General features: G+C 38.1%; 7 protein-coding genes and 1 long non-coding RNA gene across 9 annotated transcripts; 3 read left to right on the top strand and 5 right to left on the bottom strand.

The window, feature by feature from the left end:
- Window positions 1-11526: 11526 nt before the first annotated feature.
- On the top strand, window positions 11527-15058 carry LOC130749621 (jasmonate-induced oxygenase 1-like). The gene is made up of 3 exons (XM_057602999.1): window positions 11527-12185; window positions 13893-14226; window positions 14690-15058. Exons 1-3 carry the CDS (start codon window positions 11659-11661, stop codon window positions 14936-14938), a joined length of 1110 nt encoding a protein of 369 aa, XP_057458982.1. The 5' UTR covers window positions 11527-11658; the 3' UTR covers window positions 14939-15058.
- A 22231-nt stretch (window positions 15059-37289) lies between these two features.
- Window positions 37290-40773, bottom strand: LOC130749196 (PHD finger protein ALFIN-LIKE 2-like). The gene is made up of 6 exons (XM_057602516.1): window positions 40668-40773; window positions 40392-40487; window positions 40259-40291; window positions 39249-39471; window positions 38352-38472; window positions 37290-37788 (listed from the first exon to the last, which is right to left on the bottom strand). The coding sequence occupies exons 2-6, from the start codon at window positions 40474-40476 to the stop codon at window positions 37534-37536; spliced, it is 717 nt and encodes a 238-aa protein (XP_057458499.1). The 5' UTR covers window positions 40477-40487; window positions 40668-40773; the 3' UTR covers window positions 37290-37533.
- A 1168-nt stretch (window positions 40774-41941) lies between these two features.
- On the bottom strand, window positions 41942-52079 carry LOC130749198 (uncharacterized). Its single transcript, XR_009022873.1, has 3 exons — window positions 51629-52079; window positions 42598-43023; window positions 41942-42484 (listed from the first exon to the last, which is right to left on the bottom strand). It is a non-coding gene; the product is annotated as an uncharacterized LOC130749198 (long non-coding RNA).
- On the top strand, window positions 45305-47174 carry LOC130749197 (UDP-glycosyltransferase 79B3-like). The gene is made up of 2 exons (XM_057602517.1): window positions 45305-46023; window positions 46266-47174. Exons 1-2 carry the CDS (start codon window positions 45432-45434, stop codon window positions 47066-47068), a joined length of 1395 nt encoding a protein of 464 aa, XP_057458500.1. The 5' UTR covers window positions 45305-45431; the 3' UTR covers window positions 47069-47174.
- A 1538-nt stretch (window positions 52080-53617) lies between the features above and the next one.
- On the bottom strand, window positions 53618-57677 carry LOC130749199 (uncharacterized). Its single transcript, XM_057602519.1, has 3 exons — window positions 57383-57677; window positions 56753-57168; window positions 53618-54321 (listed from the first exon to the last, which is right to left on the bottom strand). The coding sequence occupies exons 1-3, from the start codon at window positions 57545-57547 to the stop codon at window positions 53880-53882; spliced, it is 1023 nt and encodes a 340-aa protein (XP_057458502.1). The 5' UTR covers window positions 57548-57677; the 3' UTR covers window positions 53618-53879.
- Window positions 57678-58767: 1090 nt separating this feature from the next.
- LOC130749200 (uncharacterized) lies at window positions 58768-78292 on the bottom strand. 2 transcript variants are annotated; one of them, XM_057602521.1, is made up of 27 exons: window positions 77865-78292; window positions 77586-77745; window positions 76545-76637; window positions 76356-76461; window positions 76066-76234; window positions 75249-75423; window positions 72019-72147; window positions 70645-71199; window positions 69880-70491; window positions 68734-68802; window positions 67468-67584; window positions 67130-67381; window positions 66844-66891; window positions 66624-66761; window positions 66340-66504; window positions 66177-66239; window positions 65986-66093; window positions 65286-65369; window positions 65161-65208; window positions 64871-64945; window positions 61555-61650; window positions 61387-61467; window positions 61233-61304; window positions 60366-60410; window positions 60202-60285; window positions 59468-59571; window positions 58768-59376 (listed from the first exon to the last, which is right to left on the bottom strand). In XM_057602521.1, exons 1-27 carry the CDS (start codon window positions 78083-78085, stop codon window positions 59232-59234), a joined length of 4014 nt encoding a protein of 1337 aa, XP_057458504.1. In that variant the 5' UTR covers window positions 78086-78292; the 3' UTR covers window positions 58768-59231. The 2 variants fall into 2 exon arrangements, with proteins under 2 accessions (XP_057458504.1, XP_057458503.1); XM_057602520.1 differs by having other exon boundaries at window positions 69880-70494.
- A 3476-nt stretch (window positions 78293-81768) lies between these two features.
- Window positions 81769-83392, top strand: LOC130709524 (rhodanese-like domain-containing protein 10). The gene is made up of 2 exons (XM_057558908.1): window positions 81769-82324; window positions 82982-83392. The coding sequence occupies exons 1-2, from the start codon at window positions 81849-81851 to the stop codon at window positions 83172-83174; spliced, it is 669 nt and encodes a 222-aa protein (XP_057414891.1). The 5' UTR covers window positions 81769-81848; the 3' UTR covers window positions 83175-83392.
- A 5031-nt stretch (window positions 83393-88423) lies between these two features.
- On the bottom strand, window positions 88424-89185 carry LOC130743941 (uncharacterized). Its single transcript, XM_057596151.1, has one exon. The coding sequence runs from the start codon at window positions 89183-89185 to the stop codon at window positions 88424-88426; it is 762 nt and encodes a 253-aa protein (XP_057452134.1).
- Window positions 89186-108761: the final 19576 nt, after the last annotated feature.

The following is a 108761-nucleotide window of genomic DNA, read 5'->3' on the forward strand; positions in this document are numbered from 1 at the left end:
AAAATGGAGAAGAAGAGTAATGATATTGTTTAGTCTGATGTAAAATGAAAAAGAAGAATTTGATGAAGAAGATGAAGAGTGAGATCAAGATTCAAAAGAATGAAGATGAAGAAAATAATTAAAAGTTTGTTATTTTATTAAAAAAAAAGGAAATTGTTAACGGTCGTTATACTTTTTTTAACGGAAGGACTAAAGTGATGGACGTTTGACACTTTGGGGGACCGCGGGATGAATAAAATTCATTCAGTGACGAATGTGAAGTCGGTGGACACTTTCAAGGACCAAAGTGACCATTTAACCAATTATGTATTGATAATGTAACTCTCTTACACATATTCAATTAAATTTCACTATTTTATGATATTATAAATACCTGAAAATAAAAAATACACAAGATAACATCTCAATAGATGTTTCCATAAAAGAAAAAATTTACATTATGAGTGTATATTAGTTAAATTCTAGTTAAAATATGCTCATATTTTTTTTAGCAAATATATGCTCATTTCATGTTGTACTTTCAAAAAAAAAATGTTGTATAACCGGTGTCAACTAAGTCTTGAAGGGCCCAGTCTTGTTAGTTCCAAGCTGCCGAAGGAAATGGGCCAACATCATTGGCCCAGCTTGGATAGACTTCACAAATCTTGCAAATATTTAAGAACGTTCAATTCCACTAGTGGACTCCTTAGAATTTGGCCTCAATATATACAGCGAAAAATTCTTGAAAGAGGACTTGTATCAAGTGTGTTGACAAAAGAAAAAGACTTCTAGCAACTAGGGGTGTTCACAACCAATCAAAACTCACAAACCGATCTAAATAAATCGAAATCCAATTCAAACCGCTATAAATTGGACCAAATTGGTTCAGATTTCAGTTTTTGGACAAATCAATTGGATGATAAAATCATAAAACCGATAAGATTGGATAAGATAGTTTTTCCCTTCAAAACTGAACCAATCCAATCCGCGAACACCCCTACTAGTAACCACAAACTTTCCCTATTTGGGCATGTTTATTAAACTTGTCTCTCATTAGAATTTTACTTTCAATGAGCATCTATTATCATTCTTATGTATAAATAATAGAGAAAAAGGATGATGCACCGACAGTGTAAAGTTTTTTTACACTGTCAACCAATCAGATCTCAAGGATGTGTCATGTCAATTAATGAAATTAAATAAAAAGAGAGATTTTCTCACATCCTTGAATCTGATTGGTTGACGGTATAAAAAAACTTTACACCGTCGGTGCATAGAAATTAAACTCTAAATAATAAGTTAAAAAAGCATAATACAAATATCTAAAAAATTAAATAATAAAATGATTGAGTAAGTCCGGGTTTAAACTAGTAAATTTGATAATTGAACTGGTTTAATGGTTGGAATTATGTTTAAAATGACGCAAACAAGTTAACCAAATAATAATTGAACGAGTTATATTGATTTGGTCTTTTTCTTTTCAAAGTTGATTTGGTTCGGCACATTGGATGTGTTTCGGCTTAAGCATCCATTGTTCAGCCATCGTAAGCTAGCCACTATAGGATACCCATAATATCCTTTGGCCCAAGCGCAAAGCTTGCCTAATTTGACGACCATTGACAACTTGGCTCGAGTCCATAATCTAAAAAATTTATATCTCCAGAATCAACCCTCCAAGTCATTAAAGATATATACATGAGAAGGGTTAAGAATCCAACACATGGTAGAGGAAATGAGTAACCACCAACTAGGGTGTCCACTTGGGTCGCCCAACGTGGTACGATCAAGGATGTTAACCTCATGCGCCCTATGTTGAGCCCGTCAGGGTATGTTAACCTTATGTTACTTTTCCAAATTATATATGATTTGAGGGTGGGAGTGTCTTTGTCGTTCCCAGCTTAATGTAGAATTTTAAAACCCAATTTTGTCCCCTTGTTATTATTTATATTATAATTATTATTATTATTATTATTATTATTATTATTATTATTATTATTATGTTAGATTCCATTTTATATGTTCATGCTTGCGGAAATTATATCAATGCGAGCGCTAGTCTAAATGACCTTGTGAAAAGTTTCAGTTAAATTATTCCAAGGTGAATCGATGATATATTTTTTTGACAGCGAAAAAAACACACACGCACGCGCACACACACACATAAACCGTTTGAAAGTTAGTTACAAGTAATCTGTAACATCCTGACTTGACGACTGGCCTCACGGAAACAACACGAGTCTTTTCAGCGCACTTTGTCCTCACTCGCGCGCTTCCCGGGAAAACTTCCCAGGAGGTCACCCATCATAATATTGCTCCAAGGCTAGCACACTTAACCATGGAGTTCTTATGAGTTGGGCTCCCGAAAAGAAGTTGCAACTTGTTGTCATGAGTAGTACCAATCAAATCTTGTATGCCCTCCTCAACTGTATAGTCCATCCCTACACAGTCTCCGAATACCTCTTGTTCGGGTGTGAGATCGGCTCATTCCTGTGACCCTCCGCCTAGAAGCCTGCCAGGAGCCGCTCCTTGTCCGTGCCTCACTGCACCGGCGATCACTCCCCGCCCTCGTCAGCCCCGGGTGTCACAGGCCCACCAGCTTCCGCTTGGTTCATCCTCGAACCACACCGTACTGGGAGAGGTTGGCTCTGATACCAATTGTAACATCCTGACTTGACGAATGGCCTCACGGTAACAACACGAGTCTTTTCAGCGCACTTTGTCCTCACTCGCGCGCTTCTCGGGAAAACTTCCCAGGAGGTCACCCATCATAATATTGCTCCAAGGCTAGCACACTTAACCATGAAGTTCTTATGAGTTGGGCTCCCGAAAAGAAGTTGCAACTTGTTGTCATGAGTAGTACCAATCAAATCTTTTATGCCCTTCTCAACTGTATAGTCCATCCCTACACAGTCTCCGAATACCTCTTGTTCGAGTGTGAGATCGGCTCATTCCTGTGACCCTCCGCCTAGAAGTCTGCCAGGAGCCGCTTCTTGTCCGTGCCTCACTGCACCGGCGATCACTCCCCGCCCTCGTCAGCCTCGGGTGTCACAGTAAGAGTGAAGATCATCTGTCTCCTCTTTCTGTCTTCTTTTTTGTCCCTCCAATCAGAAAATGACATGTCATTAAAAAAACTATCTCATCTTTCCATCACCCCTCAAACTTAACGTGGTTAACTTGTCGTTTGTCACTGCCAGCAGCGCGTAACCGTTCACCCACGCCTCGTAGTTTGCCTCTATTGTCGAAAATACTTTCCTCAAATCCACCCTGGTAATCATCTCGCTCCTTCAAGAATCTGTAAAATCAAACACTAGTTTCTCAATTGAATAATTAACCAACAACAATTTTCACCAATTCTTGAAAATTTCACCAATTTCACAAATTTTTAATTAGAATTGGGAATTAATTAGTACCAGGGAGAAGCACCGAAGAGGATGAGTTTGGAAAAGAGTTCAGGGCGTTGGATGGAAGCAAGCATGCCGATTGTGGTGGACATGGAGTTGTTGACGTAGGCGCAACAAGTAACGCGGAGGGGGTCGACGATGGTGATGAGGTCGTCGTGGAAGTCGAAGTAATCGGGGTTAACCACCAAATTGGTACTTGTCTTTGTAAGGTCGTTTGAGTTTGGTCCCTCGGCGGAAAAATATTGTGCATATAATCCCCACGATTGTACCATGTTTGTCTTTAGTCTTCGTCGGAAAATATTGTGCATAAAATCCCCACGATTGTGCATAACTAGAGCCCATAAATACATAAATCAAAAACCAGAAAAAAATTACTATCCCCACCATAACCGACCCACTTAAACTTAAGAGAATTCATGGAAGAAGAGGGCAGCAATAACATTAGCAAAGAAACCCAGAAGTGGCGGTGGTGGCCAAGAAGCCCAAAAGTGGCGGTGAAAGTGGAGACCTGCTGCTGGAATTAAAAGTTTTGTTCAGTTTATACATTCATCCGCGCTATAGCACAAGAACAAAAGCTTAGGAAATTAAGAAGAATATGAACCAATGTTGTAGAGAGAAAAAACACTCATCACCTCCCTCCTTCTGAACCAGATTCCAGAGAGAAAAAACACTCATCAAACGCCAGATTCTGAACCTCTGAAAAAGTTCACATGTTACCTCACTCAAAGAATGGTTAGTCAAGTGATCACGAACACACACCCACCCTCGCTCCTGTTACGCCGCCATCACCGATGTTTTGCGAGGGTTAGATTTCCCACCCCCACTATTAGATTTCACACCCCCATTTTCGGATTTTCAAGTTCCGAATTATTTCGGAATTTTATATTCTGAAATTAATTCGTGATTTGCAATACAAAATAGAATGTAACTCCTCACTTTTGAGTGAGAAAATACTTCGGAAACTTAATTTCTGAAATATTTCGGAAATTAAGTTTCCGTAAAGTGTTTTAAGTGGGGTGACATTTGTAATGAGTGGGGTGTCAAGTCCAATGATCATGTTTTGCTTCGCCAAATCTGAGCTCACCTTCGTTCTTCGATCCAGATATATCTGTCATTCCTTCATCATATCAAGATTGGGGTTATGGGTCTGAGGTTGGGGTTTTCTTTCTCTCTCTCGACCACTCCTTCTCCTTGCTTCGTCTGGTGGTGGATTTGGAGTTTTGGAGTTGGAGTTTCGAGTGGGGGTGGGGTGCGGTTGCAGGTCGGAATGAGGGTGGGGATGAGGTTTCGTTTGTAGGTGGAGTATGGGTATGGGGGTGGCGGGTTTAGATTTGGTGATGGGGATGGCGGTGGGCGTTGAGGTTGTAGGTTGGGTGGATGTTGCTGGGTTCAAAAGATGAAGGTGTTGGGTGTTGACTCTGAGAATGATGAAGATAAAGGTGTTGAGATTATATTTTTTTTTTCGATGAAGAGTGTTGGGTTATATGATGTTTTTTAATTTTTGTAATTAAATTTTTAATTTAATTATTTTAATTATTAATTTTATATGTGGAATTAAATTTTAAATAAAAATGATGTGGCTAAAGCCACGACAGCTTTGGCCTGTCACTTAGCATGTTTGTCAGAGCTCCGCCCTCCGGCGATGACTAAAGACAAATATGGTACAATCGTGGGGACTATAAGTACAATATTTTTTGGCAAGGGACCAAACGACCTCACAAAGACAGGGATCAGTTGGATGATTAACCCTAAAGCTATTTGGAGTACTTATTGCAGACATATGCGGCAAAGAATGTATAAAGCGTGTAGGTCGCCGACATGGCGCAAATGAAACACAAACCGCCAATAGGCGCAAGGAAATACACAAATACATGAATCTCCGATTGACGCGGGACCTAGAAAGATGGTGTACAAGCGCCTACAAGATTAAGGAGTCGTGGTGGCCAGGAATGAACATTGAAAGAAGGGATAGTACCTAGAGAGTTGTGGAATGTGCTAAAGAGAGAATGAGAATGAGAGAGAGAATGCTGAATTTCATGTGTAATTTCATCAAATGAGCCAAAAGTCCCTTACAATTGACATCTACCTCCTATTTATAGGGCTTGGGTACTACCCATTGGGCCAATTGGGCCTCCGCGATTGAGGCCCAATTTCAGGCCAGGTACCCGCCCTTGGGCGGGCTAAACCCTGGGCGTCGCCCCTCTATACGCCCAGGGTTTAGCCCGCCCAAGGGCGGGTACCTGGCCTTAAATTGGGCCTCAATCGCGGAGGCCCAATTGGCCCAATGGGTAGTACCCAAGCCCTATAAATAGGAGGTAGATGTCAATTGTAAGGGACTTTTGGCTCATTTGATGAAATTACACATGAAATTCAGCATTCTCTCTCTCATTCTCATTCTCTCTTTAGCACATTCCACAACTCTCTAGGTACTATCCCTTCTTTCAATGTTCTTTCCTGGCCACCACGACTCCTTAATCTTGTAGGCGCTTGTACACCATCTTTCTAGGTCCCGCGTCAATCGGAGATTCATGTATTTGTGTATTTCCTTGCGCCTATTGGCGGTTTGTGTTTCATTTGCGCCATGTCGGCGACCTACACGCTTTATACATTCTTTGTTAATCCCGCCAAGTAGCGTGGCTAGGTGATCTTCTAGGCGGGGAAGCTATTGCAACTAGAAGCTTGGGAGTAGTTCCTGCGCGTTGGTCGAAACCGCCAGCCGAGGAACGCCGTACTAAGTGGAAAGTGGCAACGGGCGACCTGCTAGGGGGATCACAAGGGGACAGAGATTGGCGGTCACATTTTGAAGACACACTTCGCTCTCCTGCTTCGAGCTTATGGACTTGCGGACCAAGGGCGCTCGCCCTTCATCTTTTCACGCCATGTTGGCGACTTAGATTTTTGCATACACGATGGATAAGCATTAGGCAGTTATAGTTTTCTTAAAGACACACTTAGCTCTCATGCTTCGAGCTCATTGTCTTGTGGACTTGTGGACTGGGCGAGCCCCTAGAGGGGCAACGCCCAGGGTTCTGACCGCCCCGTGCCGGGTCCCCAAGCCAGTAGGGTTGGGCCTCGTTCAGCCAGGCCCACACGGCCCATTAAGGACACTAGCATATGGGGGCACAACACTACCTTTATAAATAGGTAGCAGATACCAATTATAAGGGACTTTTGCTCATTTTATGAATACACACATGAAATTCAGTTATTCTCTTGCTAGATTTCTCTCTTGAGTGCAATCACTTCTCTCTCTTGGGGTTACACCCTTTCTCAATGTTCTTACCCGGAACAGTATTGGTAGCAGACATGCATATTCACTTAGTATGTGTTTGGTTTACGTCCATTTATTTCAGAATCTATTCTAGATCAGCAAACGTGGATCTGCAACAAATATTGATGTTTGGATACTTCATTTTAGAAATCGATTTCAGCACTCAAATGTGGATCACACCGATGCTGCTTTGGGTCGCTTCTCCGTGAGAGAGAACCGATTCTCTCACGGATCTGGGTTGCATCTGAGATCTCATTTTGTTTATACCCATTTTCTCCCTACACCTAGGCCTCTATTTTAGATCTGGGCGTGTGGGGGATGATCTTAGAAGAGTAGGGAATTAGAGAGAAAAAAGGCATGTTTCCCAACATCCTCCATGACCAGACTCTTCTTGCTTTCGATCTCCACTGTTTCTCCTTTCTATTTGTTCATCTCTATCCTCAGTTTCTGTTCATTCTATCCTCTGTTTTTTTTTTCGCTGTGTGCGGCTATTCCCCCTACCTGTGGCCAGGGACGGATGCACATTAGACATGGTGGCGGCATTTGCCCCCACATGATTCTACAAAAATATATTAATGATACTAAGATACTAAGTGTTTGTTATCTCACACATTAGAAAATTCCCCCACATAATAGAAAATGCCCCCACACTATGATGTATTTTCAAACTTTTAATAGTAATAAGTTATATTTTTCATGTTATAAATTTATGTGTGTATATTGCCCCCCAAAACAATAAATTTATGGATCCCTCACTGCCTATGACATGTGTGTGCTTTTATTAACTTAGGGTTAAATTAGATTATAGTTTTAATTTTTTTTATTGATAGGCAAATGTTAGTTCTTAGTCAATTAGCACAAATTATCACTTCTCAGGATTCGAACTCTGGTTATTCACCTGCAATTGCTGTCACCCCACCCTAGATTATAGTGTTAGTGGTGGTGTTGGGCTTAGTGGCCCAAACGTGCATGCTGCATAGTGTAGGTATCATGTGTTTAATGGGTTAATTATTTCACCAAAGAAAAGTGTGTTCATTATTATTTATTATTTTTTATGTTTTTTTATTTCCATATTGTTGTTAATTGATATATTTTGATATGGTATTGACTTATCGTGATTGTTGTTTGTTTCCATTTAAATTAGGCCCCTTCAAATTATTATCTTAAAACAATATTTTAATGGTAGTTGAATGAGATTAAATCTATATTATTTTTAATATATTATTATTAATTTAGTGAAATAAAATTAAACAATTTTTCTAGTAGTATACATTTATATATAATTCTTAATCCAATGAAATAAATTTATATATCACTCCTATATTATTTTTAATTTAGTGAAAGTAGATTAATATATTAATTCATATTCATACCCATTTTTTGTCATTATATAATCAAAATCAATTCTAGTTAAAGTTACCCAAACAAAGTTCTATTACAAGAATCGCGTTTTGATAAACGTATCTAAACATAAATCACTTCATTTTAATTAAATCACGTTTACCAGATCCGATTTTACTACTTCTGTTGTTGTGAAGTTAATCACGTCCGTATTTAATGACTTTTAAATCAATACAAGAAACTTTGTAAGAGAATTTATGTGATGAGTTATTATGTCCCTTGTCATCACGGACGATCCACATTAGTGGCTTTGGGGGCAAATGCCTCCACAAACTTTATATGTTGTTTATTTGTATAGCAAAAAATATGTTATTTATATTATTTGTCCCCATTAAATCTTTTATATGTATGTGTATGTATTTTGCTCCCACAACTAAAAATGCTGAATTTGTCATCAAATCCATCCATCGATTAGCTTTGGATAAGTAGGAGGCAGCATACGTTTCAAATTGAAACTCCAGGCCTTTCACATCACACCTTGCTTAGATAAATATGGCCAGTAAAATTGTGCAAAATCATGCCTACAAGTCTAGAAGCATACTAGCTAGACCAATTTTAAATTTGTAGTAGTAGAAGCTTATTTTCTAGGAGTTGGTTGTTTCTTGAACAAGTAACTTGTAAAAATATTGAACCGGTGAATTGATAAACTAAACTCCCAAGGGGACCTTATAGTAATATCCCACAGTCCATTTTAATATCAGTGCAATTTGTTTTAATTTTATTTTAAAGATTCAACAACTTCCGTGCTCTTTTAATTGAAAATTGCCTATTTTAACTAATGAAAACGACTTGAGCTTCTAAACACTGAGCATGATCATTGATTGTTAGAAATCTGGGTGTGATAATCCTGGATAAAGTCAAGAATCGTGAGCGTCCACTTTCCGAACAAATTATTTCGACCCTATAATTGCCTGGGTTCACGAAATCTTTGTTGGGATAATACTTGACAATCAATCTGTTTCTTGGCACAAGAGAACAGATAACGAAAAGTAGAGATATTCTGTTTCTAGTTTTCTGTGTATAATTCCTTAGGCTGCAAGTAACCTTATATAGAGGTTGCACGAATGATCACAACTGTTTGACAATAAGTCACGATTTTTCAAACAATTTCAAACTAGGGTCACAACCTGGCAGCGGGACCCCAGCCAGGGGCTCCGCTCCTTGGACCCCGGTTCGTATTCGCGGTCAATTATGCGTTGGCTCACCGAGCGTGCACTCCGCACTAACCTGACTCGATTCCGAGCCTAACGCGTAATTGCATCAGCCTATAGTAGATCACATTACTACTAAAATACATTGATGATTCTAAAATCACCAACATTGATCAAATTTGCACGAGAGATAGTACAGTGGTGCAGTGATAGTCAAACACAACATATATAGGTACATGCAAAAGACGCTGAATTAATTTAGCTAAAGATTAGAAATAGAGTTTCAAAGTCCTGAAAAACAATAAGAGTTCTTCAACCTCATTCCCTTATTTTAGTTTCTTATACACTACTCCACACTATTCTTGTGGACCAATACTGTCACATAAAATATAATGAACTTATAAAAAACTAATGTAGATTTTGCTCCAACCACAATTTCTTATATTAGTATTGCCACCCCTTGTGCCTATATATTTTATTAATGGCTTATCCAAAAAAAAAAAAAAAAACTAAGTCTGACAATACCACATTGTTTTATAATTTTTATTTTCTCTTAATTTAGATTTAAAATTTAATATAAAATCAATACTTTAATTAAACATTAACTTTATTAATTTTTTTATAATACTTTATTAATTTGTATAAACAAACACAAAAAAGCAAAAAAAAAAAAACAGGCTGAATGAAGCCCAAATGGTAAAAAAAATCTGGCCAACAGGTTAAAAGGAGCCCAAACGGCCTAACAACCTGCTCCAGCCAGTCTAAAAGGAGCCTACTTTATCTTCAACCTCTCAATAGCAATCATTTAGAGCTTTGAGTCTTAAGAACCTGCACTAATGAAGAGTAATCGCTTGATTAGCGAATCATTACGTTAGTTTCTCAGTCGACTGACACAACTAACATAAAATTCAATCTCTCTATGTTCGAATCTCTCTTTGATGGGGTTGGATGTAGTTATTTTGATACTTATGTATTTTATGTGATTCTCTTTAATATAAATCAAGCTCTTTAATTTATCTATGATTTAGTGGTTTTCTCTTGATATTCATGTTAGCGGAAGCTACAACGTTTTAAGTCCGAACTTAGAGTTAATCACCTAATAATTCAAATTTCTAGACATATAGAGTTAGGTTTTTAGATCACTTAAACACCTAAACTTGGGAGGTTGTGTACCGATGTGGACCAGGGGTGGGCATGATAAGTTCTAAAGAAAAGCACGACCCATTTCATTAGACTTGTATTCGGAGAGGGCCCAATTCATACTGCGACCTAGAATCCACACAAGCCCCAACGTGAAGACATCTCACTAGTTAATTAAGGAATCAGGAGTGCAGTTTCAGTTTTTTTTTTTTTTATTTCAGTTTCACACACAAAAAATTATAACCACCCTTATGATAAACAATTATATATTTTTTAAGATGAAGACTTTTACCTAACCGAGAAAAACAATAGAGACAGAGACTAGTAATTTAGAGAGACTCACAAGTCTTTCTTCCAATTGCAACCTTTCTTTACAAGGTAGTATGCCACTAAATTACATTCTCTACAAATATGAGATATATATATACTTACCTTGACTACAGCAGTACAGCAACTTCCTTCCTTAATATGTCCATCCTATTTAAACCATTCTGTAATTTCCATGGCCTATTGGTAAGGCAATTAACCCATGCATTCAACAGCCTAAAGTTAAACAAACTATTTAAATATTATATTTGAGAAGCGTGAATGACGTGGTGACTGGTGACAGGCGTAGCCTTCACATCAGACGACACTCTTAACCCGCAAAAACGCCAACAACACAACAACTCAACAAGCACCACCTTGTGTGGATCACTGCCTTTATCCTTTTGTCTAAACAACCGCACTATCATTTCAGCACAACATACATATGCAAAACTAAGCTTTGCTAGTTGCATCGATTTCACTTCCAACAATTAGGTATATCCGTATATGTATCTGCTCTTTCAGTTTATATATCATCTTGATTCCTCTTCTTTTTCTTTGTTTTCCTATTTTTTCTTTTTTCATCATAGCTAGCCACGAATATCAATTTTATCACGGCGCCGAAACATGCCCTTCTCATGCTATGTTTCTATATTCCAGATGAACATCATTTCACGTCATCTCACGTCACATAATACATAATAATGTCAAATTAAACAATATTATGATATCTATTTTTCTCTTTTATAAATATCAATGTTATCCAATTATTTAATAACTATTAAGAGACTTAATAAACACAAAATTTCAATATGATAATAGCACGTGAAATTTCCATATGAGAAGATGTTAAACTCTATATATAGCTCATCCTATTTGTTGTTCTCAATCCCACAACAGCAAACCACACAGAAAAACACAAACGGGTGTTAGGTAAGTGTTCCCCCAGTTCAATAACTTTTTTAAATTTTTTCTTGTGTGTGTCCTTTAAAAGCCAAAACCACAAAAAATGATGTCTAGTCAAGGATGGCCAGAGCCAGTGAGTCGAGTCCAAGCCTTAGCTGAAAGTGGCATAAGCTCAATCCCTGAACGTTTCATAAAGCCCACGTCCCAAAGACCCACCAAGACCACCTTCACTAATAACCATGCTTCTGAGGTTCATGATGATGAGAACACCATCAATATCCCAGTGATTGATTTGCAACATGTCTATGGCGACGACTCGAGGCTCTGCGAGGAGACGCTAAAGCGTGTTTCTGAGGCGTGCAGAGAATGGGGCTTCTTCCAGGTGGTGAACCACGGGGTTAGCCACGAGTTGATGAAGCACGCGAGGGAGGTGTGGCGCGAGTTCTTTCACCTTCCTCATGAGGTGAAAGAGGACTATGCTAATTCTCCAACCACTTATGAAGGGTATGGAAGTCGCTTGGGTGTGAAAAAAGGTGCCATCTTGGATTGGAGTGACTACTTCTTTCTCCATTACATGCCTTCTTTGCTTAGGGACCAAGCTAAGTGGCCTTCCCTTCCAACATCTTTAAGGTACCTTAATTGCTCCCACTAGCTATACCTTAGTTTGTACATAAAGAGTCATTTTCTTGTATAATGTGTACACAATTAATCAAAATTCATACTTTTTAAAATAATAATTGAACTACTTGCAGATGATGTAGTATAGGTTTGCTTGAATATTTTTATCTCGTTTTGTATACTATGGATGCCTGAACCGAAATCCGTTATCATTATTTTGTATCTCATTTTTTGTCATATGAATCAAATTGTATTACGTGACTTAAAAACTACATACCAATTACCAATATAAGGTTATAAGTAATTATCCCATTCATGTTTACTTGAGACAATTTGATTTGTAAGATAAGAAATGAAACTCTATACAAGAACAACAGGGGACCTAGATCCTCGGGTGCATATTGGCATATTATTATTTTTTGCTAAAGGGGTACTTTTGGCTCAGTATAGATGAAAGTTTTGCAAGGAAGGGTCCTAGGGGAGTGGTATATAGAATTTGAGATGCTTGGATTAATTGGACCTTCAAGTTGGAGGGTGCTCCATCTAGGGTGGATTATAATTTATTTACACCTTTTTTTTCTTTCATCACATTTTTACCTATTTTTTTCTTTATATTTTTTTTGTTCTATCGACTATCGAATCACATATCATATATTTTATTTATTTATCTTATCTTCTCTTTTGTGTGCTGTAAATGGGGTGATGATGTTGTTTCTTATTTTCATTTCACCGTTCTTTTTTCTTTTAATACATTAATTATAAATTATATCTTCATTTATCTATCTTTTATTTCTATAGAAATCTCTATATATGTGAGTGAATTTCTCGTGCCATTCAGTCAAGTAATCAAAGACTTGTTGTTGAACGCACACTTCGTTTGAAGCGTGAATGAACTGGTACTTCATATTCCATATACATAAACAGTAAACACCAACGTGCAAAACGTGGTGGTATATTTGTCAAAGCTAGCCACACGTCAACTTAAATTAAAATAAATAATTACTAGTAATAAAATAATAAAGGAGAGAAGAGAAATCAAATAACATGCACGCTGATGATGACATGTTCAGACTTTAGATTTTAATGCGGCTTTAACTTGTGGACCCAAATAAATGTGGTCCACACTGATGGCCCAAGAATATTTCAGGGGCGTAGTTGGCAAATTTTACATTAACTCTGTCTTCACAAAATGGCCTTTCAAATTTCAATGGTAAGTGTCTTTCAATTTTCATTCTCAAAAAGACTATTTTACCCCTTCACCCACTATTCAATCTTGACTGCTAAAGAAAAAATAATCCGGTCACAGAAAAAAATAATCACTTTTGTATTGGTTTTTTAATCAAAGGAAAAATTAAGATATGTTCTTAAATTTTTTTTTTGAAAACCTTTTTTTAAAATTGTTTATTATTAATGCGGTAGTTAAAAATCACCGCAAAATGAGTGTATTTTTGTGTGAGGTACACCAATGTTTAAAGAATCTTTATAGAATCTTAAATATTAATCAGACAGTTTCGAAAAAATTAATGGGTTTGCTTTTGGTTTTTCTTATGTCTATGCATCTTAGCTTAAGTTGCTCCTCCTTTTGTTTGGCGCTACTTCTTTGTTGGGTTGTTTCATTGTGTTGTGGTTTTATTGGATTATTTATATCTTGTGAGTCTTTAAATCTTAAATAAGGAATAATTTTAATAAGTAATTTATTGTTTACTTTGATGATAATAGGAATGTGATTGCTGAATATGGTGAGGAAATAGTTAAGCTTGGAGGAAGGATGCTTGAGTTAATGTCAATAAATCTTGGCCTGAGAGAGGATTTCCTTTTAGATGCATTCGGAGGAGAAGATGATATTGGAGCATGTTTAAGGGTAAATTTCTATCCAAAGTGTCCACAACCTGATCTCACTCTTGGACTCTCTTCTCACTCAGACCCTGGTGGAATGACCATTCTTCTCCCTGATGATTTTGTGTCTGGACTACAAGTACGCAGAGGAGAACATTGGGTCACAGTTAAACCTGTTCCAAATGCTTTCATCATCAATATTGGTGACCAAATTCAGGTAGTCTCCCCTTCTCTCCTTAGACCTTTCAAATTCTCATACATTTCTCTCAGCTTTATAAGGTTCAAAAGTTAAAATGATTTATCTGCAAATTAGTTTTAAATAACATGAGCGCAGCTGAATGCTAGTTGTAAAAACATGTTATAGATGTATCAATTCTTAACATGATACACTATAGAAATGTGACTTTTTGTATTATTGACCAAGAAAAACCTAGTTCACAAATTAAAAGAGTTTCATTCTAAATATTGTAAATAACATATACTTAAAATTACTTTTTATAATAAGTAAAACTATGTTTCTCGTGGGTGCACTAAATTTTAACATATTATTTACAATATGTTCCATATATGCTAAACAATAATTTGTTAATATCTTTTTAACTTGTGAACTAAATTTTTCTTAATACTATAGTAACCGATTATTCAATGTGTAAATATTTATGTCTTGTTTATAATTTTAGGTGCTGAGCAATGCAATATACAAGAGCATAGAACACAGGGTGATGGTAAATTCAAACAAAGATCGAGTTTCATTGGCCTTCTTTTACAATCCCAGAAGTGATTTACTGATTAAACCTGCAGAGGAGCTTGTGACTAAGGACAGGCCAGCCCTCTACCCACCAATGACATTTGATGAGTACAGACTTTACATTAGGACAAAAGGACCCTGTGGAAAAGCACAAGTTGAATCCTTAATTTCCCAAACGTGATTCGATTTCAATTAATGGACGCTTGATTTGATTCTGAGTAATTTACCATCTTGCACTTGTATTTATCATGCCCAAATCACTATCCCCATGGAAGATATAAATTTACAATTACATTGATAATATTCTGTTTTTAGAGCAATAGTTACAGTTCAAAAAAACAAAATAGTTGTGATAGCTAGAAAGACCGCCGCACAGTGCAAACTATTAGACTACACATAATTTTGTTGTTGTTTTTACCGATACACTTTGTAGCAGTAAAAAATTACAACAAATATAGTACGGATCAAGAAAAAATCTGTTCCATAAATAAAAAGAGAGTTTCATTGCAAATATGCTGTAATAAATAATTAAGAGCATGTTGTAAATAGCATTTAATCGCACTATATATCTCATTATAAATCATTTTTTAAAGGCCGAAAAATTGCATATAAAAATAGCATAAGGGGTGTTACAACTTGTATACAAGTGGTCCTAGATACTTCATTCAAAGAATAGAAGCAAGATAAGATAGGAAGTGATCTGGGAGAGATCAAGCTACCCGTTGACAAGGGGTAAGAGAGAGGGGATCTGGACGCGTTGAAGGACTCCAAGTAGGCAAGGTCCTGGGAGGGGCTCCTGCAAGACACTCCGATGCTAAAGTCAGTGAGAGAAGTTGTAAGAATGGTGAGTTTGGAGAGAATACGTTACCTTTTGATAGAAGAAGTGTTCCCTTTATATAGGAGAGGTAGAATTAGGGTTGGAGCCATGCAACGTCATGCATGGCTCGGATCACCGTTAGATTTCCTGCAGAGGAACAGTGATCCAACGGTTTGGGGGCCCTACGGATCTGCACCAGCCAACCTACCCCCTAGGGTAGTTGGCCTAGGTCAACCTCTATATAGTGGGTCCCGGGTTCCTTGTCTTCACCCTCGGTGGGGGGCCCAGGAGCAGGGGGCTCTTAGACTCCCCCAAACTGTCCCTTGGCTGGGACGTTCCGTGGGGCCCAACCCCGTCCTGGGTGCCCTGTCTGTCCTCGGTCAGGGTTCCCGAAACAGTAGCCCCCTAGCCCTGGCTGGCTGTTCCAGCGGAGCGAGGGCTAACGTGTCCTGTGCTGGCGGTGTCATGGAGGTTCTCGGGGTCGTAACATAGGGGTCTAAAATTTAAAACTTTATTCATTTATGGTGGGGGGGCCGTTTGGCCGTTACATTTAGTACCCCTAGAAAGGGGGTGTTACTCGCATGGCGTTGTAGCGGAGGCGAACGGTTCCTAGGTCTCTGTCGAGACTCTCCCTCGCGGCCAGGAGGGGGGTCAGCTCGGCTTCGATTTCACCCAACGTCCCCTTCCCTTCGCCCTTGCGTTCCGTGGCGGAAACTTCTAGGCCCCAAATTAGCATGCTAACTTCCAAGCGGCGTCGGTGTAATTCCCACATCTCCTCCGTCAGCTCCAAGAAGGTTAGCAACCCCGCCTTCAGTTGGGGGTCAGGATCCTCTGTCAGAAGTCTGCTGACTAGGGATCTGATCCTACCAGGGGCGGTGGCCTGCGTTTGGTAGGAGTAGTATAGGTTGCAGTCTAGAGCCTCGGCCCTGAGTGCCTTCAGGTAAGCCTCCGTGGAGGTCATTCTGGTTTGAGGGGAATGCGGAGCTGCAAAGGGGGAGTGGTTACCATTTATAATCGAAACGTTCTTGGGTGGTAACGTCCATTAGCCTTTTCCCAGGCGTTTCTCTTGGGAAATGAAGGGGGCATTAAATGCAGGGGCCGGTGATCAACGCGCGCCCTCCCTAGGTTGTATATACAGATTCTACCGACCGGGTAGGATTCCAACCGCGGTGGTTTGGCGTTAGGACGACCGGGTCTCATACCGAGTGGGTCGCTGCATGGTTTGAATCCGAGAAGTCAAAAAGAAGCGGGAGAATGGAACGGTGTGAGGCTTTGGGCCCACTGCATTTAATGCACCTGACTCTTGAGATGGTACGTGTCGTTTCCGAGTGGGTCGCGTCGCTTCGCGACTCCTCTCCCACGTGCCTCTGGAGGCGTGTGTCGCTTCGCCGTCACTGCCTCCCTTCTGACGTGGCAGGGTCTGATTGGACGATGCCCCTTGGTTTCCCCAAACGTCATGATTAGGGAAACTAGGGCTGTCGAAACGTCACGTCTCCCTCCTCATTTTCTATAAAAGAGAGGGGAGGGGGATTCATTTGCACTTTCGCATCTTTGAATCTTCCCAAAGCTCTCCCCTTTTCTTTCCGTCAGGTACTGGTGTTTCACGGTGGTGTTTTCTTTTGCACGGTGGTCGTTCGGTAGCTTTTTCAGTTTTTTCTTCGTAAGTCCTTGCTTCACTTGCTTTTCCTTCTTAAGTCTTTCTTTTATTTTTCCCTTTTCTAGTAGAAAAGGTGGTTTGCTCTTGGGGGAGTTGGGAGCTTCCCCTCCCCTTGTGGCCCCCTCTTGCGGCGGAGGAGATTCTCTCTGAGGGTCTGCGCCGCCGCACGGTCGCGCTGTCCTGCCTAGGGCAAAGATGGATCCCGGGTGGGTCCTTCTTTGAGCCGATTCAAACGAACTAGGTGTTGATACGGCGTTTTCCCTTGTGCAGGTCTCGTTATGGGGAAATCTACCCAGAAGAAGAAAGGCAGGGCTGCAGATGAGGCCCCGGGGGGGGGGGGGGGCTTTAAACTCTAGGCCCCGGTCAGGGGCGCTCAAGAGTAAGAAGATCGATCGGGAGAAATTTCCTCATCTGAAGGGGGATGAGGCCGTGTATGACAAGTGGTGCCGCACCATTCTCGATCTCCCGTCGGAGTACGCCCACGAGAATGAAGATTACTTCTGGAGTCAGCGTTTTATGTCGCAGACCCAGATCGGCCCCGGTCACATGGTGTATTCGTCGAGCAAGACGGAGCGGCTACCACACACCCCGCCGTTTGGGGTGTACATGCATATCTACACCATGAAGAAGGTGAGGGTGAGGATGCCCCTCACGGATTTTCAATGTGACGTTCTTCGCCATATGGCGGTCGCGCCGTCGCAGCTTCATCCCGGCGCTTGGGGTTTCGTGCGGGCTTACAAGGTCGCTTGCGTCTTGTTCGGCCAAAAGCCGTCGATTCCGCTCTTTTTTCATTTATTCGATGTGGCCCACACTCAAGGACATGGTGGGCACGAGATTGTGACCCTGAGGTCTAGTAAGGATCTCCAGATCTTCCACCCGTTCGCCGAGTCCTACCGGGATTTTAAAGATCAATTCTTCCGGGTGGCGCCTACCGCTCCGCCCCCTTACTGGTGGTTCGAGAGGGCCCCGAACGGCGTCAGCCGCGCCCGGTTCCCGCTGACCTGGAATGCCAAGCACTACGACGTAAAGATCAGTGCTTTCGGTTTCGAGGCTGGGGCCTTGTCGGAGGTTGACTTGGCCTTCAAAAATCTCTTGGTGGCCGCTATACGGAAAGAAGTAAGGGGTAATCCACCTCAAGAGTTCTGTATTCGGCCGTTGCGCTGTTATGATCTTTGTACTTATAGCGTTCGGAAGAACGCTTGCTTATTGCGCGCGAAAGGTAAGACGTTTTTGTTACTATGTCTAAAGTGATGCATGCCCCTTCGTATGACTAACTTTCTTCTTGTAATTCCTATGCAGGTGCTAAGATGGAGATCAACGCGGCTTTGGTTGCCATACTTCAGGTTCCAGTCGACGAGGTCGAGACCGACAGCGAAGGGGAGCAGGAAATCCTTCGGGACGGGGGAGACGGTCTTGGTGACCAGGGGCAATCGGCGGACGGGACCAACCCCGTTGGGGCCGGTCAGAGCGGCCCGGTTAATGGAGAGGAGACAACCGATCTCGGGACGGGGCCCCAGGGAGGTCGGGTGAGTCCTGAACGTCAGCAGGAGGGTTCCCTTGAGGGGGAGAAGGGCCGCTCAGAGCGCCAAGTTAAGAGAAAACGCCATTCTTCGGGCGAGGAAAGTCGCTCTCCTGAACGAGTGACCCCGATTGCCCAAGTTCGTCCCCCCAGTCGATTTCCATATGGAGTCGCGAGGCGGTGGACACGGATGATCATAATGACCAGGTCGACACTTTGGTGTACAATGAGCATGACCAGTCGTTCTTGGCCGGAAAAGAGCCCTACAATCTCCTGAACTATGCTCTGAAGGCAGTGCTTCAGACTGCCTCCGTTATTCGTCATGTGCAGCAGGGGCCAGTGCTCGACGTGGAAGAAGTCAAGGAGCAGGTGAGCGAAGTCGAGAGTAAGTTCGCTAAGGCGGAGAAGGAGTTGGCTGACTCCCAGAAACTAGTTCAAGAGCTGACCGCTGCCAAAGTGAAGCTACAGGGGGAGGATCATGAAGTGACGGCCACGGCCAAGAAGTTCGCGGAGAAGTTGGAGCTGAGCGAGAAAGACAACGACTGGCTGCGCAGCCGGGCAGAGAAAGCTGAGCAGGCACTGAAAGATGAGAAAGCTGCTCGAGAGGGAGAACTCAAGGAGATGGAGGCTATGAAGACAAGGAATACTGAGCTCCAGAAGAAAGTTGTCGATCTGGGGGCAGAGAGAAAGAAGATGAGGTCGAATCTGAAGGAGATTCACAAGGCTTCTTTTGACAATGCTTTGGCTCAGCTTGAGGTGGTCCATCCGGGACTGGATGTGGGCCCTCTTCACTATCGGAAGGTTGTGTTGGGGGGAAAGATCGGGACTTTGGACGACCAGAAGCAGTTTACTCCGACCTTCCCAGCCGAGCCAGCTCCTTGAAGTTCCTGTCTTTAATTGTAATTTGACATGTTTAATGATTGTCCTGTGTTTGTATAAACTTGTGGGTTTCTCCTTTTTTAATTTTCGTTATGTGTTTGTAAAGACGCGTTGTTTCTATTCTTCGTCGTTTTTGTAAGAACTTGTCTGTTTGCTATTTTGAATTTCGAATAGTGTTCTTACTTCTTTACTCGGCTCCCCGAACAGGATGCTTTAACCGTTACGCTCCCGGTGGGTCTTTGTGCCCTTTGGGTCTTTAACAATTTCGTGCCCGGCGGGTCTTGGTGCCCTATGGGTCTTTTATTATTTCGTGCCCGGCGGGTCTTTGTGCCTATGGGTCTTTTTTGTTTGTCGATACGGTCGCATGTCTTTGCCGGTTCAAATAATTGAAATTCAACATAAAAAACTACTTCATTTCTGCGCTTAGAGCTCGTGGCTCTAGTCGTGTACAAACTTGGATGAGGTAGGTGTGTACCCTTGATTACAAAAGACTAAATTTAAAGGAAAGCGTAGAAACAGATAGCGGGTGCCTGGTCGGTCGCGCCCTAACTATAGTATCTTCTCAGATTGGCTGCGTTCCAGGTGCGAGGGATCTCTTTTCCGGCTAGAGTTTCCAGCTTGTATGCTCCCGTGCCGGTTGCTTCGACCACCCTGTAAGGGCCTTCCCAGTTGGCCGCTAGCTTTCCCCGTTCGGTTGTTCGTGCTCCGATGCTGGCATTTCAGAGAACCAAGTCCCCCGCGGCAAAGGAGCAGAGAACTACTTTCCTGTTGTAGCGAATGGCTGCCTGCTCCTTCGCGATCAACTCTCTACAGTTGGCAACAACCCTTCTTTCAGCCAGGAGGTCGAGGTCTCCCCTATGAGTTGGTCGTTCTGGTTGGGGTCGAACCCAGTCGTTCGAGCGCTCGGTTCTCCTATTTCGGCCGGAATCACTGCTTCTGTGCCAAAGGTGAGGCGGTAGGGGCTTTCCCCCGTAGTCGAGTGCGGAGTAGTGCGGTATGCCCACAGGACGAGGTCGAGTTGTTCGGCCCAGTCGCCCTTGGCGCTCCCCAACCTCTTCCGGAGGCCTCGGAGTATGACCCTGTTGGCCGACTCTGCCTGCCCGTTTGTTTGGGGGTGCTCGACGGAGGTGAACCGTTGCTTGATGTGTAGCCCGTCCAAGAGGTCCCTAAACCCTTTAGAGGTAAACTGGGTTCCGTTGTCTGTGACCAGGATCCCGGGGACTCCGAACCTACTGATGACGTTCTTGTAGAAGAAACGTTGCACTCGAGCTAAGGTAATTGTTGCTAGCGGTTCGGCCTCGATCCACTTGGTGTAGTAATCCACTGCTACCACCAAGTACTTGAGTTGGCCGGGTGCAGTGTCGAACGGGCCCAATAAATCCATGCCCCATTGGTGGAAAGGCCAAGGACTGACTAGAGATGAAAGACGGGCTGGGGAAGCGTTGTGTAGATCAGCGTGCCTCTGGCAGGGGTCACATTACTTAACATGTTCCACAACGTCTTTCTCTAGGGTTGGCCAGTAATAGCCGGCTCGGAGTACTTTTCGGGCAAGTGAACGCCCGCCCGGATGGTGGCCGCAGCTGCCTTCGTGGATTTTCGCTAAGACATAGGCTGCTCTGTCCTTGGGCAAGCATTTGAGGAGGGGGGTGGAGAACCTCCGCTTGAAGAGTTCATCGTTAACTATGGTGTACCAGGAGGCGCACCTTACCAACTTCTTGGCTTCAGCCTTCTCTTCGGGCAGCCATCCAGATCTGAGATACTTTATGATTAGGGACCTCCAGTCTTCCTCGGTACCGATCGGCATCATAACTTGCCCCGATGGACGATCAGGGTCAGCTACATAAGGGAGGGTCAGAGTCCCTTGAATGACTGTTCCATTCAGGCCAGGTTTTCCAGTGCTGGCCAGTTTGGCCAGGGTGTCCGCGCGATCATTTTGGGCTCTGGGGACGTGGCGGAACTCCACCTTGGTGAAGGTCGAAGCCAGTCGCTTCAAATGGGCCAAGTACTGCTCCAGGATGGGATCCTTAGCTTGAGCTTCTCCGTTTGCCTGTGAGACGACCAGAAGTGAGTCGCAGCAGACAAGTATCTCCTTAGCTCCCAGGTCTCGAGCCGTGACCAGTCCCGCAATGCAGGCCTCGTACTCGGCCTGGTTGTTTGTGGTTGGGAAGTTAAAGCGGAGGGATTGTTCGACCACCATCCATGTGCTACTCTACAAGATGATTCCAGCTCCACCACCCCCCTTGTTACTCGAGCCATCCACGTTAACTACCCATGTGGGCAGGGGGCTCTTCCTCATTGGTGAGTTCCACCAAGAAGTCTGCTAGGACCTGTGCTTTAATGGCCCTCCTGGGCTCGTAGCGGATGTCGTGTTCGGAGAGTTCGATGGACCAGCTAACCATCCGGCCGGCTAGGTCAGGCTTATGAAGGACTTGTCGGACCGGTTGGTCGGTTCGCACAACGATGCGGTGAGCTTGAAAGTACCTCCTCAGTCGCCGCGCCGTGGTCAGTAGGGTCAGCGCTACTTTTTCCAGCATCTTATACCTGAGCTCCGCACCCTTCAATGAACGGCTGACAAAATAGACTGGGTGTTGGACTCCCTCCTCTGCTCTGATCAGGACAGAGCTTACTGCCTTTTCCCGTACGGCTAAGTACAGGTATAGCGTCTCCCCTGGTCTAGGGCTGGTCAGAATTGGGGGAGAGGACAGGATCTCCTTCAGCTGAGTAAATATCGCGTCGGCCTCCGCCGACCACTCAAAAGTTGCTCCCTTTTTTCAGGAGGGTGTAAAGAGGTAAGGCTCGGAGAGTGGCCTTTGGCAGAAAGCGGCCGATCGCTGCCATGCGACCAGCCAGCTGTTGAACTTCTTTGACCGTGCGCGGGCTCTTCATATTCATGATCTCCTGACATTTGTCAGGGTTCAATTCGATGCCGCGGTTGGTGAGCATATATCCCAGAAACTTCCCGCTACGAACGCCAAAAGTACACTTGTCGGGGTTGAGGCGCATGTTGTGCTTCTCTAACTGCTCGAAAACGACTGCGAGGTCAGCTGCGTGGTCTCCCCCCTTCGGGGTCTTGACTATGATATCATCGATGTAGACCTCGATCGATTTTCCCATCAGGTCCCCGAAGATTCGGGTCATCATCCTTTGGTAGGTCGCTACTGCGTTCTTGAGGCTGAAAGGCAGCATAGTGTAACAGTAAGTGCCCCGGTCAGTGATGAAAGCAGTTTTCTCCTCGTCGTCCCTATGCATGGGAATTTGGTTGTAGCCCGAATAGGCTTCCATCAGAGAGAGGTATTCGTACCCAGAGGAGTTGTCTACCAGTGCATCAATGCTTGGTAGGGGAAAGGGGTCTTTAGGGCATGCCTTGTTGAGGTCAGTGTAGTCGACGCACATGCGCCACTTCCCGTTCGCCTTTTTGACCAGGACTACATTGGAGAGCCAAGTAGTGTACTTGACCTCCCGAATGATCTTGGCTTAAAGCAACTCTGCAGTCTGTTGCTGGATCACTTGTTGTTTCTCGGCGCTCATTTGCCTTTTCTTCTGAGCGACAGGTTTGAACTTCCGGTCGACGGAAAGCTTGTGGCTGCAGAATGCGAGGTCGATGGCGGGCATATCTGCCGACGACCAGGCAAACAGTTTCCCATTGGACAGTATCAGTTTCTCCATCCGTTTGGAGAGCTCTCGGGGAAGGCCACGAGCTATGTTGGTGGTGTTCTCCGGAAGGGGACCGACCTGGATAGGGCGGGTCTCCCCGTCGGGTTTTAAGCGCTGATCGTCTCTAGACTGGTCCATGCGGGGGTCGAGGTCGGTCACGAGACTGGTGTGTTGAACGTGAAAGTTGCCCTGCTGGTCGTGCGCTTTAGACTTCTTTCTCTTCCTTTCCTCCCTGGTCAGCCTGCAGCTGGAGTTGTAGCAGCTCCTTGCCATTTCTAGGTTGCCGCGTACAGGTACCGCCCTTCCTGCCCAGGGGTACTTCAACATTAGGTGGTGGGTGGATATGATCGCCCTGAAAGTGTTGAGGCTTGGCCTGCCAAGAATGGCGTTGTACGCCGTTGGACATTCCACCACCAGAAAGCGAGCTTTTATAGTCCTGCAAATTCTGTGATCTCCCAAGGAAAGGCAAGTATCAAAATATCATAAGGGTAGGACTCTGTCCCCTGTGAACCCGACCAAATCATGGTCGTAGGGGAGCAGGTCCTTCACCGATAGCCCTAAGCTCTTGTAAGCATCGTAAAACATAATGTCAGCGGAACTACCTGTATCAATGAGTGTCCTTCGGATCTTACCGTTGTCGATCAGGGCTTCAATGACGATGGGGTGATCTTCTTCACCGGTGTCCTCGTCGTAATCGTCCTCCGTGAAGGTAATGGCTACCTTCTACCTTGGGGTGTGGAGGGACCCTGGTCGGGGCCTTCCAGCCGCGGACATGATGACGCGGGTACTCCTTTTCCGGCTGTTGTTGGTGGGTCCGCCTGCGGCCCATCCTCCTGCTATTGAACCGACGCTGACTAGATTGCTTCCATGTTGTCTCCTGACTTCATCCCGGCCGTGGCGATCGGGGCTTCTTCTCCGTTCTCGGCTTCGTCCGCGACGCTCGGGGCTCTGGCGACGTTCGGGGCTTTGGCGACACGGCGGAGTCCCTTCTCGACGATCTGCCGATCGGCGTTTGGGAGGAGTCCGGTCTCGGTGTCTTGGAGGGGTAGGTGTCCGCCTTGGGGGTGGCGAGCGCGGGCGTTGGAGGGCCCCCGTCGACACAGCTACATACCTAGACAGCCTTCCTGCTCTGATTAGTTCCTCCACCTTGTCCTTGAGGTTCAGGCACTCGTCAGTGTTGTGACCCGGGCTGTCGTGGAACTCACAGAATCTCTTGGAATCCAGCTTGTCCCCTCTCGTCAGGAGTGGGGGGGGACAGTCTTTGAGGTCGGTGGAGGCTTTCTCCCTCAGGATACGTGAGAGGGAGGAGTTCAGTGGGGTATAACTATCATACTTCTTCCGCTTCGACTTTCGTTCGTCCTGACCCTTCCGTCTGGACTCCCGGGTCGAAGGCTGGTCCTTATGTTCCTTCATCTTCTGCGGTCCTTTGATCGCGAGTGTCTAACTCGCGGCTCTTAGGGTCGCGGCATCCTCCATGTTTATGAATTTCTCTACTCGAGCTAGAAATTCCTCTAGAGTGTTGGCTGGCTTGCCGTCCAACGAGGTCAGGAACGGTCCTGGTGCAAGAGCTGCGATAGCCAGGACCAACCTAGTGTCGGGGAGAAGGCCGGTGATATCTCCGGCCTCCTTGTTGAACCGATTGAGAAATGCCTTCAGAGACTCCTTCTCTTTCTGCTTAACCAAAGCCAAAGTTTGCGCGGTCTTCGGTATGCTGCGCACCGAGGAGTACTGGGCTAAGAAGCAGGACACGACCCCGCTCCAGTCGTGCAGTGAGTTGCTCGGTAAGTTCTGGAACCAGTTCATGGGTCCTTTTCCAAGGCTCATGGGGAAGCATCGGCAGTATAAAGAGTCGCTGGCCCCAGCATACTGCATCGCGCCCACGAAGAAGTTCACGTGCTCTTGCGGGTCGGTGTCTCCCTCGTAGAGCTTCACTTTGGGCCGCGCCAACCCCGGAGGGAAAGGAAACGCCATAATCTCAGGGGACAGAGGGCCTCCGATCGGCGCTGGATAGGTGACAAGCGCGTTGTTAGACCTGGGGCGGTTGTGCGTCCTGTCCCGGGTCGGAGAGGGGTTCCTGTGCCTGGAGGGGCTCCGGCGGGGAGAGTAGCGTCTCCGTGGCGTATGGCTGGCCACCCGCTCAACCGCGGGTGCCCGACGGCGTGCTTCCTGGTAGTAGGGGTTGGATCGGGCCTCTGTTCGTCTCCTCCTCCTGGGAAAACGCTGGCAGGGGGCGTGATTGAGTTTCCTGCTCCTCAAGTTGTCGCAGGCGTGCTCGGAGCATGTGAATCTCCTTTTGAGCGTCTCGAATCCTCATACTATGGGCTTGCTCTCGCCCTGCCCCGTTGTCCTTTTCCATTGCCCGGATGCGGGCCTCCAAGCGGCAGAGTGCCTCATGGGCCGCATGCGGGGTAATGGCCGCGGGTTCCGGTGAGCGGGGGGCTGTGGTTGAGGAGTCAGGGGAGGTGGGTGTTGGGGAGGAGGAGGAGGAGTTCTGCAATCCGTAGTTTCGTTGACAGTCTCCACATGGCCCTCAGGAGTTGGTACAGGACGGCGTGAAGTCTGACGTGTCTCTACCATAGCTTGCTAGTTGATGACTTGAGGCGATGGCACGCGGTGTTGGGAAGAGTTTTAACAGATCCCCACAGACGGCGCCAATTGATCTGGGAGAGATCAAGCTACCCGTTGACAAGGGGTAAGAGAGAGGGGATCTGGACGCGTTGAAGGACTCCAAGTAGGCAAGGTCCCGGGAGGGGCTCCTGCAAGGCACTCCGATGCTAAAGTCAGTGAGAGAAGTTGTAAGAATGGTGAGTTTGGAGAGAATACGTTACCTTTTGATAGAAGAAATGTTCCCTTTATATAGGAGAGGTAGAATTAGGGTTGGAGCCATGCAACGTCATGCATGGCTCGTACCTGGGGTCACGGATCACCGTTAGATTTCCTGTAGAGGAACAGTGATCCAACGGTTTGGGAGCCCTACAGATCTGCACCAGCCAACCTACCCCCTAGGGTAGTTGGCCTAGGTCAACCTCTATATAGTGGGCCCCGGGTTCCTTGTCTTCACCCTCGGTAGGGGCCCAGGAGCAGGGGGCTCTTAGACTCCCCCAAACTGTCCCTTGGCCTGGGTGCCCTGTCCGTCTTCGGTCAGGGTTCCCGGAACAGGAAGAAAAGATGCATATACAGTTACAAATACTTTGTAAAAGATACAATGAAATAATTAAGGAAAGTACACCAGCAAACACATGCAGTAAAAGGAAACCGATTCCACCCACATGACACATGGTTTCATTCCACAGTTCATAATTCCTACTAATACTTTGGACTTTGGTGCCCCACGAATCATGTCTATATCCTTCCAATAACAATCCAACAAGATACATTTCATACCTTTGCAATTACTACCTTCTTCATTTTAAACATACATCCACCAGTTAAACAACACTTGCTTAATTAGTTGATTAGTTCCAGCCACTGTTTTAATGCTGTATGGCTTCTCGATTTCTCCCATTATATCAATATTCCCAATTTCCCATTGCATATTTCCTTATCAGTTGCATCACTTGCATGTATATCCTACAATCTGATATCTATAATATTACTTGTGGAGCAGGGTAATGAATATGATTAAGAGAACAACACCAATTTTTAAGTTATTCTGCGTTCTGTGAAAAAAAAAATGCTAAATAGACTTATTCTTTACTAAGAGCTAGCGTAGCTTAATAGTTAATAGTACGATACAATAATACAAGAAAGTTTACAAAATTATAAATAGTACAGTCAATTATCTATAAGTTTACACAATATTGTTTTTTATATCAAGTCAAAACATATATTCAATAGACTATTATAGAATTGCTTATTTTTAAACTACTTATCATCATCGCTATGGCATGCACTATGGCATGTTCTATGGTGCCTAGCTTATGCTGCTGGCCAACTACAGATTGATAGTGAGATTCTAATGCTATGCACTTACGGATGCTGTCATAGAGATTGTGATCTAAGTTATTGGGAGTCAGATCTATAATGAACTTTAAGTAGGGATCCTAATGTGCTAGGGATCGGGATTCTGTCTTTCGTGATCATTAGGAAGAGCTGAATGCTAGTTTTCTTTTTTTGAACAGCCAAAAAGAATGAACAAATTATTAGCATTAAAGGTTGCTAATAAACCATTGTACAAAACAGGGGACAAAGAAGAAGGAAACAGAGGTCTAGGTAAGGACAAAAGCACCCTTCAAAGAACCCCAAACCCAGCAATCTTGGAACAGAACATTCCCCATCCAAAGCAAACAAAGAACTGCTCCAGGAAACTTCACACAAGTGCTTAAAGGAGGACTCAATTGATCGGCCGATTCCCCAGGCAAACACTCGGGTTCCCTTCCCAATCATACCAATTAGAGTATACGAGCCAGATGCTAGTGATCTATTACAAGATTTTTTTTTATATGTAAGTGTTAATTGTTAGTAATATTAGTAAATTAGTTCCTCATCAGGGTTCGAACCCTAAACCCTTCATCTCACCCAGCCTTTACATCTCCTCGCTCTTACCTGCACTTAAGCTAACCCTTGGAACGATTTATTACAGGATGACAACACTCCAAATGCTTCTTTTACCACTTCCCAAGTTTTTTATTTTATTTTTTATTACAATATTTATTATCGTATTTTTCATTACTCTCTTCTATATATTCCCATTTCGCTCGATATAGGTTCACTCTTCCTTTCTACGGAAAATCAGGGATGCTAATCTTTTTTAGTCAATTCAAAGAAAGAAAATGAATAATAATGGGAGTGGTTTTTTTAGTCAATTCAAAGAAAGAAAATGAATAATAATGGGTGTGGTAGGGTAACGGCTTTCTCTCTAGTTGGCCTAGTGGGATTGAAGTTCAATGGTGATGTTAATTCAAGGTACGTAAAACGGATATAGCCATGTCACCATGTGCCATGAATCCGAGCTACTAATAATAGGTTAAGTTCAACCTAGTTGCCTGCATTCACTAGTTGCTTCTTGTTCATTTGTGGAAACAAGAGTACTTTTTTTTAACGTAATCCATAGTATATAGACAATTGCTTCTTTAGGTGCTCACTAGGGTGGACACTTTTAAAAATAGTCCATGATGGACCAATGGTTCAGAACCGTTGGATAGAGGAATCTAGGAATATTCTTAAAATCAGTGGTTAGAATTGAGTTACTGTTAAAAGGGTAACAGCGTAATATCCTCTTGCTCACTCCTCAATTCTTCCCAAACTCTAAATCTGCTCTTTCATGATTCATCTACCAGATCACATGAAATTGATCGAAAATCATGGGCAATTCTTTTGTTGATTTCTGTTTCAATCTCTTCCTGTATTTCATTTTTTAATCTTGTTGAATGACAATTGTTTTTCTTTCCATACGGGTTTAGATCTCAGTTGCATCTGTTATTGTGACAAAGAATTATATGTCTGGGTATAGAGGAAGGAGGGAAGGAGGGTGAGGGGGATGGAGGAGTTGAAGGTGGTGAAGAGGTTGAAGGAGGACCCAGATCCTCTTCATCCGGCGCCGCCGTTCTCCCTTTGACCGATTTCCTCTCTTCTCTTTTTTCCTTCGCTTCTCTTTCTGTTTCGACCTCGCCACGCCGCGCATCTACTCCTCGCCACCGTGCTTAGGGTCGCACTACGATCTTCAGCCAAGGCCACCGCGCCGCGCGCCGGAACCACTAGACCGCGCCTCCATCGTTGTTGATCTGCTTCTATCGTTCTCTCTCTTCCCATGTATCTTCTTCATGGGAACTTGTTTGGCCAGATCCGTTTCTTTTTTTCCTCTTACCCCAGCACTGTTTGTTTCTTTTATAAAAAAGGTCAAATTTCTTAAATTAAAAAAAATAATGTAATTAAAGTATTTTAAAGATGTGATACCCAGCCTGGATTGTTGAGAGCAAAGGATGGATGGATCAAAGAAACTCATGGATTTGGGCTGGAATTCATTCCAATGGAGGAAATTATTAAGGATGTTGTAGGGAGTTTGAAGGATAAAGGGTTCATATCTTGAATGATGCTGCTATTATTATGCTGTAGGGAATTTTTGCTTTGCAAATTAGGAGAGTTTGAGCAAATCTAAGACAGTTGGGTGATGCCATGGAAGCTGAGAGCTTGACCAAAGGGTAAATCTGAAGAGAAAGGTAAAGTGGGAAGTGGAAATGTCAATATTACCTTCTGGTCCACCAGTGGACCAATTTTAAAAGTGTCCACCCTAGTGGACACCTATTCTTTCGTCCAGCTTTTTCCAATATGGGGCATAGGAAATTCTAAGTTGTGGGGAAATATTTTTAAGTTTGATTGACCACAGTTGTTCAAGCTAAGAACATTTATATTCCAATAAGGATTAATTCTTTCAATACGGATTTTTATTTATACTTAAACATATATTATTTGAATCAACCGTCAGTTGATTTTTGTTATTATAAAGTATTTCATAGCCGGCTATCATGAGATTAATCTCATTGAAGCTGAGATTATTTTAAGTGAGTAGTTATTTCCAAACAAATATTCTCCATACATAACATTTAAAGATTGAACCATCAACTAATTACATAAGAATATCAATAATAATATAAATACACATATCTGTAAACATGCAACATTACATACCAAATTTATGGGGCAGCTACTACATATGGTATGATGCATATATATAATAAGGAAATGTAAATACTTTGTGTGGGCAATTGCCCCCAAACATGCATGACCAAGTGGATCCGTCCTTGTGTGTTTGTGAACTTATTGGTTATTGCAATAGAGGAAAACGTATATTTTATCAATTCATCAATTTCTTGGGTTTCATCAAAAACATAACTTTAAAATGTGAGTTAACTGACGAAAAAGGTTTCACAAACACACTTTTAGTGGTTGGTCTACTTAATTAGCACTAATTTGCCTTCTTTTGGTAATTGCAATCTCACACATTAGGCCAAGGGATGCCAATGACTAGGTCTGGATAGTACTATGGTTATCATCCTCATATTCATATTTTCAAAAATTACACGTATATGTTTTCATACCTGCGTGAGTGCTTGACTATCAATCAGAGCGTTCGTACTCGTGCTCGTTACCCGCAATTTAGTTAAGCAAAATTTAATTTTCATAAATTTTTCAATTGAAAACCAAATTATAGCTGTTATTATGAAGTAAGAAAACATTAATTAAAAATACAAAAGACCATTCAATAAAATATTTAACAAATAAAATCATTTGATTAAGTGTAAATTTTTGAAAAAAAATAAAATAAGTGAGGAGGTTAAGCTTTAAATTTATAATTTTAAATTTGTCAATAAACTCCTAAAACTATAGGTTACTAACTTGTTTTTAAATTAGTGAGAATAAATTAACAATATATTTAATGTTAAGACTTCACTTACTAATTTTATAAAATAAATTAGAAATTCATATTTCAAGTTTATTAATATACTACTAATTACGTGTGTAATATGTGTATGCGGGTATTTTGCAGGTATTTACCCATGCTCGACCCCCATACCCATTTAGTGGGTGTTTACTCCACCCATTGTGAGTATTTTTTGCTGGTACCCACTAGGTTTAAGACTCATTGTCATCCCTAATTAGGCTTGTCTCTCGGACGAGTTCGGTCGCTTTCAGGTTGTAAATGTTGGTTACGTACGGTGAAAATCACCCAACCACCAGGTCTGCCGCCGACCGCCCAGTTGCCAAGGGTTAACCCGATTTGGTTTTGGCAGTTCCTAGTTTTGGTGGGTGGTTTTGTTCGAGTTTAATATCCAGAAGAAATTCAGAAAAAAAATGAAGATGAAAGTATGAACACAAGAAGATGATTTTCCAAAACAAAAAAAAAATCATAGTAAAGATTAATTTTTACAGATAATTAAGAAAAAGAAATAAAGATGAAAAAACTCTAATGCAACCGATCTCGCTCGACGTTCAATGAATGAGTGCATCTTCAACTTCAAATCTTGAAGTGCAACATTCAAATCTACACTAGAGAGTGAAAGTGGAGGAAGATGAAAGACATGCCCACAATCGTGTGGGGAAGATGAGAAGAAGACACATGCCTTATTTGTTGCGGTGGTATTGGTTTGAAGAGGAGAACACGATGATGTGAATTGAATCGGGTAATTTCAGATCTTGAGAAGAAATGAGAAGTGGTGGTGGCATGGTTATCGTTTCTAGGGTTTGTATCGACGAGGAGAAGTGATGCTGGTGGTTGACTGGGGGCGGAATGGTGGTGGTGGCTCATCATGTCTATTGTGACAACAAAGAAGGGAGGAGAAGAGGTGGTTGGTGCGGCATTAAGGTTTGCTTGGAAGGGTTGTGTGTGTCCAGGTTGGGTTGACAAATAAGGTTTATTGTGAGGGTTCGGTTAAAGGCTAGAGTATTTATAAGCTAGGGTTGGGTTACATATAATAGGTTGGGCTTGAGCATATTTTTATTTTTTGTAAGAACTAGTTCGGTCGGTTGAAAGCGCAAACCGTACCAGACCATACAAAATGAGAGTATTTTTTTAATCGAAGAACCTAACCGACTCAGTTCGACTAAATATGAAAAAGAGTGTCAATTAGACCGGTTTCGGTCTAACCGGGCCAATATGGACAACCCTACCACACATAATTCACTCTGATTTATGAATGTACGAAATTTGATGGACCTAAATTTAACATACACATTTCTTAATATTTCTTAATAGTTTTTTGGCTTAATTGCAACTTTGGTCCTTGACGTTTACCAATTCCACAATTTTAGTCTCCCACCTAATTTAATTACACAGATGGTCCCTGACTTTGCTGGCAGTCTGCAACATTGGTCCTACCGTTTGTTTGTTAATGGAGGAGGTTTACGTGGATGGTCACTTAGCTGATGTGGAAGTTGAATTGGAGAGAGAAAGAGACCAGCAACTGATTCAACCTTCTTCCTCGCGTCTAGGTACTCGTTCGTTCTTTATCTCTTCCATTTTCGCTAAATCTCAAGCTTCGAAACATCTTCCTCACGGTGCTCTGTTTTTTAAAGAGGAAGAGGGTAGAAGATGACTGTTGTAGGTCTCACGTGCTTCCCTCTCTCTTCAGTCCTTCTTTCTCTCTTCAATTGGACATCCACGTAAGCCTCCTCCGTTAACAAATAAACGACATGACCAACATTGCAGACGGGCAGCAAAGTCAGGAACCATCCGTATAATTAAATTAGGTGGGGGACTAAAATTGTGGAATTGGTAAACGTCAGGGACCAAAGTTACAATTAAGCCTAATTTTTAACCATCACAAACACTAACGATAGTTAAAACCGTCACTAATATGTATGATTAATTAATATATGTTGCCAAATTTTGTATGTATGGCAATAGTTTTCCCAAAAATAATGGGTTCTACTTGGATGCCTTTTCTCATACTCCCTCCGGTCCTATTTATAAGCAACAACAAAAAAACTCACATAGTTTAAGAAATGTAGTAAAACTAGATAAAATGCATTAAATTTGTCTTGAATCAAAATAAACTTCTAAAATTACCCTTTGTTATTCATGTTGGAAAGTGGGAAAGAGAGAGAATAATTAATGAGACACATTCTACAAGTTAGAATTAATAAGGGCATCATTGGAAAAAAATAATTAATATAGCTCAAACTTTCATTTGGTTCTTATAAAAAGGACCAAGATTTTTCTTCTCTTTCATACTTATAAATAGGACCGGAGGGGGTAAGTCATAATCGAAACACCAAACGAAAACAGTTGTAACCCCACAATAAAGTACTCCCAAACAAGTTGGTCGCCCTCCTCTCACCCACTATATCTTTGGTCTCGTGAGGGAAAAAAACGTGCATAGCAATCCCGTGATACTTTTATATATGTCTAATATCTACCCACCATTGCTTGAGATGATAAAGCACACGTTTTTAATGCACCATGTAACTATTATGACTGTAATGATGTACTATAGGTCGTTTCAAAAAAAAAATGTACTATAGGTTGAATTGAGCATGTCAATTCGATCACGTCAATGTTGGATAAATGTATGCCAATCACTCACTCGTCATTTCAGGATAATTAACACCTTAATTACATTGAGCAATTATGCAATAATTAAGCTAAGTAAAGTTATGTTTAAAAAATATATATTCATATTTTTACATGAGTTTAATTTTGATGCACCTATGGTATAAAGTTTTTTTACACCGTCAACCAATCAGATTTCAAGGATGTGACATGTCAATTAAAGAAATTAAATGAAAAGAGAGATTTTCTCACATTCTTAAAATCTGATTGGTTGACGGTGTAAAAAAACTTTACACTGGCAGTACATCAAACTTTTTCTCTTTTTACATTACTTTCATTTACTACAATACTTTTAACATTGTGTATTGGATTCTAAAATACATTGATGGTTTAGCCATGTGAATATGATCATGAAATATTTCTTGTTTGTTTTAATTCTTGTATTCGGTCGGATATTCAAACCTTTATCTTTCAATGAATCATTTATTTCCATAAAAAAAAATGCTGCATTGGGCTATTTTGCATTTTAACTAGGATGTCAATCTAATAAACAAGAAAAAAATACAAAAACTTTTATGTCAATATCAGGAGTGCGCTCACTTACAGTAATAGTAGCTTTTATTTTTTCCATGTGGCCATTGCTTTCACTTTTTTTCTGTCGGCAAGCAAATTGCGGAATTTCATAATAGAATTTTCCCACAAAATCCTCGTGTTCTTATAAGGAATGACAAATGACTGTGACATATTCACAGAAAGTGTCGTTGATTTGTATGAAAAAAGAATAACAGGTTGATTTGGTTTGGACAGTTGATAATATTTGCTTAAGGAAAATGATGTGTATTATGAAGACGAAATGTATGAATAGTTAATGTTGAGGCAGTGATTCAAATATTTATATTTATTATTTTCTAAAACAATAATATATACTGTGTGCGTTTCATATCGTGACATAGCATATCTCTGTGCTCAACTCGTTTTAAATAATTTTTTGAATCGAATATTATTATTGTAATTGTTGGTTCCCCAATTCGTTGACTACTAGATTGGACTCATTAGTGGGCCTAAGTCCAACCTTATAGCCCATAACTAGGATCCATTAGGAGGAGTGATAACTATTAATACTCATAATAAGTGCGTATAAATACAAGAAACATTTGATAAAAAAAATGCAAGAAACATTTGACAGGGCACGACTGTTTGTATAATTTTTTAAAAAACAATTGATCATATTTTTAATGAATAAAAAAATCCTTTTAGACTCATCCATAACGACAAAAACAAATGTAGAATCCATAAATTAATTGTTATATAAGCGAAAGCCTTTTACTTTTTTTTGTCATAAGTAAAAGGCCTTAAAAAGATTGACAAGTTTGGATTCGGAATATCCAGTAATAGGCCCATATAATAAAGTTGCAATATAGTTATTTATCTCTTTTAATCCCTGATTTGGCATATGGTCAAGGATGGTGTCTACAATGTTAAGTCAGGGTACAAACAAGCTCACAAATGTCCAACCAGAAGTAATTAAATCCCTTCCTCTTCTAATCCAATTCAATCAAAGACATGGCATCTGGTATGGAATGCCAATATACCTACAAAAATCAAGGTCTTCTACTGGAAATTGTCACACAATGTAGTGGCGGTGAAGGGAAATCTGGTAAGAAGAAACATGGGGCATGACCCAACTTGCCTAGTCTGCAAGCATGCTGAGGAAACTACCATCCATGCGTTCCTTGAATGTAGCTGGACCAGGGCAGCCTGGTTTGGCTCCCCCCCTGCAGTTAGCTCCGGTTATGGAGCCCAACTGCCCAACACCTGTTTCGGGGGATGGCTTCAAGAACTTCTACTAAGATTTGCCTAAGGTCCCGATCAAGATACTGTGCTTTTGCAGGTTAGCCAAGTTGAAATCTTGCTCTGGCAGATATGGAAGGCCAGAAACAATGCATGCTTCCAGAACCGAAACTCAAACGCAAACCCAAGGAGGGTGATTGAGGATACTTCAAGGTTGCTGGCAGATATCGCAAACAACGCCCTCCCCGTGCTACTACTGCTGGTCCAAAAGGGCATAGAGAAACCACAGGCCGTGGGCATGCATGACCTAGACATTCCAAAAACCCACCTCTGGACTATGTAAAATGCAACACTGATGCTGCCTTTTCCCCTACTTCTCCCCACGGGGCCACTAGTCTCATCATCAAGGATAGTAGTGGCTTCCTTATAACAGGGATAAATCTATGTCAATTCTGCAATTATGGGGGAAGCAATTGCATTCCGTGAAGCTATCTCCTTCTTGGCCAACACAAGGTACGCCAACGTCATCATTGAATCGGACTGCAAGGATTTGGTGAAGGCTTGTAACGGGGAAAGCTCTATAGGAATCATCAAAGGCATTGTTGAGGGCATAATGGAATTAGAAAGCAATTCCAGTTCTGTGCTTTCACATGGACTCCCAGGGAGGCCCATCTTGCTGCCAAAGCCCGTCTTTAGGGCAATCTAGCTCGAAACTGGTCCTGGTGCCCTCCTCTCGTCCTGGTCAATGCTCTACAGAAGGATATGAGGCTTGGTTAGATCTTGAATCTGGTATACCTCTCTTTTTGCTGCAACTACCCTTCATTTACTTCTCATCCTTGGTAGTCGCTATGTTATCCGCTGCATTTACTCTCGCTGGAAAACTCTCTAACCAGCACAGGGACAGGTGGAGTGCTCCTAGCTAGAACTGGAACTGCGATCTTGGGGTCTTCTTTTTTGTACACCCCCTCTGTTAGTCCTCTTGATAGAATACACACCCAAGCAAGCTTATTTGTCTGTATGTTCATTTGTGTTGAGCTTTGTTGTATTGGGTAAATCTAATTTGGGCTTCTATGCCTATTTTTTGGACTCATGTCGAAGTGTTCTGTTTATTTTTGTATTTGTAATGGTCATTTTTCCTCCTTTTAATATAATACAAAACCCATGCTTATAAATAAAATAAATAATACAGAACCCATTGACCAAAAAAAAGTTATTTATCTCTTTTTGACAAAACAAAAAGTGTTTTGTCACCTATTCCCTGAAAAACTCACCTATTCCCTGAAAAACTCTATACTTTAGCCTGTAAACTAAATCACTTTGAAATATTTACAATCCCTTCTTATGTTATGATATAATTTGCATAGTCTTATTAATGTTCATCTCGATCACCATGATATCTTTTTCCATGTTTTCTATGACACTCTTTAATTAGGTGAAATCCATGTAGAGCTGACTAAAATATACAGACCTCACTCACAATAAGTATCTTAGACTCATATGAATGGGAACCATAGAGTTGGCCTTCTCTCTTCAGCTGTTTGGTAGGTAGTGTTATGGTCGTCTTACCATTTGTTACACACCATATGGCTCTGGATCACATATGAAGTTTCACGATGGCACATGATTGAGGTGAGGTGTTATATTATGTTCACATCAGTGGGAGTAATGAAATTGATAATTTTAGACCTGTGTTAAACTAATACATTTGCCTTGAACAAAGAATAATAAGTTCTAACTTCTAGACATGCATCTTTGGGGATAAACCATGAACCATGAGATGGAAAATCATGGACATACATGATGCAACACAAGAAGATTCTTTTGATCTTTGACGGGGTAAACCCATTCAGAAAATTGTGACAAACACTCCTTTCTAACGTATGACTTTCTCCAGATTCAAACTTGAGTCATCCTCCTTCCTCCTTATGAGGATCAAGTTTACCTACCACTATACCAACCACATGAACATTTCTGAATAACATAAAACCTCTTCCATTAACCTATCAAGCAACATACTTATAGGGCGACTAGAAGAATCAAGAAAAGCTTCAAACTTCGATGCATGAAATACAAGCACAATATCAATTTATTAACAAACTATAATGTACGATTATTTTATGACGTAAATTATGTATTTTGATCCTTTGAGATGAAATGCATATTAGAAGTATGAAAGAAAAACAGTTTAAATCATCACAAATAACATATCTATAAATATAACAAAATATGAAGTTAAAATGTGCTCTATTAATTTTTCAATCAACTGTTATCATTTTTATATTTTTTTTCCCTCTGAAGTGCTTTTCTCACTTCAAAGAAGCAAATTCATAAATTATATAACATACTCTAAGAATTTTGTAGAAGAAATTAAGTTAATCTCCAAGATTGCCCATTAGAAATAGATACTATACCCCTGACAGGAACTTCTACAAGAGATATGACACAGCATTCATTATTCATGTTGCCTGTTGCTAGGGCCTGCTCCGCTTCATGCTGCATGATGGGCATTTGTACTGCTTTATGCTCTCAGCCTTTGCAGGAGTAATCTTCACACATTTTCCATGGTACCACCTCTCACACACATCACATCCAATCCAGAATTCATCCGCATTGTAATTTCCGCCGCAGCTCCCACAGAGGGTTTCGCTATGCTCATCTTCATCCTCCTCATAACCTTCATCTGCGAACTTTGGGTTGCTGCTTTTAACTTGCCCATCACTTGATCTCTGCAGATAAATGAACAAGAATGTAGCATATAACAACAGCATGGAAAGGTTTAGCGCATTACCAAACCTTTAATTCATATAGTCTTAGACTAAGTGTATCGATGCTAACAGTGCATTGACATGAAACAAACACCATGATCGAAGAGTTTCAAAAATGCAGTCTCAGTGTACTCTTTGATTGCTATTTTAATGATCATATACATAAGCAAAGACAAAAGTTGCTATCCAGAAACTCCAAGGTCCAGTTTAGTGTGCTCAAAGCTGCTTCTGAAAGTTAACCACTAATACTAGAACAAATAAACATGTCAATGGCATTTTATTACAGTTCTACAACAATGTTTAAAAGTATTTCTTTGAGTTTGACTTAGTAGATAAACACCAAAAAAAAGAGAGAAATAAAATAGTTTAATAACTTCCAAAGATGCAATGACACTAATACCTTAACGTCAATCAAAAACTTTTAGAATGCACAAGGCCTCACCCAAGTATTTGAATAAAAACATCTAACTTCTGCTTATGCAGCAAAAGAAAAACAGTACTCCAAACCAAACAGGAACACTAACCTTGGTGCCACCCCGAGATTTGCTTCCACTGTCTACAGTGGGCTTGTCTTTTATTGGCTTCCTCTCAGTGACAACTTCAAAAACGGTGGGAAGATCATTGATCAAGCTAAATAGCCGTTTCCTGCCATAAAGAATCAGTGGAACCATCAATAAATAAAGGAGGCATATGCCCATCTCAGAACAGAAAGTGAGGGAAAATGCTGTAACAAAGAAACCCATGAGAGTGGAAAAGCTATAAGGGAAAACTGCAATAACAAGAGCAACAGCATACACGTTCTAACATGCCAATGATAAGTTAAACTCACTTGCATATATTTTTCCTTGAGAATCTTCAGGGCATATAATCCCCTTTACACCGCACATAATTGTAAGGAGGGAAGAAAAGCACAATTGAGGACAGGAAAAGGACTTAAGATTTAAGAAGTGATTCGACATGAACACACAGTTAAAAATTAAAGCTAAAGAGTACAGAGTCAGCTTCGACACAAGCAGCTGGGCATGGACCAGCAGCCATCGTGGCACCAAGGCTACCACTATCACTAATCCTGAGTTTCTTATTTATTTATCTCGATTTGATATTTTTTAGATAAGAAGAAAACCTCTCCTGATGTTTGCTGGGAGGATAAAATCATCTTATGACACTTTTGCTGCCCATCCAACGTATATATATAATACAAATATCCAGAATCACAACAGTCCATAAAGAAACTACAGTCACACTCAATTAATAAAAATAGCCTTTATTTCTTTGAAGAAATTCATCCATGATGATGCTGATGGACTTCAGCAACACCAACTTAAATTGAGGTGCTTTATACATGTAAATTATGGATACTGATCCACGACCAACTTAAAGTGTCCCTAGATGCATACACCCCAAGAAAAGCTAGATAATACCTTTCATTGCGGTTAAGACGAGCTCCAAGATAAAATGCCACAGAAAGCAACCACGAATCACTGTGCACGGCAACCAGAGAAAGCCAGTCCCTACGGTTCATTCCATCCCTAGCAAAATTGATTCCGAGAGCAGGCTCCGGAAGCTCAGGTGGAACCTCCTCTGCTGGCAGAGTCACCTCCCATGATTCATTTGGATGTCCATAGAGGCACAGGTTCTCCTTATCTTAAAACAAGACACCCCAGGGAAACATTGAATTCAGTGGAATAACACAGCGATTCACAATCATAATCTTTGTTATAAAAACCACAATAAATAAGAAAGCATTTGCAGCATGAATTCTATTCAACCAGTCACGAGTCTGTCAAAGTAAAATCATATGCCCAAATCAAAATTCAAACACTGGAGAAGCAAAAAACCAATCATCTTCGCGTTCAACATTTTCACAAGACCTAAATTATTTCCAAACCAAATCACACTATTCTAATACTGTTAGATATGCGTATGAGAGCCCGTTTGGATATGGACCAAAAAGCAATTATTGGAGCTTATCTACTAGAAAAAAACACTCGAGAAGCTCAAATAAGTGTTCTTTAATCTGCATCCAAACGGGTTCTATGACTCAATTATTGGTATATAATAGATTGATTAACAAACTGAAAAAACCCATCACCAGCTTATCAATAAGACAACAGACTTAGTTTGTTAATCAGTTTATATATTCTATAAACTACTAATAGAGAGACAGTTGTTAGTTCAAAAGAGTGAGTGTGTATGTTTGTGTAGTGCAAAAAAAAAATCATTTTTACAAAAAAAAACACACACACATGGCCATGCTAGACTTTGACTTTTTTGGTCAGAAATTCCCCAGAAAAAAGTCAACTCAAACAACTGAAATTTACAAAAAGAAACTAGAATTGCGAAATTAAAAGGAAAAAAAATATAACTTTGAAACAGAAAGCAAAAATTGAAATTGAAATGAAAACAATTCAGATCCGCGAGTACCCATTACCTGGATCACAGAGTCCATAGAATTCATCAACATCTGAGAAGGAAAAAATTATAAAAATCAGAAACATTATTCAATGGATAATTGAATTGAAATTAAATTTTGAAAAGGGAACAACAGAGAGAGAATCAGAGACCTTGAGTTAAAGCACGAAGGATGGCATCTCTGCGAGCGGTGTAGTCCTTGAAGATCTCTTCAACGGTGCGGGGACTGGACGCCATTGAATTGAGATCTGAGAGAGAATTAGGGTTCGGTTGGTTCTAGAAAGAGGGGTGAGGGTGCATGAGAAGAAGAGATCGCAGATGCATGTGATGATGATGATGATGATGATGATGATGATGATAGTGAAGGAAAATGAGAGAGTGAAAGTTTGGAGATTGAAATTGAAAGTTAAATAGATAGAGATACATACAACACAACAACAACAACAACAACAACGGAAAGTGTAGTGTAGACTGCGCAGAGTGTGTGTGTCTGTCTATCTTTGTTTTAGTCTGCCTAATGTAAAGTGAGCCTGTTTGGCTACCAAGTTTTTTAAGTTTTGATTTAATTAAAATTAGGGGTCAAATAGGGTTGTTGAGTTGGATTATTTTTTTAGCTTAAAAAGCAAATTTGGTCCCCACTTTTCACTTTCGTGCAAAAGTCGTCCCTAAACAATGTTATAGCATTCTCCGTCCCTCACGTTTTCTCCCGTTACCACAATTAGTCCTTGGGTTCTTTCGAACGGGTCTCTCCTACGTGGATAGTTTTTAATGACATGGACAACATTAAGAGAGAGAACGATCATGTGAGGGGCATGTGATTCTTCTTCTACTCGATTCCAAACCAAAATACATCAAATCCCTAATTTCCTAAAATCCCCAATTCTCCAACATCGATTGTTGGCTATGAGTGGCTATGGTGGTGCGTCAAATCGCTGGGATGGAGATGATTCTCTTGAAAGGGAAGAGTTCTCACAACAAAGAAAGTCAGCCGCACATGGACAAAGTGAGCTATCGTCGAGCTCTTCAGATTCGAGGCAAAGAATGGTGAAAGTTTGTGGGTGTGGAGTTGAAGCTCCTCTGCTGACTTCGTGGACTACGGAGAACCCTGGTAGGAGGTTCTACAGATGTGATCTCTTCAAGGTATGCATTTCGCTCCTATTTCTATTCTTTCATTTTGTTCTTGTTTCTCTTCTTCCATGTTCAATTAATTGTGCTTGAAGAAGGTAAATTAACACACTCAGCTTTACAATTATGTGTTGCGGGTTTATGATAGGAGAGTGTGCAGGTTTTTTGAAAGGTTTGATGATGTGGGGAATGCTAGAGAGAAGAGGGTTATTGCTTTGTTGTTGAGGAAGAATGCAGTGATGAAGAAAACAATCACAATCCTAGTCAGTTGTTTGATCTTTGCCATGATTATGATCATGACATTGATATTTGCTTATGTAACTAAGTAGGTCAAGTTTTGTATGATCATGGAATAGTTTTCTAGCTTAGGATGTGTGTAGGTAAATTACTAGAGTATGTGGAGTGAAGTTATGTAGTAATGTTTCAACATTTTGAGGGTGTTGTTTGTATTGAAAATATGTTGCACAATGGAAAAAATTAAGTAATCGTAATGAATGGTTGTTTTTTCCTGTCAATTTTGTGTATTTGTACCTATCTCAATGTAAAGATAATGAGAACTTGAATGACACAACAAATCCAAATCAATTAACTTAAGAGTACCAATGTTTGCAAAAGTTCACCACTTCCCAACAGTACCAAAATAAGCTAAGTTAACCTATCATGGCTTTAATACATCCCAAATGCTAGAGTACCAAAAGTAGCCATCATGGCTTTAATACATCCCAAAGTAAGCCATAATGACAACAGTACTAAAATAAGCCAAGTTGGCTATACAGCACAATACAAAAGTGGTCCTAATAACATTAATTGATTAAAACATGAGTCCTTATAACATCAAGCCCTAATAACATCAACTACTGGGTTCCATTAATTTGGTGTATGCTCCTCTTATTGCCCCTCCTTGGTGCTAGTTGGCTTGAAGTTCCAGTTGCTTCCTGAGTTGGTATTTGAGTGAGTTCCTCCTTGGTTGGGCAGTGGTTGTTCTCCTAAGATGTCTTGGAGGGGGTCTTGTTGGTTGAGATGAAGAGTCAGCCACATTGGCACCCTGACTTGAGCTTCCACCACCAAATGCATCCTTAGTAGGGCCTGTAGCAGCTGTTCTCCATTCAGGTTGTAAAACCTGAGAATGATCTTGTAATTTTAAATGACCATTTCATCAATTGTATTAGATACATTGTTACAAACAAGAGCATAATGAGTCCTCTAAGGCTCATCATTGATTTTGTTCCTCACCTTTTTGGGCCTCCATGGAGCTCTTCTCACATAAGGGGGATTAAGTGGTATTGCATCAACCTCTGGCCACAGCTTTGGTCTATTATTTGGCATGATGATATGAGAATAAGTGTCTATAAATGTATGCCTCTTACAAGTTAGAGCAGGATTAGTTTGCAGTGGAAAACATAAAAGGATTGAAAAATTATAAAGGATTAGTCTCTTTGAGAATACCTCTAGGCAGCATCAACATAGTTTTCTAACACATGGTGATTGTGTCACATGCAAGCCATTGCATGTCTGCATGTGCACATGATATCCCAGAAAGATCCCTTCTTATGCAAGCACATGTTCTCTGATTGAGGTCCACAACATACTTATCATTATCCCTATTGACTTCAAACTGTGCATATCCAGCATCCCCACACCAAGTAGCTAGCCAAAAGTCTGTTGGAAATATTGCAGTGAGAACACAATAAAATTATAATGGACTCGGACCAGATATTACAAACGTAATCACAATAGTTTGGGGCGTGTCACATGACACTGTCCTCAAGATTTTATTCTCTCAAGATGCAATAACTCCCCAGGATACAACAAACTCTTCTAACCAATTAGTTAGGACTCAGAACAGAGAAGAACAACTGAAATATCAACTTAAGAACTTATGTGTTTTACACTCTATTGTTTTTCCTTCTTCTACCCTGTAAAACATGTATACCAAATATATATAGGAAAACTACAACGTGCAAAAGCCATTTGACTGACCAGAATTCAAGTTATATATGTAACTGAAAATAGATTATGTTTCTAGTAACCAATAGGAATGAAAACGGAACAATTGAATACTAAGAGCACTATTCTATACTAATGTTATACGGTTAGGAATTAATTTTTTTTACTATAGGCATTAAGACTTGAAAAGAAACGTTTAGGACAACCAAACTGATGCTATAATATAAAAAGAAACATTGAACGGAAACATAGTTGATAATCAAAACTTTAAAGGAGATGCCAATCATAAGTATTTTAATTTAAATGCACTTTAAATCTTTTGAAACATAGTAAAATATACAACAAAGTCACATTGTTTCTTGGTTGCTTCCAATTTTTGTTGAATCAATGGGCGTATTTGGCTGGTCCTTCACTTTAACATTAAATGCTTATGTTTTATAATCTTGTTTTTGAGGTAGAATTTCAATCCTTCCAGCAAAGTAATAATGGGTTTGTCCCTGTGCTCCAGAATTGCCCTATTAAAGGCCTCACACATGTTGTTTACTTGAAAATAACACTTGGTGTGTGTGTTGTATATTGATCTTGTCCACATCTTCGGAGGCAGACTCATCATCTCTTGATAGGCAGTCTCATTCAACCATTTCATCACCTCCATTGCAGCCTTCCACTCAGGAACAATACTAGTTCTAGCTGCTGCCCACATTGCATTTTTAAGTAAGTCCCCAGGGTACTTCTTTCTGAAGTTAGCATACAAATGCTTGACACACAATCTATGTTCAATGTTGTCATCTATGCTTATAAGAGTTGGAACCAAACCCTAAAGAAAACATACTCGTTTCAATAATTGAACCACTTCTTAAAAGAGAATGTAAATATCTATAATTGAATGTGCATGTGTGAATAATTGTTAATAAAAGAATAGTTTCTATAATTGTCAATAAAAGAAGAGTTTCTATAATTCGCTGCTCCTTCTGTTGGTCAGAGATAAATGACCATCTCTTCCTTTGAACCTCATTCAGATCCTTCAAAAGCAGATCCTGAAATCACTCCCATGAATCTTTAGTTTCAGCTTCCACCACAACAAAGCAGATCAGAAACATATGATTGTTTCCATCTTTACCAACTGTAGATAAGAGTTGACCACCATACGTCCCCTTGAGGAAGCAATCATCCAAGTCAATCAAGGTCTGCAAGTCCTAGCAAATGTTGTTTTGGTTGCAGCAAAACATACATATATTATCTCAAATACAAGGCCATGACATCTAACTATGCTCTTTATCATAACTGTGATCCCTAGATTACTCCTTAAAAATTCTTTAGCATAGTTTTTGAGGTGGCTACACTGTTGCAGACTAGCACCTTGAATCATTTCCAAAGCCTTCACATTTGCTTTATATGTCTTGAACCTCCTAGAACAATTCCCCACCTCACCTTGGCTTCTTCAATCAGGAATCTTGATGTCAGGCGTATGCCTTAAAATTGGCAAAAATTTCGTGGCAAAGAACTCAGATTTGGCTTGCCTGTTGGTTGATGTCCTGCAACATGTGTGATTAGGCTCAAAGCTCACAACTTGCCATACAAGCTTGGTTGGAGTCTTGTTAATCCTGAGATAGAATGGGCACTCAGTTGTGAACCCTTGGATGAAATACAAGATCAATGGTGAGAAAACCTTTAACATAATATTAAATATTATTGAAAGTTGTGAATAGTCAAATGCAATTTTTTTATTCTACCTAAGTTTTTGTATATATTATTTTATATTATATTATACTATATTATATTATACCTATATTATTTTATATTATATTATGCTATATTATATTATATTATATTATATTATATTATATTATATTATATTATATTATATTATATTATATTATATTATATTATATTATATTATATTATATTATATTATACTATATTATATTATATTATACTATATTACTTATATTATATCATATTATACTATATTACATTATTTTATATTTCTCACTTTTTCTCCTATTTATTGCTAAATCTTTTTAGGGTTGAAATTACATGCATGGTGAATAACCTTTTTTCCCTATAAAAACCAACATTGAGATTTTGTATTCAGAAAAAAGCAATTGGTACCAAACAAAATGGCTACATCAAACACCTCCAAGCTTCACATAGCCATGCTTCCATGGTTTGCCACCGGTCACATGACCCCATTCCTCCAGCTCTCAAACGAGTTTGCTAAAAGAGGTCACAAAGTCTCTTTTTTCCTACCCCCAAAAGCAGAGCTTGAACTACAACACATGAATTATTACCCACACCTGATCACCTTCCACACCCTCACCGTTCCACACGTTGATGGTCTTCCTCTTGGCACCGAGACTGCCTCAGAGATTCCCATTGGTATCAACAATCTGCTTCAAATAGCAATGGACAAGACTTCTGACCAAGTGGATCTAGCACTGAGCAAAATCAAACCTGATTTTTTGTTCTTTGATCATGCACACTGGATATCTCAAATAGCAAACAAGTATGGCATCAAAACCATTTTCTACCATGTAATGTGTGCAGCCAGCATTGCTATAAAGTTCGTGCCTGCTAAGAATGTTCCCAGGGACAGGCTCATGACATTGGAGGAGTTAGGGCAACTACCAGCTGGGTACCCTTCTTCAAAAGTTGTGCTTCTTGGCCCTGAAGCCATACCTATGGATTACATACAAATATCATTTGGAGAAGGTAACTAATTATTCCAAAAATTGTTGGGTTTAGTACATGAATAGTTATATTTCTAACATGCTTATTACTTAAGATCTCACTTGGACTTAAAGTGTGAACAATTCACATGCCTACTAACCATCTCGAGCGCATCCATAATATTTTAGATATGCTTCTTCCTACCATGTGCTTGATTACTCGGTAATAGAGCTTTAATACCAGATTATGAACAAGTTATCTCAAAAGCTTATGTTTAATTACAGGTAACATGACCTTTCATGACCGCCTCACAATGGCCTTGAAACAAAGTGATGCCATAGCCATCAGAACGACTAGGGAGATCAAAGAAGGTGACTTCTGTGACTACATTGCTGCACAGTATCAGAAGCCGGTGCTTTTGACTGGGCCTGTGTTGCCTAAGGAGGCTTATAAGGGAGAGTTAGAAGAACATTGGGCTAAGTGGCTTGATGGGTTTGAGCCTACGTCCGTCGTGTTTTGTGCATTTGGGTCCCAAGTAAACTTGAAAAAAGAACAATTCCAAGAGTTATTGCTAGGATTTGAGCTTTCAGGATTTCCTTTTTTCATCGCCTTGAAGACCCCTTTAGGTTGTGCATCTGTGGATGAGGCATTACCAGAGGGTTTTGAAGAGAGGGTGAAGGGAAGAGGAGTTGTTGCTAGGGATTGGGTTCAACAACCATTGATTTTGAAGCACCCGTCAGTCGGGTGCTTTGTGAGTCACTGCGGATTTGGTTCTATGTGGGAGTCTTTGATGAGTGATAAACAAATAGTGCTAGTTCCTTTCCTTGCAGACCAAGCATTGAATGCCAAGCTACTTGTCGAGGAGCTGCAAGTAGCAGTTTCTGTGGAAAGAGGAAAAAATTGGAGGGATATAATCACAAAAGAAAGCTTTTGTAAAGCTATCAAGTCTGTGATGGATGAAAGAAGTGATTTGGCTACTAGGCTGAAGAACAACCATGCCAAATTTAAGGAATTGTTGGGGAATCCAGCGCTGATGAATGGCTATATTGATAGATTTATCGAAGATCTTCAACAACTTCCGAAGTGAGAGATACAATGTTTAACTTTAAGATTATTTGTTAGTTTTTGTTATGGTGTTAGTTATGTGTTTTTTTTATAATAAAGGGGGCCAAAGCCCCACCATGTTATTTATGCTTTTTATAAGCTTTTGTTAATTAGAATTTACTCAATTGGTGTTCTAGTATTGATCTTGAGCATTGTGCATTGTTATGATTTTATCATCTAAGTTCTTTGTGTTTAGTTAAATTTATCGTTTAGCTATTGTTTGATTCGTTATTTTTTCATAGTGTTAGTTAAAAGTTTGTGAAGCTTGTGTTAGAACTAGAAGTTACTCAGCTGGTTCTCCATTGATCTTGTGCATTATGATTGGATAAAAAAGTCAACATTTCTCTTGCATTAATTTTTTATAGATTAAATTGATTGATAGGACACGTCATTAACTTAATTAATTCAAATTTCCAATAAATGTTTGGACTTGTGTATTTACCTAATTTGCAAGAAGGGTAATTTTTGATAGAAAATAACATGTTTTACGTTGGTTGTCATAAACCTACATAACATTCCTCATTTATTCGGGCTTAGGACCAACTCTGCATCCGCATAGGCGAAGTTTAATGAATTTGTAACTGCAGACCCAAATTTACTTTTAGATTGGGATGAGTATATTATGATTAATTATGGGTGTGATGTGGTCCAAAAATAACTTCCAATACTCAACATATATGCTTCCCATACTCCCAAAATATACATTTTTTTTGCCAAAAATAATAAGTTCTATAGCTTTTGTCTTACATCTCACTAATGTGGATCTTTCTAGTCTTAGTTACACTAGTCAAGTTAAAATTTCTTGACCTATGCTTATACTCGGACAAAACCTGAAAAGTCTCATGTGAACTTGTGCTCCTTCGCCTTAACCTCGATCTTAGAGGTTTATGACTTATCATATTAGTTTGTCATCTTTTAATAGTTTATTTTTTCTAATTGAGATAATTTGTTTCTCCTACGACATTTTAATGTAATTATTTTAGGCTATTTTTTCGTATTTTTTATATGTTATGACGTGAGACATTTGGGTTGTGATACAATCTGATAAACTAGGAAGTGGAGACTCAAATACACCTTTAGATTGGGGTAAAGGTATTGAGCTTATTGTGAGTATGGTGTGGTCAAATTTTTTTAAAGATATTTTAGACTTCCAACACTCCATGTATATTTAAATTCAATTTCAATCCCAACAGAACTTAGTCTGAAACTCTTAAAGAGTTAAGGAGGAACAAAAGGTGAATGCTACTTTTTATAAAAAAAAATAGTTAGGAGACTTATGTATTTAAATCTACAAGACTAGAAATCATGTATAATATTTGCTTAATTAGTAGAAACATGGAGAATCCAACTGAAGTTCATCTCTAGTAGCAAAGAGATTCTTTCGTTGTACGAGAGATTTTGATTTCTTTTGTAAAACTGATGTAAAATCAAATCTGATTGGTTTTTCAAATAATGATTATGCTGGAGACCTTGATGATATGAAGAATACATTCAGTTATGTGTTTGTAATGGGTTCTAGGCTTTGTTGTTGCAGCATCAAGCTATTTGGCTAAGAAGGTTCGCTTGAAGTTCTAAACAACTTACAACAAGGCTCTACTTTAATCTACTGAAATAAACCTCTCTAAAACTTATGTCCTACATGGGAGAAGTAAACACATTAATGTGAGATTTCACTCCTTACGTGATTTGTGTAAAGAATTTGTGATAGAGTTACTATTTTATCAGAGTGAAAATCAAGTTGCAGATATTATGACCAAGCCTATAAAGCTGGTTGCATTTTTTAAGTTTCGAAGTATGCTAGGAGTTTGTTCGTTAGTGGAGGCAACATAATAAAGAAGTTGGTGCTTGTTGCTTAATGTTCTTGCATGGTGTTCCTAAACTGACTAAGATTTATTTTAATTGTTTTACAACTATTTTTGTTTAAGATATATTTTTATTGTTTTAAAACTATTTATGCTTTTTTGAAATTAATGCCAATGGCCAAGACTTGATCTTTAGAAAATTAGAGTGTCATATTTTAGTTGTTTAGCTAATAGCTAGTTTTTAGGAATTTTTATAAATAATGGTTATTTTGTTATGTACTCTTATGTCTATGTACAAGGCATATACTTTTGAAGAATGACTATTCTATTGTCAATTTCAATTCGATGTACGCCGAAGGTGACATGAACAGTGATAACATCAAATATTGGATCATGCCCACCACAGGCTTATCAAGTTCAATCTTCATACCAACCTGACATACTTCCCCCACTATAATTCTAACGTATTATTATCGATCTTAATGGGTGTTCCAACTCTGCTAGCCAAGGTTAATAGATACTTGGATCATAGAATTGAAACTGTAGCTATGGGATATAAATCTAAATCAACATTTTATCGATTTTTCGTTGGCTGCCATGAAATCTGGTATCCATCGCCGAACAACCAAATAATGATCATAGACGAGCCATGACGCTCCCACCATGGCCTTTGGTTTGTCAGAGTCATTGTCAAACTTAACAACGAAGTACTCATGGTGAATATCTCGTATTTCATAGTCCACATCCAACATTATCAGTAACTCACAAGAAAATAAGACTTGGATATTTTCACTCACATATCAACTACTAGCATAAAATTCCCAATAAACAAGAATTTTATGCCATACACCAAGCTAACAAGAAGAACATGATATGACCTTTACAAGTCTGTACACGGAACATAAGGATCAAATTTTGTCACCTATTACAACGGAAAACCATGGTGGAAAACTAGAGTGAAGTCAAAGTCACGATGGACAGCCACAAAAGCTGAGAGAATGTGTTTCTGCCCATCGTAATTTTGGCTCACATTGTATCCAGACATCTTCTTTTCTCTGATCCATCGTCCTTAAATTTAACATCTCTCTCTATCTCCCACCAAAATAGTGATTTAGAGACAAACATGCTAGCTTTCTTGCTCCATTCTGCTCTAAAAATCCTTTTCCCAACGAAAGCTTCTCCATTTAATTCCCAGCTAGAACTGAATTGAATCCTGAACCAACTTCCATCGAATACATATGCATGATTGGAAATCCATTAAGGTCGCTACTTTTAGAGGTTTCAATTGCAGTTGCAGGGTACATGGGACATGTTATCTCTCTTCTTGTCATTTTTCTTAATTTTTACACCTTTCTTGTTCTCAAGTGCATAATTCTTGACAACATCTTTGAATAAGTCCTTGTTAGTGAAAGTCAATCCACACTCAAACTGAACTACACCACTTTCAGAGGGCTTAAACTTGCGAAATTATGGCTTAGGCTCCAAATCATCACCAATTTCAGAAGCTGTGTCTAAGTCATCTGAATCACCATCCTCATCTTCAAAGTCAGAGAACACAATTAGCTCACCATTCAATGCAACATTTGGATCAACATCTTCAACAACAGGAGGCTCAAGATTTGGGATAGATCTTTCTACATCAAGCAAAGATTCAGTAGGCAATACCTGAGTCCAGTCCCAATCTTCCTCACAGTCAGAGTCATCTAGTGACACATCAGTGCATGACTCATTTTCTGGTTGGTATTCATCATCATCAGAGTCTAACACAACATCCAGAAATCTCAAATCCCCACCCTCAACAACCAACCCCTTACCTTATCAACCACTGCCTTCTCCCCTTTCTTCTGAGTTTGTTCCCCTTCCTTCTTTGTTTCAACCACTGCCTTCTCCCCTTCCTTCTGAGCTTGTTCCCCTTCCTTTTCAGTTTGTTCCCCTTCCTTCTCTATATGAACCCCTTCCTGCTCTGTTTCAGCTTGTTCCCTTTCCTTCACAGTTCATCATCATCAGAGTCTAACACAACATCCAGAAATCTCCAATCCCCACCTTCAACAGCCAACCCCTTACCTTTATCAACAACTGCCTTCTCCCCTTCCTTCTGAGCTAGTTCCCCTTCCTTTTCAGTGTGTTCCTCTTCCTTCTTTGTATGAACCCCTTCTTGCTCTGTTTCAGCTTGTTCACTTTCCTTCACAGCCCCAACAAGTTCATCATTTTCCTTCAAGCTCTCACCTGTAACTACCACACAGTCCCCTTCTTCATCCACATCCATTAAAAGCTCAACATACACATTACTTCAAGAAACCCTAACACATCTTCAATGAGTTGCCTCACATCTGCATCATTGTTAAGAGGCCTTAACCCACTGGAACCATCCGTATTAAAGTGCCTATACCACAAGCTGATAGACCCTGGAGTATTTACCAGTTTGCCCACTTAAATTGATGATAATCTATCCACATCAAAACCTTTATGCACTTCACATGAGCCATTGACATAAGGGCAGTTGGGTCATAAGTCATTTTGCCCCCATGGTGCATATTTATGTCTATCACATGACTAACAGTAGGCCTGGAAACGAGCAAATGATAAATATCTATTCTCTAAGCCTTTAAGTTCAACAACAGCCACACACAAACCACATATAATGCCTAACAAATACACATGTCAAATTAACAACACCATACATGTGCACCAACCATTCAATCTACATCAAAGACATAAAGCAGAGAATAAAAAAATGGTACCTCGAAACCACATTTGGAGGCAAGTCATCCCCACCAAACCAAAAGCCGATCCTACCATTGCTTTTCTCTAGGACCACGCTCTCTTTAGGAGGCAAAGGCTTTGGAAGAATCATTGAGGGGTCCCTTGCATCGATCTGGTCATCGCAATGGTCCCCAACCCTAACCCTAGATTCGCGATTTCTGCTCTTCTTCTCCCTCTGTCTTCCCATTTATTCTTCCCCTTCGTTCGTCTTCATTGCACCTCCAATTTGCACCCTATTGTCTAACCTATTTTCCTTGGGCTCGATGTTACGAGCCTGAATCCTCATGGGGTGTACTTGCAAATAGTTTTCTTAGTCTCCTATAATTCTATCTATGTTTTGGTGTACTAGGGAGTCGCAGATTTAAATGTAAAGAACTGTCTTGTAAGTTTATTATTAAGGTCCAATTTCTTTCATTTAATAAATGAGTGTTTAGTTGACAAAAGAATATATATATAATATGATAATTTAAAATTTAATTTGATTTTTTTCCTTTAATCTTTAATTACATGTTCATTTATTAATTAATATCATATATAATATCAACAAATATTTAATTATTACCCGTTTTACCACGGTTCAACCAATAAACCATGAGCTAATAGTACCTTCACGAATTTAATGACCACTTGATTTATAAAACATTGCAATTTAAGATTGCATGATAAAAAAACAACAAAAATATGGAAGCTAGATGAAATTCATTTTGTGAGGATGACCCTCCTTCATCAAGTCTAATAGGTCTAGAGTAATGGTTCCCATAACATCATAAACTTGATATTGGTAGTGTTGAGAAGATGAATCTTTTTGTCCACAATAATTTTTAGTTGTGGCCCGTCAGAACATTTCATCTGTATCCGAGAGACTTCACGAGTGAAAGAAAAAGAAAAAATGGAGAAATAATTAATGTGATAAGAAAAGAGAAATGGAGAGAAAAAAATTAAGTGTTTGGAGCCCAAAGAGTATTTGCGCTGTTTTAGTATCTAAGCATCATTATTGTATATAATGTCTACTGTGAAGACCATCTTGTCTTATACCCCATTTTATTTTCAAGAATATGGCTATCAAGATGAGATAAGAGCGATTTAACATGCTTGACGCAAGCAAATTTGGTTAGTTTTAAATAGCTAATGCCTGCAAGAGGATCTAGCAGTCAATAATGTTAACTGAAAAATGGTAATGCATGAACGCTTCATTAGTCAAAATGAATGTCTCACACATCAAAAGTTAGAATAAAAAAAACCATTCACGAGTTTAGTTTCAAGCAATTATACTTAGCCCAATCTCCTTTCACATCAGGTTGGGATTATTCCCTTTTTGGTCTTGACCAAGGTATCCCCACAGCCGACAGCCGTGAGACTAATCCCTCGCCTCACAGTCAGCGCACTAAGCGGTAGGGGGCTAGCCAATGAGTTTTTTCAAAATACAAACTGCTTTAAGAATTGTAAATTCATAGGAAACATGGATTCACAGCAATCACTTTTAATGCACTTATTGCATTCATGCGATATCAGCTATTGGATTATAATCAGGCAAGTGTATATTGGATCCTACTAATTGAGATATAAAAACCTGCTAGACATGAGCCGTAGGATCATAATTGAACGATTTGCGACTGCAATGCAGTTGACCGCACCGAATCCAAATCCAAGAATTACTTTATATTGGGAACTTATCCCTATTAGAATTATAAATTTGAATTTAATATTAACAATTTGAATCATGTTTGAACTTATATTCTCTCTTATATCCACATATCCACATTTCAGTTCATGGAGTAATAAATATTCAATTTTCTCTTTTTATATTTTTTTAATCAAGATGAATATTTAAAAGAATCTGATAATGATAAAACCTCTTACATTCACCAACATATAGTTTAACCACCAAACTTAAGTAAGGTCATCATCAAGTAGTTTCAACTGTCTCTATAAAGTGCAGAGTTTGCTGAAATGATAAAGAAGAACAATTAAACAAATGAGAAGTTTACGTTATACAGAAATTAATTTCTGCCATGACTTTTCATAGAAACGAGTACACAAGTGGTTAAGAAGTTTTTTCACTCAAGACAAAAAACAAATCCAACATGAAACAACCAACAAATATCAACCTTCTAAGAAACTGTTCTAATCAAAGCAAGTATTTCCATTTGCAAATCATGAACTGTAAATGAAGTAATTCCATTCTTACACAGTTTGGTATGTGGTATGGAGAGGAGGTACCACCTGCATTTAGGGAGATGTCAGTAACCGCTTAATGCCAGTTTTCTGCTCGGATGTGAGTCTGGAGGGAAACTTGATATTGAATTTGATTCTCAAGTTTCCCCTTTTCGAAGGTTCCTTAGGAATCGGCATACCCTCTCCTTTAATAACCTCTTCATATGTTGGACTAATGATGTTGTTGACAGAGACAGTAAGATTCCTCCCATCAAGGGTTGTGATTTGCGCCGTGTAACCGGTTAGAGCTTCTACAAGAGATATCTTCTGCGTGACAACAAGGTCATTGCCGTCCCTCTTAAAGACGCTGTGAGGCTTCTCGTCGATGATAAAAATGAGGTCCGCGGGGATAACTCCTCTTTGCTCATTTCCCTTTTCAGGAAAAGTTATTTTTGTTCCTTTCTTCCATCCCGGCTTGATCTCAATGGTTAGAATTTCCTCTACTGTGGTGGACCTCCTGTGGAATGAGGAAACATATAGTATATTAGTTCCATGGCCAGTCAATTCAGTACTCTAATTTTAAGCTAGTTTTAAATAAATCATATGCTACGCAGATCTTATGTCAACAAAAAAATGATATAAATAAAACATAGCCTCGAAGGGTAATGCAGACTTCGGTTTCTTATATTTGTGAAGTTACTAACTTATGAAAAGTTTTGCAACGTAACTACGTCACTTATTTTCTGCCAGATGAATTAGTTGATTACATGAAGGAACGTTTTCATTAAATGAGAACAATAAACATTCACTAGCTGACATGTATTTTCTGTTTATAACATTCTCAATCTGGACTATAAGACATGTAAATAAACATGCCTAACTGCTTAAGTTTCAAATGTTCACTTAGAAAATTTTATATGTGAGCGGGTATCGTATACATGCAAAATTTGGTTTCAACATGGAAAAACAAGACATGTATACCGATCACAACTCAATGACCTCAAGAAGATGCTATGAGAACCTACAATACTTGAACTTATATTCTACCATAACGTACCTGCATCACTTAACATACGGGGCCTATAGGAATTTCAAAAGATTCCCATCATCAACACTTAAAAGCAAAATATCTCTACCAAGAGAACAAACATAACTACCAGTCCACTCATCTCATATAACTTACTCCCAGAATAAGACTAGCTAAATCAATGCAATATTAATCCACTTTCTTACCATTTGTAATATTAAAGTCTCACCTGAAGGCCAAATGAGATAATAAAAATGGATATCTTTGCATGCTATACCTAAATTCTGTTCAGGGCAGTAACAAGGTAAGCCAGCAAATATTGAGCTGAGTACTTCTTAACTCAACCAAGTTTCAATTCAATCATGAACTAAAGTGCACTTTTCACTTTCATTCATTTGGATATACGCATTCTTCCACCTTGCCTTAGTTTCATACACTATCACAGGTCTGATAAATATAAACTTCCCTGGTCATCTACAATAATAATAGAACTGACAAGCAATGATCAGGAAGCAAAAGAACATAGGAATAGGATTTGACACGTCGCTCTCGCTGTTCTTTTTCTTTTAGTTGATCATTGTTACACGCCCATGATGCTCATGGGCTGGACTCTACTTATCAATAATGATGCATCCAAAGATCATCAATGTACCTAAGGCCGCTGATCGAATAGATGACTAAGGCTTAGAATAGAAAATAGCAATTGAATCAGCTGTTGTTGGAATAGAAGTCTAAGGTCTTTTTGCCAGTTCATGACCAATGACATCTTATGACAAGTGGCTTCTTCCATCACGAAGGACTTGAACTGAATATTCATGTATGACTAAACTCCGCTTTTATTTTTTCAATGCCAATAAAAAAATCATTGATCTCAATCCCAGCTTTGCAGGCTTAAACTCAACATTTTACATCCTTATTTTAGTTGTAGATTCAGTCCCCTCAAGATTTGGGTACATAAACAACTAGCATTAAGTAGTATTGTCACCGTATATGGTATTGTCACCATACAGCCATACAGGCAATAAGAACCTTTGGATTAGAACAACACAAAGATGCTTTTCTCCTAACAAAACTATATGCAACTAATCTCCTGAACTTCAGCATTCATGAAACACAAATGGCATCCCCTTTGTGCGGATAAACATAGCAAAAGTTTTGTACCAACAAGAGCAGAAAGTTACAGGACGAAGATGATCAAGCAAAAAATAAAGATAAGATAAATACACAACACTTGCATACTTAGTCACAGTTCTGGATAATTGAACACAGAAAAACATAAATGAAAAATAATCTACTTCTATAAGAACAAAAGTCCCTACTTTTTTATTGTAAAATAAAAACAAAGGAACCAGTAGATAAAATATGGCCTAAAGTTACACATTTACACTATCTTAATAGCAACCTTGGAAATCACGCATAAAAAGTTTGTATGAAGAAGTCAACTTGTAACATGTAGTTCTTTTTCTATTCATGTCTTGGATTGGATGAAATCATAAACACAATGAAGAACACAGGTCTACAGTTACTAGGATACCTAGCAAAATACCGCGATCATATATTTGCATTAGAATATTAGGAAAACTCTTCAAGGAAACAGCATATCACAGAGTAATGTGCTGAGCCAATTCAGAACTACCATAATAAAAAAATTGATTGCAATTGCATCAAAGATCTAAGTCTCAATCCATTTCAGAACCCCAACACTTTATTTGTGGAAAATTGATTATTCGGAGCACAAAAGACAGCAAATAAATGGTTTAATTTCAAATCTACAAAACTGATATAGGGAACTGGTCATCAAACAACAACACATTACATAAGTGAATCCATCCAATTAAAATTACTATAAGTAAATTCACAATTTTCTTCATGAAAGTGAAAAAAGGAAAAACATGCTAAGAAGTTAAACTAGATAGCTTACCCAATGGAATCAGTAACATCCCTGGAAATCTTCATTTTTTTGGTAGTCCCTTTGTACAAATCCTCCAAGCTGCATTGCAATGTTCTCTCAATGGGAGCACTTTTTCTTAGTGCATTGCCAGAGCCTTCTCCAGCCCCACTCCGAAAAGAATTGAAAATGTCATCCCCAAACATGCCCCTGGGAAAGCCAGACGCACCAGCACGACCACCCATATCACCCATTCCACCAAAGGGACTCGAGAACCCGAAGAATTCCGAAAATATATCATCAGCACTTCTCGGATTAAACCGGAACGACGCCGGCCCGCCATCACCGCCACCGGAAAATCCGCCAGCACCAGGGGGTGGCACCTGGCCATTCAACCCCTCCTCACCAAACTGATCATACACCGCTCTCTTTTGTGGATCACTCAAAACCTATTCACAAATCAAATCACTAGGAAAACCCAACATTCCAATGATTCAAAACACAAGAAAAGCACAAAATTTAACACCCACCCAAATCTCAAATTGTACCCTAGAAATCCAAAAAACGAATAAACTTGGCTACAAGAATCAGCATGTTTTCAAAACCCAATTGGCATTACATCAAGTAAATTAAAAGAGAGTAGTGTGGCATGAAAAAACATACATCATAGGCCTCAGAGATTTTCTTGAAATTGGCTTCAGCTTCTTTCTTGTTGTTAGGGTTCTTATCAGGGTGCCACTTCATGGCAAGCTTGCGATAAGCTTTCTTGAGATCATCATCTTTGGCACTTCGATCTACCTGAAGGACTTTGTAGTAGTCCACTCCCATGGCTTTTTCCGATCAACCTGAGTTTTGTGGTGGCGCCGGAGCAATGTGTGTGAGTGATTGAGTCACCGGTGAAGATGAGAGACAAACATATCTGGGCTCTAGAAAACACAAACTGTACTTTACACTAGTACTAGGATTGAGACAGGATATCAATACTAGGCCCAACCCTATCAATTTCAACTGTCATGTCTTTTTTTTTTAAAGAAAAACATGCATTTTTTTAATAAATAAATATTTTTTTATGAAATTTAATAAACAAATGTTAGTTATTAGTAAATTAGTATATTTTTTTTTTGAATTAGTATGTTATTAATTTTTAACTAATAAGTATAACTCCGTTTTTTTGCTATATAAAGTTTATGATTCGTTCAAAACGAATTTAAAAATTCACTTGTTAACAAATAGGACATTATATTAATTGTGTTTTTTTTTATATGATTAATTGTATTTGTACTCATATAATATACTTGCATCTTGCATGCCAGCCGTAGTGATTAAAAATAATAGTTGTTTAAACTTTTAATGTCGAATTTAAATCTTTGAAGACTCATTTTTAGAAGGATATTTGACTTTCATCATACCAAAGTCAAACAAGATGTTTCGATAGAGGATATGGATATGTGGTTAAAGAAAACGCATACACTGCATGCATCCTATGCTCATGTTGATTTGTTTTTTTCTAATGGAGGGGCTAGGCGCAATTATTGATAATGACTTTGTTATTGAAACTCTTCTCGTTCAATATTTATAAATTCATACTCAAATCAATTTATAATAATATATTAAAATAGTGCTACAAATGCATGAATTGTGAAATCACTTCTAGTTTTTTTTATGTAAGTTTATTTTGATCACGTCAAACAAAATCTCTAATGCATCTCTATTAAACATATACAAACAAATAGTACTCATCTTTAGTAAATTGTACAGATGCATCATATTCATTAGTAATTGGGTGACCCCTAATGTGGACCACTTTTAAAGTGGTCTAATTTTAGACCACTTTTTTTAATCTGCTGTAACAGGTCAATACATCTTTTTTTAAAGAAATTTAATATATGACAAATTTTTAATGATATTTTCTTAAAAAAAATAATGTATTGACCTGCTATACCCAGTTAAAAGTAGGCGGTGTAAAATTACACCACCTAAAAATGGTGCATATTAGGTTCTCCCTAGTAATGGGCATATAGTCGTAATAGTAAATTTAGAAAGAAGAATATCTGAAATAATAAAATAACCTGATACATGAAAGGCAAACCTCAGATGCACGTCTTAACCATAGATACATGAAAGGCAACCACTAGAGATAGGGTATATATGCGACCACTAGAGATAAGGTATATATGCATGCGAATAGTCATAATAATACATCAGAACCAATTTGAAAATATGAGACTACACATCCCATTCCATTATAAATTGTTTTGTTCCACCTTCAAATTTACAAGCAAGGTTGTAGCCTAATGCACAGGTACAATTACAAAGGAAGGAGCGAAACCCTTGGCACATAACCCACCCAACCAACAATAATGCCACTTTTTTTCATCTGAACAATCTGGCCATCTAGGGTGGCAAATTCATCAATCCTAGCTCTTCATCCCCTTGTTTGGAGATAGCTAGTAGCTGTTGGTCTCTGATATAGGATAGTTTAACTTGATTCTCGCAGTTAACTAGTCTTAGTTTAGCTCGCTATAGAAGATTCTTTAGATTTTTCTGTTACTGTGTCCTTATCTGAGAGGCTTGTCTCATCGGTCTGTGTTTGACTAGTTTGCGCCTGATTTGAAATCTGTGCGTCAGAAACAATTCCCAGAAGAACCAGTACAGACCTAAAGACGAATTAAAAAACTCAAATCAATATCCCCATAAAAAAACCGAAATGTTCTAAAACAAAAAATGAAGAATAAGTGATTCATGAACCTGGGAAGGGTAGATTGTACTTCTGGCTGGGTAGCATGAGCAATTAATGGTGCTTTTAGTGCTGCAATTCTATTTAAAGCATTTTCCAATTGTGCTATAGGTAGCTGCTTGCAAGCATACACCAAGAAAACGTATTATAATAGACAAGATCTAAAATATAAAAAGCTTTCAGAAAGACCATCTAAACATAATGACATCCCTTGAGGTGATGATTCAATGTGAGCAATATAATCATTTATGAAGGAGATAAAAAGGAATTGTCTTTTTTAATTTCAATAAACCCTCCTTCTCAAATCCTTTTTACTGCAGAAGTTAGACATCTCTTAATAGCCGAGACTCGAGCTCTTGCTTTAATAGCATAAATTCTAAAAATCTTTTAAGAATGCATATCATCAAATGCACTCCTCACTTTCAAGCCGAAAAAATTATTCTATTCCATTGAGAGGTACAAATTCAGATTTTAGAGTAAGGTAAGGGCTACAAAGTATGGTATCATTTCATTGCATTGTATCCGAACTGGTGCTTGTGGTATGAAATAGAATATTGACTACAATGAATGTAACAATATACATTCTCATATTTACATTGTTTCACCCTAAACACTAGAAATTGACTGTAAGGTTTCACAGTGATGAATAAGACAGTGAAAACTTTTCGAGAACGTTAAACAATGGAGATTAGAGCTTGAAAATATGAAATAAGTTCTAGACAAGGGAGTCAATTCAGATTAGTACCTGAAGCAAAACACCAAGTGATTGAGGTTTTGTCAACTGCACACACTTCAAGAATCCTACCCACAACTTAGGGTATTTCCATATCTACAGAAAATCATTTAGCCATACATATGTAAGAGAACAACTACGTGAATTGCCACAGAGAAAAATGATCAAATAATCACCTGCTTTTTCACAAGGCGAGAAAGAATCTCCATTATAAAGTCCACCTGCAACAATTCAAAGAAGTCAATAAGTTCGTACAAATATATCGAATTTAAACCAAACAGTGGTGGCTATTAAATTAACCCACTGTAGGAGGTTACAGAGATAAATTAACCCACTCTAGTTCTTCAATTCTTAGGATATTTAAGTTTTTAAGAAATAAAGCAATAATTAATAGGTTGATCACATCTGCGTAGCTGAAGGTCCAAGCTTCTTCTTGTGGTGTTTTTATTTCCTAGTTACTTTTTTTTTACTAAATTCATCTGCTGTTTTCTACATAATATAAAAAATATGGTATGGGTGTCTAAATAATACAAAAGGGTTGTATACGCGTAAAGAGGAATTACAATCCACACATTCCCAGCAACCATTTATATGTGTCTATGGGATTATGTTTTTTACACTTTTTAATGATTTACATAGGATAAGCTCAACACAGCCCATTAAATTAGTGTTAGGATGGATTTTTATTGCACTTATTTAAAGTTAAAGTTGGATTAAAATCATTTTACAGTAAGCACTTCAATAAATAAGCAAGCTTTGAATGAAGCACGGACACCTCTAAAATACAGTGTCCCAGTGTCTAACACCGACAACAAAGGAGAGGGTAGACACATTCAATTGGAAAATAAGGAATTAAATCAATAAGGTAGGCCATGAAAACATAACCAGCTTAACTTATAATGAGAGTCTACTAGGCTTCAAAACTAGAGCACTGCACTTCTAAACAAACAATTACTGATTGTATTCCAGAATTTTGGTGCACAATAAACAATTAACATGTTTCTTTGCGTGATTGGATTTGCTTGGATAAGTAAGCTGCTTACCAGTGTAGGAAAAGCACCAATAGCTTGTAAAACTGTACGCATGAACAGTAAAGGAAGCGGAATCTGCTCGACCTGCAGGGAAGAGCATTTGGTGTTGAATCAACTAAGTTGAATACCGACTCTAAGTATATAAAATGATTCCTACACAACACACCAGTTGATTCAAAACTTTAGCAAGAACTTCTTGAGTGAATATTTGCCGCTGCTCAAAGCAAGCATTGCATGCATCTGTTACCTGCATATAAACAGTTCAGTTATGCAAAATGAACCTTAATTCTTAAATAAGCCAGGTGTGCAAAATTAAACACAATAATAGCCCTACCCTCTTTAAGGGAATTCCATCTCTTTCAGGATCAATCCCATGAATAGCAATTAAAACTTCAGCCGGAGTAAGCACTGGACCAGATTGCGATGACCCCTGCATAAGAACTCTGCAATTAATTCCTTTACAATTTACAAGAATGCATTCACAGTTCAGAACATTTCTTTCTCATCACAAAATAGAGGAGTGTACTTCCCACAAACTTTGTTGATCATGAAACTTTAACTCCCAAATACAAGTGTTAAACTTCATGAGGGCATACAGAGCTAATCCAAAATAATGAGGTATTGTTTACTAGATTTTCATAAGATTCAAGTAATTAAAGAAATTGCATAGAGAGGAGAGAAAAATGCTGAATAGTATCCATTGATAATTTTGATTGTATAGAATACAATTATTTACCGAAGAGAGTTATAATAGCTAACTCTAACTATGTACCCCAAAAAAAACAAAAAATAGCTAACTCTAACAACTATGACAGCTAGCACTAACTGAATCATAGTAGTCAATCCCGGATCGCGGCGCATAGCGGCCGACCCCAAAAGTGGGATAGCGGATAGCGGGATGACCGCTATTTTGATTTTTCACATATAATATTATATAACTAATATATACATATAATTACTAAAAGAAAGGGAAAAAAAATAGAGGAAAAGAAGAAAAAAACAGAGCAACTCAGAACAGAATAAAGGCCCAAGGGTAAACAGGGGTGGTGGTCGCCGGAGCCTGGACGGTGCTTGTCAGATTGCGCCGTGGCCATGGGTTCTGGACTTCTGGTCGAAGGTGGCTGAGGGGAAGCAAGTCGCACCGGAGAAACGCGTTGAAGAAGGTTGCAGGTTGCAGAGGAAACGCGTAAAGAAAGAAGAAACGCGTGAAGAAGACGAGTGAAACGCACCGTTTCACTTATTAAGAGCGAAATTCCAAAAGTACCCTCAAATTAACCTAATTTTACAATTTTGAGGGCAATTTGGGGATTTTCCTTGAACCCGACCCATCTTCAACCTGGAGCACCGCGATTGAACGCGATCGAACGCGATTTGGACGCGATTTGGCCGCGATTCGCGGCGCGACAGCCGCGACGGCGTTCCGCGACGCGATCGATTCAGAATCGCGGGGAAGGGCCGCGACGCGACGCGACGGCGCGATAGCGCCGCTATTTGCCGCGATCGATAACTATGAACTGAATAACAAACACTAGTAGCAGTTTTGACTGTTGTGAATTAACTCGATCACAGCTAGAGAAATACAAAACAAATATAGGAATAACCCTGTTGTCAATCACGGAGCATCGCGGTAGCCGGAAAAACTAGGAATACAGGATGACTGTGAAACGGTGGTCGCCGGAGGTTCATCGGGGAGACAGAGGTGCGCAAATTCTCCTTTCTCTTCGTCCAGGGTTTTTTTAATGTTGAAATTACACAAAGCATCTAAAAATACCACTTCACGTTTTAAAGTGAAGGGCAATTCGGTAAGTTCGGCTATCGCGCCGCGATCTCACGGGATATTCCGAAAAATAATGGTGAAGGGAGCCACGATGGACGCACCTTCACAATGACCGACCGCGACGCGACAACGCCATCCTTCTGCAATTAACAACCTAGGGAATAACTAAGTTCTATACTATATACTCCAATAACCCAAAACTAATACTAGCCCAAAAGAATGGGAGCCTAGGGGGGGTCCTGGGTCATGCCTAACTTGCTTCTACTTGGGTCATGGATAAAGGGCGGATCTTGTTAGGATCCAATTGCATGGTATGGGACTTTGGTTCCACATTGGAAGTATGGAATTCTAGTGTGGTATGGTTCTCCCAAGGTCAAGCAACCAATTATCCCAAAAGCTAAAGTTATTGGGTACGGGCCACATGAATGGTTTTACATTATTTCTCTAACACGCCCCCTCACGCAAGAGCCCTTTGGGCTTGAAGCGTGGATAAATGCACAGGCCGACCTACCATGTGCTTAAGTTCAACTTTTTATTAGAAGAATTGAGGGCGGCAGGGATCGAACTCTAGAACGCTGGGTCATTGAGGCTTTGATACCATGCCAAGCAACCAATTACCCCAAAATCTAAACTATTGGGTAAAGGCCACATGAATGGTTTTATATTATTTCTCTAAGAATTGTTATCAATTGGTATCAAAGCCTTCCACCATGTCTCACAGCTACAAATTACTGGCGCTGATGGTGACACTGACAATGCAGTCCATGCTGTAATGTAAATCCCATACTTTCAAAAGGATGAAATATAGAAACTAGTTCAGTCTATGCTGCAGCAGGGTATTATCCACAACAGCTCTAGTTCATTCTCCAACCCGGCCATACTAGTAAGGAAGAAGGATAATTCATAGAGAATGTGTATTGACGGTCGGGCATTAAATAGGGTCACCGTGCAGGATAAGTACCCCATTCCTGTTGTGGACGAGCTAATTGATGAATTATATACGGCTCGTTTCATCTCTAAACTTGATCTCAAGTTCGGGTATCACCAAATCAGGATGAAGGAGAAGAATGTTCGAAAGATGGCTTTCCGCACACATGAGGGCACCAATTACGATTTTTTGGTCACACCCTTTGGATTAATGAATGCTCCAGCCACCTTCCAATCGGCAATCAACCAAATATTCAAGCCTTTATCTTCAGAAATCTATATTGGTATTCTTTGACGATATTCTAGTCTGTAGTAGAGATTGGAGTTCTCACATTAACGTCATCTTGCTTTGGTCTTACAAGTATTACAGGAGAACGAGTTTGTGGCTAATAGGAAGAAATATGGGTTCAGAAAGAAGGAAATTGAGTGTTTTGGCCATTTATTTTCCCATCAAGGAGTGGTTGTTGATCCTAGCAAGGTGAAGAGTGTGGTGTGTTGGCCCATACCCAAGAATGAGAAAGAAGTCGGGGAGGCTAGGTATTGACTATTGAGGGGTGGTTTTTAGTCTTTCACATGGGAAACAGCTGGCGTGGCCAAGTTAGTTAGACCAGTAGCACATTAGGGAGAGTGGGGTGAGGTGTGAGCGATGTGAAGGAAGTTTTCTAAATGTGGACTGAGAGTGTCTCTCAGAAGCAGCTTTTGCTCTAGTTAACTTAACTTGCTAGCTTTTGGGGTGGAGATAGACTTAGTCAAATTCAAGAGTTATTTATTACATATTTTCACTTAATTATTTATTATTGTCTTTCTATATCTTCATAAGTTACAACTTCAAAAGTCCAATACTTGACTCTAACACTATGTATGCTTCGTGAAGTGAAATATGTCTACCAAGGTCCAACTTAGAATTAGCAACTCTGACTAATGACGGTAAAGAAATGATGCAAACCTGCAGTATGCGACCCAGTGCAACTTGGAACTTCTCAGAAGGAAGACTCACAAAGTGAGGAAATACCGGCATCACCTATTAATATGAATTGTTAAAACACGTCCACCCAAAGAAAAAAAATGTCGTTTAAAATCACTAGAAAGCACAAAAAGAAAGGTTTACAAACAAAACAAAAAAATTAAATGACTCATTCAAAATCACAATTTTTCATGATTAAAATACAAGTTTATAAATTCTGAAAAACCAAGAGTGAAATTTACATTCGACTGAAGAAAAAAAAAATGGAGAACCTCATCTTTTGGTAGGAATGGTAATATCGGAATAAGGACCTCAGCATCCTGTAAAGAACCAATGAGGTATTAGGCAGAGTCTTGAGTTTCACTGTAAAAATTATAAAGGCAACATTTTAACATACCTTAAGTTTTGAATCATGTAACCTTTTCACAGTAAATATTAAATCCTTAGAAGGGATTGTACCATCTGTAAGTGTATTCAACACCTGACATGATCAGTGTAAAAATATCAATATTGTTGTATTGTAATAAAAACTGTTTCTATTCTTCTGTTGTGTTAAATATGAGTTAATTTCAATAGCTGTTAGCTAGCTGTTCGTCAGTTGGGCTATAGTTGAGTTTGTTAGGATTCAGTTACAGCTTCTAATAGAATGTAAACGAAAACAGAAGTTTAGAATAAAGTTGCCCCTAATGTACAATTTTTAATGTTAACTTCAAACAACCAATTATCCCAAAAGCTTAAGTTGTTGGGTAAGGGTCACATGAATGGTTTAATGTTATTATTTCTAACACGCCTCTCACACAATAGTCTGTTTGGGCTTGAAGCGTGAACAATGCACAAGCCCACCTACCATGTGCTGATATTCAACTTTTTATTCCCGAAGAATTGGGGGCGGCAAGGATCGAACTCTAGACCGCTTGGTCTCTAATACCATGTCAAACAACCAATTATCCCAAAAGTTTAAGTTGTAGGGTAAGGGTCACATGAACGGTTTTATATTATTATTTATAACATTAACGAAACAGCAGTTTTTTGTTTCTACCAAATATCCATATATCATTACAAAAAAATGCTAAAATTTATCAGGTAAAACAGTAAACCTGCATTAGGAGATTCTCGCTTCCATTTGGGGGATCTGAAATAATTTCAAGGAGATCTGAAGATGAACCCATAGTGCGCACTAATATAGGAATTTGACGATGAACAGCCTGCACAAATCACAGAAGTAAACCTCGTGATTAAAAATAAGTTGACAATATTCACTAGAATCCTGTATTCTAAAATCTGAAACCTGCTTCACAGCCTTTGGTATGCTTCTATAGATGACAAATATTTGGCGAAAGAGAGAGTGTTTCTGTCACAACAAAGCATCAAATGTTACTTTTAATTGAACAACTAAAAGTTACAGAACATGAGAAATATAGAAGGATCTATAGCAGGAAATAATACAATACCTTTGTGCACAAAGCAAAATACAATGACATGCATCTCTGAGACTCAGAAACTGAATCAGGCACAGCATTGTCAGATGTGCACGGTTGGTGATTATCTGAGGAGACATCCTTACTGCTGCCACTCAAAGATGATGGTTCTTCTGGAAGCTTTTCAACATCAGGCCCCTGAAAAGGAAAAGGGGAAGAAGAAACTATTATATCAATCTCAATAACAAAAAATGGCACAAACTTGCTGTCATTAGGACTCTAATCAGAAGAAAGTAAATTCATAGATACGTGTATACATTTTGTGAAACAGCAATAGACCCTTCAGCTTCAGTAGCTTCAGATGCATCACCACTCATCACTCTGAATAGCATTTCCTTCGCAAAATCTTCTATTTTCTGGGAAATGAATGGTAAAGGATAAAGTTTATTTGCCACCTGCAAGAAGTGCTCAAATTGTTAGACAGATGCAGTTCTGCAGTCAACCAAATGCTTCAACAGCAAGTTATGCTTTAAGTACCAGACGTATTGCCTTCATACGCACTTCTTCCAAGTGATGCACTGCACTCTTTCAATGAAAAAGCAAAAAAACGAAATTAAAGATATAGGACGTGAGACAGAATTTTCAATACTAGGCGACGCAAGGTTAAAAAATATTTCAAGAACAGAGGAAAAATATCATTCAGTATCCTTTTAGAAGTAGTTAAACATATGAGGAAAGAAAGCAATGAGAACAGAGGGTTTCAGATAATAAAGTAAACAAAGTACCATTAAAGATTCATAGTATTAAAAGTATGAGGAAAAACCTGTAAAGCAATTTTTAAACAAGTATCTCGAATGGGAGGTCTGAGAAGAATCAAACTCCATACAGCACTAAGACCTTGAGTAACTCTATCCGCATTGAATGAAAGTGATTCCTTTTCAACTTTATCCCCATTTCCAGGAGAACACATGTTTTCTAAAATTTTTAAAACTGATTTTGGTAAATAAGGAGATTCACCAAGCAGTTTACTTAATGATTTGTCTGAAGGTGGAAAGGAATCTCTAAGCGCTTCGGCCTGCATTTGAAGTGAAGCAAAAGCTCAACTCTTGCCTAGCAAAAGAACAAACGAGAAAGAGAATAACAGGAAAAAGTAATACAGACCACTGTTAAGAGGAATCTTTCATATACAGAAGCTGCAGTCGTGGAAGAAAAGAAGTCAGTCTCCTCTTCAGCCTCGCCAAATAACCTGTAGAGGACACGTAATGTCAACTCGTGTCCCTGAGACATTAGGTAATTATTGTCAGCATGTACAGATTATTAATAAATGCAGTCAGCACTTAATAGCTGCTAACTTCATATTTATTTGAATCAACCAGGAGCATCCATAATATCAATACTATAACAGAATCCAAACAACACAAGTTGACTGAATTTATTAGTTAACTCATTCAGAATACATGATTATTGATTAGTCATTAAACGGAAGTGTCCATTATAATCATAATACATTGCACACAAAACCAATACAGTTAAGCAGGATTTTTGAGCATTACATTTTCAATCACAGCACGGCGTAAATTTTCTTTTTTGACAAAACTTGTATTAAGAAATGAACCTATCTGAATAACAAATACTATTACAATATAAAATGCCAGCCCTCCAAGTGCAGAGTAGCAGATTGCTAACAATGAACCTAATATTTTCAAAAACTGGTTCGTGCTTGGTTCTTAAGAAATATACATACTGTTTCCATATTTAGAAAGGAAAAACAAAATCGTAGGTAGTTTAGGATGGTCTCTTATACTAATAAATTAAGCTGATGAAACATTAGAGAAAAGAAGAAAGTAAGCTCAGTGTCGTAGAGATGATAATGCAAAAATGGATAACTAGTTACACAAAACAACATAGTATATGAAATATAATCAGTAGAGTGAAAGTTAGTGCAGCTTCTATTGTAGAAAAGATAAATAAGTCTTGTCTTGAATGGTTGCGGCCTATGTGGAGAAGACCAATAAAAATTCATTAGAAAAATTGAACAATGGAGGATAGTCAAATAGTCAGAGGTAGAGGGAGACTAAAGAAAACTAAAAGCAAAACATTAAGAAATATTTAGAGGTAAATATTCTATCTTTCAACTTAATAAAGGACAAGGCATGATAGAGTCATGTGATCTAGATAATTGATCCAACCTAGTGGGAAAGTCTTGGTTGTAGTTGTGATTGTTGAAATTGATTAAACATGCTAATAAGTTAAGTAAAAAGAAATGCAAAAGATAACATGAATTGCTCTTTTGTTTCTCTTTCTTTTAGTCCTGATGTGAGGAGCTAGAAAGGATTTCCTTCATTGTATTGACCATGTCAAAGCCAATAGCTAAAGTTATTGGTAGGAAGCAGTAAATACTAAATAACACTTGAGATAAGAGCTTACCTCATGACTAGTGTAATCAATCAAAATGTGCTTCTGTAATAATTTCCATGGGTCTAAATCCAAGGGAAACTGCATGAAGAATATATGCATGTGTAGATATATACACATACACAAGTAAATTACACTAGTGCTAAAAGCAATAATAAATGGAGAGAAAAAAAAATTGAATATAAGCAAGAAGAAACAAAAAAAAAAAAAAGAACAGTAACTGTGCAGTAGACTAGTGATTAATATTTACAATTACATCCTAACTGCTTCAGATTAAGAACTACAAAAACCGGTAGTATTGACAACATTTAATATTCAAAGGAAGGCATCATGGTAAACTCAAGAACGTTAAAGCTTGAGGCAATCATAAATCATGATTCATCATATTTACCTTGGGAGAACCACACCACAAAGGCTAGTTGTTGTAGTTGGAAAGCCCAGGGCCGAATTTGAGTTAAGGCTTACCCTAAAAGCTAGCTTAGGGGTGCGGATGGCTCTACCCTATATCAGGATTTATTTAGCCATGTCTCTAGTCAATGTAGACCTTAACACACCCACCTCAAGCCCAGGGCTGGTCATTTGGAGTGTGAAATTTGCAAGAACGAATATTCCTGGGTGGCCTATATATGGGTGATCTCCAATAAACTGATCTAGAATAGGCTATGATATCATATTAGCGGGTTAGGCTTAATTCTGCCCTAAAAGCTAGCTTAGGGGTACGGATTGTTCTATCCTATATGGATTTATTTAGCAATATCTCTACCTTAACATACTTCCAATGTGGGACTCAAGTGCCATACCTAGTAAGTGGGTCCTAACATTATCATACCATAATCGTGCTGAAATTTCACTCATCTCCCCATCAAGTTTAAGAAGGAAGGTCATAAGAAGGATAGATGTGTTTGAAACAAGTTAAATGAATTTATTAGCCCGATAAAAATGTAAAGCGGGACAAGTTAGTGCAATTTCTGAAACTAAACGGCAGGTCAATATCATATCCTCAAACCTCAGAGAGTTATAAAACATAGTATAAATTGAGTGCGACCATCCATGCTTCCAAATAAATCTTAAGATACTAGTTCCTCTATTGAGAACTGCCTAATTTGTAATTCTACAGCTGAAAAATATTAACTTTATTTTGAGAAGCTGGAAATTCACCTCAACTCCTAAATAGGCAAGTATCGAAAATCGAACTTTTGAGCCTCCAGCTTCAGCTATTTGCTTAAGTGCATCGATGATACGCATAAAACATGACATTTGCAAATCATCCTTTTGTTCATCTGCAAGGTCAACAACAGGAGCAATCATCTTTGGCAGGACTAAACGGGAAGGCAACACAGCTGATGTAGCTGTTGAGGACACAATGCTATTGGCATCTGTAACAACTCCTTTTGGGCTCAGCTCCTCAGATCTATCTGTTGATATTGATGGAACTAAGTTCAGGGATGACCTTTGATCCAAACTCGTAACTTGCTCTTGATCTGCATCTTCTAATTGTACCTCAGTGGAAGCCAATGAGGAAGCAGCCAAAGTTTCTGACAAGGTATCACTACGACCACAAGAATCCAAGCCAGGGATTCCACTCTCTAAGTTTCCAACATCATGGATATCGGAAGCCATAGCCGTGCTGCCATTCTCAACTCCAGGTATACATGCATCAGAAGATGGAAAATCCGGAGGCGATGATACATTTACAGCTGAAAGATTCATGCCAGAATGCACAACAGCACTGCCTACTCCAGTTGCCGAAATTTCTTCCTCCTCATGAGACTTCTACAATGTACATCAAAGTTTTAGTCACAGGATAATTCTCAGAAAGCAGCTACAAATAAATACAGGTTAAATTATAACAAAGGGATTGGAGGTAAATAGAAAGATAAAGTAAGGCCTGAAAACCAAAACTACCAGATGCATAAATCATACCACTACATCATTTGACACAGATCGATGGGTCTCAAGAAGTGAAGCAACTGGCGGGAAAGTAGTAGAAAGTGACATAACACCAGCTACAAATGACGGTGGATATTTAGCCTTGTCATCAGAACCAAATATACAAATTTCATGCAACTGTTCATCATTTCCTTCAGCATGGGGGTAGTTTGGAGGTAGGTAACGCATATTTGCCATCACCACCTCAGCTAGCAAGTCAGCAGAAATACTTGAGATAAGAAGTTCCAAAGATGCAACAGCTTTTTCACCTTGAGCAACTAAAGCACCAAACATGGCAACAAGTTGCTGTACAGGCCCATTCTCCACATCTCCTTTTGATGATGTTGGTGTTGAATGAGCGTCATCCTGAGAGTTAACAGCACAATCATCTAACTCTTTCTTAGGTTCTGTTAAACCAACAATTGTTCTGACACGTTTTCCAGGCACATCTTCATCTACAGATAAATCACCTCTGTCTTGTGATCCTGATCGTTTTCTTGCCAATTTAATGTGCACAGAATCAGATGAATTCACTGCAGGTTCTTCTTCCTGCGAAAGAATAAAATAAACACCAAGAACTGAAGAGCAATGCCTGATAACTTATATAATTGTAGTGATGTTCTACCGTACTTGAATATTCTGGAAAAGATTTATTTTAATCTGTCAATTTTGTATAACTCTAGAAAAAACGAGGTTCCTGATTAGTGATTATATAGCTAGTACACAAAAATAAGTAATAAAATAGAAGTTAATTAAAAATCAATGAAGATACGTTTTTGCAAAAACAACCCCAACAATATTTGGCAGTTTTAAAATTACTCCTTACTTTTCAAAATATCTACCATCAAAGGTAACTGCATTTGACTAAGTTATTGAAAATATTAGACTCCATTAATTATGAGGAAATTATAGATTCCCACAACTATGAGACATTACATTCCATTAACACTTTTCTCATTCCACTTAGTACAGATACCAAGAGGTAAAATAATTGTTTTTAAATGATGTCATCTTTGATTTTCTAAAGCAACAATCAAAATGAAACAAAACCCATTCTCTACAAAGACAGATATTTTGAAATGGAGGGTATACTTCCTATTCTTTGCAAACTAAAGAATTTTGAACAATCAATTCATCTCTAGCCAGGCCCGTAAGTCATTTCAAAAAAGAATAGCCTCTTTGGTTTGAGAAACATTTGTAATTCTCATTAATAGTTATAAGGGTGCCTCCTTGTTTTCATTGTTTCATACTTTTTAAAGATTTGTTCAAAAAAACAATGAAAATTTTGAAAATAGGAAACGTAACAGAAAACATTTTCTCAAACAAAGCAAGCTCAGCATACATAAACATCCGATGAAGGGTGGTTACCTTGATAACTGGTTGATCATCCTTCTCTCTCTGTATACTTCCATTACTTGGAGAGATTAGGTGGAACACCCGATCTGCCTTCCCTTCAGATTGCATCTCCTTCAAGGCGCCTGCTAAACGATCTCTCCACTGCCCAAAGAAAAGGGTAAAAATCAGTCTTCTGATAGCATACCATGATTAAAAGGGTTATGTTAGGAAGAGAGTGGAGCAGATTGTGACAAGGATCAAGGTCGCATAGAAGTTACTTTCAATTAGAGGTTTGTTAGAGTAAGTTGGAGGCTATAACAATTCACAGCACATCTGCTATGTTAGGGATCATGAGCTGCAGTTGTTGGGTTGTTAGGACAGTCCAGAGTCTCTCGAATTTCTCTAGGAACTAGTTCATTCTCTTATTCTTTTCAGACCATGCCTATCAAAGCCCCAATTTTGGAACAATACGAAGCTACGGAGGAATAAACATGTGATTGACCAACAAGGATCTTGCAGCTCTCCTAGAGGAGCGGTGATGGCAGGTGCAGGAGTCACAAGAATTAGGAGGAAATCTAGCACAGAAAGCATAACTCCAAAAGAAGAATGGAGAGACCATGGAAACATTGAGGATGATGTTCCAGAGGCAGCACAAGAAGAATCTTGAAGGGGGTACAAGCATGGCGAAGTCGTTTGATATAGGGGGAGGAAGAGGAGGTGGTGTGGGATGGAAGATGGATGGTGAATGGTGGAGAGACCTAAGATGCCTTTTCTTACATTCCAACCTGGAAACCAATGCTTTACAATGCTGGATGCCAGTTTTAAGACAGCAACTATAATGATAGCTTATTGGAGTTGTCAAGGTTGAAGCTAACAGATTCATAGGAGGAGTACTTGGAAGATTTCAACGAGTTATTAGCAAGGGCCTCTAGATCATGATTAGTTATATCAATTCAATATTTCATTTCAAGACAAGTAATTTACAGTTACACATTCACAACCACTATTTCTTGACTTTTATCATCGACTTGTGTTTAGCTCCAGACTTATGAGCTTAATTATTAACTATGAATATGTCTTGAATAACCTATATCTAAAATTTCAATATAGTAGCCATCCTGCTATGCACTATCATGCTATAGCATTTTGACGGTCATCATCCAGGATTCATAGCTATAATAATGACTTTGGATTCAGACTTCAATAGAAAATGGGTCAATTACTTTATTATCCACAGGATCAAGATTGGAGAGATATGTTGGATGGTCTATTATCCATCAACTGACCCAACTCATCCAATCCTTTATTTTTTTATTGGATAAATTGGTTTCGTATTTGGATACGGAAGGGTTGGATGCAGTATTGTCAAATAGGGGCCATCGCATATTGAATTTTCTGTACAAAACCATTGTATGCCAATGGTGTTGTGGGTTCAGCATTGCAGAAAATGCTGCAGTTAAGTCTTGGAAAAAAAACTTCACAATCTTTAACTGCTAAGAGACCATGCAACATGTTTTAAACACAGGAACTAAACTCCAGAACCTGGGCTATGATTTTCTGCAAAACCAAACACCTATACCATTTCCAGCAAACAACCCATCTGGTCATTTATTGGTTTTTTGCGCTAGGGTGGGTGGAATTTTTTTTAAAATGGGACCAACTAAGTTTTCTTCCCTACATGTTTTACTCTGAACCAAACTACAGAAAATTATCTTTTTCGCTCCCCACTTCTTCCTTCTTACATTTTCCACGGTACCAATCGAACCTCACTTCCTTTGTTTGTTTGTTTCTCTCTATTCCTTTAATCTTCACTTCCATTTATGTTGTATTTACTCCTCTTTTCTTATTCCAACGCTGCTCCTCTCTCTTTTCTAAGTCTATGTTTCACACTGTTCTCTGAATCTCTCTTTATTCCTCTTTTCGCCGAGTTTCCCTCTAGTCCACCCTGTTCTCTGTTCAGCTGTCCTCACTTCTCTGTTTGAGGTTTATGATATTATCCCTTAAGATTGTTAAAGTTTTGGTAATTTTATTTCCTACAATTAGGATACAAGAGAAATAGCTCATAATATCAATATTGTATTAAGAATAGGTTTACATATCTTAGGTGATTATCTTAGGATTTGTTTCCATATTTCATTACCTTTCATGAATTGTTTCCTAGAACTAGGATGAAGAGTGTAGTGCAAGTATAAATAGGAATTACTGAATTAGTGTTTTGACTTTGTAATAACTAATAACTTCCAATATATCATCTCAAGTCTGTAATATTCTCAATTCTCTCCTTTTTCCTTCCACTATACTAACAGACTAAAAACGTTATAATTCCAACACGAACAATATGTTTCTAATCTATTGTTCTTGATATATGTTATTAATTTGTCCTACTTATCATATTTACCACATTAAGCAGTCGTTCTAGTGTGTGCATGTGGGACTGCGTATTTACTATTTATTTATTATAGCCAATATACTACCGCCATAGGCCGCAATGCCATCCATCCACCACATTTGTATGTAAATTTTCTGGCTCACCACCATGAACCGCCCTGTCATTGATATGGATGGATCATGGATGAAAGATTGATGGATACAATTGTCATCCCCAGTTTTGCTCATGGGTGTGGGCCTATAGTATGTTGCAAGTCTAACCAAGTGGAATCCCATGTTTATTTCTCTTCTAACTATTTTCTGTTTGCACACCTGGTTCCAATGGCTTGCAAGAAGCCTCTGAATTCCTGACCACAGAAACCTTTTCATAATCTTCTTAATCTTTTTGAGGAACCCCCATAATAATGATAATGTGCCTATCTTAACACAGCCCAAGCAAACCACGATTTAGGTGGTCAACATCCCAGACTACATAGTAAAAAAAGTGTCCATCATCAAGTCATTTCGAAAAGTACCGCTCAATGCCTAATCCCCCACCCCCCATTGTCCAGTCAGTGAAACTTCAGTCAACCTATTTTCTACCATTGATTCACCCCAGATTACCCCAAGTCAGTCTCATTAATTCCTAAATCTTCCGCTGTCCTTCAAATGATTAAGATGGCATGCAAAATATAATTTGGAAGATCAAGTTGAACAACAATATCCAACAACCCAAGCCTAAGAGGGATAGGCAAAAAAGAAGTTGTCTGATATAAAAATGTAGGAATTTGTAAACACTGATACAGGCAAAAAAAAATAGGAAACACAAAACTAAAACTTCACATTAAAAATTAAGCAATCCAGATGTCAAGAACATCTAAGTCTGAAAGAAATACCGGAGCAGCACTTGGGTGTGTACATTTCGAGCAGCTAAGAAAGGCATTCTTTAAAGCAAGATGGACGGCAGTTACACAGACCCCATTAACTACAGAGCTTGAAGGTTCCAAACTGAGCAAAACCGGCAAGATGCGACCATAGAATGCTGGCCGGTTTATTGCAATGGCTGAAAGACTGGGAATAGACCAACAAGAGAGTGAATAGTAAGAAAGTAGCATTGGGACTAATGGATTTTTACAAGTAGTGTTAATAGCTATTAGTAATTGCAGGTAATAAAAAATAATCTAGTTACAGACATGGAACAATCCTCAAAGTGAATGGCAATCATTGCATGATGAACATTTCAGTTTTTTCAAAACAAAACCCAGTAAGTTATATCTCTTATCGTGTATATATGTGCACATACCCACACGTAAGTAAGAGCAGTGAGCAAATATTGACCAAAGGTTCATCAAGCATGTATCATCAGGAAGTTCTAACATAAAACACCCTGTGGAGTGTGTATGAAGGGGGTAAGCAAGCAAATATTGGCCATTTGATCATCATGCATGTTTCATGAGGATAAAAACATAAATCGTGACTTTTAAGCAGCCAAATTGGGCAGTAAATCAAAGGCATAGAAATTAGATCAAACACCTTTTAATTAGCGCAACTATTTGTATGTGAGTGTGTGAGTGACAGAGAGTCAGAAAAGTGAGCAAATGTTAACCATCTGATCATGCATATGCAATTTGGATTAGAACATAAAGTCATGCGAATTATTAAGCTGCCATATTGGGCAATGAAACAGAGGGCATGAATGAAAAGATCAAATACCTTTTAATTACCACAATGATCACTGCATTACTAAGAGACTTCACAGTTGGAAATCTCAATTGATCAAGCAAGAGACCCAAACTATGACTCGCTTCAATTGACAAATCTCCAACATTAAGAATAGGATGACCTCGCCTCAACCATGATATATTAAATTCCATGTTCCGTCCTATAAAAAAGTGAGAAGCAGTGTCAGCAAGTGATTTGAGGGCTATAATAACAACAAACTAGCACAGCCATTTCATTTTAACTCCAGATGATACTATCCAACCAAACTCAAAACGTTATACCTTGGTGAGGAGTGGGTTCTGAGGAGCCATTAGGATCAGGTGTATAAAGATGAATAACTGCTTCAACAAACTTCAGTGCCAGAAGCTTTGCACCACTACTTCCATGCTTATAAGCAAATAACAGAGTACAACCATCAGATCATCTGTGAAAACAAGCATCTACATATGATGAAGAGAGCAACCACTTACTTGAAAAGCTAATGTGTATACTTTGTCTTTGAATCTAACCATCCACGACCATGCAGATTCAAGTGCACCGTCTAAATCACTAGAATATATACCCTAGAACAAAATAAAACCAGAATGGAAACGTTGAGCTATGAAATGAAATGAAATGAAATGAGATGAGATGAGATGAGAGGTGACGGTTAAGATATTAAAAAAAAAAAGATGAGCGATACTTGCTAACTTTTCTTATTCATTTCCTGACATTTTTCATGTGGAGAACTGTAGATATAAATAGAGCATACTGGCTTTATCACTTTATATAAGATGTTCCGGTTACAATGTTGTACCAAGAAGCGCAAAATAAAAAGTTTATTTAAATCAAAGGCTTTCGGAAAATTTGAAAATCAGAACCAGAGTTGGATGTTGGCAGTGGACATATCATCAACTCCAAGAAAAACTATGTTGTTATAAATGCCACATTCCTTCACAGTCAGTGTTTCTTGATTCACATATAAATTTTAATTTCACTAACAAAATTTGCACTCAACTTATGAAATCAGAATGTTAACTGTTGGTGAAATCAGAATGAAACCTATCCCAGTGTGTGAAGGGAAACCTGGTGCTGTACAGCTCCTGTGCCACAACTAGGTCTACAGAAGGGTCAGACAGATTAAGAATCTACTGTAGCCAGTCTTGCCTTTCATTTGCAAGAGGCTGATTTCTCAAACCGATCCATTGATCTCCTAGCCGCACGTAGGCAACTCCAATCATTGCACCAAGGCTTCCCTTCATCTATCCCGGTGCGAATAAAATAAAAACCTAACTCTATGTTTTCTTTTATTTGCACGAATTTCAGAATAGAATCGCATAACACGCAATGCCACAACACACAGGAAAAAAGACTATAACAAGAAGCAATAACACCCGACACCATCAAATACAAGGACAACATAAATCATCCCAATCATGCCAATAGTCATTTTGTTACAACAACCACTATCCAAACCCGAAACTCCCAAAACAGCTAAACAATTCATAAGCAGTTGAAAACACAACACGCACCTGAATCGCGAGTTTCTGGAGGGTGGAGCGAAACAAATCAATTCCACACAGAATAGCTTGGCGAACAACCACAGGCGTATCATCATCCAATACATCAATCAGCACAGGCACAATGTCAGACAAGAATTCCGTGTTCTTCAATCCAATCTCACCAACCATCCTGCAAACAAAAACAAAACAGAGCTTTGCATCAAATTCCAATTCCAAACACCAATGCAATTAACAAAATCACAAAATAATGAAAAAAAAAATTGGGGAAAACAAGAAAGCCAAGCGTACTCAGTGACGAATTTGCGAACGGGGCTGAAGTGGTCGGAGAGGAACTCGAAGAGCAAAGGGAGGAACTCGGTGAGAAGAACGGGGTCTTCCTGGGGAAGCTCGAGTCTCAGTTGGCGCAACGATTCGAGCTTGGAGGGTATGTCAATGGCCATGTTTGCAGAGTTCACGAGACTCGCGAGCCTTTCGCGGGAAGTAGCGGTGGCCATTGGTTTTCCGACCATGGCAGCACGAAGAAGAGGAGGAAGGAGAAGAAGAAACCCTAGTTTTGGAGAATTTGCATTGGAATTGCGAGAACGAAGGATCAGTGTTCAGTGTTTTCTAGGGTTCGCAAGAAGAGGGAGATTTGGGAGAAGGAGGTTCGTCTGAAACTGTTATGTGCAGAAACTCATGGATTTTTTTTTACCTTTTTGCTTCTTGAGTGAAAATCATGGTCATCTATATTTATATGTAGTGTAATGGTGGATTTCAAGGGAGATGCTCAAACCAACATGTGGGAGAAAAAGGGGTAATTGCAAACCTTATTTCTTTTTGGGCAAAACTTAGATACAGTACCTTAAGTGCTGTTTTTACTGTTGACCACTTAAAATATAACACTTGTATTATTAATCCAGGTCACAGTAATTATAAAAAAAATAACGCACGTCTGTTAAGCTCCTCCCTGTCTCCGTTAAGCTCTGACATCTCCCAGATTCAACTTCCATGGCGTCATTGGCGTGTAGGGGTCTACGATACTAAAATGGAAGAACCCTTTCTTTGACAGATCCACCATCTTTACCTGAACCCACCTCAGATCCACCACTCCCAGAGAGAACCCACTTCCCAGAACCTCCATCAATAGCGTCCAGAACCTCCATCAAAGCTTTCCATTGAAGGAAAACGAACATCTGCTATAGACATCAATCCTCGCCTCGCACTACTTTAGTACTGTTGTAGAAATCACGAGATGAAGAGAAAGAGAAGGGGAAGAATCAGAAACGAACATTGGAAAATTTTGATGAAGCAAGAGAAAGAGAAGGAGAAGAATCAAGCTTGGATATATCAAGCTTTCCATCCGTGGGTGTTTTTTAGTTGTTGAAGACTTGTTGATTGCTTATGGCCAATTTTGATTCTAACTCTACATTTTATCAAAAAAATTTGTCATTGTTCTTATCAATTTCTTGAATCTTGTTCTGATTTCATTAAGCCCTCTTCATCGAACCCCTTTTTCCATGGGTGTCGTTGGCACTGTTCCAAATCTTCAAGTGTTGATAACATAACAGTAACAGAGAGATAACGGTGCGAGATTATTTAATGTTTTAATATTAATGACTTGGATTACTAATACAAATGTTATATTTTAAGTGGTCAACAGTAAAAACAGCACCTAAGGTACTGTATCTAAGTTTTCCCCTTTCTTTTTTATGTCTTAATAATTTGAAGATTTTATCCATTTTTTTCTTTTATGTGTTATATTTATTCGGTCAATCCGCTTAACTTGCCCAAAGGCGGGACAAATTTGAGTTTAAACTCACTTTGACTTGTCTCGTATAATTCACCAAGGAAATGGGTTTGAGGCGGAACATGTGAGTCCTCAAACTAACTCTTTCTCTGCATATACGTAGAATTCAATCATACTTAAGAATTTATAAAATTCTTTATGAGCGACTCGAGAATATATGAAAATTATCATAATACTTCAAACATGTACAAACACTATAATCTATCGGCAAAATGTAATGAATTCTCCATCATATATCAAACATACCTATGAGTAAATAGATAAAGAAATAGTGAGGTTCCACACTAATCATGAAGCCAGAAATCAAAATACATTATAACAAAAAGAGGAATTGGTATTAACCTATCCTAATCAAAACCTTCACATGTCTCCTCCTCATCTCTTCTGAGTCCAACTCAATTTTAGAAGATTGTGCTCTAGTTCGTGAAAGGCATGCACAAAAATTTCGTCTATGCTCCCTTGTTGTAAAAAAGGCCTAAGGTCGAATACTTTTTTTTTCTAGGGGTGGCCCTAATCCTTGGTCATGGCTCACTCGGACGTGTGTCTTCAAAGACTGTATGAATGACGGGCTAAATGGGCTAGAGGTGTTTCTTGAATTTATCATTCTAGTCATAGGCTTTCCTGCCAGCTTGCACTTGCACTTGAATTTATCATTCTAGTCTCAAGATTTGTTGGTTCTTTCATAGCTACCAAAATATGATCAAACAGTTTTTAAATATGTAAATATGTTTTTAAATGATTTTTGTTGATTGAGCACATCTTTTTGGATGCCATATAAAAGTAATGGAGGTTAAAAAATTTACTATAACACTTTTTTCACTTATTCATAAACTAATTTGAAAAATTTATGAAAATAAATTAAAAAAAGTTATAAATAACTATAAACTCATACTCATAACATAATCTGAACAACTTATAAGAATAAACTCAAAATAGCTTATAAGTTGATTGTAAACTATTTACATAAATTCTATCAAATATTTGCTAATCCATTTGTGTTATTCAATAAACTCAAATAAAATCTACAAACAAAAGAGACCTATACAAGATGAGAATGCTTAACATCCGGAGTTTGTAGGAAAAATGTTAACTTCACATTTGTAATTCACCTCCATCTATGTGATATAAGAAGAAAAGAAAGAGAAGTGTGTGATATCATTAGTGATGTGATAAAAAATAAAAGAGTAAAATACACTCACCTCCCTCAAGGTTTGCCAGAATGACACTCTACCCCATTCTTTTTTTAAATCTACACTCCACCCCATTTTTTATAAAGGCAAAATTTAGTGACGAAAACAAATTCGTCACTAATAAAAAATAATTACTAATTAGTTAAAATTTAAATAAGTTTAATGCATATACACTATCATACATTAATTTATGAAAATAATTTTACTGAATTAAATTTAAAAAAACAATCCACTCTGTCTGTTAAGTCCACGTCCCATCTGTCTCCAAATCATATTTCTCACCACAAACGGTCACCACCAAGCCTTTGCTCCCTTTAACACGACGGCCACTGTCCCAGAATGTGAAACCCCATGGCACCACCATGCATCAAAGTTTTGTTGCGACCTGAACCACAGAACATGAATCGCACATTCCCAAAGCTATATGTTCAACTACTTCTTGTGAACTTCACCCCCTTTAAGTTGCAAGCGAACGCTCTGTTGGTTTAAGATGTCGTTGGATTTTGTTAAAAAAGGTGCTCCACCGCATCGTTGGGTTCTAATAACCTCCGATCCACTTCATATTTCTTAATTTTGTTTCTCTATTTTCTTCACCCATTTGTCTTGCTTTTTTGGTCTACAATCCAATTTTCAAAATTTGAGGTATAAAGAGATTATTTTGATTAAAATTGAATTATTACCAAATATGAAAACACAAGCATGTTTCCCTATGTTCGAGATATGGTTTGTAAACCGGTCGGGTGTGCTATTGCAGAATTTGCATTTTGAATTTATGGAGGAAGACCGCGATTGAGAGAATGAGGAGGACTGTGATGTTTTCATTTTTAAATTTATTGGATTATATTGAAAATATTTTTTGAAATAATTGATTAACAATTTAAATAATAACTAATTATTAATGAAGAATATTTTTCGTCACTAAATTTGCATCTATATAAAATGGGGTGGGGTGTAGATTTTAGACAAGAATGGGGTGGAATGTAATTCTAACAAACCTTGAGAGGGGTGAGTGTACTTTACTCAAAATAAAAAAGAGATAAAAATAGAAAGGAGTGAAAATAAAGAAGATGAACCGATGAAGAGACAAAAACTACTCAATCTCTAGTATAGTATATGTAGATAAGAGATAAAAAAGCAACTAGCAAACAGACAAAAAGAAAGCTCAGACAGCCAATGGTTATGGTCTTTAATCGATTTTATTTTCATCCTAAACAAGTCAATCAAATCCTTGATAACAACACTAGATGACAACCCACTACACATGTCAACACTAAACAGATAGAGATCCAAAGGGATATGGCAACCCAAGTGAACCATCCGTTTAGAGGTTCTATTCTGAAGCACAAGACACAACCAGAGGCTCCTTTCACCACCGCAACCACAGTAAGAACCACGAGATTTCAAGTCATCAATGCAGCATCCTCCACTGGCAGCAGCGCCAGGCAGCTCATAGAGTCCGGCACCATCAGGACTATATCACCAAAAGATGCTTCCACAGCCTTGAATTCAGAGGGCTTCGTTCTCCTTGATGTGAGGCCAAACTGGGAGATAGAGAAGGCACGAGTGAAGGGGTCTCTGCACGTGCCAATCTTTGTGGAAGATAAGGATAATAGTCCCATTACCCTGCTTAAGAAGTGGGTGCATTTTGGTTACATTGGCTTGTGGACTGGCCAATACTTTACAACCTTGAACTCTGAGTTCGTTAGTCAAGTGGAAAATGCCATTCCTAGAAAGGACACCAAGCTTCTTGTGGCATGTGGTGAAGGACTGAGGTGAGCACTTGAAACTTGGAAGATATTGTTTTCTTGCAAAATGTGACTATTAGTTTTTCTAAACCTCAAGATTCTTGATCTTTTTTATCAGTAAAATAATCAATGACTTTTATTTGAAGCTTTGTTATCAGTTTGCGACTTTGTGTGACATGTGTGATTTTTCTCAATTTACAATGTTAAGCTGAGAAATTAAAGTAGATATATGGTAAAAAGTGTTAATAAATGTTAGACTTGGGTCTAATTCGAATTCCAAGATGACACCGGAGCTTGTCCTAGATTGAACCATCCATATATGGCCCACCCGCAAATGTGATATGCAAATTCCGCGCTCCACAACACTCATCCCTAACTAGATTTTGGGATAAATATTTTAGTCATAACCCGAATTCTAAGATAAAGCAAGCAAAACAAGCTGATTATGGAAATAGAGCAGAATACCAATTTGTTGAATTTGTGGAATAAAGCGTTGATATATGGTCAGATAAATGTTAACAAAGAGTAGAGTTAGACCTAATCTGAGTTCTAAGATGATATTAGAGTTTATCATAAAATCCATTTATTGGACCACCTATATATGGGTCACCCATATATGTTCTAAGCTAGCTTATGAGGTAGATTTGCAGAACACTAATTTGTTGGTTTTTCTGAGTGATTCAGGTCAATCACAGCAGCTACAAAGCTGTATAATGGAGGTTACAGAAATCTGGGATGGTTAGGTGGAGGTTTTAATCGTTCAAAGGACAATGATTTCCCAGAAGTAGAAGGAAAAGAGAAGTTGCAGTATGCCACAATTGGGGGAGCCTCTTACTACTTCCTTCAGTTGCTGATACTTCTACAGGGCAAAGGCTGATAGAATATTAATTAGCACATAGTTTCATAACATGTTAATGCTCATGCTTGTTCACCATTTTAGTTGATAAGCATCTGTGGCCATGTTGCAATGCAAGCACACTAATTTGCTTCAACTTCCATTTAAATTAAGACTTTGGGTTTAAAAAATTGTATTGTTAAAATCTTATATATTAATTTTTGGTGTTTAATAGTTGGGAGCTTGTACTTGTAGTAGACCAGTCTTATATTTTTATTTTTCTATATATATATATATATGTTTCGAGATTCTGAAGTTACAAAATATTTTAAAAAATGTAATCCATATAAAATATCGCTACGTGTATCACACGGGTTCTTACATTAGTATTAGACAAACACGCCTTGAACTCGTCACTACCAAAAATAGAAAAAACGGCCAGCCATAAATTACGCAAATTAAACCTCCAAGCACACACTAAATACAGCAACACGTACAATACTACACCAAACAGATCAGACATAAAGGAAAAGATGCAATTTGTTACAGCTTACAACTGATATATATATATAGTCAATGAGAACCCCACAGGGCATTATCAAAAGCAAAATATTGGATGCACAACAAAGGGAAGAGCTTGAAGTCATTCCTATTTGTCCAAAAACGAATCACGGTGAAACTTTGAATCAAATTAAAGATCTTCACTTTGATTTCATCTGATTCACATTTCTAATTATTTTGTACCTGCTGCATATACAATGTCGAAGGATTTTAGATGTGATTCAAGGCCAAAAGATATGAGGAGGTCTAAAAGCATAAGATCTTACAAAAATATGGGGTGGATGTTTGTGGGGTGTTGCAAGAGAGGGTGGTATAAGACCCGAATGCACCTCCACCTTTAGCTGAGTTAGCAATAAAGAGAACAAGATTCACAAGAAATCTAGCTTCTGACTTTTTGTTTTTGTTAATTTTAGTTTTAGACCCAATTTGTTCCCTACTCGAACAAGATTGTTAGAAATCTGGTTGTGATAATCCTGGATAAAGTCAAGAATCGTGAGCGTCCACTTTCCGAACAAATTATTTCGACCCTATAATTGCCTGGGTTCACGAAATCTTTGTTGGGATAATGCTTGACAATCAATCTGTTTCTTGGCACAAGAGAACAGATTAAGAAAGTAGAGAGATGTTGTGTTGTTCGAATTTCTGTTTTAGAATTCTGTTTTCTGGTTTTCTGTATATCTTTCCTTAGGCTGCAAGCAACCTTATATAGAAGGTTGTGTTTGCACGAATGATCACAATTGTTCCGAAAAGTCACAATTGTTACGAAAAGTCACAATTGTTCCGAAAAGTCACAATTGTTCCGAAAAGTCACATTTGTTCAAACAATTTCAAACTAGGGTCACAACTGTTCAAGCGGGACCCCAGCCAGGGGCTCCGCCCCTTGGACCCCGGTTCGTATTCGCGGTCAATTATGCGTTGGCTCACCGAGCGTGCACTCCGCACTAACCTGACTCGATTCCGAGCCTAACGCGTAATTGCATCAGCCTATAGTAGATCACATTACTACTAAAATACATTGATGATTCTAAAATCACCAACAAATCCCCCCCATTTTAGCGTAATCCTTGATCTACTCAGTTTATAACACACAGATATAACGATCAAACAAATGCATAAATGAAAATATCTTGCGATTGAATTTCCACTTTAGTACAAATACACATTCCAAATACTCGAGAATCGGGGTGTCTTTAAAGATTGAACCCGTCAACCCATTTGAATATCTAAAGATACTGTACACATATGTTTCTACAACACTCTACTATTCATACTTGACACTTTACAAGCCATGTGTCCTTATCCAATAATAAGCATATAGGAAGCCAAGTCCAAGCTTCTTGAAGCGGCAAAACTTCATGCTTACATAGGTGATCCTTTTAATCTTGCACCTGCATTTACAATTTTCCAAAAGAACCATTAAGAAGATATACTTCAACCTAGCCATCACTTGCAAGTCTGAGCACATACCTTGGGAAGATAAACACAAGTGCTCCAATCTCTAACTATGATCTTTCCACATTGAATTCAGCTTCTAACGTTGTATTAGAAGGGAATTGGGTATAACATAGGAAGTAGATTTAAATGGACTTTAATCCCATTCCAATTACCGACTTCTTCACTAAGTCTCTAGCTAACCCCTTCGTCAAGTGGTCAGCTAAGTTCTGTTGCCGAACAAACTCAATGGATATCACCCCATTCAAGATTAATTCCCTAATCATACTATGTCTAACACCCAAGTGTCTAGACTTTCCATTGTACATTTGACTATAAGCCTTGGCCAATGTGGCAGCACTATCACAACGGATAGAAATTGGTGATATCGGTTTAGGCCATAATGGAATCTCATATACCAAGTTTCTTAGCCATTCCGCTTCTTTACCAGCAGCAGCCAATGCCACAAACTCTGATTCCATTGTAGAACTAGTTATACATGTTTGCTTCTTGGAAGCCCACGAGATGACACCTCCCCCAAGCAAGAACACCCAACCACTTGTAGAGGATGAGTCTTCAACATTATTTATCCAACTAGCATCCGAATAACCCTCTAATACCGAAGGAAATCCCACATATGACAATCCATAATTCATAGTACCCTTCAAGTACTTGAATACCCTAGTTATCGCATGCCAATGATGTCTACTAGGATTACTAGTAAATCTGCTCAACTTTCCAACCGCAAAAGCAATATCCGGTCTAGTGCTAATCATAGCATACATCAAAGAGCCTATAGCTCTTGAATATTCGAGCTGATCCACAGGTTTACCTGTATTTGGCATAAGTTTTTCACTCGGATCTATGGGAGTACTAACCGGAGAACAACTTTCATGATTAAACTTCTTGAGTATTTTCTCAATGTAATGAGATTGCGTAATTACAATCCCCTTATTCTCCCGTTTAATCTTAATACCAAGAATAACATCCGCTTCTCCCATATCCTTCATGGAGAACTTTGATGACAAGAAATTCTTTGTTTTATCAACTTGATTTTGGTCCGTGCCAAAGATCAACATGTCATCCACATATAGACAAATAATGACTCCTTTACCGAATGTATCAAATTTGCTATATACACATTTGTCAGCTTGGTTTAGAATAAAACCACTAGACAAAACAACCTCATCAAATTTTTGATGCCATTGCTTCAGAGCTTGTTTCAGCCCATACAACGACTTAACTAGCTTACACACCTTATGCTCATTACCAGGCATTACAAATCCTTCAGGTTGCTTCATATACACTTCTTCTTCCAAATCACCATTCAGGAATGCTGTTTTGACATCCATTTGATGGATCACTAGATTGTGAATAGCCGCTAAAGCAATCAACAATCTAATAGTAGTGATACGAGCAACTGGAGCATAGGTATCGAAGTAATCAATCCCTTCCTTCTGTCTAAAGCCTTGGATTACCAATCTAGCTTTAAACTTGTCAATTGTACCATCGACTTTCATCTTCTTTTTGAAGATCCATTTGCAACCCAATGGTTTACAACCTGGTGGTAAATCAGATAATACCCAAGTATTATTTTCCATGATAGAACTCATCTCTTCATCAATTGCTTCTTTCCAAAAAGCAGAATCTCGAGATTTCACAGCTTCATCATACGTTCTTGGATCCTCCTCTATACTATAGAAATAATAGTATTGATTATCAATCTGATCCTTTGATCCCTCAACTAAATATAATTGAAAATCCAAACCATAAGATTTAGGTTTTCTAGCTCTTTTGCTTTTCCGATGTTCGAGTGTCTGACTTGGTACATCAGTTGAATGATCATCCTTTGTGGGTTCATCCGACTTAGATATAAGGTCCTTTGGTCTAGGTATAGAAGAGAAACAATTCTCATCAAATATGGCATCTCTTGATTCTATAATTGTGTTAATAGAAACCGAGTCATTAGGTTCTATAACATAGAACCTATAGGCTTTGGAATGTTCAGCATATCCAACGAAGATGCAAGCTACACCCTTTTCACCCAAAGTTTTCCTTTTAGGATCCGGGAGTCTGACCACGGCCCTACAACCCCAAACACGTAGAAATGTTAAGTTGGGTCGTTTCTTATACCAAAGTTCATATGGGGTAGTCTTGTTCCTTTTATTAGGAACCCTATTTAACAAATAGCAAGCCGTTAACATGGATTCTCCCCAAAACCCTTCACTCAAACCAGAATAGGATAACATGGCGTTCACCATTTCTTTAAGAACTCTATTCTTCCTTTCAGCCACACCATTTTGTTGAGGTGTATAAGGTGCCGTAGTCTCATGAATGATTCCTACGGATTGAAAGAATTCAGGATCATAATATTCACCACCTCTATCCGTACGTAATGTTTTAATCATCACATTCTGTTGCAATTCAACTTCAGTTTTATAAACTCTAAATTTATCTAAGGCTTCATCTTTAGAATGCAACAAATAAACATAATAGAATCTAGATGCATCATCTATGAAAGTGACAAGATACTTTTTATGTCCTAATGATGGAGTAGCATGCAAATCACATAAATCACTATGTATCAATTCAAGTATGACAGATTTCCTTGTTATGCTTTTAAAAGGTTGCCTAGTGATCTTTGTTAACATGCAAGTTTTACACTTTTCTATATTTCCATCAAAAACAGGAATTAAATCATCTTTAGACATTTCAAGCATTCTTTTATAGTGTACATGTCCTAGACGAGCATGCCATAAAGATGAATTGGTAACATTCAAAGAAGACATAAATATAGAACCAGAATCATTAGGAACTCCATTCAAATTCAACATAAACATACCATTATTATAATATCCAAATCCTACAAACACACCAGACTTTGATAATACATATTTATCGGATTCATACACTTGCTTGTATCCAAGCTTATTCAATACAGGACCAGAAACTAAGTTCTTACGTAGTTTAGGAACATACAAAACATTAAACAAAGTAATAGTTTTTCCAGAACTGAATTCTAACACCACGCTTCCTTTGCCTTCAACAGGATCAAAGTGATGATCTCCCATGTAGAGGACAGATCCATCTTCCACTGGAACAAAAGTCTTGAACCAGAAACGATCCTTGCAAACATGTGTTGTGGCGCTAGAATCAATCCACCACGCAATAGCATCATCCTTGTTCTTGGGATTGGTCCTTAGACCCCTTTCCCGAACCACTTGCATTCGCGTTATCATGCTTCTTTCCAGAACGGCAATCCCTCTTGAAGTGGCCTGTCTTACCACACTTCCAGCATTCTAGTTTCGGTTTCTTGTTAGAACCGAAACTTCCTTTGTTGTTCTTGAAAGCACGCTTCTTTCCTTTGTTTTGTTGTTATTGTTCTTACTACCCTCCTCGATCATATTAACCGAGGGACCAGCAACTTCTTTTCCTTTTCCCTTGTCACTCTCCTGCGCTCTTAGAGATTCTTCTATGCGCAAGTGACTTCCAAGTTGGACCAAAGACAGTTCGTCTTTTCCATGCTTCAAATTGTGTTTGAAATCCTTCCATGAAGGGGGCAACTTGTCTATGATACTTGAGACAGATATTGTTTCATCCATCTTCAATCCGTGCAGTGTGAATTGTCCAAGAATTCGTAGAAGTTCATTGTATTGTTCCATGACAGACCTTGATTCAACCATTTTGTAATTGTTGAAATCAGTCACCAAGAACTTCTTACTGGATGAGTCCTCTCCCATGTACTTGGCTTCAAGACAATCCGACAATTCCTTTGCAGATTCCACATTTTGATAAATATCGAATAAAGAATCAGACATACCGTTAAGAATGTGTCCTCTGCATATGTAGTCGTCATTCTCCCACTTTGATCTGCTTCTTATATTTTCAACAGTTTCTTCCTCCAGAAGTTCAGGAATCGGTGTAGACAGAACGTATACCACCTTCAATGTTGTCAACAAGAAATGCATCTTCTTCTGCCAACGCCTGAAGTCTTGTCCTTGAAACTTGTCCAATTTCCCGAACTTAGTAGTCATCTCCTTGACAGCGCCTTCTCCAGCCATGATTATCAGTAAAATAAATAATTTGTTCGTTTGTTAGAAATCTGGTTGTGATAATCCTGGATAAAGTCAAGAATCGTGAGCGTCCACTTTCCGAACAAATTATTTCGACCCTATAATTGCCTGGGTTCATGAAATCTTTGTTGGGATAATGCTTGACAATCAATCTGTTTCTTGGCACAAGAGAACAGATTAAGAAAGTAGAGAGATGTTGTGTTGTTCGAATTTCTGTTTTAGAATTCTGTTTTCTGGTTTTCTGTATATCTTTCCTTAGGCTGCAAGCAACCTTATATAGAAGGTTGTGTTTGCACGAATGATCACAATTGTTCCGAAAAGTCACAATTGTTCCGAAAAGTCACAATTGTTCAAACAATTTCAAACTAGGGTCACAACTGTTCAAGCGGGACCCCAGCCAGGGGCTCCGCCCCTTGGACCCCGATTCGTATTCGCGGTCAATTATGCGTTGGCTCACCGAGCGTGCACTCCGCACTAACCTGACTCGATTCCGAGCCTAATGCGTAATTGCATCAGCCTATAGTAGATCACATTACTACTAAAATACATTGATGATTCTAAAATCACCAACAAAGATTACCTCATGTAAAAGATAACTGCATGTGTTACACCAAAAGTTATGTATCAAGTTGTTCGTGGTGTCAAATGAAGTAATCATATTGTCCGTTTGCAGCAGAACTAGTACCAACACATTTGAATTCATAGATAATGCGATTTTATTGTTTCTAAAAGAACAAGAGCAACCTAATTTATCTAATATAGAAACAAAAACTAAATTCAATCTAAACGACGCAACCACAAAAGTATTTATTAAATCCAAATAATATCTAGTTCCTAATAAAAATTATAATCTAAAATGACCAATTGCTTCCACTTCTACCGACTTGTTGTCTCTCATATAAATGTGTCTTTACTCTTTAACATCAATTGACTCTCGGTAGCTTAGGTTACCCTGCATAAAATCATTTATGTGAGTAGTAGGACTAGAATCTAACCGCCAAGTGTTTCTAGGTACTGAAGCTAAATTAACTTCAGAGCACACCAAAACAAGTGGTGAAACTTTGATTACACACCAAGCATGGTACTTGGTGCAATTTTTCTTATGATGTCCAATTTTCTTAGATTAGAAGCACTTATCATTGTCCGAGATCATTTCTTCTAATTCAAACCCTTAGCAGCCTCAATTTATTTCTCTTTATGCCCTTTTCCTTATAGGTGCTTCCCAAACTATTACTTTAATGCTATCATGCCTAAATCTCTCCTCCACTTGCACAAGATATGGAATAAGCTCATTAAGATTTCATTTCTCATTTTAGCAATTATAATTTACCTTGAATGACTGAATTGCATCGGAGAAAGATTAAAATCAAATGCCCTAGGAGGTCTTCAGATATCTCAAGTTTTAGTTCCTTAAGTTTAGCGGCTATATGAGACATTTCCATAATGTACTCTCTGGTATTTCCTTTGCTTCTATACTTCATGGAAATTAAACGTTGTAGAAGTTTACTTATATATGCCTTATCGCTTTTTGTCAAGCGTTTTTCATGTTCGACAATGAAATCTTTAACATAAGTGGTCCCTTCAGATACCATACCCCTAAAGGTTGTTGAAATGTTGCGCTTGATTATCATGAAACACATACAGTTTGAACGATTTTACTTCTCAGAGTCCCTTCCAATTAGTTTTTTAACGAAACTTGCTTCCATAAGAGAAACAGACTTATCATTTCACATTGCAATATCTAGATCCATACAACCTAGAATAAGCTCAAGTTCCATTCCTTGAATTGGTCCAATTTAATGTTGGAAAATAACTTACATCTGTAGATGTTGAAGTAAACTGTCTAAAAGAAAAGCATACAACATAATTAGCATACTCATAATAAATATTGAAGTACCATAAGTGAATTCAAAAATATGCAAGGATTGGGATTTGGGTCATTACGAGATCAGTTAAGTCCTTTACGGGGAAACATCATCACTCAAATCGCTACTCCAATCTTGCCGTTCCCTTAAGGCCTTTGATTATTTCTATTAATTCCTCACCTAAACTGAGAAAATGCCTCATAAATTGTAAAGGGACATGAGTAGGTTTGATAGCACATTATAGGTTTCGGTTATATCCTCAATGATTTTCTCACTCTCATCTTCTCTTATTAAACGAATTATAACCATTGGAAAATGAAGAGAGAGTTTAAAGGAAATGGTTATACTTGAACTTATACATGTAAAAGGAAAACTCTAAAAGTTTTGAACGAGAAGAGCCATATGGTCTACTAATGAAAAATTCAAAAGCACTCTTCGTAGAAGAAAAAAGTGAGATTATAAAATTTTGAAGTGAAGAAATGATTTCCTCAAGAACATTATTTATAAAAGGGGGAATGAAAGGAAGAAACTTTCCATAATGCTCTTTCTCCAATATTAAAAATATAAATATAATTGACGAGCAAGTATGAAACCTAAAGTAAAGCATGAGATTTGAAAAAAGTGGCTATGTTGACAGTTGCGACTTTATTACATGTTTTTATGATTAAGTCATAACTGCAATATATGATTGTTCATTAATTATGACGTTTCAAGATTCAAAAAACTTTCAAAAGAACTGAGCCGCAATGAGTAAAGTTAATGAATTTTATCTCGGCCAAAAAGTTGGTTCAAAGAAAGTGTTTCTTGAATATTTCAAATATGATTTTCATCTCATAATGTTTACATATCATACTGAATAAACTTGTTAAGGCCTGACATTGAATTACATTAAATACCATGTAGGGGGGCTCCTGTTTCAGTCGACCCAAAAGGTTATTGAGCCCAATATCGTTTGAGGCGACCCAAAGGTTCCACAATTAGGTGTGTTAAGTTTAAACACCAATCGTATCGTCTATCATGTTTTGAATGGTAACAATTTTCAAGAGTGTAAATGAACTCATTGCTTATATCATGTGAATTGCATTTTTAGGAAATTACTAACACACCATTCAAGACATATCAACTAGAGAAGCAAAGCAAGAGGATGACACAAAGACAAAAAAGATACACTCAAGAAAAGAAAAGAGAGAGAAGACAAGAAGCATCAGAAAGAGAACAAGTCAAGTCAAAGGAGTCAGCAAAGGACAAAGGTACAAATGTAGACGACAGAGTAAAGAAGAAAAGTCATACATGCTTCATCGTCAATTCAAGAAGGTCAGTCAAAGCATCAAGGAAGACTACACAAGCAACAAAATGCTTTATCTGCTGAATAGTCTGATCAGAAGAAGAAGTAGAAAATAATCAAAAGCTTCAGAGCTACACATGAAAGATTTAGAGCTTCAAGGACATACAATGCAAGATTTGTCCAAGCCATCAGATCGGTTGAGAAGATTGTACAAACATCTACTACATAGTCTATCTCAAGGCTGATCAAAGGAAAGCAATGTTCAGAGAAAAGAGCGTCATATTCAAACGAAAATATCTCTGACATTCTTGAGGAGAAAGTCAAGTGCTAGGAAATCAGGAGATACTATACAGAGCACTCTGACCAAGGAAACTAGTGCAACATGTCAACATCAAAGTTTCCTCTTTCTCTCTCATCAAAGAATTGATAGAATGGAGTGAAGTCTATTGTCTTTGTATTCAAGCATCTATCTAATATAGACAAGCTAGACAATTCATCTCTGAAGAAGAAATTGGTCAAAGCTGAAAGTCTCAACGAATAAGTGGCCAACATATGAGAGGTATGAAGCATGCGCCAAACCGACAAATATTCTAAAAGATAAATGGCTAAAGAAAGAGCCTTGTCTGAGATAAATCATGCAAGCAGAGCTTCAAGGGCAACCAATGTTTATCATCATATGAAGACTGCTATGTCAAGAGAGAAGCATGATGATATGAGCTCAATAGAAGAATCATCTAAATGAGAATCAATCATGTGAAGAAAGGTCGTCGTCTGAAGAACTGAAGAAGGATGAAGACGACAGATGGAAAAAATCACTTGAAGAAGAATCAAGGTCTTACTCAAGCAAGCTACAAAGTCAAATCAAGCAAACTTCCCATTGAAGATAAAGCCGAGAAAGCTTTGTGCAGAAGATTCAAGTTGAAAATCAAATATCTAACACAGTGCTATGATAAAGATAAAAACTCTTAGGTGTCACTATCAGATTTCCATATCTCAACACCAACGGATAGAAACTTAGACCTATGTTACCTGCTACAAGATATATTACATCTTTACGGCATAAGGTCTCAATCAAATTGTACCACTCTCTGACGAAAGTACCTTTTGTAAAGTTTGATCCAACGCCTAGAAGTTATGTGAACAACACGCTCTAACGGACCGCAACGGCTATCTTTCACTCCCAAAAGATTGAAGAGTATAAAGGGAAGAAGTGAAGACTTGAAGAAGTAGCGCTTAAGCTCACATGGATTGAGCTTCATGCTCAAATCATTTAAGCATGAAAAGAAGCCTTAGATCTCAACAATCAGAGATCATTGATGAATCTCAATTGATCATATCATATATCATCATCTGCTTCAACATGTACTATAGACATTCTTTAGAGTCAAATTTTGCTATCTCTATCATGTAACTGAACATAAAGTATTCACTTAAGAGTCAAACTTTAATCCATTATGATTCATGAACTTAATTGATCTACTATCTCTCTTTCAAGAAGAGAGTTTAGAGTAGAAAAAAGCAATCTTGAGAAAGATTGTTTTGGGAGAAGTCATGGACAATACTTGTAATGAAGGAGTCCTTTCTAATACTCAATGCCTGGAGATGCAGTGGCAAAAGAATACTCGTTATGCCTGGAGAGGCATGTACAAGAATACTCGTTATACTTGGAGAGGCATGGACAAGAATACTCGTTATGCCTGGAGAGGCATGTACAATAATACTTGTTGGGAGGAGTCATGTCTAATACTAGATGCCTGGAGAGGCAGTGCTGAAAGAATACTCGCTAATTTCTGGAGAGGCAGTGGGAAAATAATACTTGTGTTTTTCCTAGAGGTAGTGGAAAAAGAATACTCGTTATTCCTGGAGAGGCATGTACAATAGTCCTCGTTATGCCTGGAGAGACATGTACAAGAATACTCATTGGGAGAAGTCATGTCGCATACTTGTAAGGATAAGTCCTTGATACTTGTGGTTAGTGAAATCTTGGTGCTGCCAAGGACTGGACGTAGCCCTATCATTCTGGGGGTGAAGCAGGATACAATGTCTGTGTGTATCGTCTACTCTTATGCTCTTAAACTTCCGCTGCACCAAATGATACCAACGAAGATGAGAAATCTTTATATCGTTTGGAAAATCAAGATTTAAGTGGGACACAATTCAAAACCACCCCCCTTTCTTGTGCTACTTTGATCAACCTCAAAGTGGACTACATTTTGGCCAGTCGAGAAAACTAGAAGCGGGTTCATCACGTCCAGCTTACAAGCGATCAGATTGAAGTCGACATACTATGTGACAATTGTAAGGTTGCCTTCAAGCCATCATCATCTCGAAAGTCTTACATAAATACTTTATCATTGCTCAATGCCTTAAGTATGTCAACTACCACACCTATAAATATAGATTTGATCATTCATTTACATAGGAATTACTCATTTTTCTACCTCATAGATCGTCTATGACTTTGAGCTTCTCCCATAATGCTCACATATTGACTTGAGCGCCAGATTGTATTTGCAGGTACCTCCTTTCGTCGTGTCAACACATCACCACCGTGCTGGAGAGTCCTTTAGAATTGTGCACATCATTCCAAATCATTATGCTTTTTTATTAGAAAATCATTTCATTATGTTTAATCTACTCAAATATTGCTAGTCTATAAATATTATACTTCTAAATTAATAATAAAGTACCAATCAACTACTCATTATTATTTCAATCTTAACAAAAATAATTAACATAAGTGTATTGTTGCTACCAACCAAGTGATGGTTTTCTTACTTCATCTCCACCTAAATTATCCATTGTTTTTTAGAATTTAGGTGCTGGTAATGTTGACGATTTATGGTAAGATATAACACATGCAAATTTTCTTATATTTTAATTTTTTGTGTTTAATAATTGGGAAGAACACTTGTACATGTCATAGACCAATTATATATTTTTTTTTGTTCTGTATATGTTTCAAGATTATGAAATTACAAAATATTTTTTACAGTTTAATTCATACAAAATATTGTGGCATGCATCACGTGAGATTTTACATTAGTATTATTAGACAAACACGCCTTGAACTCGTCATGACCAAAAATAGAATGAATAGCCAGCCATAAATTACCCAAAATGGAACCTCCAAAGTCCAAACACACTAAATACAGCAACACGTACAATACCACTACACCAAACAAGACATTAAAGAGAAGATGTAATCTGTTACAACTGATATACATATATATAAGAGACAAATTACAGGAGATACAACAAGGGAATATCTTGGTGCCATTCCTATTTGACCATTAGCAAATCAAAATGAGAAACATTGATTCTAATCAAGTATCTTCACTTTGATTTCACCTTATTCACGTTTCTAATTACAATAATCTATATCTGCTACTACATACAATGTCTAGGAGTCTTAGATGTGGTTCAAGGCCACAAGAAAAATATGTTGGGAGGTCTCTGGCTAAAAGCATCAAGTTTTACAAGAATATGGGGTGGATGTTTGTGGGGTGTTGTAAGAGAGGGTGGTACAAGACCCGAATGCACCTACACTTTTAGCTAGCTAAATTAGCTATTAAAAACTAGATTCTAGCTTCTAATTTTACTTTTAATTTTTGTTAATGTTAGTTTTGGTAGACAATTTATGTATTTTGGTGCCATCTTCCATGCACAAATTGTACTCTTGCAACTCATTGTTGAGCTTATTATATAGTCGTATATATGTATATGATCCTTATGATCAACGTAATCGAAATTACGCTATCAAGTTGTTAGTGGTGTGAAATTGAAGTAATCAAATTATCAGTTTGTGTCAAAATATTTTTATCATGGCAATGAGTAATGTTGACTTGAAACATCAATGATTTATACCGCAGTTGGATGTTAATAATGCTTTTTCAAATGAAATTCTAAAATAAGAAGTGTACATGCGACAACATCTAGGATTTGACACTGTTAGGACCTTCGTTTGTAAGCTTCATAAGATACTTTATGGCTTTAAACAAGCTACTTGAGCATGGTTTGAGAGACTTACAACTATTTTAATTCAACTGGGATTCACCACTAGCAAGTGTGACCCTTCTCTTTTTTTTCTCTCTCAATCTACTTTGGTAATTTACATCTTGGTTTATGTGGATGATATCATCATCATTAAAAATGAATCCTCTTTCATTCAAAAGCTTGAATGGTCAATTTTCTCTCAAGATATTGGGCACACTTGGTTATTTTCTAGGCATAGAGGTTAAATCTCTTCATGATGACCTCTTATTGTTAAATCAAGCTAAGTATGTTTTAGATATTCTCTCTAAGACTAACATGAAGGGGACAAGCCTATTTGAATCCTACAATTGATGGCTAAAAACTCAGCAAGATTGGTGATGATCTTGTTGCTGATCTTACTCATTGTCTCTCTATTATTGGTGCACTTCAGTATGCCACTACCTGCCAAAATCGAGTTATGTCATGAATAAGGCTTGTCAATACATGTCTCAAACACTAAAGTCTCATCTGGAAAGTCGTAAAACGCATTTTGCGGTATCTCTGTGGTACTACTTCTAATGGTCTTCAACTTAGTCCAACTTTTCCTCACACACCATTTTCTATCTTCTGTTATTGTGATCTTGACTGGGCTTCTGATCCTGATGATATGAGGACTACATCAGGAGCATGTATTTATTTGGCTCGAATTTGGTTTCTTGGTGATTGAAGAAGCAAACAATTGTGGCTAGGTCTTCAACAAAAGCAGAATATCATAGCTTAGCTATTGCTACAACTGAAATATTATGGTTGCATACCCAATTGAGTGAGTTATAGATCTCTCCCTCCCTTCCTACTATTTTTTGTGACAACCTAAGAACTGCTTCTCTATCCATAATTTAGTCCTTCATGCTTGCACTAAACACATGGAGTTGGACTTGTTTTTCATTACAAAATTATTGTGTTAATATATCATTGTTAACCTCATCAAGGTTCTCTCTCCTACAAGGTTTTGGAACTTAAGTCCAAGCTTCATGTTCGAGATTCTCTTGCAGGCAACCCTCATTAAGCTTGAGTGGGGTGGGGGAGTAATATAGTAATAACTAATAGTTAGTTGATACTATAAGAAATTTGTTATGTTATAGTTAGTTAGGTTGCTTCTTTTGTGAGCTTCCTCTTGTAGCATATACATGAGTGAAGTTGTTGTAACAATTAGTAAAATTAATGAGAACTTGTTCAATTTTTTGATTCACTCTTTCTAACTATGATGTAATATATACACACACTTTCCAATTTTAGAAAGGAAAAATATCATAGGTTTCTTTAGGATGATCTCTTATACTAATATATTAAGCTAATGAAACTTTAGACAAAAGAAGAAATTAAGCTCAATGTCGTAGAGATGATAATGCAACAATGGATAACTAGTTGCACAAAACAAGATAGAATATGAAATATAATAAATGGAGAGAAATTTAGTGTATCTTCTATTTTTAAAAAGAGGGTTAACTATGTTTTTTGTTTGTATTTAATATGTGAGTTTGATTTTAGTCTCTCATCGGAGTAAAGTCTGGATAACATCCCTTTGTTTTAGGAAACACCTCACTTTTAGTTCTCAAAGGAGGTTGAGCTCCGACAACTTTGTCAAATGGTCTCTCTCCCTTCCACCATCTTCTTCTTCATCATGTTCTTCCCAACCTAGAAACAAACCTTCAATCCAAAAGAGTCGAAAATACAAACCCAAAACTACACTATGTATTAAAGTAATCGGTACAAGTGCCAACCAAGTGGTGGTTTCTCTTATTTAATCTCCACCCAAAATTCCATTGTTTTTCCAAGACTTGACAACTAGTAACTTAGATGAAATTACGATGAGGAATAGATGTAGTTTTTTTTGCTTTATGCTCCTTGGCTCACATAAAAAGTTGTTTTGATAAATCTTTTTATTTTTAGTTTTGGCGTTTCATAAATAGGAAGAAAAAAATTCTATTTCTAATGAAACGAATCGCAAGAATAAACATACAGGAAGAACCATTTTCCTATTTGCACATGATTCCTTGAGTTAAATGATAAAAATCTATATATGAAGGTTAATGATTTCATTTTCTGACCTATTGAAGGTTAAAAAGCTATATCGTATTTTCATTATATATACAATTACACACACACACACTAACAATTCAATCACAATCCGACCATTGAACCTTATATCGTTGCCTCCGCTAATTTAATGACTGGTTCGATTCTAGGAACACCGGCTAAAACATGCAGAAGTGACCTAAAAATTTGTGTACAACATATCAATTTAACAAACACTCATTGAACTCGTGACTACCAAAAATAGGAAAAACAGTCGGCCAAAAATTACACAAACCAACTTCCAACCACACTAAATAGATAAGACATCAAAGGAAAAGATGCAATCAGTTGCAACTTACATACAATAATACAACAAGTCAATGATGATAACCCCAAAATTCATTATAAGAGACAAATCAAAGAGAATCATTGAATCAAATTAAAAATCTTCATTGTGTTGTATATGTGATTCAAAATCAAGGCCAAAATATAAGTATTTGGGGAGGTCTAAAAGTATCATGCTTATCATCAGGAAAAGGTGGACGATTGTGGGGTGTTTCAAGAGAGGGTAGTACAAGATCCGAGCGTACCTCCATTTTTAGCTCAATTGCCAAACAAGAATTCTGGCTTTTGATTCTGCTTTTTTTTTTGTAAATTTTAGTTTTAGTACCCAATTTTTTCTTGGTTCGTTGAACATGATTGTCTACCGTGAAAGATACCCGTATTACACCAAAAGTTATGCTATCAAATTGTCAATGATGTAAAATATAAGTAATCAAATTACTATTTTGTATCAGAAGCATTTTTATCATGGCAATGATCAGAAGTTGTTAAGGTTTTGGCTAAAAATAGATTTAAGGTTTGAATCTAAGGAAAATCAAGCTAATATGGGAAAACATGGCTCCTTCATATGAGATTGACCTATTTTCTCTGGTATTCTAAGGCTATAAATTAATTAAGCCTAAGTGTTCATAATAATTTGACATTTCAAAAATCAATTGCACAAGTTAATGCTTTGTAATTATCCAAGCAACCAAAATCAATTTTTACATAAACAACAACTTTTTGAAATTTAGTTCTTCAAAATTTAAACTAAAATATGCAGCAAAGTATTCTCAAAGAAACTGTGGTGAAGATTCAACCTGAAGTATTAGAATAGAATGAGATAAAAGTCATAAAACAAAATCGAATAAAAATATGACTCCATTATCTAGACATCTAGCAGAATGGAATAGTTGTAAAGAATGGGGTAATTTGTAATATCTTCCCTCTTTATGTTATTGCTTGCTGGACAATGTTATAAAGAATTGAGTAATTTGTGCTTTGAGTATTCAATACATCTAGATATTTAAACGAGAGTAAGTATTTAAGGTTGGAAATTAATCGAGGGAATATTGGTCAATTTGAAGCAGAGCAGTTCCTTTGGATCCCCTCGTAAATTCCTTAACACTGATTTATTTTGGATCATTCCTAAATTAGACGATTTTTCTAAAGGAAATGAATTATGTGATCCAAATATTTTTTATTATATTTAATATATTTTATAGTTTTTTAAAAGTAAAGGTAAAGACACTATATATATTAACAGTTAACCTCAAGGGCTTGGTGAGTGAAACATGTTAGAGTCTCCCATGTGGATCGAAATCTTTTATCTTTGTTTGATGTTCTCTTCCTTGCCACTCCAATATAATTATGTCATGTTAATTAATAAAAGGCATTGATTTATCACTTTACATGTGTGGTTTTTAAATGACATGTCACAATTATATTGGTGGGAGATGGAAGAAGACACCAAAAAATGACATAAAATTTTAATCTCATGTAAATGCTCACTTTAGTCCGTGAATGTGTCACTCGCTATCCACTTTGTCATTGAACTTTAAAAATCCATCCTGCCCTCCGTCAGTTTTGGTCAACTAACGGAGATGACATGACTGTTAATTGCTGATGTGACAAACGTTAGACACATTAGTCCCAGAATGTGTCATGCACATCTAAGAGCCTTCCATAAAAAAGAGGCATATGGCATGGAAAACCTAAATATAGCCCATTAGACTATGGTCCTGTACATTGAAAGAGCCAATTGTTTAAACCGCTGGAAGGAATTTCTTCCAGCCAACTCCAAAAGATACACCATCATAAAATAATGACCTTATCCTATATAATGCCAAACTTATATGTTGAATCTTGGCTTAAAACATAGCTTGTTGAATTTGGTGATTCACAGCAACCTTCATGTGATGTTTGAGCTGTTGCCACAGTATAACCCGATGCTAACCAAAATACAATATATGTTGATTTTAAATAAGCAAAGGCCATAAAAGTTTATGCAACCTAATTACCTAGAAGGATAGTGTGAGATCTGCAAATCTAAACTCTAGGAAAACAACAATAAATTATCTCCTCTGCGGCTCCAATTCATTAGGAACTCTAATATAACCCGATAGATGTAACTTCATCCAGCAGTAGCAGCACACGACTATGAACATATCAGCAGCTTCACATAGAAAGAGAAGGATGGAGATGAAGAACAGTGATACAGGAGAAGAAGAAGAATGATGAAGATGAGGAGATGAAGAAAAATAATTTAAATATTTTAATGTCAATTTAACATCTAACATTGAAATAAATATAACTGAATTCACATTATATACATAAGATTGTGTTGCTCAGCTGGAAAATTACTTGTTTTATCACTCTCAGGTTGGTGATTTTTTAGTAGGGACTAAATTGCATACGTTTTCCACATTAGGGACTAATTTGTCTAACGTTTGTCACATCAGCATTTAACAGCCACATCATCTCCGTTAGTTGACTAAAACTGACGAAGGGACTAACTTGACCGACATCTGCCGCTTTCAGGAACTACAAGATGAATTTTTAAAGTTTAGGGACGAAGTTGACAGCGAGTTGCACATTCAGGGACCAAAGTGAGCATTTACCATTTATTCTTTCATATCTAACTTATCTCCTTGGAGACAGTAAGGAAAATATGTCTATTGTCAATACTTTTTGAGTGACAACTTTCCCTACCTTAGACTCGGCACAATCCCATCACCATAAATGATTTTAAACCAAAAAGGGTAAGGGTACGAAAATAAAATTATTTTAAATTTCCTCCTCTCCAAAACTTTCCCCTCCTTTCTCATATATCTGTGGTGGACTTTATTGGTTCTTTTCATTTGTTTGTTCTCAACTTCTCATTCATTTGTCCTCAATTTCAGGTAATTTCATTTCACCAGTCATTAATAATAAAAATTAAAATTTCAACAAAATGTACATTGACATTGAATTTTGAGTGGGGTTTACCTTAATTAGCACCATAATCTAACAAATAAAATTTGGCATTAGCGGGAATGAAGGTTAACCATAGAAATCTACCTGTTCCTGAAAGATTTGGTCAAGGAAAGGTCTTCATGATCATATATAAATAAAGCAACAAAACCTGCATTACATTGATGCAGCGTGCGTGCTAATTAACTACTGCATACACCACCCTCCTTTGCAGGCGCCATTGAATTGAATTCATTTTGAGAATTCAATATTCTAGATGGCAGATTTTGAGGAGCAAGTGAAGGTGACTGCAAAGAAGGCGAAGGTTGCAGCGAAGAAAGCCAAGAAGGCCATCGTGAAAAGTGGGGTTAAGGTTGCCGGTGCCTGCAAGAAAGGTTGGGCCAAGGTCAAGAAAAGCATCAAGGACCTCACACAGAAGAATAGCAAGACAGAATATTTAGGTGATCGTAAATAATATGGAAATGTTTATGTTATTGTTCTTGAGGCTTGAATGATCTCTATGTAATGACATATGTTACACAACATATATATTTAGTCATTACTTTATTATTGTGTCACCACTATAGAACTTATTGATTCAAATTCAATGGAAAAATTTAGAACCTAACGACTATTTGCAATATTTTTATCTTGTTAATTACATGTTTTTGGATTAGTATATATCACATGATACTTTCAAATTAAAATGCTATCTATATTTCTCTTTATATACGTGATCTTCTCATGTTATATGACATTTGACAATGTCAAGAGACTCAAGTTAAGCATTGTGATATTTTTCACTCTTCATAAATATTCACAGAATGTTTTGTCCATTTAATATTTATGAAAAGATAAATAAACACAAAATTTCAACATGATTTTTTACATGAGAAGATCCTAAGATCCCTATATATACTTCTTATGTAGGTGGAACCATAGTATGTAAACAAAGATATATAAATACAAAATTTCATTTAGATGTCACGTGTTACATGAGATGATGATCCACTTTTGATAAGTCTCCCTAGTTTCATTTTTTTTTTTATAAGTCTCCCTAGTTTCATTTTTTTTTTTATAAGTCTCCCTTATTTGCCAAACTTATATTTTTACAACAATAGACATGCTCATCCAGTGGTGTACTTAAGAGGTTGTCAAGGGCCACGACCCCTAAGAATTTTAATCTATTGGCCTAATATATGTATTTTTATATAGATTTTTTATTTTCAGTCCCCAAATTTTTTTGTAGATTCTTAGTCTGGCCACTCAATTATCATAAAGCTTCATTGTTTCTGAATAATCAAATCAAAATTTGAAGTAAATAAATAATTGATTAAATTTATCTTTTATTTTGAATTTTAAAATTGTAGGATAAATCTTACTACCTACTATGTGCCTTATTAACTATCGAGGAAGAGAATAAACACATAGAAATGCAACTAATTTTGTTAACTTTCAGAAAATTGTTATATATATGGTTTCCTGTTTTACCCTTTAAATTGTATTTTATCTCTTCTTATTTATTCTTCTCACAATCAAAGTTTATTTTTGTACGCAAAATATTGTTAGGATTTATTTTTAATTTAGAACTTTGAGATAAATTAAAGGAGATAAAATTTGATCAAATAAGAAATAACATCTTGAAAAAATAAGATTTTTTATCGTCCGTTAAATCTTTTATATATTTAAATTCAAATGATTGCACTTTCTTTTAAAATTGGGTATTACATAAATCTTAGAACTAATACTACTATTTCTTTAATATTTCTTCTTCGGTTCTTCCCATCCTCTATTAACTTATCAATCAAAATATCCTAACTCTTATTTTCAATTAAAATCATTAATTCTATATCTTGATGTTTCTAGCGGGTAACAACAACTCACTTTTTCCCTTTCCCTTTATATTTATAAAACATATTATTTATAAATAGTTTTAAGTATATATAATTGAATTAATTATTGAATTTTTTTACAAAATATTGATTTCATAAAAATAGTTCTTGCTTATTTGACTTTTAGTTTTTAGGAATATGAAATCTGAAACCATTTATTATATTTAAAAAAAGCTTGATATTTTGAAGGCTTAAATATGTTGGAGACCCACGCGCCATTTGCAGAATCATTAAAAATTAGGCTTAATTCCACTTTGGGCCCCTGATGTTTCAGAAATGAGCGATCGGGGCCCCCCGTGTTTAAACGTAGCGGTCAGGCAGCCCAACGTTTCAAAAACGTGCGATCCAGCCCCTTCTGTTAAACTCCGTTAGTTGACCAAACGGTCACTCTCATCTCTCTCTCTCCCTCACGCGTTCACTCACTCACGCTCTCCCTCAACCTCTCGACTCTTTCTCTCTTCCTCTCCCAGACCCATTTTCTTCTTCTTCTGATTATTTTCCCTAAGGTTGCAGCACTACCAACACCTTCTTCTCCTCCTGATGACAACCACCACCGCTTGGTCACTCTCCTTCCAGAGGCTACACCATCACCACCGTTCCTGTCCTGATCTTTCTCTTCTTCTCCTTCCATGTGCAAACCACTCTGGCATCACCCAAGCTAGCCACCACCGCCAGCAGCCACGATGATGCTGCCACCTCCTTCAGTCCCGCGAGCATCATCATCACCAACATGATGAGAAACAACCCTAATTTCAGCCACCACCTCCACCTTGCTCGATCCATCTTCTCTCTTGGAAAATCCCCAAATCAACAACCCTTTCGACCCTTCTTCAGTACTTCTCCGGATTCGGGGTTTTAAATTGGAGTTTCAGTTTTCTCTGGATTTGGGGTTTTGGGGTTCAACGGTTAATGGGTTGATTTTTTGGGTTTGGGTTTCTAGGTTTGGGGCAGATCGATTTATGGGTTGAATGGTTTTTCTGGATCGGAAGAAGAAGAAGAAGAAAAGCGGAAGAAATCTGGAGAAGCTTGCATAGAAGAATAGAGAGGAAGAAGAAGATGGGGATCTGTGGGCTTTGATTTCTGGGTTCCTCACTAGATTATAATTGTTGCACAGAATCATCGTGTTTTTGTTCTGGGCTTTGATTTGTGTTTAATTGTTGTTATTGAGTAGAAGAATGAGAAATGAAGCTCCGTCTGGTCAACTAACGGAAACAGACGGAAGGGCTTGGATCGCACGTTTTAGAGATATAAGGGGGCCTGACCGCTACGTTTAAACACGGGGGGCCCCGATCGCTCATTTTTAAAAGATCAGGGGCCCAAAATGGAATTAAGCCTAAAAATTAAAAGGAACCTCACGGCAGGGGCTTATTCCACCCAAAAAAAATTGTGGGGGCCTTAACCAAAGGACCCCTATTTTAGAGGGACCTCCAACATATTTAAGCCTATTTTAAATTCACAAATTGATTAAAGCACGCAAATTTATTCTCCTTTTAATAATGATGCACTCGTTCCATACTCAACCTTACATTCATCATTGCCTTCATATACTAATTATAAATAGTGATGCACCCACTCCAAACTTGAATGATTGAGGATGATGAGGCTAGAATAGATTTAGAAGATTTAATGAAAAGACAGTGAAACTTCTTTTACTTAGTTTAGTTTTAGATCCTAAAAACTTAAATCCTTTGATAGTGATAAAGTTTGTAAGTTTGTTAGGGAATTTTACGCAAGTGATTTTTCTGAGTTGGAATAAAGAAATTTACCATTTTATATAAAAAATTATCATATTGATGTTTTGCGAGATCTTAAATTTAAGAAAAATGTTTTTTTTTTATCTTTTATCAAGGGTTATTTAAAACTCGAAAAACAAAGATATTTCCACTTATTAATAGGGAGATACGTCTTGTTCTAAGTTCTAACACTTTTAGTGTCAACAAACATCTACAAAATGAGTCACTTCTGCGATGAAAGTTGTTACGACTCGGCTTTTACGTACTCTCGTTTGACTTTGTGAAATAACTTGAGAGATAAGTGAGATTTTGATATAACGAAAGTGAATTACCACTACTTTTAACGTAATTTACTTATTATGTGAACTAGATATGGGGTCTTAAAAGTACACGTGTGCAGATGTCATTTGAGATGATCCAAATTAGTTTTGGTCACTCAAAAAAATTATTTCATCAAATTTAGTCTTTCTCACCTTTCCCCCACCTCCATAAAACCCTCTCTCTCCACCCTAGTTACCAGACACCCTTGACCTTCTCCTCCCATCTCATTCCACGATTAATTCCAACATCACAAAACCTCTAATCCCACCATTAATTTGGGAGTTGTGCTATATCACACGACAACTTTCTGTCGTGACATGCACGATTCGCTTTTCCTGACGGTTCTAAACCGCCAGAAACGTATAAGCTGACACAAATTGCAAAAATTCGAAATGATAATTTTTAGCGGTTTTCACATTACAAGCTGTTAAAAACTGCCACAAACTAACATCGTGCAGTACACGACATACATGCTGTCATGGAGTGCAGCATTTTCCTTAATTTGGACCTTCTTTTCCCACTTCCACCCTCCCAAACATACCTCTCCCTACATTTCACTCTTTCACAATTTCAAGTTAATGAAAAATTAGAGGTCCCTCTTGCTTTCTCCATCACCGATCCACCTTTTTCAATGTTGAATATATGAAAGCATCTTCTACTTATGGACGTTAATTGGAAAGATTGGGGGATTTTTTTGAAGTAATTAGAGAGCCCCCCTTATGCTTTGTCCTTCTTATGTGGTACGCACATCATTTATTGTGTTGAAAAAATCTTCTTTGTGTGAGTAATTTCTTGATGATTGTGAAATTATATATATTTTTGGTGAATTATTTGTGAAATTATATGATGAAGAGTAAAATTAAAGAAAAATTGAATAAAAATCTAATTTAAAGGGTAGGATAGGAGAACCGTGTGATACTGCTTTGTCAATTCATGTGATAAAGGTTTTTAATTCTCTTTAAAAAAAGATAAAGGTTTTTAATTCATGGACCACACATTAAATTCTTTAATGAAAGACAAATAAGTTCCTTTCAGCATGATCAAAAGTGTAATACTTTTTTATATATTTGATAAATAAATTGCACCCTTTAGGAAGAATTGATTCGTGCACCTGTCTCTTCCAACCTATGTGTGGCTCTTACCGCTTGAGCTATCATTTGAAGTTCGCTTCATTTAATAGATGGTTATGCTTCGTTAAAAATAATACATAAAATGTTAAGTTAAATCAATTAGGGATTAGACATTTAAAAATAAATTTCAAATAAGTAACTAAAAAAGTCAGATGGTTAAGTGATAAAATAAAAAATCAGTTTTGAATGGTAAAATTGCACTGTGTACAAGTGTCTGATGTAAAAAAAATCAGTTTTGAATGGTAAAATTGCTTTAATTGAAAAGGACTACACGTTAACCTAAAATTATGGGATTGTCTAACTTAATCAAAGGGGTTAAACAATTAATTTTTTATATATATTGGAAATATAAATTATACTCTCCAGTGTTTGATCTCTGGACTTTCCCCTCCCCAACTAATATCTTCCTCATTGCTTACTATTTGAGCTATTCTACGGGGACAAACAATTTAATCTTAGATGAACTGTAGTTTTGTTAATAAAATAAAGAAATCGGTGTAGTAATTTCTAACATATTTATTTTAATTAAATTGATCCACGTAAAAAGTTATGTTTTTTTTTTGAAACAGAAGTTATATTATTTAATGCGTGAGGAATTTACACTACTCCAAAAACTATTTTTTTACAACAAATGATAAATTTATTGATTAAAAGAAAGAACGATGAGAACAACCCTCTCATGAAAGTATACGAAAACTTGGAAGGGCAAAACTCGAGAATGTGCCTCATTAACACCTTATTAAGACAAATCCAATGGGATAAAAACCTAGTAAAGGAAAAAGAGTACAACATTCCTTAGTCTGTGTTCTGGAATGAACACTCAAGAAGGTTATAGGCCCCAAACCCTAGCAGAGCAAGCGTGAGGTAATAATCAAATTCTTTTAGATAAAATGTCAAAGATCCCTTACAATGATGTCAAAGTTCCCTTTTATAGGGGTAATACATTGGATCCAAAATCCTATGATAATTGGGCCAATTGGGCCCTAACGCTCTCGGCCCAATCTATATACCTCAAATGCCCACTTTCGGCGATCATTAGCATATGTGGTTCTCATATCGCTAGATCTTCTCCCTTGCCACTGGCGAGCTTCATTGCGTATGGTCCTGATTGTCCTTGGGTGAGCCCCTTTTGGGAGTGGGGGTCTCGCCCAGTCCACAAGTCCCCAAGACCCGAGCTTGAAGTATGAGAGCGCAATGTGTCTTTAAAATGTGATCGTCAATTTCCGTTCCCTTGTGATTCATTTAGCAGGTCGTCCGCTGCCACTTTCCACTTGGTACGACGTTACTCGGCTAGTGGTTTCGACCAACGCGCATGAACTATTCCCAAACTTCTAGTTGCAATAGCTTCCCCGCCCAAAAAATCACATTTTCCACTCTGTTTGGCAGGATCAACAAAGCCTATATAAAGTGCATAGATCGCCAACATGGCATAAATGATACATGGACTGCCAACTGGCGCGGGAACTACAAAAATGGTGTACAAATGCCTATAAGATGAAGGAATCGTGGTGGCTTGACACATGTAAGGTGACTCGCTGAATAAAGATTCGCTCGCCTAGTGACATGGTTACTCGCTAAGTAGTTGGTCTCTCTCGCCAAGTAGTAGGTCTCTCACCAATTTCTCCTCGCCTTTGCTGATCCTCGTAGCGTCTTTATGAATCAAGTTGCTTCCTGGGTGAGTTCTGTAATATGGCGAGGGGACTCGCCTAGTCCACAAGTCCCCAAGACATCGAGCTTGAAGCATGCATGAGATAATTTTAATTGAATGTCTTATAATGTGGTAAAATGATTGAATGTCTTATATATATTTCCTTATTAATTTAGTTATGATGTGGAAAAATAGTGAATTATTACTAATGTCTCTTAGTGAATGATTTCTTTTTATACATCGGAAAATGACAAAAAACAGAAAGGAAAACTACAAGAGGCCTAACTCATCCTTGAGAAGGATGCCTTCTAACTCATGAGGAGCTGATGCAAGCAGGTTAACTCCCTCCTCCTGGTGCCTACTAGC

The sequence above is a fragment of the Lotus japonicus genome, chromosome 3 (genome assembly GCF_012489685.1).
Source record: "Lotus japonicus ecotype B-129 chromosome 3, LjGifu_v1.2".
NCBI classification, from domain to species: domain Eukaryota; kingdom Viridiplantae; phylum Streptophyta; class Magnoliopsida; order Fabales; family Fabaceae; genus Lotus; species Lotus japonicus.

Bases quoted from the DNA above. Each gene is read 5' to 3' on its own strand.
- LOC130749197 (XM_057602517.1), top strand. From the start codon at position 45,432: ATGGCTACATCAAACACCTCCAAGCTTCACATAGCCATGCTTCCATGG. The intron at 46,024-46,265 runs GTAACTAATTAT...GTTTAATTACAG, and splicing joins ACAAATATCATTTGGAGAAG to GTAACATGACCTTTCATGAC.
- LOC130749199 (XM_057602519.1), bottom strand. From the start codon at position 57,547: ATGGGAGTGGACTACTACAAAGTCCTTCAGGTAGATCGAAGTGCCAAA. The intron at 57,169-57,382 runs GTATGTTTTTTC...ATTTGTGAATAG, and splicing joins AAATCTCTGAGGCCTATGAT to GTTTTGAGTGATCCACAAAA. The intron at 54,322-56,752 runs GTAAGCTATCTA...CTCATTCCACAG, and splicing joins GATGTTACTGATTCCATTGG to GAGGTCCACCACAGTAGAGG.
- LOC130749196 (XM_057602516.1), bottom strand. From the start codon at position 40,476: ATGGCGTCCAGTCCCCGCACCGTTGAAGAGATCTTCAAGGACTACACC. The intron at 39,472-40,258 runs GTAATGGGTACT...TCTTGTTTTAAG, and splicing joins CTATGGACTCTGTGATCCAG to ATAAGGAGAACCTGTGCCTC. The intron at 38,473-39,248 runs GTATTATCTAGC...TCTTTATGGCAG, and splicing joins CGTCTTAACCGCAATGAAAG to GAAACGGCTATTTAGCTTGA.
- LOC130743941 (XM_057596151.1), bottom strand. From the start codon at position 89,185: ATGGCTGGAGAAGGCGCTGTCAAGGAGATGACTACTAAGTTCGGGAAA.
- LOC130749621 (XM_057602999.1), top strand. From the start codon at position 11,659: ATGATGTCTAGTCAAGGATGGCCAGAGCCAGTGAGTCGAGTCCAAGCC. The intron at 12,186-13,892 runs GTACCTTAATTG...TGATGATAATAG, and splicing joins TCCCTTCCAACATCTTTAAG to GAATGTGATTGCTGAATATG. The intron at 14,227-14,689 runs GTAGTCTCCCCT...TTATAATTTTAG, and splicing joins ATATTGGTGACCAAATTCAG to GTGCTGAGCAATGCAATATA.
- LOC130749200 (XM_057602520.1), bottom strand. From the start codon at position 78,085: ATGGTCGGAAAACCAATGGCCACCGCTACTTCCCGCGAAAGGCTCGCG. The intron at 67,585-68,733 runs GTAAGCTCTTAT...CTAATGTCTCAG, and splicing joins TTGATTACACTAGTCATGAG to GGACACGAGTTGACATTACG. The intron at 60,411-61,232 runs GTAAGCAGCTTA...GAATTGTTGCAG, and splicing joins TTGGTGCTTTTCCTACACTG to GTGGACTTTATAATGGAGAT.
- LOC130709524 (XM_057558908.1), top strand. From the start codon at position 81,849: ATGGCAACCCAAGTGAACCATCCGTTTAGAGGTTCTATTCTGAAGCAC. The intron at 82,325-82,981 runs GTGAGCACTTGA...TGAGTGATTCAG, and splicing joins GCATGTGGTGAAGGACTGAG to GTCAATCACAGCAGCTACAA.